This window comes from Xenopus tropicalis, chromosome 5, assembly GCF_000004195.4.
Source record: "Xenopus tropicalis strain Nigerian chromosome 5, UCB_Xtro_10.0, whole genome shotgun sequence".
Lineage (NCBI taxonomy): Eukaryota > Metazoa > Chordata > Amphibia > Anura > Pipidae > Xenopus > Xenopus tropicalis.
Window position 1 is genome coordinate 69,955,700 of NC_030681.2, and position 144,179 is coordinate 70,099,878.

The 144,179-nt window shown below is 38.5% G+C and overlaps 2 protein-coding genes across 2 annotated transcripts; one reads left to right on the forward strand and one right to left on the reverse strand.

The window, feature by feature from the left end:
- The first annotated feature begins 10,694 nt into the window (after window positions 1-10,694).
- Window positions 10,695-80,428, forward strand: enpp1 (ectonucleotide pyrophosphatase/phosphodiesterase 1). Its single transcript, XM_031902489.1, has 25 exons — window positions 10,695-11,009; window positions 26,498-26,570; window positions 26,877-26,993; window positions 29,558-29,683; window positions 31,028-31,088; window positions 40,193-40,290; window positions 41,213-41,292; window positions 42,221-42,340; window positions 42,869-42,978; window positions 46,936-47,001; window positions 48,351-48,423; window positions 49,612-49,720; window positions 52,927-53,058; window positions 53,766-53,797; window positions 58,669-58,796; window positions 61,577-61,646; window positions 62,094-62,181; window positions 62,268-62,440; window positions 63,218-63,269; window positions 63,922-64,085; window positions 65,178-65,304; window positions 67,096-67,173; window positions 78,385-78,517; window positions 78,715-78,871; window positions 79,848-80,428. The coding sequence occupies exons 1-25, from the start codon at window positions 10,863-10,865 to the stop codon at window positions 80,007-80,009; spliced, it is 2,676 nt and encodes an 891-aa protein (XP_031758349.1). The 5' UTR covers window positions 10,695-10,862; the 3' UTR covers window positions 80,010-80,428.
- A 36,652-nt stretch (window positions 80,429-117,080) lies between these two features.
- Window positions 117,081-121,043, reverse strand: ccn2 (cellular communication network factor 2). The gene is given in 5 exon segments (NM_001015042.1): window positions 117,081-118,545; window positions 118,942-119,153; window positions 119,546-119,797; window positions 120,091-120,310; window positions 120,844-121,043. Coding segments are annotated over 5 exon segments (1,032 nt in total). The 5' UTR covers window positions 120,895-121,043; the 3' UTR covers window positions 117,081-118,248.
- Between the last annotated feature and the right edge of the window lie 23,136 nt (window positions 121,044-144,179).

Genomic DNA, 144,179 nt, shown 5'->3' on the forward strand with positions numbered 1-144,179 from the left:
GGTAGGGAAAGATAAATTTATCCATATCAATATGCGTATGTATATACTTAATCCCTTGCCACACATAAAACATGCAGACTGCACACATAGTGAAGAAGGAAAAGTGAGTAAAGGTTTAAAGGTACAGTCATCTGATCTGGTCATATAAAAAATGATACTGTGCACAGTTTATGTAACCTTTACCCTTGTGGTTTTCACAGCCAGGCACAGAGTAGGCCAAAGTTATTTCACAATTCAGCATATGTATTTTTTCTGTGCACATCAAGATTAGAGTTTATGTCACTAGCAGAAAGACTGGTTGGTCCCAAACCTCAGGCCTCTTGCACAATCACAAGACATTATTTTAAAGTCCCAAATTTTAAAAAATAAAAACGTTAATATTTGAGTGTAATTTAGATTATGAAGTATGTATTCCATTAAATGAAGCTCACTAATAGTTACAAAAATGATTTTCGCATGCATTGGGGGTCAACTAAAGGCCCCTGTATAGAGGAAGCAGACCCTGGGACCCCCTGCAGCCATTGAGTCTGCTTCTTCTATAGATATGCCACGGACACAGAGAGTTTACATGCAAAAAAGCTGCACTCGCTTATTAGAGAGAGTGCCTGGGTGTACACCACAAAAGTGTCAAGGAAGGTCTTAAGGAAGACCGAAATGTTGGAATAACAAGTAAACTTTATTTCACCATATTTTAAGTCCTGTGAGTGCCCTGCTTTATGTGTCTATGTGTGTGTAAATCCAAACAATTACATTAATGTCATATGAATAGTAGTCATATATTTCATTATATTAAACATGTGATTCAGCAAGAACTACCAGTTTATCTAGGTCAGCTCAAAATTTGTTAATCATTTTTAACTTCAGCCCTTACTGCCTTTCAAATTCCTCTAGAGCAGGTTGCCTTATTCCCGTGCAGTGTAGTAAAACATATGCTTAGGGTGTGCCTCTCTAATGCAATATGCATGTATATTAAGGGTCTTGTGCTCTAGAGCTGGCACTAAGCATGCACTTTCCTCTTAAGCAAAGTGAAGGAGGATAGCTTCTCATGAGAAAGTATGTACAGTATTGGTCCTGTAATCCAGAATGAATAAGGGATATTTCCATAATTTTGATCTCCATACCTTAAGTCTACTAATAAATAATTTAAACATTTATTAAACCCAATAGGATTGCTTGGTTCCGGTAAAGGATTAAGTATATCTTAGTTAGGATCAAATACAAGGTACTGTCTTATTATTAAAGAAAAAAATAAATTGTATATTGAAATAAATTAGAATTATTTACTTATAATGGAGTTAATGGGAAATGGCCATCCCGTAATTTGGAACTTTCTTGATAAGGAGATAAATGGATAAGGAGATAATGGATCCCATACCTGTAGCTTCAAGAAAAAAGCTAAAACTTAAAGTGGACCTGTCACCCAGACATAAAAAGCTATATAATAAAAGTCCTTTTTAAATTAAACATGAAACCCAAATTCATTTTTGTATTAACACATCCAAACCCATTATAAACGCATTTAAAAATCCCAGCTGTCAATCATATATTGCTTGCCCCGCCTCTATGCCTTAGGCATAGAGGCGGGGCAGACAATAACTTTAGCTCTCTGTTCAGCACTACCTAGATGTCACTGCACATCTCACTTTTCTCCTCCCTCCTTCTCATCTAATTGTGTAGCCAGTGCATGGGCCTGGGCATCTGGTCCCCCATTCTGGCATATAAACAAGATTTTGGCATGATACAAAGCTTGTCTTCATAACAGTGTCCACAAAATGGCGCCTGCCTGCTTGCTATCATTGAGTAATTCCATGACTGAAAGAAACAAGATTTATATTATTTATATAGCGTAAGTAAAGTTTATTTTGCACAACTAACAATATAGAAAATAATTTGAAGTTATTCTTAGGGTGACAGGTCCCCTTTAAAGGAGAATGAAAGTAAAAAAAAAAACTAGGGGTAGCCCCAGTTACTTTAATCTTTACCTGCTACCCCAGGCCAGCGCTATTGGTCTTCAAATAATTACCAACTGGGTTACTTTAGTGCATAGCCACCATATTCTAGCCTGCGTCCAGGCATCCCCTACTATGAAACTAGGGACACACAAAGTATAATAATTGTCAATGAAGTTCTGTACTGTGCAGGCATCCACACAAGGAATACATGGGAAATGCAAGACATTGATCTACTTTATTCATCTAAAGGTGGTAAACAATTTACAATTTGTGGCCATCATTAAATTGATTTCCCGGTAGATCTCTCAGAACTGTGATGAAACGTAACATTTAGAAGCATGGCTGGAAATGTTGTGGCACAAGGAAGTAAAATATACCAGGCCTTAGTGCTGCTTTTAATTCATCAGTGCTATTTAAACATTCAGTTACATTCCCATTAATGGGATTAAAATTGTTGTTACTAAACATTTATACTTCCATTTCTATGTACTAGTAAACTCCTATTTGAATTATGCTGTTTGATAATCTTTCTGCCTAAATCAGGTAATAGAAGAAGCAAAGAGGGGGTCAGATGTGCACCAAAGAAAAGTAAATGTTAATATATTTGCTGTACCTTTGTTCCTGGAATGCTCATTTGAAAATTATTTGTAACTTGCATTTGGATAGGATTAATGAGCTGTTACAAGGTTTCTATTTCAAATTACAGCTTTAAGATCAATGGCACACATAGTACAGGTATCGGACCCCTTATCCGGAAACCCATTATCCAGAAAGCTCCGAATTACGGAAAGCCCGTCTCCCATAGACTCCATTATAAGCAAATAATTCAGAATTTTAAAACTGGTTTCCTTTTTTTATGTAGAAATAAAACAGAACCTTGTAATTGATCCCAACTAAGATATAAATAATCCTTATTGGATGCAAAACAATCCTATTGGGTTAAATTAATGTTTTATTAATTTTTTAGTAGACTTAAGGTATGGAGATCCAAATTATGGAAAGACCCCTTATCCAGAATACCCTTGGTCCCGAGCATTCTGGATAATGGGTCCCATACCTGTAATTGCTAGTATTTTGTTACATGGATAGCACCCAGGGCTGGTTACAAAACACTTACAATAGCTTTTCATTGCTTTAAATGGCAATCATTTCAAATCACAGCAACACCCTATGTCATGTTTTGACCGTGACAAGGAACTGTATGCACCAATCAGACCAGGGAAACATGACAGACAACTTCAGGGATCAGCAATGCTGCCCATGTATATATGTGTGTATGTATATCTAACTTTATACATAACACAACACTGTGCAACCTTACAATGTTGAAAAGTAAAAAAAACATGCATGGATAGGCATTATTATAAATGTAAGCAGCATTTCTACTTAGGGCTGGCATTAGAAACTTTGGGGCCCCATAAAATCATTTCTCTGGGCCCCTCATGAACCCAAGCACATAGCACCAACATTTTTGGCCACACCCCTTGTGTGCACTACAGAATCAATCAAGTAGCAGGTAAGTCTTGCTTGAAAAAAGCATGTTTTTTTACGATGATATAAATATACCAATTATTTTACTAAAGAACAGGGGTATAAATATAGAGGAAACAGATCCTCCAACTGCTGGGGGCGGCACGTACTGTAGGGGGGCCAGTGGAACTGTGACTGATAATCAGTTACAATATATGTTTGTGTAAACTGCCTAAAGTTTAGGGGCCCAAATGATCTTGTTGTGGGGCCCTATAATAATAATGCTGTTATGTGATAGCTCAATTCAGTTATTAGATGCCAATAAAATCAGCTGTAACGTTATAAAATTTGTTCATATAAATAGTTCCATTAATTTGCTGATGTAATAAGTTGGTCAATTCATTGGGGGTCAGTGGAGTTTGTTCTAAGTCTAACCCTACGCACCTGCCTTCCCCATCACACTGCTCTACATTGTTGTTGCTTGATATGTTGGTTACTTCAGTTTTTGCATAAGTTACATAAATTGTGGAAGCTTATGGGCCCAATGATCTTGTGGTGCCCATTAATTAGTCAGTAGTAGTTAATATAAATAGTACAAATTAATAATGTTATAGTAAGTCAGTCAGTACAATGGTGGTCAGTGCAGGTTACCCTAACTTTAAACCCACATACCCACTGCAGCAGGATCTTGACAAAATGGAAATCTAGGTGGCTAAGTGGGAGATGAGATTCAGTGTCAATAAATGTAAAGTCATTGTATCTGAGATGTAAAAATATGCAAGTCACCTATACCCTGAAAAAGGTTTACTCAAAGTTAATGTGAAAAAGGCACCAGGGTGAGATGAATTACACCCTCCGATACTGAGAGAGCTTAATTCTGTTTTAGCCAGGCCTCTGTTTCTGATATTCTCAGACTCACTTTTATCTTGTATGGTACCTATGGATTGGAGGAAATCTGATGTCATTCCAGTTAAAAAGGGATTACGATCTCAACCTGGCAATTATAGGCCTGTAAGTTTGACATGTGGGGCAATTTATTTGAAGGCTTGTTAAGGAATCACATACAAAATCATGTTCTGGAGAATGGCATTATGAGCAGTAATCAGCATGGCTTTATGAAGGACAGGTCATGTCAGACAAATGTTAGTAAGAAGCTGGACAGTGGGGATGCAGTTGATGTGATCTATTTGGATTTTGCCAAAGCATTTGGTACAGTGCCCTACAAACAACTGCTTTCTAAACTAAGGCACAATTTTTTGTATATAATTGTATATTTCTGTAAATCCTTAAGGGCAATGGCACACAGTAAGATTTGTCATCCCCGGTCAAATCTGGGCTGCCGGCAACAAATCTTAATTGTAGAAAAACAAATCTTAATTGTAGGAAACTGCCTTCCGTTGCAATTTCCTGCAATTAAGCCAGATTGCCACAAGTAACAGATTGCCACAAGTAATACCCAGGCCTCATGCAATAACATCTTTATTTATAGTGGATAATGTTCCCCCTACTGTAGGTCACATAACTTTTATACAGGCCACAACTTTTTTCATAATAGAGAACAGTAATGGGTAAATCTGTCCTGTTTTGCTAAAAAAAAATCACAAAACGTTGAGAATTAGCAAAACACATTGAAGACAAAGGGTGTTTTTTTACTATGCCGCTTTCCAATTCATGGTATGTTTTGTTTTTTTTGGGGGGGGGCAACTTTTTCAGCTTAAAATACAGTGGAGTCTATGATTTTTTGCAGCAAAACCTAGCAAAATCATAAATAAAGACAACTTACAGAAGTGATTTGGTTCTGCTACCTAACCATTGCATCTGATTGATTGGCTTCTGGTGCAAGAATATTCGCCGCAATAACCTGCTGAAACTCATAGACAATTTTAATGCACTTTAGTAAACGGACCCCTTAACCCACTAATACAGTATGTGTGTGCCCAAGTATATTTATGACTTTTCCACTTTACCCATTCCTTACTTAGTCTTATTCTTCCACTGCTAGTCATGGCCTAGAAAATGGTATTTACAGGCTATCGTAAAAATTAAAGGGGAAGTACACCTCTTGTTTAACATGAGTTTTTTTTTTAATTGGGCTTGTGCTGAAGATTCTCTCTGCCTTTTTTAATCATGAAAATGCTATACTTTTTGTTGTTTCCTGAGCTAGAAAGGGTAAACAGACATTAATGATCCTCCATGTTTATTTTGTACAATGTACATAGTTAGGGCTGTGACACATGGGGAGAATCTGCCTTGACGCGGGTGACTAATCTCCCCGAAATGCCATCCCACCGGCTAGAATGTAAATCAGCGGTGGGATGGCATATGCGGCAGCGTGATTTGCTGAAGTCGCAAAGTTTCCCTTTCAAGGCAACATTGGCGACTTTGGCAAATCGTGCCGCTGAGTATGCCATCCCACCGGGATGCCAGTGGAATGGCATTTTGGGGAGATTAGTCCCCCGCGACAAGAAAGATTTGTTGTGCGGCGACTAATCTCCCATGTGTCACAGCCCTTAGGTTACCATTGCACAATCCCCTCCCCCCACCCACTGTTTTGTCTTACAGATAAGCAGAGTTCATTATTTAGGAGGTTTATTTGTGCACTGTCAATCTAAGTATCTAATCTAATGTTCCATGTGCAATTTATTAAATTAATAATAAATAATAATAATAATAATAATAATAATAATAATAATGATATTATTATTATTATTATTATTATTATTATTATTATTATTATTATTATTATTATTATTATAGAAATAATATTATTATCTATGTAAATACAGCCATAAGCACTCACAGAAAAGCTGCACTAGGCCCTCTATCAAAAGAAACACAGGATTTCTTGTCTCCTTTTTTGTAAACATGTTCTTAGGGTATCTGACTTTCTCTCTCAGCAACAGGAAGCTGAGAGAGAAAGCTAAAATGGCAGCTGCAATCTTAAACAAACAGAGGTAGATTATAGGGCTGTTTACTCAGGCATGGGAAAGCTTTCTGCAGAATAAATATATTGTTCTAGGTGGCACTAATGTGGCAATCTATTGGCAGTAAAATACCAAAATGACTGAATGAATTCACTGAAGGTACTCGCATATAATAATGATTAATAAAGCATAAAGCTTCATCTTTATTTAGGTGTTCTACAAGCAGCTATGGTCACACATAATTCCCTTCATAATATGCATCAAATTACAAGCACAAAGTGTATGATTTTCTATTTCTCCAGTCTCCTGCAGAATTGTTTCTACATTCTTTTTTTACTGCCAGCCTGCAAAATTTCTCAGATGCCAGAAGTCAAAGTGAATCATAAGGAGGAAGGCTGTCAATGTGATCTAAATCACATACATTCAACTAAAAACTGTTTACACAGACTTCCTCAAGGGCAAATTAGACCTGCCAACCCATTATACTTTTAACCCCTATTGCTTTTTCTTATTTATTTATTACATTGGCCCCTTCTCTCTAATGTTGGATTTTTGTTCCCATGAACTGAACAAACAATATTGCAATTGTGTTTAGTTTTAAGATTATTGGATATTCTGGGTACAATTTACATTTTCTTAATGCGTTACATATTTTTCCTTGTTTAACAGACATTTTACATCATATTGAATTGTTTGTATTCATTGGTTAATGGCAGATGACACTTGTATGTTACACAGTTTTTGCTTACCTAGAAACAAGCCCTGTACAAGCTGACAGCTGTCTGTCTAGATTATGATAAAAGATTGAGGGTTTTCAGCCACAATTGCACATAAAATTCTAATGTACACAAAAAGTTTCACATGATTTGCCTGTTTTCTCTATACCTAGCCTGATGCCACACAGTATGTGGAAAATGCTTGCTGAGAGTTTGCTGATACACTTAAAAAAATCTAATTTTGTCTGCAATTTTGTCTGCAACCAGAAGCATTGAATCCACCTAGTTTCACGCAGCTGATATCTGCCAACAAATGAAAAGTCTTGTGTTTGTTGGTGGATATCGACTGCGTGTGGCTACACCAAGGCAGATTCAATGCTTACAGGTTCAGGCACAAGATTTTTTAAGCATAGTGGCGGATTCTTGGTAAGCATTTTTCCGCTACGTATGTCATCAGCCTAAGTGGATTTGCCCCTGATATTTCCACTCTTAAGGTCCCCATACACCTTCAGGTCCGCTCGCTTGGCGATGTCACCAAGTGAGCGGATCTTCTCCCGATATCCCCCACCTACGGGTGGCCTATATCAGGAGAATCCAGGCCAAACGATCGAATTATAACGACGGGTATAGGCAAAGTCGGTTTGCGGACCGCATCGACAAGCCAAAGCGGTCCCCGATCTGACTAGATTTTTTAACCTGCCCGATCGATAGCTGGCCGATTTCAGGGCAGGCCCGTCGTTAGTGCCCATACACGGCCCGATTAGCTGCCGAATCGGTCTAAGGGACCAATATCGGCAGCTAGATTTGGCCCGTGTATGGGGACCTTTAGTAGATTACACAATCATCAGCAGCTGTATTTCCTCTGTCTCATTCATGTTATTATATTCTGAAAATTAGAAAAGAACTGACTACAAGCATAGTTTAATATTCCTCTGCTTTCTATCATTATTTTAACTCTGATGTTAATGAAACCAGATATATTTTGACATTTACCTGCTGGCTTCCAGGAAAGCTGATTTTCTGATGCTGGGACAGCAAGGGAATCAAAATTCCCGCAGGACATTTAGACTAGACAGATCCCACTCAGCAATGGAATTTTTTGCAAAAGGAAATGAGTTCTAACCACTGTATAAACCACTAAATAAACTTTATATAGCTCGTCGGAAGACGTAGTACTGGTGCCACCTTCTTTAATGCCCTTGTTATAAAGTCAGTTAGCTCAAACTGCTCTCCAGCTTAACACGATTAACCAAAACCTCTTTTTAATTTTCTTACTGCAAAGAGCTGCTCAACCACTTATGCCACAGTTCAATGCATTCTTCCTTGTTTTTCCTATTAAGGCTGAAAAACTCAGTCTGTGGCTCTCAGAAATGAAGGGTTTTCTAAAAAAGATTTATTCGGTTTGGTTGCCTGTATAGATGTAACTTGACATAGTCAGGGTGGATCATGCACATGGCCTTATCCATCCAGATTCTTTATGAAATGTTGGATGGTATGGTGATGTGCAGGTTGGTAATTCCACTCACTGTATAAACAGGAAATAATTTCTCATTACAAGGCACCTAATCAGTCTCGGACTGGGCCCTAGTGGCAAGCCGAAAAACATTTGCCAAGAATATACTCCATAGGTTCATAAATGCCCCTACCTTTACCTGCACCTCAATGAATGGGATACACTTGTGTGCAGGCACATGTAGTCAATATCCACCAAAAATATGAAGTCTCACGTTTTTTGTCGGATATCGGCTACATGTGCCTGCACCCGAGGGTATTCCATTCATTACGGTGCAGGCACAAGGTAGGCTGAATTTACAGTAGCTGGGCGTATTCTCTGCAAGTGTTTTTCGGCTTGCCGAGAATACGCCCGTGTGGCATTAGTCTAAGTTTACATGACCCTCTTTTGCACTGGATTATAGTGATACTCCCTCAGCTAAATCTGCACACCCGTTAAAGCCAGTTTTAATAAGACGGCATGATATGTTAGGTTTTTAATAGGTCTTTTATGTACAGATAGAAATAAAAAAAAATGTTTACTTACTCAAAACAGAAAAAAGCTACACTGCTATGGCATCTGAAAGCTGACCAAATGTGCAGATATTTTCCTAACATCAGTGTCCAACATATTACATATTATTTCTTATATAGCATGTTTGAAGGCCAGATTAAATGGTAATGTCATACAGTGAAGTCTGTGATACCTTGAAGCAGAACGAGGACCATTAATATACTCTGGAGGATCACATCTGGCCTATGGGCCTTAAGTTGGACAGCCCTGCCTTACAGTGCCAGACTTTTAGTTGTTACATTTACAATGTTTGTTGTGTGATCAGCTTTGTAACTTACAAGACCAAATAATGAATAAGTCATGAGGGTAAGTTTAAAGCATTACTGCTATACATATCTTGATGCTACAGCAGACACCCCTAAACCCATTTTATTTAAGATTATTTTAAAATCCTTGTAGGGCAGACGTGTGTCAGAGGATTATTGGGGGTTATAGAAAGAGAATGTACAGAAGCTCAGAAACTCAGTATTTTTAAAGGAGAAGGAAAGGGTTAAAAGTGCGACCCATAACTAGAAAGGCCTCATGTCCCTGTAGCTGATCTCTACCTTTTTTTTACCTTCTTAGCCTGTATATTGCTTGCACTCTCCCACTTTAGTAAACGCTATATCTCGCCTATTGCGGCCACCATGTTGGATATTTAAATTAGTCCAACATGTCGCCACGTAAGTAAACGCACATGCGTGAATCTTCTCCCTCCCCCTAGATGCGAGAGCGACCTACTCTACCCTACTCAAACTGTGCACTGCGCAAACACAGGCACGAGCTTGGTGGTAAGACGCGCTTTAGTTTCCTGTCCCTGCGCATGCACTTACTGAGTAGCTGGTCTTGGTCTCCGGGCCTTTCTTTTAGCAGGTCTGCCAGTAATTAAAGAATAAAACAGCTTGTCGACAGCTTTGTCACTTTGTTTAATGTTGGTAAATACAGTAATTTCTTTAACACTGGATATAAAACAAAAAATAATTTATTTAATTATATTAAATAATGAGCATAAGTTGCGGCACTTGCTCTTTATGCACATGCCTGTGCCCCAACATGGCTGCCCACACTTAGGGGCTTCCTCCCGGTGCGGGCAGGGGCAGTTTTTTTTTTAAAAAAAACTATTGTTTCCCCTATCTTGAGTTCAGGCTCTATTAAACTCTGGTGGGGGAAACAATATAGGGGTGAAAGGTGCCCTTTAATTTTTCCTGATTTTTTGTAGTTCTATCACAGGTGTCTTGATGGTTGGGTCTCACCAATGAGATCAATACCCTGAGCAGGTATAGACTGAGATTCAGAATAGGCCTGGTATTTCAAGCTCACAGAGCCCCCAAGAGGCCCAGTTAATGGCATATGGCATTTTACTGCCATTTTACTACCTTGGCCCACTGGTACCTTATAATGGCTCTGATGTTGATGAATTTATATTAATCATGTGTACTATTATAGGTAATTAAACCAATTTCACCAACTACTTTCAGACCACCTGCAAAACTAAAATGTAAGCGAAAAAATCAGATGGGATGCAGTGCACCCTTTTTCTATTTACACCAAGCAGTAAGTGAAGAGCAGAACAGAGCTGAGAGGGTTAAGCGGGTGGAGACAGGAGTGATCAGGCAGCAGTAAGTAAATGTGATATTAGAGCTGCTGCCCAGGAACCAGGCGGGACAGCTGTTAATGGGAGCAAAGCGTGTGGGGCTGACACTGAGAAGCAGCAGAAGCAGTTAACGCTTAGCTGGGGACACTGGGCAGCACAGATATGGAGACCGGGGGAAGAAACGGCAGCACTGGCGGGGAAATGCTCGAACACTCAATGCTGAACCCTATGGCCTTGACTGAGGAGCCGGGGAGAGGATCCCACAGCGCTAAGAAAAAGAAATCAAATAAGTGGAAGGTGCTGTCCCTGGTAAGATGTGACTGCTGCCGCTTTCTACAATAAGAGGGAAGACGGGCAGAGCTTGTTTATTTAAACTACTGAACAACTAAGAAACCAGTCTTGGGTTGTGGGCAGAGAGTTATAGTTTATTAATCTCCCTGACGTTTGTTCTCATTGATGCCATACAGCTGCGGTTTTATCTAAATAGCGAGCAACTCCTTCACTCCCATAACTGTGTGTTTATTAATGTGAGCATGCGTGTGTTTATTGGAAGGCATGGGTAGATTAATTCTGTCAGTTGTTCTGCTGTATTAAGAGTTATTCTTGGCAGCCAGTTTGTATTTGTAGAGTGCTTGAGTGCTGTTAGAAATTTCAGGCTAGTTTTACCTTTTGAGTATGATGACAAGCGGTGGCCAAAAGGCTAATTTTGATTTACCTTTACCAGCAGATCTTAGGATGGTGGCAGACAGGGTGATTTGAGTGTTTTGTTGCCTATATTTCCCCATCCCCATCCAGAATGCTTGGGACCTGGGGTTTTCCAGATAAGGGGTCTTTCCGCAATTTGGATCTCCTACCCAAAGTTTGCTAAAAACATTATTTAAACAGTAATTAAACCCAGTGGATTGTTTGCCTCCAATAATAATTATTTATATCTTAGTTAGGATCAAGTACAAGGTAATGTTTTATTAGTACAGGGAAAAAGGAAATCACTTTTAAAAACGTGACTTTAAAATGGAGTCTATGGGAGATGTCCTTTCCGTAATTCGGAACTTTCTAGATAATGGGTCTGATACCTGTACAACATATGTCACTTGACAGAACCAGGTGCTCTCAGGCAATTTCTATTCAGTTTGAATGAAAGTGATTTCAGGCATCAAAATGACTATATCTGCTTGTTACACTAAAGAACATATTTGCATCTCAGATCAATCTCCTGTGTGCATGTTTTGAGTGTAAATGTAATAAAATCCTGGCAGTGCTGCTGAAATTGAAGGTTTGAATGAAACTTTTGCTAAAAACTAAACCTCTAACCTAGTATGGGCGCTAATGTAGCTAAAAGCATTTCAAGACATTCTGCATTTGCAAAATTTGTTTTTTTTTTGTTCTACGCCTTTCCAATTTAAATTGATATCCAGTTGCTAGGGTCCCAGGGTACTGTAGCAACCAGAAAATTATTTTAATGACGGGCTAGAAGGTAAATAGTAGAGGCTTTGAATAGAAGGGTAATTGATTAAAAAAAACCTAGCCTCAAAATTCAATACTGATGTCTCATAATTAAATTTAACTTTAAAGTTGTTCTTTTTGTTACATTAGACCAGTGGCTCGTGAGCAACATGTCTCTCACCAACCCCTTGGATGTTGCTCTCGGTGCCCCCAAAGCAGGTAGTTATTTTTGAATTCCTTAGCGGCAAGTTTTGGTTGAATAAAAACAAGATTTACTACCAAATAAAGCCCCCTGTAAGCTGATAGTGTGCATAGAGGCTGCCTAATAGCCAATCTTAGCCCTTATTTAGCTTCTTCATGTATGATGCTTGTGTTGGTCTCCAAGTCTTTTTACGTTTGACTGTGGCTCATGAGTAAGAAAGGTTCGAGACCCCTGCATTAGAGATTCATATTACAGGTAGATCTCAGCACCATTATAATTTTAACTCCCCTTTAAACAGCCTTTAGGCTAGGAGGTTTTAGCTAGTTAAGTTGGCAAGTGTTGTAACTACCATACACCAGACTCTGCAAGCACAGGGGGTTTATGGGGGAGAGGGGGGGGGGTCAAGGGTTGTGACGCGTGGATCCACCTTACTTGAGTGCAATATTGTACAGGCACATGTGGTGTAAGGCTGAGGGTGTAGGTAATAGGTTGGGCCTGGCTTGAGTCATGTTATGCCACTCTGTAAAGGCTTACGGTTCGCCTAACTTCTGTTGCACTAGCATTAATTATCATTTTTTTTACTCTTATCTGTGCATACTATAGGTTGATTACAGCCTCATATTTATACTGCATTTATACCTTGCTGTGAGCATTTCAGATTTAAATTTTGTTCACCAATTTATTAAAAGTCAACCCCAATTTCTGCATTAGCAATGGGGTGGGACTATATTGGGCTTTTATTTTGTATTTGGCATGTCCTGTGAAAGTCTCCACCAGAGGTCATTTTTCTGTAGTGTTTAGCAGAAGAAATACATAAAGGGAAAGGGAGTGCACTGCCCAATAAAGCAAGACACTAAGCAAAATGTATTATTTATTATCATATATATTCTGCAGTGTTTTATGGTGGCCATACACCTTACATTTACAATCCTTTAGCAGAAAAAATCGTTTGTTCCCCCCACTGACGTTCAGAGATGAATAGTCAGTTATGGAGGTAGAAACAATAGGGATTCAGCCCTAAAAGCAATATCATTCGTCCAGCCCGATCAACAAGATGACCAATATCTGGTGCTCCTGCGATATTGCCTTTCTTGTCGATCCGCCTTTGTGGCCAACTTTACAAGGGTTATTCCTTATTTACATAATTTCCTGCCCCAGTAGCATTTACAGTCTTTTGCTCCTATTAAATACACATATATCCAGGATCCTCCTGCTCTCACCTAAGAGGGAACTTAAGCTCTCTAGTATGGCTGCCTATTAAGCAAAGGATTGCATGCAAATTCCTTCTGCTAACATTCAAAGCCCTTCACACCTCTGCTCCCCACTACATTTCTTCACTGGTCTCCCTGCATGTTCATGGTTGTCTCCTCTGCTCCTCTCAGAGCCAACATCTTTTTACACCATCAACACCCACTGGGCACTCTCAGCTTAAACATTTCTATCTTGCTGCTCCTCACCTCTGGAACTCCATCCCTGAATCCCTCCGTAGGGAACACTCACTACCTCTCTTAGCTCAGCTGTTACCTTCTGGAGCACTTTCTGTGCTTAAGAACAAATGCCCATACCTAATGCACACTTACCTTCCAATTTGTGCCTGTATGTTACCCAACCACTTAGACTGTAAGCTCTACGGGACAGGGACCTCGTTCCTACTGTGTCTCAGACCACATGGCACTTATTCCCTGTGCTTTATAAATAAAGTTATACATACATATACAGTTTTTTTAATGTCAGGTGAGTTAATTTCTAGATTTCTGTAATGTTCAAAGCTCAGTGGGCTGCACTTTTGCCTTGCAGTTCTGGGGTTTTGAGTTCAATCCCAACAAGGGGTAAGAGTTTATATGTTCTTCCCCTGTCTGTGTGGGTTTCCTCCAGGTACTCTTGTTTCATCTGTTTCAGCTCCAAAAACCTACAGGCAGGTGAATTGGCTTCTGACTAAATCTGAAGTGCATGTGATAGGGACCTTAGATTGTAAGCTTCTCTGGGGCAGGGACTGATGTGAATGCTGTATAATTTTAGTGATGAGTGCAATTTTTCGCCAGGCATGGATTGGCGGCGAATTACCATATTTCGCCATTGGCGGATTTTTTCAAAAAACAGGCTCAAAAATTTGCAGCGCAAAAAAAAACGATGCACCAAAAAATGGTCATGCGCATCAAAAAAAATTAAGCTTTTCACAAATTTTGTGCAGTTTCACAGATATTTTTCACTGTTTCACAACTTTTTTCTGTGGAGCAAAACGGGACAGATTCGCTCATCACTATATATCTCTTTAAAGCACAGTGGAAATATGTCAGCCCTATATATATATAACCATAAATAAAATTAAATAAATCATTAAGTGGAGTATAATAGAAATACCTGTATCTCACACAGACATAGTCAATGCATAGTCATTTTGTGTCTGGCACAGGTGTATCACTGGTTCTAAGTCCAAAAATTCTACAGTCACCATTTGGCCCTGCCGTGAACACCAGCACGTAGTACCAACATTTTTGGCCACATCCCATGTGTGTGCTACACAAATGATAAACTAGCATTGAGGTAAGTTTTGCTGATAAGGTTGAATGTGATGGCTGTGTTTTTTTGTTGCTTTTTTTTTCTTTTTACACCACAGCTAGTTACTGGAAAGCAAGGGTGTAACTACACCCTGTTCCAAATTATTATGCAAATGATATTTTTCTCATTCACCAAAATAATTGATGTAAATAACAGCATAATTCTCATGTTATCAACTATTAAGAGTACAATCCAAATTTTATTGAACAAATCTCCTAATGATATTATTATATTTACTAAAATCAAAAGCTATTTCAATCAAACTTTTAACAACATTTTAACTTTTTAAACATTTTAACAGGTCACATTACATTTTAACATAGGACCCGTTATTTGATAGCAGCTTTCCAAGTCTTGCATCCATTGAACTTGTGAGTTTTTGGCCAGTTTCTGCTTGAATTTGTTTGCAAGATGTCAGAATAGCCTCCCAGAGCTGCTGTTTGGATGTAAACTGCCTCCCACCCTCATAGATCTTTTGCTTGAGGATGCTCCAAAGGTTCTCAATAGGACTGAGGTCAGGGGAGGATGGAGGCCACACCATGACTTTCTCTCCTTTTATCCCCATAGCAGCCATTGATGCAGAGGTATTCTTTGCAGCATGAGATGGTGCATTGTCATGCATGAAGATGATTTTATTACGGAAAGCATAGTTCTTCCTTCAGTACCAGGGAAGAAAGTGGTCAGTCAGAAACTCCACATACTTTGCAGAGGTTATCTTGACACCTGCGGGGACCCTAAAGGGGCCGACCAGCTCTCTTCCCATGATTACGGCCCAAAACATGACTCCACCACATCCTTGCTGACGCCACAGCCTTGTTGGAAGACGGTGGCCTTCCACCAACCATTCACTACTCCATCCATCTGGACCATCCAGGGTTGCACGGCACTCAGCAGTTAACAGGAGTGTTTGAAAATTTCTCTGCCCAGTGCAGCCATTTCTGCTTGTGAGCATTGGTTAGTGGTGGCCGAATAGAAGGTTTATGCACAGTTGCAGACTCTGGAGGACTTTACACCTTGATGTCCGTGGTTCTCCAGAGGCACCAGCAGCTTTAAATATCTGTTTGCTGCTATGTAATGGCATTTTAGCAGCTGCTCTCTTGATCCGATGCATGGATCTGGCAAAATTCTTCCTCAATGGGCCTTTATCTGCACGAACACGTCTGTGCTCTGAATCAGCCACAAATCTCTTAATAGTGCGATGATCATGCTTAAGTTTCCGTGAAATATCTGTTTTCATACCTCGTCCAAGGCATTCAGACACAATGCTATCAAATGATTTTAATTGAAAACCAAAAAATCTAATCTTTTTGACGCTTAAATAGAATTTGCATAATCATTTGGAACAGTGCATTGTAAGTTTTTTATTCTTAAAAAAAAAAAAATACTGTTATCATTAGGAGGTTTGTTTAATAAAATTTGAATTGTATTAATAGTTGATAACATGAGAGTTATGCTGACTGTTATTTACATCAATTATTTTGGTAAATGAGAAAAATATCATTTGCACAATAATTTGGAACAGGGTATATAGAGGAAACAGACCCTGCAACTGCTAAGGGGCCCAGGAACTAGAGGTCCTGTGGGACTGTAAGTGATTAGCAGATGCAATATATGTTTATGGAAAATGCCTTGTTCCCAAAGTTTAGGGGCCCAATAATCTTGCTTTTGGGACCAATAACTAGTCATTCCACTGCTGAAAAGTACATGTAGTTGATTGCTCATATAATTCAGTAAATTATATATAAACAGTTGATGTTACTTTATAATTAACAGTTCTAATAAATAGTTCTATTAATTAATGTGCTTATAAGTCTTTGGGGGTTGGTGGAATTTATCTTTATTATTTTTTTAATTTATTGAAGGTCAGAGGAGTTTGCCCTAGGTTTAAACCATACACATCCTCCTGCCCCACCACACTGCTCTGCCTTGACATATGGGGGCACATTTACTTCAATGCGTTCTTTTTCTGACCTCAAAATGCGATACGGTATACTTTGAAGTTACCACAATCATTTCTGAAGTTCTGAAATGGCTTGACAATGCTGTTATCGTCCATATGAAAATATCGCAATTGTGTTCCGAAAGTCACAAAATTTTTGTGCCGAAAAGTTTGGGAATGCCACAAAAACCTTTCTGCTTTGATGCCTTCCATGTCTGGCTTTGGAAGCCTTCCATAAGACTCAATGGCACTTGACAGATCCAACCTGCCGAAAAGATAGTCCAGATGAAAGTGTAACCAAAGCGTTAAAGAATTCCGAAATGTTCGTATTCTTTGAGCAGATTATGACTTTTTCATGGAAATTTACCAAAAAACCAGTGGAATTTTAACAAAATTTTTGTATACACTATGAAATGTTCTAGAATTTAAAAAAAAATATGATTTTTTTCTCAATTTTTAGTAAATGGGTCCCTAATTGTTAAATAACATATGTAAACTTCTAGGCAAGTCACAGAATTTTTTCAGAAAGTTACATAAATTGTGAAATTTCTATTGTTTGTACATAAGTTGTACAATTTACATAACTTTTTGCTACATGGCCAGGCCCCATTTGAATGACCTAGAGCAGTGCTGTCCAACTGGCGGCCCGTGGGCCGCATGCGGCTCTCGACCCCCCTCTGTGTGGCCCCCCCCCACCTGTCTGGCTGCTTTGATGGCTTACTCTTGTGTAAGCTTTAAATGGTATCAGTACTGTGATTAACTGGCCCCCTGCATGGTTCTCACCTCAGATTCAGGCTGTAAACCCTCTGTATTGTTTAAAAATGTAATCCCCTGTGTTGTTCACACCTTTTAATCTCTGCATTGTTCACCCCCTGCAGTGTTCACACCTCAGGCTCAGGCTGTAATCACCCATATTGTTCCCCTGTTCACACCTCAGACAGACTGTAGGAGCAGTAGAAACTCTGCACAATCCCTGCACACTACAAAAAGAACATATACTGGGGTGGTACTGCAATTAAAAAGTTTTTTTAATATATAGTTATTGTGCAGACTGTAGGAGCAGTGCCAGCATTGTGTCACTGTATGCTGCCTGTGTGTGCAGGCAGAGTATGGCACACACAGGCAGGGTATGGCACACACAGGCAGGGTATGGCACACACAGGCAGGGTATGGCACACACAGACAGGGTAGAGAAGACCGAGTATGGCACACACAGGCAGGGTAGGGAAGACCGAGTATGGCACACACAGGCAGGGTAGGGAAGACCGAGTATGGCACACACAGGCAGGGTAGGGAAGACCGAGTATGGCACACACAGGCAGGGTAGGGAAGACCGAGTATGGCACACACAGGCAGGGTAGGGAAGACCGGGTATGGCAGGTTTTTGCTGTACTATAACTATTAATATGGGTATGGTCATGTGATAACACGGGTGTGGTTTCAAGTGGGTGTGGTTTCAAAAAGGGGAGTGGTCACAACTGGCTTCCATTATCCGCCCTCCACCACGTAGGTCGGAAAAATTCCGGCCCTTGGTACCACAGAAGTTGGACAGCACTGACCTAGAGCAACATTTCCCCCTCTCCTTTCCACAAGGCAGGGGAAAATAAAACTTCTGTCACATGCATCCTCTTAGGTCACTCTTTGCACTACATGATACATTTTAATCCGTTCTTGTGCCATTCTAGTTTAAACACCGATCCAATCCATGCACCAGATTTAGTTATTAGTCAGTCTGGCTTAATCATTTCAGTTGGAAAGAGTTTACATATGATCAGTGTGATCCAAGCGTGAGTTGATCATGACTGATAGCTTTAACATCATGTTTTTTTACATAGAGTTCTAAACTATTATAAACAAGTACAAAGACAATGAGGCTTTGCTAGTTTTGTCATTTGAGGGGGTTAACTCAAAAAATAAAGTTTCCCTTGATGTTCTTTTGCCAGGACTTAACCAGAGTAAAATGGAAGGCTTTGTGTGCCAGGAAAGTAAACCATCCCTCTAAAGCTACAGTAGAAAAGGTCACCAAATATTTTTCTTCTCCTCCCTTTCCTTTGCTTCACTCTTAAATTATGTACATCATTTTCTTGGTTCTGTCCAGACAAACAAGATTCTTAAACAAGATTCTTTAACAAGAAAACCTCTGCTCACAATTTCCTCAAGGTTATTGTGTAAATCAGGTGCTTTGGGGGCAAAATGTGACCCTCTGCTCTTCTCTTATATTCAGTCAAATTAAGTTCCAGCCTTTCAAATGATTCAATGTTGTCTGCTTGAAAAGGATTGTGTATTTATTTTAACAGGGATTTCTAGTTCTAAACCTAAATGAAAGATGATAAATTGCAAAGATGACTGTAATTTACAATAAAAGCAATTATTATTAGAAAGTGTACTTTTATAAAATACACGTTTAGGACCTGTTATACAGAATGGTTGGGACCTGAGGGTTTCCAGAAGGGAAAAAATCAGTAATCGTCCGAATCCTTTACAAAGGATTCTGTGCATCCCTAGTTTCCAGATATAGATCTTTCTGTAATTTGGACCACCATATCTTAAGTCTACAAGAAAAATCATTTAAAAATTAATTAACCCCAATAGGATTGTTTTGCCTCCAGTAAGGATTAATATAACATAGTTTTCATCAAGTGCAAGGTACTGCTTTATTATTACAGAGAACAAGGAAATCATTTTGAAAAATCAGAATTATTTGCTTATAATGGAGTCTATGGGGCAGATTTACTAATCCACGAATCCTGAATGGGGAAAAAACGGATCGGAAATGAACATTTCGCGACTTTTTCGTATTTTTTGCGATTTTTCGCGGATTGTCGCAACTTTTTCGTCGCTGTTATGACTTTTTCGTATTGAGCGCTCGTAAACGGCGGGAAAACCTTTCCGACTTTGCATGATTTTGGAAGCCTCCCATAGGACTCAATGGCACTCTGCAGCTCCAACCTGGCCCAAGGAAAGTCTCCCATAGGGCTCAATGGCACTCTGCAGCTCCAACCTGGCCCAAGGAAAGTCTCCCATAGGGCTCAATGGCACTCTGCAGCTCCAACCTGGCCCAAGGAAAGTCTCCCATAGGGCTCAATGGCACTCTGCAGCTCCAACCTGGCCCAAGGAAAGTCTCCCATAGGGCTCAATGGCACTCTGCAGCTCCAACCTGGCCCAAGGAAAGTCTCCCATAGGACTCAATGGCACTCTGCAGCTCCAACCTGGCCCAAGGAAAGTCACAATACTGAAGCTTGAATGAATCTGAAACTTTCGTACTCGGTGCGACAGTACGATTATTTCGCGACGGTGACAAAAAAGTCGCGACAATTTGTGAAAAAGTCATGACAGCGTAGAAAAAGTCGCGATGGTGAAGAAAAAAATGCAAAAATACCGATCATAACGAAAAAACACATCGGATGCTTTTCGGTGGTTCGTGGATTAGTAAATGTCCCCCTATGAAAGGTGGCCTTCCCGTAATTTGGAACTTTCTGGATAATGGATCCCTTACATATAGTACCTAATAGTGGGCAATTGGGGGTAGTGTAGTGATCTGTGGTTTTGAGAAACACAGGGACTGGTTTCGTACTTGGGAGTGAATGTGGGGGAGGTTTTGGGAAAATCATTGGGAGTAACGTGAAGTGAATAATATATCTCTAGTGATACTTGGTTTAGAACTCCTCTGGTAAGCCCACATGCGCAAAGTTAAGCTAGAACCCACAAAAATTATTTAGTCATATTCTGTAGGCCAGATGCCCCTGAGAGGCATAGAGACCATTTTGCATCATATGAATTTTATTTTAATCATGAATTTATGATTCATGAATAAGTTGTGTTTTAATGTGACGCTTTGCTGTGCGAAACACAAATGTAATTTATGTACTAGAGTACTAAAATAATAATTGAATTACCCTTCAGTTACCAGTATTCATTAAATGTTCCACAAATTGTTACATGATTTATAATGATAAACGGATACATTTTGCACTTATGATACCATTGGTACTACAAATAATTGAGAGATGGGTTTCTAAAATTCACATTCAAATAATTTACTGTTTATCGCAATTAAGCTTTTTTTGAAGCTTGTCTCCACTATTTTTTATTTTAGCCAATAACCACAGCAGTTAGTAGCTGAGTGCCTTACTGGTAAACTTCATAGAGAGCATTTCTCCAATGATAGGTCCTTAGCGCCAAGAAACACTGAGCCCCCCCTATCTATTACGCCAGATAAGGCTAGTAATGCATAAAGGGTCAGATGAATGATAGGCAGCTCTGCAATGCTTTGTAGTGTTGGCTACTTCTTTGTAATGTCACAGAATGTCAGCAGTCACATTACGGGGTCTCTAGACCAGCAGTGCCTGTCCCTAAACATGGATGTCTCTCTGCAACTGTAGTTGTCTATGTGAACCAGGCCTTGAGCTGAAATTACTGGATTAAATTATGATATTGACTTTAGCTGAGATGACATGGGCTGCCTTTCAAATGCATATTGAAATAGTCCCTTTTAGCAAAACTTCTACTGGCTAAAACATCTTACGATCTACACATGATATTGTGATTTGGTTTCATTAATGATTGCTTTTTGGCACTGGTTTAAAACACTAAACAAACTGCAGGATCTAAGATATTGTACATATTGAAACATCACAGAACACATATCTCTACTGCACAGATGTGATGCAGGTTGTAATCTACAACACACACATACATGGCCTTATCAGAGGCAGTACTCATAAAATAGCCAAATGGACTTCTAGTCTGCTAGTAATGGCAAAAGCAGAAGGCAACGACAAAATAGATATTAGATACAAATACGAAAGCTACAAAGAGAAGTGCAGAATATTAAATACAGGTATAGGACCTGTTATGTCTTTCCGTAATTTGGATCTTCATACCTTAAGTCTACTAAGAAATCAATAATACATTAATTAAACCCAGTAGGATTATTTTACATCCAGTAAGGATTAATTATATCTTAGTTGGGATCAAATACAAAGCACTGTTTTATTTTTAAAGAGAAAAAGGAAATCAATTTTAAAAATCTGAATTATTTGATTAAAATTGGGTCTATGGGAGACATGCTTTCAGTAATTCCGAGCTTTCTGGATATCGGGTTTCCGGATAAGGGATCCTGTACTTGTATATTTTGTGAAAAAACCTCAACTCCACTCATCTTATATTCTCAAAGAGGTTGATGCTTTTTGGTATTATACTGAGCAAGTTAACTACTATAAGGACTCCATCAGACTGTTTCTTTGTGGTGGTGCACCACCACCTGCCATGCTACTTCAGAACTTTTTTTTGTTGTTGTTTTAACAATCTTAAAACATAGCTTGATGTGATACAGGCTAATGTATTAGTACATTTGTGGAGATAATTCTAAACCTGGGTCATTTTACCTGGTTATAAAATACTCCTGAATGTGACACTAGCTACACATCCACATCCACCTGATTTAAATTGGCAGGTGGAGAGAAGCGTTGACTACACTGTACAGGGGTATATTTATCATGCTGTGTTGCCCAGGGCAACCAATCAGCAATTAGATTTCAACAGTTAGAAAATGAAAGCAAAGCATCTGATTGGCTGCTATGAGCAACATTGCATTTACTCCACTTTTTACACAGCATGATAAATAAACTCCTTTGTGTGCCCTTGCCCTTAGTAATATTTATTAGCGCATTGTTGTCAACATAGATGTAGAAGTTTTCAAGGGTGCTGAGTTTGGTCGTGCTTTCCATTTCACTACAAACCTGCCATTTCCTTTAAAATGGTTTCCCAGGCAGTGCCCTGTACAGGCTGCCTACCTATCTGGCCAAGGTAAATTTAGCTTACCTGCTGTATCTACTAAGGTAACTGATAAAAATAAGAGAAAAGCCAGCTACATCCTTCAAAATAAGTTCTCTGGAAGTTTTATTTAAGAGTGTAATATCTATTCAGAGTATCCTTTTGGGTGTAGAATTGCCACCTTGTTTGTTCATTAGTAAATCACTGTGTAGCCATGTTTTTTGTACTCCAGATGTTTACAAGGCTGTTTTAAAGTACCAGCAGACACGGGGTAAAGATTTAATTGGTGGGCCCCAACTGTCCCATCCCAGTCAGTTTGCCAGGCTCATTACCCAGAGTTTTTATCTGATGCTTGACCCCATCTGGCCCCACCTTGTGCACTGCAGTAGAATTTTTCTGGCAGAATTTGCTTGCAGAAGAGTCCCATCATATTGTGTAAAAAACTATTCTTTTAGGGAAGCAGATATTTATTAGTTCCAATCTGGCAAAAAATAATTCTTGGGGAAAACACTAACCACTCCAAGAAATTTTTAATTAAAACCCTCTAGCATGTGAACTTCAATATACTGTAATAATGCAGCCAGGCAGGCAAAAAGCAAAGAAATGGACTGTGCTTACTCAGTAGACACATTTGATGACAAATTTGGAACACCACAAGAAAAAAGCAAAAAAAAAAAAACATGCTGTCGAGCTCTTTGCATTGCTTATATTGACAGGCTGCCAACTTTGGGGGATGGTTCTTTAAAAAGTTATATCAGATTAAATGTTTGTTGGTGGCCCTGGGCACATGCCCCTTTTGCCCATATATATTAAAATGGATGTTTAGATGTATGGAACTGTACAGTTATAACTTACTGCCTTATTCGAAGTGCTGTGTATAGCATACATGCTCTACAAAGTAATGGAATTATAATAAGCTATGAAGTCTTTAAAAAACACTGATCTCCCCTGGGTACTGCAGGAAATCGTAGTACCATTTAGTAGGAAATAACATATTGTTCTTCATCTGCAGAAGCTACATCATGCCTCATTAAGTTTTGGTACATATCTTTTTACAAACAAGCTGGCAGGACTCCACATAATCATAACTGTTGTTATCACTATTTTGTCAGCTATTCTTTCAGCATGGAAATTTGTCATTACACATATTCACTTTAGCTTTTTTCTCAAAGAGGTAGGTCAAAATTGAATGCACAATATGGCCTCAAGACTGTTAAACGTTTGGTTTATGACGCCCTTCATTGTTCATTTATATTTTTCAATAAGAGACTGCACAAAATTACATTTTTATAAACCACATTTACCTTTGCAAAGCCCCTGACACACAGCCAACAGGCAAGCTCCTACCAACCACATGACACTGAGGTAACCCTCTGATTTTTGCTCCATTGAAGTTCTCCACAAAATTCTGGGTGCAAATGCACAGTCAGAATTCAGGGACGCCATCCATGCGCGAGCAGCAATTTTTTGGCTTCAAGGGGTCAATTGTGCATGTGTGTGACATCAATTCCGGAAGCAAGAGCTTGCAAACGTACTTGTTGACCACATCAGTGTACCTTATCTAGAAACTGTCAGGTTTCAGTTGTATCTCAAACTGCAAATAAAGTCAGGGAGTTCTTTCCAGACTGAAGTCTAAAAAATGAAGGAAAACAGGAAATTAAACTGTCAGAAAAAAATTAGTTTGATTTTGTCTTGAAATGCTGAAGCAATTATTTATTAAAAAGCAGTGCTTTCCAGAGGCCAAATAAGCATGCAAATGGAATTGATTCAGTCAGTCAGAGCCATATCATATGGTTGCAAATCTTTTCAGTGCTTATTTATCTCTGTGATTGTGGCAGTAATACAGGTAACATACAAACCTTTTGCTTTAATAAATAAAATTAACCCTTTTTATACACTTCATTTAAAAAAAAACAAAATACTGTATTATCTCAAGACATAAATGTGTTATTTTCTGCTTCAGTTAAAGTAATATGATGTATTTAGTAAAAATTCAGGTTACAGACTCTCATTACTACCATGCCAAAGGTGTCTCAGCTGTTGCATTAAAAAGTTTATTCATTTTTTATAACTGTGCCCTCTTCAAAATAACTACCTATATATTGGAGCACAAAGCAAAATGTTAATATAGCATTACTAGGATACACAGAATACACAGATACATCTTAGAATGTAAATACACACAGAGAAGGTAAATCTCCTGCAAATTTTTAGTGCTTTCGAAGAAAATTAGATGTGGTTCGGTGCTATGTTGCCCCTGAAATCCTTCTGCCCTAAGCCTTTGCCTTTGTGACCTTCCCATAAATCCAGTCCTAAGTGCAAGTGGTAAGAGACACAGTAGGAAGGAGGGTGCTGTCCCATAGAGCATACAATCTAAGTGGGTGGACAGCATTTAGGCACAAACGGGAGGGCAAAAGGTTTGGGCATTGGCCCTCTAATGCCTAGACTGGACCAGATAATGTATAGTGTTTCAACAGCTATAATCGGAGTTTCTTTTTGTAGAGGGGGAGGGACTCAGGGATAGTCAGGGATAGAATTCCAGAGTTAGGGAGCAGCAAGATAAAATAGTTTCAGAAGTCCAATAACATTGGGTATGAAATGATAATGGCTCTGAGAGGGGTGGAGGGGATTGCCAGGAATGTTCATGTGGCTTGTCTGCATATTTATACATGCATAATGTCTGCTCTGCCTGTAGCCTATCCCTCCTTTATACATTTTACATATTTATGCATAAACGAACACGTTGAGTGACCATGAAGCTTTTCATTGACGGTATGCTTCACTAAATGGGATGTAACACACAGTTAAGGTGCGGTAGCTCCACTGTGTCGTGTTCCTCTGTTACAGGGAACACAATGCCCACTGGGAACCCAGCCTAACTCTCACTGATAACTAATTAAGTAAAAAAAAATTGCAGGACTAGAAATACTTGTATACGTGAAGGGAATGGGTAGTCAATAGTTTAAAGGAACAGTAACTCCAAAAAATGAAAGTGTATAAAAGTAACTAAAATTTAATGTGCTGCTGCCCTGCACTGTGTGTTTACTTCAGAAAATCTACTATAATTTATATAAATAAGCTGCTATGTAGTATGGGGGCAGCCATTCCTGCACTGGTACAGCTGGGGTGTTTGCTACAGAAACCCTACTATAGTTTATATACAGTAAGTAAGCTGCTGTGTAGCCTCGGGGTAGCCATTCAAAGGAGAAAAGGCACAGGCACATAGCAGATAACAGATAAAACACTATTGAATTCTACAGAACTTGTCTGTTATCTGCTATGTAACCTGTGCCTTTTCTCCTTTTTTCCAGCTTGAATGGCTGCCCCCGTGGCTACACAGCAGTTTATTATATAAATTATAGTTTTTTTACTGTAGCAAACACCAGTTTTACCAGTGCAGGGCAACAGTGCATTATATTTTTATTACTTTAAAGCTCTTTTATTTTTTGGTTCCTTTAAGACTGAAGCTTTAAAAATTTGAAAAACTGCTGTAATTCAGCTGTAATGTTAGCTTAAACTTTAAAGATGACTATGGGATTCTAGGGAAATCATTAGGAGTAGGAGTATAGATACAATTGTCTATCAGTTTATTAACAGTTCAGTTGTGTTTTAAGTGCCCCTTCCACTTCCTGGATGTATAAAATACATTAGCATATTAAAAACAGAGGAGTCGGAGTCGTGGAGTCGGAAGTATCAGAAACTGAGGAGTTGGAGTCGGAGAATTTATCTACCGACTCCACAGCCCTGGTTACCTATAGCTTAATTCCGTTTGATAAGATTATTAGTAAAGCTTGTTTGTGTGTTACAGCTGACTGCTTTTTTTTTTTTTTTTTTAAATAAAAATAGAACTCAAGATCTTTTACTTTTTTTTTGTTACAGGTTATCTGTGTATGTTTGCTAACAGCTATTCTGGGATGCATATTTGGACTCAAACCAAGCTGTACAAGGGAAGGTAATTAAAGGAGACCTATCCTATCAAAATTATGAATGTATCAGTGAATTATACTCCTAGATATAGAAATTAATTTAGCTTACAGCTACTTGTATGTGGCTACCCTATCCCATCTGTTCATTAGGTACAACTATTGAATGGCCACATCTGGGTCTGAGCTGTTTTTTTTTGGCCAGAATATCCTTGATTGTCCTATTTGGCCACCTACTGATATTCTTGTGGGTGCAAGGCCTTTCCATCAGTTTTAATAATTCTTGCTAGAGCTGGCATTAGCTAAAACATTTTACATGTATTTTTTACTCCTAGTAACCAGTTGCAAAGGGCGATGTTTTGAAAGAAAGTTTGGAAGCTGTCGCTGTGATAGTGCCTGCGTGGAGCTTGGAAACTGCTGTTTAGATTACCAGGATGTTTGCATACAGCCAGGTATTTAACCTGCACAGAATGCAGCTGCTTTTAATCATCATTTAATACTGTGTGGAAATGTGCCCTGCTAGTGTTTTGTATTTACCAACATTCCCAATAAGAAACTTAGCATCATCCTGCCCTTCAGTCCTATAAAAGAAATGGTTAGCAGTTATGACTATTTTCCGAGTAAAATTATGATTGTCTATATTGTCTAGCACAAATTTTTCATATCCACCTGTAGTTATGTTTAATGTAATAAGGAGCATGTTAAAGGACATAAATCTCTATAGTTTGTGCATTTAAAACATAACGTGCTGTCCAATGAAAACAAAAAAGCATTTCACATTTTGTATAGTTCTACTAATGGCATAAAAGTAGCCCTATACATTTATATGGTTATAGAACATCATAACACATAAATGTCATTTGTCTTCAACGTCTGTTAAGCAGCTGTCCGCTGCCGTTTCAGGAGCCAGGGCTGTAGAACACCATTGTAACGAGCATTTTTAATGATCATATTGAATTTTATTTTATTGTGCAAAAAACAGTAAGTGAAGGACTCCTTTAATTTTTTTTTATTGCTTTCAATATTTGAGAAATCAAGACCTTTTTAGTTTTATGTAAAAGCACAATGTTTCTGAACTGATTATTCAAAAATAACATATTTGCAATGTTTTTTTCCACCTGCATTAACTAAGAATGATTTTTGGATTTGACACTTGTACTAGTGATTCTAAGTCATGTACAGTTTAGGGTTTGTTAACACTAATATGAAATTTTGACTTATGGAAGAAAATCCAATGTATAGTTATTTAAAGTTGTATACTGAAATGTAATGGCAATTTATCAGTTACTTTCTGCCCTTCTGGCTTGACTCCGCTGTCTTACAGTCAATACTTATTAGTAGTAGTGTAATTAGACATTTTTTTGTTAACTGGCACATTACAGTTATCTTACAGCAAAATAAGCAGTGCATTACATTTATTTGCAGTGTGTACCAGAATGATATAGCTGTTCCTATTTTCTTTATTCAGAACCAGCAGTGCCGGATTTGTGTTCCGTGCGCCCCTAGGCCACCCCCCCCCTACTTCCCTGAGTGCGCAAATGCGTGAAAACCCCGCCCCCCCGCGCGGCAGCGAGTGCGCATGCGCAAACAGTTCAACTCCCATATGGAGCAGTGGGGAAAGATCCCCGTTGCTATGTATGGGGGCAAAATTTAAAAATTTTGTTGCGGCATGCCGCCTCTAAACTTCTGCCGCCCTAGGCCTGGGCCTTTGTGGCCTCTCCACAAATCCGGGCCTGAGAACCAGCAGCTACATTTTTTATTTAGAACCAGCAGTGCAGAGTAGAAGAATAAATAAGCCAGTGCTTTTAGTAGCAATTACATTTACAAACTGACCATTTGTAAAGAATATGTATTAGAAAGAGAAAATTATTTTAGGGACTAATTTGGTGGTATATGACTGTACACTATGGGGGGCATTTACTAACCCATGACTTTTTCGGGTCAGGGTTTTTGACACTGAAAAAGTTGCAATTCCCAAAAAATCACAGGAGGAAAATTTCCTTCTTTTGAGATTTATAATGCATTTTTTTCCACAACAATTCCATATCCAAAAACTCACCTAAAACCTGTTGAGGTCATGTAGAAGTCAGTGGAAGATGTCTCTTTCCTTTCCTGGAAAATTTTTCTGTGTCTTTGAAAAAGCAGTTTTTCACAACTTTTTCTTGCACATTAATTTTCACTTCGTATTTTTTGATAAATGTCTGACATTCATGGAAACTATGTTTGGACTATATTTGTGGTTTAAAAACAAATATTTTGAATTAGTTATTGCTGATATTTGGTTTCAAAGTTCCTCTTCCATTGGACATACAATATTTTTTTAGAAAAATTCCACAACTGAGGGGCGAGCTGAGGTATATATGTTTAGGTGTACCTGTCTTTCCTAGCTATTTGTTTCTCTTTAATAAAAAAAAAAAATGACTTTCCAGGTATCCTTCTTTTATCCAGCAGCAGCACAATCAGGGGAGATTATATATTGTTATGACTTACTGCCTAGTAGATTTCGTAATTCGCGTAAATAGATCAAAGGGCAAATTACCAAGATGGCCCCCTGCTGGATGAAAGAAACCTGTTCAGCTAGGTTAAAAGAGTATTCGTGTATAATATCATGAATAAAAAGCTATAATTTTTATTGCTTGAGGGGGTGCCCTTTTTTCTTCTATAGACTCCTTCAGGCCATGCAACAAGAATCAAATTGCTTATCTAATGAATTCTCAACCCCTATAGATCAATGACCTCTGTAAATTCTCCATACCATTCCCCCTGGTGCACCTATGGCATTATAATAATAGGAGATGTATAGGAAAATGGGCAAGTACTGCTATTTTCTTATCCTCAATTCAAAATCTTTCTCACAATAACTTATACCACTCAAATCACATTGGTGCCTTCTCTAAAAAGTCCCTGGGCCCCCATTTAAATCAAAGAAAAAGTCATAGTTTCCTTATACATTATATAAGCAAGTTTAAATGAAAGCATGAATGTTGTTTTGTTGCTCACCTTTTTCTGTCTGCAGCATATACCTGGACATGTGAAAAGTTAAGATGTGGGGAGAAAAGGCTTGCGGGGAGTCTTTGCTCATGTTCTGATGACTGCACAGAGATTCAAGACTGCTGTGTAAATTACAATTCTGTTTGCAGAGGTAGGTTCTCCTGTAGGCCTCTAGATGCCATTTTCATTGCCATTTACTACTGTCATACTACATTAAAACTCAGTTTACCTTCTTAGATCCATAGTTTTCAGGTGAATTACAATTTACTTATTGTGGACTTGCTATTTAATAAGTTAGCTGCTAGTGGTAGAAGTTGATTTATCTGTTGAAATATGGGTGCACATATCTGGCAGATGGGTCTAATGGTAGAATGGCAGAAGCTTCTAGTCCAAGTTTGAAGTCAGAGAAAAAGGATGGAATGAATATTTTATAACTTGCTGTTTATGTTAAATTTATTTCTAATATAGAATACAGAATTTGTTAAAAGTTAGGGTAAATTTTTAACATATCTAAAGATTCATACGACACACATTTCAACTGTCCCGATTTTCATGGAACAGTACCTATTTTAAGAGCTTAGCTCACAGTCCGGATTCTTACTGAAAAGTCCCTTTCCCATTTTGTTCATTTTGATCTCCTGCACTGAATGCTAAAAAAGATACAATGTTTCTCAATCTTCATTAAAAAGCAGCTGTTGGCAGAGAGCCCAGAAATCTTAAAATGTTTTACCTGCACTTAGATACAATTGTAACTAATAAGCTAAACAGGTCTGTTGGAGGAACTGAGACTTGCAGCTTAAAGAGCAATTTCACCAAAACTATAATCACACATAAAACAACCTCAAAGAAATGTGTTTAAACTTTACATAACCTGCCAAATTTAGTAAAATGGGAGTGATATTAAGGGGATCACAAAAATGGGTGTGATCAAAAAATATTGGCTGCGCTGCATTTCTTTTTATCCCTCTTTACATTTTTCAGATGTTGGGAGGTATGATATCATTATTTCCAAAATCAATTTGTCAGAAAGATTAGCAAACCAAATGGAAAATCACTAGACAACGCAGTTTCACAGACAGTATTTAATATAGTTTTAATAAGTAGAGCCAATTTAGCTGGAGTTTTTTCTTACAAGTTTCCAAATTTTCACATTATGTTGTTTGCTTACCATAAATACTGGAAATACATGGAAAAAAGTGATTTCTAGTGCTCTAGACCCCTGATGGTGGCCCTGTTGCTATGTGTGTGTGTGTATGCACAGGAGCAAAGTAGATTTCAGATATATATGTGTATAGCATAAATCACTATGCTAGGTTTATGCCAGGTTTACTGGGGCAGTGCAGAGCTTACTTTGTGGAAAAGGAATGTTTTGTGAGCACAACAAGCTATTCTGTTGAACATTTCTTCACTGTTTTTGTAATAGAACAAAGGTAAATTTGAATCCTATAGGCCCTGGTTACCTAGAGCTACAGTTTATTTCTGCTTATTCTTCCAGGGAACAAAAGTTGGGTGGAAGAAACCTGCGAAGAAATTCAAACACCACAATGTCCACCAGGGTCAGTGTCGTCTTCTTCTTGTGCCCTTTAATACATGGAATCATAAGGGCTCTGGCACACCGGGAGATTAGTCGCCCACGACAAATCTCCTTGTTCCCGGTGGGATGGCATACGCGGCGGCGTGATTTCAGTGAAATCGCTGAAGTTGCCTTGAGAGGAAACTTCCGTGATTTCCCTGAAATCGCGCCGCCGCGTATGCCAGCCCACCGGCGATCTACATTTTCGCCGGTGGGATGGCATTTTGGGGAGATTATTCGCCCGCGAACAGGGAGATTTGGCACGGGCTACTAATCTCCCTGTGTGCCAGAGCCCTAACTGTTTGATTAATAGAGGTTTGTTTACTAAAGTTCCTAAAAATTATCTATAAACTATCGCTTATTATCAATGAGAATATATTATCGGACCAGTCCCTGGATCAACTTGTACTAAGAGCTATCTTCCTGTATTCCCTCACTTGCTAAGAACCCACCCAGCCCCTTTCTAAAACTATGTAATGTATCAGACAGCATGACTCGGTGAGGGAATTCCACAACTTCACAGCTCTCACAGTAAAAAATCCTTTACGAATATTTAAACTGAACCTCCCTTCTTCTAAATGGAGTGGGTGCCTTTGTGTCCGTAGGAAGGACCTACTGGTAAATAAAGCATTAGAGAGGTTATTATATGATCCCTTTATATATTTATACATAGTTATCATGTCACCTCTTAAGTGCCTCTTCTCCAGTGTAAACAGACCCAACTTGGCCAGTATTTCTTCATAAATGAGACTTTCCATACCCTTTACCAGCTTAGTTGCCCTTCTCTGGACCCTCTCTAATTCAATAATGTACCGTTTGAGCACTGGAGACCAAAACTGAACAGCATATGCTTGATGGAGTCTTACCAGTGCTCATTAAAGGGGAATAATAACACCCTCCTCCCGTGAATCTATACCCCTTTTACTACAGAAAACCTTGTTTGCCCTTGCAGCTGCTGCCTGGCATTGCTTGCTACAGCCAAGTTTATTATCTACATGGACTCCAAGCTCCATTATGGATTTGCATATTTTTACATCCCAGGTGCAGGACCTTACATTTATCCACATTAAATCTCATCTGCCACTTAGCTGCCCAGATTGCCGGTTGGTCAAGATCCTGCTGCAAGGATGCCACATCCTGGATAGAATTGACTGGTCTGCAGAGTTTTGTGTCATCTGCAAACACTGATACATTGCTTATAATACCCTCCGCTAAGTCATTTATGAACACGTTAAACAAAAGTGGACCCAGTACAGAACCCTGAGGGACCCCACTGAGAACCTTACTCCAAGTAGAGAATGTACCATTAACAACCACCCTCTGTACCCGATCCTGTAGCCAGTTTTCTATCCATGTGCAAACGACTTCACTAAGACCAATAGACCTTAGCTTTAGAAAGCAGTCGTTTGTGGGGAACGGTATTGTATCAAATGCTTTGGCAAAATCCAAATAGTTCACATCTACTGCATCCCCACTGTCCAGCTTCTTACTTACCTCATCATAAAAAGCAATTAAATTGGTCTGACATGACCTGTCCTTCATAAAGCCATGCTGATTACTGCTCATAATGCCATTCTCCACTACATAATTTTGTATGTGATCCCTTAACAAGCCTTCAAATAACTTGCCCACCACGGATGTCAAACTTACAGGCCTATAATTGCCAGGCTGAGATCTTACTCCCTTTTTAAGTATAGGAATGACATTAGCCTTCTTCCAATCCATAGGTACCATACCTGATAGAAGCGAGTCTGAGAATATCAGAAACAAAGGCCACTGTAATTCTGCCCCTAGCTCTCTCAGTACCCGAGGGTGTATTCCATCTGGCCCAGGTGCCTTATTCACATTTATCTTGTGTAACCCTTTAAGCACCATATCCTGTCCCAACCACTGCATAGTTGGAGCTGAGGCAACAGTGAAGCTATTGGGTGGGACTTGGCACTCTGGCTCCTCTACTGTATACACAGAAGAAAAGAACTGGTTTAGCACATCTGCCTTTTCTGTATCCGCTGTAACCATATTGTTATTATAACTCAATGGGGCCACACCCTCAACCTGCATCTTTCTACTATTAATATACTTAAAAAACATTTTGGGGTTGGTTTTGGCAATGCACACCTCATTTTCTATCTAGCCTTCCAGATTGCTGTTTTACAACACTTGTTATAGTGTTTATTTTCATTAAACGCAGCTACTGTCCCCTCTGACAGTTTCTTAAAGGACATGTAAACCCCACACACACAAATTTAATCAATGAACAGTCTCTTTGAAATCTTTTAATACCTGCCACTCTGGCTGTCCAGAGGTTAATAGTAAGGCTGAAGCATTCCCTTAATCACTTGGATTTCCTTCTCCTCCTGTAGCCCACTCAGCCCCCTCCCTCAGGAACTTGCTTTGACTTCTGGCTTGTGGGCATGCTCAGTTTTTATCAGCTCAGATTACTAAACACACCTAGTCTAGCAGCCAATGAAGACATGGCATTGCTGGTTCCCATAGAAACTCAGTTCCTAACCTACTCTCCTGAGCTTAGTTTAACCATTACAGTGCTCAAACAAAGTAGAAACAGTTCTGCCTGTGCGAGCCTTAACCCTTTATGAAATTTATGCTGAATAAGGGTCTTTGTGTGTATGCTGTTTGCAGATTTAAATGTAACTGATTATGTGTCATGGTAAAATGGCTGCTGGGTGAAAGCTGCTATTTGTTTTATGAAAATGTGGTGGTGCTGGCAAACGAAGGGGAGATATGCAGTACAAATTATGCCATTTGGGTGGGGGAGACTTGCCCAACTGATATAAATTGAAGGAAAATATAGGCTTTAAAGGAAAAATAAAGTCAAAGTCACTTGGGGGTGCCAAAATGTTAGGCACCCCCAAGTGACTTTGACCGCCTACCTTTTACCCCGGGCTGGTGCCCCTGTGAGGAAGGAACAGCACCAGCCCGGGGTAGCTGCCGGCGCTTCCTTTTCCTGATTCGCTGCGCGCGCATGCGCAGTAGAGTGAAAAGCCGAACTTTAAATGTTAAAGTCGGCTTTTCACTCTACTGCGCATGCGCCCACCGCTGGCACTCAGGAAAAGGAAGCGAGGAAGACGGAAGCGCTGCGCTCCAGGTGCCCCGGGCTGGTGCTGTTTTCTCCTAACAGGGGCACCAGCCCGGGGTACGAGGTAAGCGGTTAAAGTCACTTGGGGGTGCCTAACATTTTGGCACCCCCAAGTGACTTTGACTTTCGTTTCCCTTTAAAAGAATTCCTTTTTTCCCCATTAACTTCTTTACCTCAGAGTTAAGCCACATAGGGTGATTCTTAACACTTTTTCTTATTAATGGAATAAGTTGAGAACAGTATTGATTTTAAATTTCTGCTCTGTGTTTTTATCAGAAAACATAATGCCCCAATCTATGCCCTGAAGCACTGCCCTTAAAGGGGATATATACCATAAATTTTTACAATGCACTAAACCATGTCAAATAACGTAAAATAGAAGGAAGTGCTTTTATTTTAATACCTTTGGGTTCAAATATGTCCATAACTGCTTTAAAACTGTGCTCTACCCAGACCTTATGCCAGCTTCCGGTTTAGACTCTTCAGTATATCGCTCAGAGCCGCCGGCCCTCATAGACTTCTATGACACCCTCACCTTAAAGTGAAGTGAATATTCATAGAGTGGGTGGGGCTTAGCGATGTCACAGGCAGTCCGTTCCTGCTCTACTCACTCCTCTCCCCCCCGCAACATCACAAGCAGAGAGAAACAGAAGGAGGGTGGGGTTTTCCCTGCTGCTGCTGAGTAAAGCCTGTCAGTCAGTGCTGTGACCACTTCCTGTGGGAGACTGAAGGACACTCCCATGTCTCATTTGGCTCTGACTTCTGATCAGTGAGGTTGTGTATGCAGCTCTCATATAATGGCTTTTAGGAGGTAAAATGCTTTCAAAACATCTTTCTTTCTGCGTCATTTAACATTTTGAAGGAGGATGAATATTATAACTGAATATGAACTTTATATAAAATGTCTCCTTTAAGGATCTAAAATTTGCTTTTCTAAAATTCAGTGTCTTTGTTGTCCCAGTGTAAATTTGTTTCCTGCACCAAACATCAAATGAAATAACATTATGGTCACTATTACCCCGGGGTTCAACCACTTGCACATTTGCTATACCTTCTGGGTCATTAGAGATCACTAGATCCAGTATAGCATGGTTCCTGGTTGGCTCCTCAACAACCTGTGACATAAAGTTGTCATGCAGCAAGTTTATAAACTTGTTCCCATTTACTGTCCTGGCAGTACTATTGTTCCAGTCAATTTCAGGATAATTAAAATCCCCCATTATTAGAATGTAAATCGGTGGTGGGATGGCATAAGTGGCGTGGCGACTTGCCAAAGTCGCGGAAGTTTCCTTTCAAGGCAACTTCCACGACTTTGGCAAATCGCCGTACCTCGTATGCCACCCCACCGGTGATTTACATCCTCGCTGGTGGGATGACATTTTGGGGAGACTTGTTGTGCGACGACTAATCTCCCCGTCTGTCACAGCCCTAAGGATTCAGCTTCCTCTGTTACTTCCATCATTTCCTCCTTAAACAATGTGTAACCCCCAATATTAACTGCCCAGTCATGTGACTCATTCAACCAAGTTTCACATCATATTTCCGCTCTGATGCCAGTGCCTCCAGCTCTCCCATTTTACCAGTCAGACTCCTTGCATTGGTAAACATACATCTAATATTATATCATTTCAAAAATCGATTAATTTTACATTATTCTTAATTTTATAATAATACATAAGTATCATTTATTTCCCGTTGCAGTCACTAATTTTTGCTGCTCATGTTTAAAAACGGACTTTATATCGCTCCCGCTATACAGTTTCTGGTTTTGTTTCACATAATGCCACTCTCCAGGTGGCGATAAAAATTGGCATCAATTTTGTCTATATTTGGTGACAATTCTCGCAATCTTTAGTTGCCAGATAACTTACATAGCATAAATACGATAATAGGCGATAATATATACAGGTATGTGCACCAGAAAATTCACAGTGACAAATTTATTAAACCTGCTCTTGCATATTTTCTGGTGGTTTTTTTTGGCGCAAATCATTAACGCTGTCTATTGCACCTTAGTAAACAGATGCCTTAATATTTTGTATTTGTTATGCTTTTGTATACAGTGTATGGAATGGATATAGTATTTACATAACGTGCAGTAACTGAGAAAGTTAACAATTCATCTTGAAAGCAGTGTAGTTAATTATATGCCAGAGGCCTTCTGTGTTTTGTACTTATTTTAATTAAATGCTTCATATAAAAAGAAAAAAAAGAAAGATACCTATTGCAGATATTTGGCTTGTTTTATAGGCTGGCACTTTTTTTTATTATTTTTACTATTTTTTTTTTTTAGTTCTAATTAGTGTTAGTGTTTTAGTACAATGTAAAACACTGGAACTCTGTTAGATACAAAAGGAACCAAAGTAAAAAAACACACACACCCTGTTCATATTAGCTAGGTTCTTGGTATAAACATAAAAATTAAATAAATAATTCACTTATTAAACAAGGCTATTGCCTAATGTATTTAGTGCACTTGGTGCTCGCAAGGGGGCTTTTCATAAAGATACTATTGTTTGTTCCAACCAGAGTATAGTAGGTGCCATTCAATGAACACACCATTGTACAGGTATAGGACCTTTATGTGGAAAACTCTGGATTACAAGAGTTTTTGCAGAGTTATGATAGTTATATGTAAATTGCTTTTTCTACTGAATGTATAATCAAAAATAAGACTCCAAAGGTTTAGGGTAATAAGTCACTAAGTTTGCATCAGGTCTAGTAACCAACCATGCTTGCTTTAAAGAAAATGCCCTTTGAATGCTGCTTGCTGATTGCTATGGGTAACTACACAGGGTGTAAAGTTAACAACCTTTTTTTTTTTTTTAAACTACCCTATTAAGGAAGCTTCTGTTTTAGATCAACAACCACTTAAGGCTTCAGAACTATGCAGTGTTTACATACATAGGGGGAATTGTAATAAAAGTTGTAAATGGGAAAAAAAATGTGCACAAATAAGAATTAAAATAATTTCCCAATGTAATATTCCTATTTAGACTGTTATTACATTGCAGATTTTAATTGCACAGGAGTAGTCTTTTGGAGCAAACAATTTTTTCAGTAAAAGGGTTTTTTTTTTTTTACATACAGGTATGGGACCTATTATCCAGAATGCTCGGGACCTGGGGCTTTCTGGATAAGGGATCTTTCTGTAATTTGGAATCCTGTGGCCTAAAGGTGGCCATACACAAGCAGATCCGCTCGCTTGGCATCTTCCCCCGATATCCCCACCTACGGGTGGGCGATATCGGGGACCATTTAGGTAAAAAAAATAATAATCCGATCGTTTGGCCCTGGGGCCAAACGATCGGATTATGTGGGCGGCAATGGGGCAGTCGGATCGGGGACCGCATCAACGAGCCGATGCGGTCCCCGATCCGACCAAATTTTCTAACCTGGCCGATCGAGATCTGGCCAATTTCAGGCCAGATATCGGTCGGCAAGGCCGCTCTGCTTTCCCCATACACGGGCCGATTAGCTGCCGAATCGGCAGCTATAGTCGGCCCGTGTATGGCCACCTTAAGTCTACTAAAAAATCATTTTAACATTAATTAAATCCAATAGGATTGTTTTACCTTTAATAAGGATTAATTATATCTTAATTTGGATCAAGTACAAGTTAATGTTTTATTAGAGAGAAAAAGGAAAGCATTTTAAAAATGAGAATTATTTGTTTATAATGGAGTCTATAGGAGATGGCCTTTCTGTAATTTGGAGCTTTCTGGATAACAGGCTTCCTGATAACGGATCCTATACCTGTACTATACATAATGCCCATCCTACAGCTTTCCAGCAGATTAACAGATTGCTGCCCCTGTCAGTTCCTTGCAGTTTTTAATGAAGAATTCTGAAAGTTGTAGTTCAGTAATTTGTGGGCATGCATTGTCTCAGAAGTATAGAGCGAACAGTGCTTTATCTCTGGCTAATGCATGCAAAATTGGCTAATTTTTTAGTAACCCCTAGCAACGAATAAGTAGGTAGTATGTACTTATCTGCAATCTGAAAACAAATATCTGAATGGCCGCAATGGGTTACTAGACCTGCGCAAACTTTGCATTTAAATTAAAGTAATTTAACGCTTATAAAAGAAATATGCTCAGAAATATTTTACGTATAAATGGGCATATTTCTTCTTTATTAAAAATAAAAAATGAAATATCCCTGAATCCAGAGCTGAACTGGAAATCGGTAACATATTTATAGCATATTCATTTTTGTTCTCAGCACATTTATTTATTTACACACTTGTTAAAATTATATTTATTTTGTGCTCTTGTTAAGATGAGTGAAAGCATAGCTGGTTCTTGGCCAACATAACCATAAAACCACAGTATTTGTATCCTGCAAAATAATTCCAAACACAACTTGCGTTGATGTATTCAGTTTAGACAGGGATTTTGAAACATTGCTGTTTTGGGTGGGTCGAGCTAATCCCTCTGAAAATATTGAAATTTCCACAGTACATGGTGATTAAGGGGGACATGTCCGAAATAATTCTAAAGCCTATTTTACTATAAATAACTATATACACTAAATTACTCAAAAATTATATATATATATAATATATATATATATATATATATATATATATATATATATATATATAAAACAACAAATGAACCTTATTTCTTTTTCACCATCATACTTTCAAGTCCTGTTTTTTGTGACTTTCTATATTTACTCTTTTGTGGTGTGCGCCCAGGCACACTCTCTAAGTGAGCACAGCTATCTTTTGTGTGTATATATGTGTGTGTATATATACATTTTTTTTTTTTTTTCCGTAAAAGTGAACAAAAGCAGCAGACAATGGAGTCTAAATCTTTGAACTCCCTTGAACTTTTGGCATACAAACATATCTCACTATTCTGTAGAACTTACAAACAATTCAAAATAAAATACAGATCAATCAACAACTTCAATCTAAAATCAAGTGATCAGTGATTTTGTGTGATTTGGTTCAGAATAGCGGATCAGTACTCACGCTGGGCACCAACAAGTAATCAACAGCAATAGCAAACTGAAAATGCAATAGGAGCAGTGAAACCTCTAAAACTAATACTGTAAAGTACAACAAATGGATCAGGCAAAGTGATCCTAATACCTGATACTAGTCACACTATGATATGATTATTATAAATGCAAATAATAGCAACACACCTGAATAACCAACTCAAGTGATTTATGGTGTGTGATTCAAGCTCAGAATACCTAAATCACTAGTGAAATAAAACCAATGCAAACAATAAAAAGCAATAAAGAGCAGCACAAAACTGAAAATTCAGTAAATACAACCAAGAACAATGAAGGTTGAAAACAAAGAAGATCAGGAACAATCTGGGACAAGCAAAATAAAAAAAAAAGCCAGTAAATAAACCGCAACAAACAACTAAAAATACAATTAAATCACTGAATATGCGACAAAACAGAAAAAGTGATTATGAAGAATACCACAGCTCTCGACATTTGTATAGGATTTCTAATCTGGCTGCACCTTTTGATAACTATCTTCATAAATATATTCTGTTCGAAGGGGTTAAAATGTATTTTGTATTAATATGTTACTCATATTGAACACAGTAATTCACCAGCAGGTTGTCTCGGTAAACACAAGATATTAGTAGAAAGGAGTTTCTGTCGGACATTTTTTTTTACAGTAAGAGCTACATATTTCAAGAAGGGTCTGGGTGTTTAGCAAGTTAAAAGAAACAGGTAGCTTTTAGCACAAAGTTAATTTATGGACTGGTTCGATTGCCTTTGGGGGTCAGGAAGGCATTCCCCCCCCCCCCCCCCCCCATCTGAGATGCATTTTTTTCTATTTCCTCTGGATCAACTAGCAGTTAGACTGATTGAACTGGGTGGACATTTGTTTTCAAATTTTATATGTATACATATTACTATGTTACAAATTGCCACTTGCTAATATTTAGCACTTGTTTTCCTATTAGACATAATACTTAAATTAGTGTATTTACCTATTGCTGTATTTATAGGTTCTCCAAGCCACCCTTGCTTTTGTTTTCCTTGGACGGCTTCAGATCAGAATACTTGCATACATGGGGCGAACTTCTTCCAGTCATCAGCAAACTGCGTGAGTCCCTACATACAGCTAACCTAATTTATACACCTTTAGCACAGATCAATAAAAACCCAGTGACGATCTAACTTTAAAAACAATGTAGGCTAAACCACACACTGCTCCATGTGTTATTTTAACTGATATTTCAAATGCATGTTACCCTGATGAAGGCCCCTCTTTGAGGTTGAAACGTGTTGTTTTTTTTGTGCTTAAGATGCAATAAAGGTTTTTCTTTTTTATACAATGGTGTGCCCTGTTACTCAATCTGCTTTTTTACTTTAACTTTATGGGAACTTACAGGTAGCCCCCTTACAGTGTGCATACAGCCTTATATATTAGATATGATATTGGTGTGCCGACCTAACCTAGCAAAGGATTTGGTGTTTGTCTAAATCCAAAAATGAATGGATTCTGCACATCTCTAGTACAGGTATGGGACCTGTTATCCAGAATGCTTGGGACCTGGGGTTTTCCAGATAAGGGATCTTTCTGTAATTTGGATCTCCATAACTTAAGTCTGCTAAAAATCATTCCAATATTGAATAAACTCAATAGGCTTAATTATATCTTAGTTGGGATCAAGTCCAAGGTACTGTTTTATTATTACAGAGAAAAAGGGAATCACTTTTTAAAAATTTGAATTATCTACTTATAATGGAGTCTATGGGAGATGGTCTTTCCATAATTCTGAACTTTCTGGTTAACAGGTTTCTGCATAATGGATCCCATACCTGTACAGGGTTTTGGGTTATTACAGAAAAAATGCCAAACCATAAAAAATACTGTTAAATAGGGCACCATGGGAAAAATTACATTACATTGTATTTCAGCATAATGGATGCTATACTTGTACCACTGTGCTATGATGATTTATTGCTTTAAATTTATAGGTCGCAGATATCTTGATTCTTTATTTTTGTTTTTGCTCATACAGGAAAATGTGGGACATATACACCAAACTTAAGGCCTGTGTATCCATCAAAAACCTTTCCTAACCATTACAGCATAGTAACAGTAAGTAATTACTCATGCGAAATATTTAAATTGCTTTGTAATACCTAACAATATTCCTTTATCTTTTTTTTTTTTTAGCGATAGACAGGATTTATAAAGCATTAGAGTTCGAGGTAACTGGTTGGAACCATGCCAATACTTTGCATAATCCATATATTTGTAAATGGGAAATTAGATATGACCTGGTATAAGCACCTACAGTATAACTGTGCAATCCCATTTAACTAATACTTAAGACAATTTGACAGGAATTGTCAGGGAAATCAAATATGGTAAAATATGGTAAATAAAAGTTAAAAAAAAAATTGGTCTCTAACCTATTACTTTGAAAAGTAGATGCCCCACTTAACACAGGCAATGTATGGTAACATAAAAATAACGTTATAAAATTCTTTAGAATAGGTCAATGTAAACTTTAGGACTCAACTGTAGCTATGCCTTGTATCTTTGCTTATTTAATGGCAATTAATTGGGAGAGAGCCCTTACATATGAATTATTATTATATATAGGGCTCATTTTGTAACACAATCAATAAATATGTAAGTATAGAGTCTATGCTCCATATGAAATAAAAGGCACTTAGTTTGCCCAGGAGCAGTAACCCATAAAGCAGCAACTAATAAAGTGTTTGTTTTTAAACAAGTGCCTAGTAAATGCTTCCTGCTGATTAGTTGCTATGGGTTACTGCTCCTAGGCAGGCTTAGTGTATTTAATTTCATAACCCCATATAAGAGAAGATCTGCCAGAATTAAGGCAGGCTGTTTTAAGTCACATGATGAACTATATGTAATATTTTCCCAGCATATAAATTCATATATCCAAATGCAACTAGACAAAAACATTGCTATTTTAAATACAATAGAATTTTTGCTATTTTCAGCATGTATTTAATTATATTGCACACTAAAATCGGTGATCTGATTTCAGGGTCTCTACCCAGAATCACATGGACTGGTTGATAATAAAATGTATGATCCAAAGAGGAATGCCCTCTTCACTCTGAGGAACACGGAAAAGTTTCATCCCTCGTGGTACCAAGGTGAACCTGTAAGTACCCTCCAGGCAGAACTCTTTATCCCGATCTGGTGTTATGTGTGATGCCCTCTTGTCCACACTAAATCTTTCCAATATCCAATACATGTATAAACAATCTGTTGATTGCCCTTATTCTTGTAACAAATGCCAAATATTTAATGCCTAATAATATGCCAATATCTGTAACAGACCAGCTGTGGTTCTTTACTCATTCAGTTATTCTTTACACAGTACTAACATGTTTTCCAACCATAGTATAACTCATTAGTGGAAAAGACAAAACAAAAAATTAGATGCCCTTGCTAATGAAAACTACCAAAATAAAGTATAAGAAGAATGACTGATACTTAGGGACAAATATGTTAAAAATTTATATTGTGTTTTTGCTGCAATTTGAGAACATCCAAGCAAATAAAATGGGCTCTTTAATGCATTTGCATTGTTTTTTTTTATTTGAGATTTAGAATTATTTTATGCAGTATATGCCATTTTGTATTCTACTTATAGGTTTAAATTAGCAGGTAAATATTATATTTACAGGTATGGATAACTGCCATGAACCAAGGTCTAAAAGCTGCAACATTTTTCTGGCCAGGATCAGATGTCCGGATTAAAGGAACCTATCCGAACATTTATAAAATATATAACAGGTAATGATGCTACATTTTGTTATCTCTTTCTTACATTTCTTAACATAACATACAGGATACTGACACTGATTTCCACATGTCATATAAAGATCAGCTGGTACTTTGACAGCCCAGTCTGACCTTGTGTAATTTCATTTGCATTACAGTTTATTCATTTTCATTTATGTTCTGCTTGTCTACAACTTGAAATTTAAATGTGACGTAAAAGCAGGTTGTGAATTTTATTATACAGGAATAGGACCTGTTATCTAGTATGTTTGGGACCTGAGGTTTTCCAAATTAGGGGTCTTTCTGTAATTTGGATCTTTGTACCATAGGTCTACTAAAAAATCATTTAAGCATTAAATCCAGTATTATGGTTTTGCCTCCAATAAGGATTAATTACTGTATATCTTAGTTAGGGTCAAGTACAAGTTACTGTTTTATTATAACAAAGAAAAAGAAAATCCTTTTTAAATACATGAATTATTTGATTAAAGGAGAAGGAAAGGCTAAGTCACTTGGGGGTACCAAAATGTTAGGCACCCCCAAGTGACTTAGATCGCTTACCTTTTACCCCGGGCTGGTGCCCCTGTACGGAGATAACAGCACCAGCCCGGGGGAAGCAGCGAGCGCTTCCTCCTTCCTTTTCGCTTGCGCGCGCATGTGCAGTAGAGTGAAAAGCCGAACTTAAACAAGAAAGTCAGCTTTTCACTCTACTGCGCATGCGCTGGCCCACGGATTTCGCCGGCAGAAGAAAAAGGAAGGAGGAAGCGCTTCCTGCAGGTACCCTGGGCTGGTGCTTTTTTCTCCTAACAGGGGCACCAGCCCGGGGTACAAGGTAAGCGATCTAAGTCACTTGGGGGTGCCTAACATTTTGGCACCCCCAAGTGACTTGGCCTTTCCTTCTCCTTTAAAATGGAGACTATGGGAGATGGTCTTCCAGTAATTGGGATCTTTCTAGATAGTGCACCCTATGCATATAAGAGCTGAAATTCTAATTTAATAAACAGAAATGGAATTTCCGCTCTTTAAATTACCAGGACCATGTTTGCTATCCCTGTTATCCTGCATTTTGCTGCAGCCAATGAATTATCAGTTGCAATGGCTAATTAGAGTTCTGCAAAAAATAATAATAAAAAAAATAAAAAATAACTATTTACAACATAACTATGTTATAAAATGCCCATTCTTAGCAAATTTTAAATTAGTCTTCATAAAATAATGTAAAGCTATAATTTTATTGGTATTCATTTTTATGACTTTTTTTTTTTTTAAGTTTTAACTTTTTTTATTGAGAATAACAAGTTGCATAACATATTTATAATGATAGAAGTTGTGTATAGTTACATCAATAAATTGTAGTGTTGTCAATCATTTATACTTCTTACGAGTCATTCTTTGGGGAAGGGGGCAAAGGGTGGGGGGGGGGGGGTTAAGGGGAGGATGTACAAGGCAGGGTCTTATTTTCTCAGAGTCCTGACTTGCCTGAAAGCTGAAAATAAACATCAAATGTGGATATAGATAAAAGAAAAATTTATGACTTATTTTTATATTTAGGCCCATCTCTATTCCAATTCCTGTCTTTCTTTTAAACCACTGCCTGTTCACTAGGTTAAATTGAAACCTAGCAACATGATAACTGCTGAAATTCCAAACTGGAGGGTTGCTAAACAAAAATTAAAATTTTTTTAAAAAAAGCAAATAATAAAAAAAGACCATTTTCAACTGTTTTAGAATAGCACCCTTTACACCATACTAAACACTGATGTAAACAACCCCTTTAACATATGACAGAAACATTTTAGAGCAGCAACATTTTAACTTCCCTTTCAAACGAGTGCAGCAGAAGAATATGTATGACACCTGTGCGTGTGTGTATGCATAGTGAAAAGTGAGCTGCTTCCTATTACTATACACAGGACTGTACATTTGATATATTATTAAAGGGATTCTAACAGTTAGCATGCCAATTATATCTAACTATGTGCAGGATTTGATTTCTTGGGGGTCATCATGTATTTATATGCACCAGGAAGTTAGAGCTTTATAATACATCATTATCAATGATCCAATTAGGGTAATGTAATAAAGAGTATAAGGTTTGCTGCTTATCTAGTATTTCCTTTTTAATTACCACATTTCTTTTTCTAAACTCCCAGTTTTCAACAATCCATGCACCTCACCTACTGGGCCTGAAGCACTAAGACGATCTGAAAAAGGGTTGTTGCACACATTTTCTTCTATGGAAGTGTACTGCAAGCTAACATCCTTAAATGTATTACTCCAAGGACCTGATATCCTGGGATTTTTAAAATTGGTGCAATATCTCCTAAATAGCGCAGACAGGAGTAATGTGCAAAAAGTTAAAGAAGTAAGGAATGTCCTTGCCCTGTAGAACTAAGCTCTTTCTGTTATAACTGCATGTGGTATAGCGCAGTGGTCCCCACTGTGCGAAGGACCGGTGGCAAGCACGAAAATTTTTCCACAGACAGGGGGGTGCGCGCATTCATTCATGCCTTTATAGGTGCGGCGCGTTCATTCACGCCTTTATACATACGGTGCTTTCGTACGAGCCTCTATATGTGTGGTACGTTGATAAGCGCCTCTAAACCCCCATGTCTTTATAGGCGCGTTGCTTTTATAAGCGCATATTCAGCATGGCCAGGAACAGAGGTGGCCCACTAGAAAGCAGCCCGCGGACCAGCGGTTGAGGACCCCTGGTATAGCTCATTTGTTCATAATGTAATGTAAAGTAATGGCTCACAATACTGTTTTTTCTGGTGGGGAAACAACGAGCCACTACCAGTCTCTGTGTGCAGTACCCAACATTAATGGCATCAGCTGGTCACTGTGCACACTGTGCATTTTATCCTCAATGCATTCAAGCGTGTCTTTTCTGTCCAAAATTAGTGTGAATACTAACAGCTGTGATACAGTATCCTGTATCCTGGGTATAGCTGCCAAATGCTTTTTTTCTGTTGCAAGTTTGCAACTTTCTTCTTATAAGTGCCTGGCATTGATATACTTAAAGGAGAAGGAAAGGCATTTTGGCATTTAATGCCAATAGATTAGAAACATCAGTGTCACCTAGAATGCTATATTTATCTTGCAGAATATGCTTTACCAAACCTAATGCTTTTTGCAGAATGCTTTACCATCCTTGAGTAAAGAGCCCTAGAAGCGTTCTCTGCTTAAGATTGCAGCTGCCGTTTTAGCTTGGTCTTCATAGCTTCCTGCTCTAGCCATTATAGCTCAGATCACACATTTCTAAGGGAGGGGGGGGGAGTTCTTAGCATTCTTGAGGGAGGGGAGAGAAGAGAAAGCTGCAGAGTGAAGGATTTTTCTGAGAGGAAGTCTTTTACTTGAAGAACATGTTTATACAAAGGAAGACAAGAAATCCTGTGTTTCTTTTGATACATGACACAGTGCAGCTTTTCTGTCAGTGCTTTTGCCTGTATTTACATAGACCTTTCTGATAAAGCTTACTTAGTTTTTACCTTTCCTTCTCCTTTAATTGGGTGGGTCAAGTTCAATTTAACTTATACTATGTTATAGAATGACCAATTCTAAGCAACTTTTTAAATGGTCTTCATTATTTATATCTTATAGTTTTTGAATTATATGCCTTTTTCTTCAAAGTCTTTGTAACTTTCAAATGGGGGTCGCTGACCCCAACAGCCAAAAACGTATGCTTTGTGACCCCAGCAACCAGATAGCTGTTATAACTCCAAACTGTAAATCTGCTGAACAGTTATTGAAATAATTAAAAATAAAAGATGAAGATTAGTTGCAAATTGTCTCAAAATATTCTACATAATACTAAAAGTTAACTCAAAGGTGAACAGTCCCTTTAACTTTGTGCCAATACTAATAAACCAGAATTGGTTTACTGGTGTGGGCACATCTTTTTGTTTGCAGATTGTTACCGACTTTATGGAATACCTGCTTGTAACACTGTCACGTTTATTTTTCTAGCACAGTCCCATTTGAAGAAAGAGTTATGTCCATCCTTCGTTGGTTGCGCTTGCCAGAACAAGAAAGGTACAAAATAGTATATGTCTATAGTATAATGTACTGTTTAACAATATTGTAAAAGTCACAACACTTTTATGCAAAACATTACATTTAATAATGGCAGTTTCCTGATACTGTGTTGTGTATTTAATATAGTATTACTTTGTACCATCAGTCTTTGTGTTAATGCCACATGATAATTAATCTGTTGCTGCTTTTGTCACTGTCCACTTAAAAAGAATCCTGTAGGGGCAGGGTCAGTGAGGCAGTGAGTTAAACAGCCAATTAGGGGAACTCATTAGTTAAATAACTTAAACAGCCAATAATGGCAGCTTGGCTTAATTTATTTATATAATTTTCCTGTTAGAGACAAGAGGGCTTATGTATGTCTACAAGTGCAGTTGTGGTTCCCACAATTTCCCCGCAGTCAGGTGCATATAAAGCCACTTTCATTAAAGGTACTTGTATCAAATTGTGTTTCTTGCACATATGTATAGTTGCACTTGGCTCCACTCAGACATTCCCGCCTTCCGTTCCAAACTGAGCACTGCTGCACCAGCAGACTACAAAAATATTCTGCACAGATGCGCCTAATTTGTGACAAAGTGCACATGTAGTTTGCATTCATTTTGTCAAATTGGATGCAGTTGCAGTAGGTGCAGTGCAGTTGCAAGAGCATATCACCCCTTTGTGACTACAATGGCACTGGAATTTTGGGAAAAACACTACATTGTGGGGGGTACGCGGACGTACATGTGCCCTTAGGTCTAAATTCATTGTAGTTGGTAGTTTTTGCTACAATAATCATTTTTTAGAAAATTAAAAATATTGTTCCAGCTTCCTAAATATACAGTAACTACACACAAAAGCAGCTAGGGTGGTGGGCCATTTCCATGTCTCATTGCATTATTTTCATGGGTAAACGGCAAACTTGCTTTTTGTATCATTTGTAATTGCATTATTCTACACAATAAAGATAACATTTAAGCTATAACTGTGGTACTTTCACCAAAGAGCTTACATGAATTTTAAGATATGAATGTGTTTAACATACATGCAGGCGTGTCTGTTGTATATTGCAGTTTTTTTAAGTTTTAGGTCTCCTGACCTACTGATCTAATTGAATTATGTGCGAAAAAGAGAGACTGTTAAATCAAGTATTGGGCAATAAACTTTTGTAGATCAGGACTTGTGGGTTAGCACAGATGAGTAGAAACAAAAATTAGCATCCTCCTGAACTGCATGTGAGCTGCATTAGGAATCCGATTTCAAATTGCATAACTGTCAATATACTGTCCCATTAGCATAGATCTATGCATTGTTCTCATGCAAAATAATTGACAAATGTGTGTCATTCTTGGTACTGTTTGATTTAGACCACACTTTTACACTCTGTATTTAGAAGAACCTGATCATTCAGGACATGGCCATGGTCCAGTCAGCAGCGCGGTAAGTAATTTTCTTTTAAACCTTCTAAGTCAGTTATATAGTATCTTATCTGTACAGGCTATGAACAAATATTTATTTTTGTAGCCAGGGCAGAGCTAGGCATTGTAGCTGATAGGCTATTGGCCATCTGAAGGTGGCCCAGAAGAAGATACGCAAGACCACCAAGGAGAGCAAAAGCAGAAGTCAGTGTGCAAAGTGCAAACAAAGGGTACACTGCACCAGTTGTTTGTACTTTGCACACTGCATTCAGAATAGTAAATGACTAATATATAAATATGATCTTGGAAAAATGTATTAAGAGGAGTCTAAAATGTCAGCCTGTTATTTTAAATATGAAGTTAATAAAAGTCAAAGTTGCATTTACTGAAAAAAGGTTCCCGGTGTTCAGCTATGTACCCTAAACACTGTTTGAATGCTTCTGGTTAGCACCCAAGCATTTCTAACATCTTTTAGAATACCTAGCAGGGTTATGCAATAAAAAGAGCAAAGGTTTGACCTGGTCTAGTTATCTATGGCAACCAATTAGCTTTTGTTTCCAAACAACTGACCAGTAAATGCCGCCTGCTTATTGAATGCTGTGGATTACTAAACTAGTAGCAAATATTGTACCTTTTATTACATTACCCCATAAACCTTTACTTGGATTTACTGGTTTTACTACCCTTTTAGGGCTCTGGCACACGGGGAGATTAGTCGCCCGCAACAAATCTCCCTGTTCGCGGGCGACTAATCTCCCTGGATTGCCATCCCACAGGCAAAAATGTAAATCGCTGGTGGGATGGCATACGCGGCGGCGCGATTTCACTGAAATCATGGAAGTTGCCTTGAGAGGAAAATTCCGCAATTTCACTGAAATCGCTCCGCCGCGTATGGCGATTTACATTTTCGCCGGTGGGATGGCACTTTGGGGAGATTAGTCGCCCGCGAACAGGAAGAATTGTTGCGGGCGACTAATCTCCCCGTGTGCCAGAGCCCTTAGGCTATTTGTCTCCCATTACAGTCTTGTACAACCACTTCTACAAAAATTCCATGGACCACAGTCATGATATATTAAAAAATGTTTTCCTTTACATTTCAAGGCATGATGCCCTAGAATTTGATTTATGGAATGTTTAAATAATATAGCTCCACGTTTCACCTTGATCACTTTGTGGTCCAATATTAATAAATGTGCCTCCTCCTTTACAGGTCATTAAAGCATTAATGGGTGTAGACAGAATTGTGGGAATGTTAATGGATGGTTTGAAGCAGATGCAACTAGATAAATGCATAAACCTTATCCTCGCATCAGATCATGGTACGTATACTTAGACTAGTGTCTGTCTCTGGATTAAAGTGCATTTATCTACATAGGGTGTACATATATTACAGTATCTGTTTTTATATAGCGCCTACACATTTCTGCAGTGCTTTACAGAGATTGCTCATCATTCACAACAGTCCCTGCCCCAGTGTAGCTTACCATCTAAGGTACCTATCACATTTACAAACACTAGGGCCATTTTTATCAGGAGACAATTAACTTGCCTTTTTGTTTATGAAGTGTGGAAGAAGACTGGAGTACTGGAGCAGATTTTAGCTGCTGATACGATCTGCCCATGTAGGGTGCTCTGACAGGCCTACTCATCTGATATCTGGCCGAAAATCGACCAGATTTCAATTGGACAGGTTTAAAAATCTCTGAGTGATGACCGCATCGACTCATTGATGCTGTTTTCTCCCTGATGGCCTGTATTCTCAATTGTTGTGACACGATCATTTGGCCCTAGAGCCAAACGATCAGATCATTCTGATATTGCCCACCTCACTATGCCATAGTGGAGAAAGATCTGTTCGTTTGGCAAACTCACCACACAAGTAGATCTTTTAGTGTATGGCCAGCTTAAGGAATGTAAAATATTATGTTTTAATCCTAACTCCAATCTATTAAAAGCACATTTTAAAGTAACATATATTGCTTTAATTTGTTAACCCCCGTATGTAAAAAAGGCAGTAAGTATGCCCCAGTGCAGTAACCCTGTAGCATCCAATGTAATGTTTGATTTTGAACAGGTGACCAGTAAATGCTACCTGATGATTGGTTGCTAAAGGTTAAGCCAAATAATTTACTTATAATATTCACTTAAATATCTGTTTAGAATGTTCCCTAAAGGTATAGTGCTATCAAAATTTGATATGGTGTACCTTAATTATCAGGTTACTTTAGACCTTATTTTGTATGTACATGAGGGGATGAATTCAGTTTATTCAAGCAATTGAATTCAGCTGAATCCTGCTAAAAAGGCTTTGATTCAGTGAATCACAAATTTTGTAATTGGTGCATCCCTAATAAATGGCAAAATTATTTGAATGACTTATTTATTGCACTGTGTAAGTATGCTATGTTTTTAAGAAAGCTGGATTTATTGTCTGATGGTCATAGTCATGGCTATGGTGTGATGACCGTGACCTTTCAGCAAGCCATGCACAGCCACTGCCTGAAACTGTTGTGCTCCCTAAGTAGGAATTTACTGCCATCTGTACTACAGTACATATGAATTCTTATGCAGCATAGGGTAGTAAGACACATTTTAGATTTAATAAAAGGTACTAAGTTAGCTGAGAGAGAAAGTGTTGTCAGTCCATCTCAGAGAGTTTGTGTTATGTAGACCTAGGAATCTAATGCTCTTGAACTGCTCAATTCTGACATCTTTGATGTCATATTGACAGTCATTTTCTAAAAATCTATGTTCATCTCTTTTGTTTTGCTGTGTTAAGAACCAGGTCATGCTTCCTGCTGTAGTTAATAATGTCATACTTGTACTTGTAATGTCATGTGTTTAGTAAAACTGGAGATAAACATCACTGGAGATGTTGCCCATAGCAACCAATCAGATTTTTGCTTTTGTTTTCTAACTTGTAGGTGAGCGTTCAAATCTAATTGTGGATTGGTTGCTATGGGCAACATCACCGGTGAAATTTGTCTCCATTGTTATTAAATACACCCCTGTCTGTCTGAATCCTGTTTCGTCGTCATTCTAAATGAGCCCACCCACTGTCATGCCATCTGCAAACGTAAAAACGTTGCCGTTATCTACAGGAGATGAATGGTCAGAAGTGTAAAGGAAAAAAGCTTGGTACTAAGATAGCATCGTTCTGGTGTGCCTGTGCTAGTAAAGATTGTAAAGGACAAGCGGTTCCACACTAAACTGTAGTGTGTTAGTAAGGAAATCTAAAATCCAGTTACAGAGGTGCTGCGACAGAAAAAGATTTGCAAGTTTGTTGATGAGTTTTGAACAGCATGTGTGTTGGGTTTCTCAAGGTGTAGTAATGCAGAGTGCAGTGCTAGGGCAATTGTGTCTTCTATAGATCTGGACGATATGCAAATTGGAGCTGGTCCAGAGAGTTGGGATTAATGGTTAATACCCTAGAGAACATGTTTATCAAGACACTTCTTAGTAACTGGTGTTAAGGCATTGGGTCTGTAGTTACTGAGGCACTCAATTTTAGGCTTCTTTGGGAAAGGTATAGTCACAGAGGTATTAAAACAATGGGGTACTTATACTTTCGGTTTCAGCTAAATGATCTGCACAGATTTGAAGAATTATTGGAGGGTCCGTCTGGACCTTAAGCTTTGCAAGGTTTGACGGTTTTAAAAGTTTTAAGAACGTCCATCTGAAGAACATACATCTTGCATTGTTGGCATACACTGACATATACGCATGTGACAAAGTTGTCTGGAATTTTCCAGCACCTTGGTAAGATTAATATTATGTATTGTGCTACTTTTTTCACAGAACCCATGGAATGCATTCTCAGACTGTGTTTTCATAGCATTTAGTTTCTTAACTGATAATTCTGCCAACAACTTAAACCATTTAGTTAATGCATTTTTGCAGCTGCTAATCCAGCTGTGGATCCAGAAGCATCCCTTGGTAGAGTATTGTAGGTTTTCTTTCCCTTACTAACACATTTCCTCTATTCCGAAAGGATGCATTTGTCTTGTGTATATTTAAGAGCTTTCTAGTGTTATCTCCATTGTTTTTTTTGTTATTATTATTATTATTATTATTATTTTATTAATCCTGTCTTTAAAAACATTTTCTACTTTACTATATCACCCCACCCCACAGTCATTTGAATAACCATTTGGATGCTGGCCATCTGCCTGTTGTCTTTTATCCATGCAGATCTTGGTTCTAGGCCACAATAGAATGAAGTAACAGGTGGTAAAATTGGCACCAGTCTGTCAGCCCACAGAGTAGCAGGAATACAGTGAGGGAAAACAGACGCAGGTGGGTGCCCAGTACCATAGAGTTGATCATGGGCACTGTTGGTGTAGAAGAAGTCTTTATAGAAAAAGAGAATAGAAGTGCCCAAGTTGTTAATTAGGTAGTTGCTATATTTCAGCATCACATTAACTTTATTTTGCTGTTGATGATGTATTGCAAGTGGAAAACTGTCTGCAATAATCAGCAAATCACTTATTTACCATCCTGCTAATTTAATTCACTACTTTTTTAGGCATGGAAGAAGCTCGCTGTGAAAATGTAGCCTTTTTATCATCATATTTGGAACCTTCTGATAGCTACCTAGTGATACCTGGTCCAGCTGCACGCCTTAGGCCTACTAAACTGCCAGATGAGTATTTCTCTTGTATGTACTACACATAAATAATTACTGCGGTTAAGTTTAAGCACAGTACATTTTTAAGCACAAAACAGTGTTCTTAGCTAGGGCAACCAGTAGTTTTATTTTAACAACCTTTAATTTGAAGTGATTAGTATTTTTTGAATTCCCTTTCTGCCCTTCTCATTGCCTTCTATTGTACATTTTCAGGAACTGCCTCTTCTTACAGCATTTCAGCAGATAACATTAGAAGTTCTGTGAGAAGGGGCAGCTGATAAAAAGCGACAGGGTAAGAAGGCAAAAAAAAGGACAGTGCAGCAATAACTTGGAAGGTTTTTTCTATTAGCAGGCTATGAGTAACAGTCTTATGTAACACTGTACTGTGCGTTTATCACCTCCTTAAATTTAAGGCCCCTAACTCCTTCTGTTCTACCCCATTGATATGTTCCTTCTGCCCATGTGATTATGTTTTTCTGCATTTAAACTTCTTTATTCTTCTTTACTTTGACTGGAGGAGATCTCTAATCAATATTTATGTGCATGCTTATATTTAAAGCTGCTTACTGGTTTTTACCAAAGAACCACTATGTACTATTATAATTTTTATACAACTTGGAATTGCTGTATTTTATTTTGCATATTTAATATTGTGCTTACATGTTACATTTTGAATAGTTTGAATTAGTCATAATTCTCTTACTATAGGTGTCTGATATCAACTGTGGCTTTTTCAGTTGACTATACAGGTATTGCCAAGAAGCTAACCGTAAGTAATTTATACAATTTTTCCCCTTTTGACATAATGTATGGATTTTTTGCATCAAGTTATTTATTCATCACAAGATTGGTCAAACTATGGCTCCTTGATACTTTCACAACATTCTAAATTAGCCAGACCTTGAGGAGAGTGACAACTGGTCCATTATTTTATTATTTGATGTAAATTACAGTTTCCAAAAACTGCAGACATTTCTGTCACACAAAATAAAAAACTTTTGTAAGATTCAGACAGCATTTTTTTTTTGTTTTTTTAATGTATTAAAATTTGTTCTCAAGCTCTGTTTTGCATTAAAATAAAAATAACAAACCCTATAAATGAATATGGCTAAAAATGCATATTTTATATACTGAACTTACTGCACTAGCCTAAAGGTTCAGCATCTTCATAAAAGTAACAATCCAGGCCTTCAAAATTGTCACAAGCTCTCTATCTTGGATTTTTTAAGGAGTGTCACTGACGCTGAACATAATGAGTGTGCTCTGGGCACCTGTTCAGAAGCTAAGATTAGGGGTAGTTGCAAATCATCAAGCAGAAAATGAGGTTTGTGTGTCATAGAAGCTGATGCTACAGGGCTGATTATTAAATACTAACTGCACTGGTTTCTATGCTGCCATTTAATGGGAATCTGAATAATTAGTAATCAGCCTTGTATTGTGTCATTTATATTCTATATAAAGTCAGTCACTAAGCTTAGGTAACTAATAGCAACACAGAGTATGTACTGTGAATCAGGAGAAAAGAAGATGGAGAGCGATTATGTGTGCTAATGTCTCAGCACTTTACCTGAGAGTGGCTGTACAGAAGGACAAAACTAAAAAAAAAAATATATATTAAACTAAATCCAGAACGGCTAATAAAATTTATATAGCAGTGGTTACTATACTGTGGGGATGTCCCACCTAGATACTCCTGAAAGGCCAGCTTGAAAGTTAATTAAGGTAAGATTTGGGGTGAACCCTAATTTACTGTTTTAGATCTGAACCCAATACATCTGAAAACCATTAGTCTAGAGCAGGGGTCTCCAACCTTTCTTACTCGTGAGCCACAGTCAAATTTAAAAGGACTTGGGGAGCAACACAAGCACCATAAAAGTTCATGGAGGTGCCAAATAAGGGCTAAGATTGGCTATTAGGCAGCCTCTATGCACACTATCAGCTTACAGGAGATCTTGTTTGGTAGTACCTCTTGTTTCCATGCAACTAAAACTTGCCCCCAGTCAGGAATTACAAAATATGCACCTGCTTTGGGGGCACTGGGAGCAACATCCAAGGGGTTAGTGAGCAACATGGTGCCCCCGAGCCACTGGTTGGGGATCACTGGTCTAGAGGGTAGGAAAACTTAAAGGAACAGTTACACCAAACATTTAAAGTAATTAAAATGTAGTGTACTGTTACCCTGCTCTGGTAAAAGTTGTGTGTTTGTTGCAGAAAGACTACTATAGTTTAATATAAATAAGCTGCTGTGTAGCCAAGGGGGCAGCCATTTAGGGCTCTGGCACACGAGGGAGATTAGTCGTCCACGAGAAATCTCCCTTGTTGCGGGCGACTAATCTTCCCAATATGACATCCCACTGGCGAAAATGTAAATCAACGGTGGGATGGCATACGCGGCAACGCGATTTGCAGAAATCACCGAAGTTGCCTTGAGAGGCAACTTCGATGATCGCGCTGCCGCGTATGCCATCCCACAAACTATTTACATTTTCGCCAGTGGGATGTCATATCGGGGAGATTAGTCACCCGCAACAAGGGAGATTTGTTGCGGGCGACTAATCTCCCTCGTGTGCCAGAGCCCTAAAGGTCCCCATACTTCATAAGATCCGCTTGTTTGGCGATGTCGCCAAGCGAGCAGATCTTCTCCCGATATCCTCCACCTACGAGTGGGCGATATCAGGAGAATACAGGGTAATTAGATTGTTTGGCCGTGGGGCCAAACAATCGAATTATAACGGCGGGTATAGGAAAAGTCGGTCCGGGGACGGCATCAACAAGCCGGTGCGGTCCCCGATCTGACTAGATTTTCTAACTTGCCCGATCGAGATCTGGCCGATTTCAGGCCAGATATCGGTCGGGAGTGCCCATACATGGGCACGTGTATGGGGACCTTTAAGGTGTAAAAAGGAAAAAGCGACAGGGTACATAATAGATAAGATAAAACACCATTGTATTCTACAGAAGTTATCTCTTATCTGCTAAGTATCTGTGTCTTTTCTCCTTTAGCTAACTGCCCCCATGGCTACAAAGCTGTTTCTGTTGCCCTGCACTGGTAAAAATTGTGTGCTTCAGAAACACCGCTGTAGTTAACATAAACATGAAGCTGTGTAGCCATGGGGGCAACTATTCAAGCTGACAGAGGAGAAAAGGCACTTTTTTACATAGAAGATAACAGACTATATATATCAATGCTGTACAACTGGAGCTTGGATATTTATGGCCCTTGGTCTGCTCATAGGTTTCATACACTTTAATGAAGGATGTCATAATTTTTATTTAATGCAGCCCTCGAATTTGCTATATATGAAATAATTGAGCCACTACATGTAATAAGCTGGGCAGCACTGATCTATAGAATGAAATATATAGAATAGAATAGGTTTTTAGACAGAAAAATAAACAAGGGTCAAATGCCAATCATGGCTCTCTAAAGGACTACAAACTGAAAATGTTTCTCATATAAAATAGGACATTTGATGCCCTTGCGGGCTGCAAGGGACAAACAGATAAGGTACAGGATAATGTGGATCATAGTGACTTGATATAAATAAGTTACTGAAGTGTGAACTAATTGGAATTCCATGTGATTAACGGGCCCAGTGTCTCTACAGATGTTGGTATTTCTGGCTGGGTGCAGGCAGTTCTTAATCTATATAATTTGCCATAAATCCAAGGCCCAGGTTCAGTCCCTTCTCCAGAGAGTTGAGTTTTCATTAATTTGTACTCCCATACCTTCCTTTCATTCTCTGTTTTAAAGTTTCCCTTAAAGGACCAAGATTCTTAAATTGTTTATGGAGTGGTGAGGGCTGTTAAAATGGTTCCCTACTGGTGTCCAGTTTTTTATTTGTTATAGTAAAGTGGTGGTGTGTATTTATCTTTCTCAGGCTTTGACCAGTCTCTCCTATATACAGTCCTCCTGTTAGGCATCTAGTGCACTGTATTAAGTACACCACGTTGGAAGAACAGTTGTACTGGCCATGGATGCTGTATTCCTCTGTGTCTGGAATCTGTATTTTGTCTGAATTACAGACGTGTGGGCAGGTTTTGCATTGTTTTTTCCCACAGGGACAGGTTCCATTTTTGTTGGGTTGTGTTAAGGCACTTCTTGTTATTAGTCTTTTTAGGCTTGGGGGCTGCCTGAATGCTAGAAGTGGTGGGTCTGGGAATATGTTTTGGAGCCTCTCATCCTTATGGAGTGTGCACTGTAGATCCCTAGCTATTTTTCTGAGGGTCTTTAGTTGGGGATTGTATGTGACCACTAGAGGAACTCGATTTGTTTCTGTTTTTTGTTTATATTGCAGAAGTTGGCTTCTGGGAATCCTGGTGGCTGTATAGATGTTTTGATTCACAATCCTTGGGTTGTAGCCCCTGTTAATGAAGTCTGCTTTGCGTGTTTTTAGGTGGTGGTCCCTTTCAGTAGAGTTAGAACATATCCGGTTATGTCGTAGAGCCTGGCTGTAGATGGAGTGTTTGGTGTGGTCAGGGTGAAAGCTATCATACATTAGATAAGATGGTTTATCCGTTGGCTTTCGATTTATGGTGGTTTGTAAACTATTCTCTCTGATATGAATGGTTGTATCTAAAAAGTGAATGTGAGTAGGGAGTACTTCAGTTTTAAATTGATAGTTATGTGAAAGTCATTAAATTGTTTGTGAAATTGGATGAGTTCTTGTTCAGTACCAGTCCAGATTTTAAATATGTCATCTGTGTAGCGCAGGTACGTCAGAGGCTTGGTGTTACAGGTGGAGAGAAAGTCCTCTTCTAGTTTTACCATGAAAAGATTGGCATATTGGGCTGGAAAGCATGTACCCATACTGGTTCCCATCTTCTGTAGATATATTTCCTGCTCGAATAGGAAGTTATTGTCAAGGTAAACTCAATCAGTTGTGTAACTGCATGAGATGGTAGGCCCTCCTTTTCCAGAAGTTCTTTGCAGGCGGCTATACCATCTGTATGTGGAATGTTTGCCAACAAGGTGCCCTTGGGAGTGGCCCTATACCTGCAAGTTTGTTAAGCAGATAAGTTGTGTCTTGTAATAGCTTGTTGTACCCCTTACAACAGGTTTCAAGATCTGCTCGACCCAGCCTGATATGCCCTCTGTCAGAGTGCCAATCCCAGATACTACAGGCCGTCCAGGGTTACCTTCTTTGTGTATTTTAGGAAGCATATAGAAAGTTCCCATTTTGGGAGTCTCTGGTATTAAATCAAACAGATCTGATTGTGTGCCTGGGAGCGTCTTGATTAAGTTTCTGAGTTCTTTCTTATAGGCCACTGTGGGGTCAGTATCTAGTTTAGTATAGTAGTATCTAGTTTAGTAAATGACTTTGTTAACACCTTCCACACAGATATTCCTTTTTTCCGGTTATTTGATCTATGAGCTGAATGTTGTAAATATATCAGAGAGCACCACAGCTTCATTGTAATCAGCTTGAAAAAGGAACTTTTGTTATTTTTTATTTCAAAAGGGTTACTCTGTGACATTTTTCTGTAGCAGTTAACTGAAGTTTCAGTCCTAGATGGTTGTACTTGTCCTTTGTCAAAGAAATACTTTTTGTGCAGTAAAATCCATATTAAATATGATCAACTTGGATATATTTGCTTTATGTTTACAATTCATTTTCCTAATATTTTTTGTCCCTTCAGTGCCGAGAGCCTAATCAGCATTTCAAAGCATATTTCAAACAGAATTTGCCAAAACGCTTTCACTTTGCCAAGAATGACAGAATTGAACTTCTCAATTTTTACACTGACCCCAAATGGCAAGTTGCCAAGTAAGTAATTTAGAGAATATTTCTTGCTACTTTCTTTGCTGCCTAAATATTTAAATTCCTCAGCTTCTCATTAGATGTAGTTTGCAACTCCCTTGCATCAGTGGTGGCACAATAACTTCCAATTCCCAGGGCAGGAGATAGAGAAGACCTCCAGCTGTTAATTAAGGGCTTCTGAATACCATGCAGGCTGCATGCCCCTTGAAAGTACTTTTGCAAGCCTTAGCACTTCTGCATTGCACCCCCTTGGAGTGTAAATTACCCCTTAGGTGGTTAATTTAAAAAATCACTTTTGCAAAACAATACCACTTTTGCAAAACAATACCTTTAACACTACATTTCATATGCATTAAATTCTTATTCCAATATAAATTTCAAGTTCTTTGCTTAGGTTTACATTGAGTAATATTTATATTTAAGCCAACAAGTAAAATACCTGTACAGTGCTTATTAAGTTTTTCCATGGCCCAGTGCAGTTTTCTATGAACAGTAGCACCAGTCCAGGAAAAATTATTTATTTTACGGTCTTTAAATATCATTTTAATGTTTGGTATAGTGGCTTTTATAGTTAAAAAAATGTACCCCGAACAATGTAGGTCTCTATAAAATATATTGCTTGAACCCGTTCATATGTAAAACCATGTTTCATCTAAATAAACCATTTTTATATAAATATACTTTTTTTAGTAGTATGGGCCATTGGTTAAACCTAAATAGAAAATTGCCATTTTAAGAATGAAGGGCCGCCCCCTGGGATCATAGGATTCACGGTGCACACAAACAAACCAGGGCACACATGCATCAACCAAATAATGGACAGATCTTTGTCTTTTGCTTCCACACTTGTTACAGTAAAGCTGGCCATACACGCACCGATAATATTGTACGAAACCTCGTTTCGTACGATATTCGGTGCGTGTATGGCATGTCGGCGAGTCGACCGGACCGGTTAAAAAAGTTTTGATTGGGCGCCATAGAAGGCGCCTGACCAAAATGTGCCGTCAGGGCTGAATCGGCAGAAGGAGGTAGAAATCCCATTGTTTCTACCTCCTTATCTGCCTGTTTCAGCCCTGAATGGTGTGTGGCGGATCTGACAATGTTTAGTGCGACCGATGGTCGCACGAAAGATCGTCAGATCGCCACGTGTGTGGCCACCTTTAGAGCTGCATTTTTTATGGTCCGGTGATCTGTTGGGGAGCACACAGACCATCACAATATGGTGGCTCAAGAGAAAAGATGTAAAAGGGCAATATTTACTGATATATATATTTCCGTTTGGCGAAATTCTTTAATAGGTCACTTAACATAATATAAACTAAACTATCTGTTGTTAAGTATTCATTTTGGGGGTATAGTTTTCCTTTAAGTATTGTATTCCTAACTGTAGGTTTAGTATATGTACTAGGGGTTTTTGTTGATCTAATTCCAGGCAGTGTCATTCTGTGGCTACTAAAGCAAATAAAGTGCTGTCTTGTATAAAAAAGGGCATTGACTCAAGGGATGAGAACATAATTTTGCCCCTTTATAGGTCCCTGGTAAGGCCTCACCTTGAGTATGCAGTGCAGTTTTGGGCTCCAGTCCTTAAGAAGGATATTAATGAGCTGGAGAGAGTGCAGAGACGTGCAACTAAACTGGTTAAGGGGATGGAAGATTTAAACTATGAGGTTAGACTGTCGAGGTTGGGGTTGTCTTCTCTGGAAAAGAGGCGCTTGCGAGGGGACATGATTACTCTGTACAAGTACATTAGAGGGGATTATAGGCAGTTGGGGGATGTTCTTTTTTCCCATAAAAACAATCAACGCACCAGAGGTCACCCCTTTAGATTAGAGGAACGGAGCTTCCATTTGAAGCAGCGTAGGTGGTTTTTCACGGTGAGGGCAGTGAGGTTATGGAATGCCCTTCCTAGTGATGTGGTAATGGCAGATTCTGTTAATGCCTTTAAGAGGGGCCTGGATGAGTTCTTGATCAATCAGAATATCCAAGGCTATTGTGATACTAATATCTACAGTTAGTACTAGTGGTTGTATTTATAGTTTATGTATGTGAGTGTATAGATTGGTAGGTGTGGGTTAGGTGTGCTGGGTTTACTTGGATGGGTTGAACTTGATGGACACAGGTCTTTTTTCAACCCTATGTAACTATGTAACTATGTCTTTTGCTTACCACCCTTTTTAATATGTCAGGACATCCTGACAAGTAATTCAATGCATGTTATAGTTCAGCAACAACTTAACAAGGCTTTTAAAGGAGAAGGAAAGGCTAATAAAGAGTTAATCTCAAGCTGCAGACATACCTTCAGTTCTCTCAATAGTGCCCTTAAGTCTCCCCATACTTCTCCTGTTCAGATGATCAGAAGCCTCATAGGAAAAAAAAGCTGAGCTCTGTAAAGAAAGTTCCCAAAATGCCAAGACCAGTGTACATGCTCAGTTTGTAAGACTATGAGGAAGCTTCTTGCTGATTGGCTCAGATCCACATTCCTAAGGGGGGGGGGTGAGTTCTTAGCATTCTTGAGGAAGGGGGGAGCAGGAGAGGGGAGAGAGCTGCATGTCTCTGGCACAGGGAAATAGAGACAACAAATCTTTGGACAGAGAAGTCAGTGCAGCGTTTCTGTGAGTGCTTATGGATGTATTTACATAGACCTTTCTGATAAAGCGTACTTAGTCTTTACCTATTACAGGTGTCACCAGAAGTTTTATGATAAACTTTGTTTTTAGTTATCAGTTACTGCTTTTGCACAAAGGCCTTCTTATTTCATTTAATAAGCTTTCAACTGAAATTTGCAGGACAAGAAGTGATGCCAAAACTTGTGTTGGTGGATTCCATGGGTCTGATAACAGATTTGAAAGTATGCAGGTAAGCTTTAAATGGTAAATGTGTTTAATTTGCTGGTATGTATAATGTTCCTTAAGGGGGTGCGAAATTTCTATTTACAGTAAAAACATAGTCATTGAAATAAAGAAAAAATGTTTAAATTGCTCAGTGAATTTCTGTCTTAATTTGAGTGTTTGAGGCCCCTGTTTTTACCAGGAATCATGCTGTTTTATAACATTCACATTCTGTAGCAGAGTACTTGTCTGTCTATTTTGTATGTGCAAATTTTTTATTTTTCTTATATGCAGAAAATGTATTTTTGGTGAATCTCAGCTTTGAGTTAACCAAGAGATCAAATTAGTTTATAGACCTAAAACCGAGTGGAAAGAACACTATTGCTGTATAAAGGTAGCATTATTATTGATACAATAATCACTTGACGACTTAAGTCTTGATGTCCTTATTTGTAATTGTTCTGTTTATTTCCAGGCACTTTTTATTGGTTTCGGGCCAGGATTCAAGTTTAAGACAGAAGTTGAACTATTTGAAAACATAGAAATCTATAATTTAATGTGTGGTAAGATTTCACTCTTATACAATTTGCCAGATGCTTTATTATCACAGGCATTCTCAAGTAGAAATCTTTTCTTGTTCTTATTACAGACTTGTTAGAAATTGTGCCTGCAAACAATAATGGAACCCATGGCAGTCTAAATCATTTACTAAGAGAACCTTTTTATGTGCCATCCTTGCCTCAGGAAATAAGTGATCCATTTCAGTGCTCCGTAATCCAGGGGGCGAAGACTAACAGCCTAGGCTGCTCTTGTGATTTAGCAGTAAGTAAGATAAAGTTTGTTGGGTAGGGAATGCCTATTAAAAATGGTGTTTACAGGATGTGGCCAACTTTTTCTTTGTAATAATGGCTCAAGTTTTTACTCCCTCTTATGACTATTGCTTTATTTGATATAGCAGAGACTAACAAAGCAGCCCTTTGGATAAAAAGGCCATAAAGCTTTATCCGATATAGCAGAGACTAACAAAGCAGCCCTTTGGATAAAAAGGCCATAAAGCTTTATCCATAAAGGATGGCAACCCTATGTGCAAATTTATTGGAAATATTTAATTAGCTTATGATATTAATTTTAAATATACAAATATGGGATGTATTATCTGGAATGCTCTGGACCTTCGGTTTACCAGCTAAGTGGGCTTTCCATAATTTAGAGCACCATTTTAAAGCTTAGTTGCCATCCAATACAAGGTACTGTGCTACTGTTACAGAGAAAAAGGAAATCATTAAAGACGATGTTCACCTTCCGACAAGTCTGAAAATGAACTGTTAGCCTTAAAAACGTGGGATGCGGGAATTCATGGGGAACCACAACAAATTAAATGTAGCAGTAAACCTTTTATGCTGTCTGTAGCAAGCAATGAAAAGTGGAAGTACACAATTTGTTTGGAACTGCACATAGGCTGAATTTGGAAGAAAACCACAGCTTACTTGCTTTACTTACTGTACTTTTAATATATGCTGAAGTTTTCAATTATTGTATACTGAAAAACGACATACTGTATATTGCATTCTCATATGTATCCTTTTTATTTCTATTCAGAACTTGACTGCTTTTGGATCAGAACACCAGATGACCCTTACTCCTCAGCAAGGTAAATCTTATTATAATGTCATTGGTAAATATACACCATTATTGGGATATCTATCCAGATACAAATTAATTTGCATACTGTTATATACAAACCCCCATATGTTATAAAACGCACAAAGTTAGCCCAGGAGCACCTTTGTTTCTCATATTTTATAAATCCCATACTATTATAACTGTTAAAGGACATGTAAGCCCTACATTTTTTTAGCATGTATATAAACTTGGCACATCATCCCCACCCACACCGAATCATTTGTCCTGCATACAGTATATCCCCTCTGTTTGCCAGAACCATCACATTTTCCTAAAACACTATTCACCTGACGGGAATTTTCATATCTTCAGTGACATTTACATCTGCAAACAGTTTTTGTGCGCTGTAAAGTTCATGCAATGAAGAAAAGAGAGAAACCGCTTTTTAGTTGCAATTATTTTGCAGAAATACTTTTTTTTCTATTATTTGGGGGACATCTATTTTTAATACATTCATCCCCTAATATAAACAGAATTCTTCTTTCATCAGTACCCATGTCAGGCACCAATATCAAGTTAAGGTTTGCTTTGGTTAATAGAGAGTAATTATAAGCAATATTATTGTTTTCAGGGGTAGGTAAGACTTTCCTATTCTAATTATTGTGACATCTTCTTTCTAGAATCTGACACAAAGAAACAGAACTTGCCCTTTGGAAGGCCTGTAGTTGTACAGAACAGCAGTTACTGCATATTATACCATGAGCAATATGTCAGTGGTTACAGTTATCATACCAGCATGCCTTTGTGGACATCCTACACAGTTAGAAAAAATGCAAGTATTCAGGTATTTTCTTCAGTTTATTTAAAACATATTCTGGGCATTTTTCATTACAAATAAAAGTACTCTTATTGCCATCACATTTTAAAGGCATTTACTGTATTAAGCATGACAATATTCCTGAATTATGTGTCCAGTCATTAGTCGCTAATATTAAAAATATATCATGGACTTAAAATTTTTAGGATTCAGATTTATTGTTGGGGGGAAGAAATTTTACTTGCTGTTTAGCAATGATCTAGTTTACTTGGCAGTAAGAAGTTTTCCTGGTAAGTTTAGACAAAGGGTTGACATGTAGTAGTATTATATGAAGTAACTGTGTCTTCAAGTTCAAATCGTTCTTTACCTTCCATATATAACTATGGGGTGATGTAATTAAAGACACAAAGTTTGCCCTGGTGCAGTAAACCATAGCAACAGCAGGTAACATTTTACTGGGCACCTATTTAAAAGCAAGCATCTAATTATTTGCTATGAGTTTAACCTATTTATTCAGCCACAGAAAGTATTACTGAATTAATGGGTGTGTTAATGTCAAACAAGGCATGTTGGGAGTTTACATATCACGTTAAAACATTTTTGGGAAAATATGACCTGTGCAAGTTATTTTTTTTTTTTTACATATGCCTCTTCTGCTTTCTTTGTGGGTAGTATGTAAGCAAAACATTGAAATTTGGCAGAAGAGAGTATGAACTTTCATCTGGGATCAATACATTCACATTTTTTTGAGATCATTTAAGAATGAAGGTTGTCTAGCCACCTGATGTTATCAATTCATTTACAAGCTATAAAGTTTTGGCATGAAATGAGGAATCTGAAGACCTCCCGAAAGGTTATTAATAAGGTCCCAGAAGACTAATGCTGAATGGCTGCTTGCTAATGTTTATTAAATGTGAAGATTCTGTTTTAGAGTTTTGTAGCAGCAGAAAAAAAAATCAGTTGGAATTCTCTCCACTTTTCCCCAGTGGACAAATATCACTATAGGAAAATAATATTTTTCATTAAAGGTTATGGCAGCTCCATATAATCTTGCATTTCAGGGTAAGAGAACTTTGGTAATTTACCTATAAATATATTATATTGATTCTCTTTTGAAAGGCACTTTCTGTGGACAGTGGCTCGTCCTGTATTTTTGCGGATGTCCGAATTCCATCGGATTACAGTCAGAGCTGTCACCATTACCAGAAACATTATTTCCTTAAGTATGGATTTCTGTATCCTCCAGGTAACCAGTTACACCATAATTGTACCATAATATTAATCTAAATGTTTACTTAAAGTGGACCTGTCACCCAGACATAAAAAGCTGTATAATAAAACCCAAAGTCATTTTTTAATTAACACATCTATACCCATTATATAGGCGTTTAAAGGTCCCAGCTGTCAATCATATATTGCCTGGCCCACCTCTATGCCTTAGGCATAGGGGTGGGGCAGACAGTTACTTTCACTTTCAATTCAGAACTCCTTAGATGTCGCTGCTCTCCTCACTTTCCCCCTCCTTCCTCACCATCTAACTGTGTAACCAGTGCATGGACATGGGTTTCAGGTCCCCCCATACTGGCACAGAAACAAGATTTTAGCAGGATGCACAGCTTGCCTTAATAATAGTGTCCACAAAATGGAGCCTGCCTGTTTTCTGCAATTGTTAATTCCAGTGCTGAAGGAATAAAGTTTAAAATAACTTATATAGTGCAACTGAAGTTTATTTTGCTTGACAAGCACAATAGAAAACAATTTGTAATTATTTCTTAGGGTGACAGGTCTGCTTTAAATGAAAGGCTAAGGTACCTTACTTAACGTAGGTGTATGTATGCATGCACTGGATTTTAGAAATGTTTAGTTTTTTAAAACATAAGGAAAATGCAATTCAGGCAGCTTAGTTGGTATCAAGTTAATGTTTTATTAATACAAAGAAAAAGGAAATTGTTTGTAAAAATTTGAATTATTTGTTTAAAATGGAGTGTATAAGAGATGTCCTCCCTGTAATTTGAGCTGTCTGGATAACTGGTTTCCGTTTAGTGGGGAATACGCTACCTACGCTACGTGTGGCTTTAACCTAATATATGGGAACTCACTCAATTATCAGCTTTCATTAAGAAAAGATAAACAGTAATTTGACTGGGGCATGCTTTTTAAACTTTCCTTGCATAGCAATTTTAAGTTATATCCCATGTACAGATGAAAAGGAGCATGAGAGTTGCAGATATAACATTAATGAACCAGAGAATTTTGTCTGATATTATTTGGTGATCTTGCTATGTTCATTTTATGCAGAATGTTTCATTTGCTTGTGTTGTGTTTTTGTGTTTCAATGATAACAATACAATACAGATGCCACAGATCAATATACAGTATTTGTATCACACTATGGGAAAGGTTCAAAGCATGCAGGTGTCTTGTCCTTTGGTATAAAGGTAGTCATTTTATTAATGCAAATAAGAATTTATTGTTTCAGCTGCCTGCATATTAGTATTGTAAGGCATGGGATACAAATCAGCAAATAAGTCACAGCTGCAAGTCAGATGTATATCTTTAGGCAGCTGTCAAAGCTTTACAGCTCAGTTTGCCCAACCATAAACATGCAGAAAGTGCATAATATAAATAAATTAAGAAGTACAGGTTCTCCATTTCGACAGTTACGCCCAGTTAAAAAGGCAACATTGCCTCTTTTATTTCTTTATGTATCATTTTTTAACTACAGTTTTGGTCAAAAATGTTTTTAAAAAGATTTATGTACCAAATATTGAAAGCAAATCAAAAAGCTCAGCTGTTCCTCCTAACCCAAGTGCACATGCCCATGACACTTCTGCAAATTGTGGAGTGTACAGATAATTTTTAGTACTTGCATAGACCCACATGACACTGGGACTTTCTAAAAGCATGCAGTCTGAAGCAGAAGGATATAATTGCTACATGCATTAGCATTATTTATACTTTACAACCTAGGAAAAATAAGACACAGATCAATAAGTCAAAGATAATGTTTTACTGGTTTCAACTTTGCCTTTTCCAGGCCTAAATGAGTCTTCTGGAGACAGCTATGCAGGACTTCTGACTAGCAATATTGTTCCAATGTACCCTGCATTTCAAGGTTAGTATTTCAAATAAGAAATAAGTCTGGAATATATATATTGCATTCTTCATCTTAAAACTAAATTCTCCAGAGTATAAACGTACACGGTTACATTGCCTGTGAATTCTCTCATTTAGTGGACTTTCAAATAAATAGAATAAACCTAACTGCAATATAATATTTCATATGTAATATGGACACAATCCCTCATACTCATGAGCATTCCTTTTTGCATTCTCTGCAGTGTGTTCCACCGCAGGGGAGCACAGGAAGGAATGCAGTCCATTCTTCGGTATGTGCCTGTACTGACTCAGACGCATGTAAACGCCGAATGCAGGCGGAAAGCAACATCCTTCCTGTGCTCCCCTGTGATGGAACACAAAGGAATGGCCCACAGGAAAATGCAGAAAGGAATGCTTGTATGTACAAACCCTTAACCCTTTCACTGCCAGCCGTTTTGGAACTTCTACTGCCAAACAGTTTTTGAACATTTTGCACTGTTTCACTTTAGGGGCCTTTCCTCTGGGGGACTTTTAGTTTACCCAGGAAAACAATATATCGTTTTTTTAAAGGACAAACTAAGCTTTCAACATTTGGTAGAATTTTGGTGTAATTCCAAAAAATTTACACATTTCTGGAAAGAACAGATTCTGAGTAATCCAGAATAGGCACAACTGTCTGTCTACTCCAAACTACCAAGTTGCAATGCTTTCCTAAAGTTATTGGTTTTTATCAAAATTTTGGAATTTTTTAAAAAAAAATCACTTCAAAGCTTCCAGTCTATAGTATCTTCTCTCCTATAGGTCATAAATTAACCAAATAAAACACCCTAAATATGAACGCCAGGGGTCCACTGAACAGTTTGATGCCCAATATGTATAGGTTTACCTAAGTATGTGGCATGTAGGGGCCCCAATGTGAACATACCCCCATATGATCTGTCATTTCTGTCATTTCAGCTCCTGCAAAATCAACACATTTACATCATTATATGTGGAATAAAGCTAGTAAAAAGTACGCTCACCCCAGAAAGTCATATATTTTTAGAAAGTATACATTCTCCCGAATCTAAAATGGGTACCCGTGTCTTTCTACTCCAAAGTACCAAGCCGCAAAGCTTTTCTAAATTTGGCAATTTTGATGACATCTCCAAAAATCCCCTCAAAGCTTCCCTGTAGCATCTTATCTCTCAGATAGCATTAGGTACCAAGATAAAACACCCTAAAACTGAACAATTTGATACCAAATATGTATAGGTTTACCCAAATATTTGGCATGTAGGGGCCCCAATGGGAACATACCCCCCCCATTTCAGCTCCTGCAAAATCAACACATTTACATTCTTTGAGTACTAAGCCGCAAAGCTTTCCTATTTGACGATTTTTATGACATTTCAGAAAATTGCCTAAAAATGTTGCAATTTGCTGCATTTATGTTACACAATTTCTTGCATACAGAGGAAAATCACCCCAAATAGAAACACTTAAGGTCTACTGAACAGTTTGATGCCCAATATGCATAAATATACCAAAGTCTGTGGTATGTACTGACCCCAAAATGAAAATAGCGCATAAGGATTTCTCGCCTGCCAACTCAGCTTTTGCATACAGAGCCCCCTGAGTATTATGTGCCGTAACACCCCCTTACTATACAGAGACCCCCAGAAAACCATATATTTTTACACATGGCAAAGCTATGCTTAAAAACAGATCTGGAACACTAATACAGGGATAAAAATGCAATAAAACCACAAATTGTGCAAATTAGTGGAACGACAAAATAAGTCACACGACTAAAAGTGTAATTAGTGGTCAGAATATCTAAGCCAAGTCACGCTGTCAAAATAAACAGTTTTTAGGGAAAAGAAACTAAAAAAAAAAGTGTTTGTGTATACATGTGTGTACATGTGTAAAAGTTGTGTGACAGTGTGTAAGTGTGTATGAGTGTATATAGGTGCAGATAAATGTGCAAAATGAAAAACAAAAAAAAAACTGCAAAATTGTGTGCTGTAAGTGTGTGTAAGTATGTATAAATGCAAAAAAATTAGCCTTACCTGTGCTGAAGCTTGCCTCGTCCTCGGTGCTGCAGTCCTGAAGCAGGAAGTTCCTTAGGCAGTGGGCTGGAGCTGGGGGGGAAGCAGGAAGCGGGACCAAGCAGCAGGGTCGACCCTGTGGCGATCGTGTTGCAGGGCCGACATGACATGGCTTGTTGCCCAGGGGGCTGTCATCGCTAAAAACTCTCTGCAGAAGCAGCACATGCCGCTTCTGCAGAGAGTAACCTTATCTGCCAAACAACGTACGGCATGCGTTGTTGGCAGATAAAGCCTTTTACTGCAAAGATGTATGCCGTACGTCTTTGGAAGGTAAAGGGTTAATATAACTGAGAGCAGAACAAAGTGGCTGGGCGCTGGTGTTTTACAGACTGAGGATGGAACAATTTCACTCTTATAATATGTGAAGCAGTCATGGTGTATACAGTATTCTACTCATATGACCTTATGTGATGCATACTTAACCCTTTTACTGCCAGCCATTTTGGTCAAAGCGGAACTTGTATTGCCAGACAGTTTTTGAACATTTTGCACTGTTTCACTTTAGGAGCCTTTCCTCGGGGGGACTTTTAGTTTACCAAGGAAAACAATATATCGTTTTTTTCAGAACAACCTAAGCTTTCAAAATATGGTAGAATTTTTGTGTAATTCCAATTCTGTAACAAGATATAGGCTTCTAAATGTCTAAAAATGCAAAAAAAATCAAATTTTCCATAATATAATCACACATACTAGAAACAAAAATTATTTTATGCACGAATATACAACTGATTTGGAAAGTCCCATGTCTCCTGAACGTGCCAATACCAAATATATATAGTTTTATGGAGATTTCTCACTTGTATAGGTCAAAAACTCCCAGCAGTACACTACCAAATTCCCAAAGCACTGCTCCAAAAAAACTGCATACTTTGGATTTCAAGGCCAAAATTCCACTAACAGAAGGTTTATCCCAGAAAATTGTACATTTTTGGAAAGAACAGATTCTGGGGAATACAGAATAGGCACAACTGTCTGTCTACTCCAAACTATCAAGTCGCAATGCTTTCCTAAAGTTATTGGTTTTTATCAAAATTTGTGATTTTTTTTAAAAATCGCTTCAAAGCTTCTAGTCTATAGTATCTTATCTCCTACAGGTCATAAAGTAACCAAATAAAACACCCTAAATATGAATGCCTGGGGTCCACTGAACAGTTTGATGCCCAATATGTATAGGTTTACCTAAGTATGTGGCATGTAGGGGCCCCAATGTGAACATACCCCATATGAACTGTCATTTCTGTCATTTCAGCTTCTGCAAAATCAACACATTTACATCATTATATGTGGGATGAAGCTAGTAAAAAGTACGCTCACCCCAGAAAGTCATATATTTTTGGAAAGTACACATTCCCCCGAATCTAAAATGGGTACCCATGTCTTTCTACTCCAAAGTACCAAGCCGCACAGCTTTTCTAAAGTTAGCAATTTTGATGACATTTCCAAAAATCCCCTCAAAGCTTCCACTTTGAAGCATCTTATCTCCCACATAGCATTAGGTACCAAGATAAAACACCCTGAATTTGAACGCCAGGGGTCCACTGAACAGTTTGATGCCCAATATGTATAGGTTTACCCAAGTATGTGGCATGTAGGGGCCCGAATGTGAACATACCCCCATATATACTGTCATTTCAGCTTCTGCAAAATCAACACATTTACATCATTATATGTGGGATAAAGCTAGTAAAAAGTATGCTCACCCCAGAAAGTCATATATTTTTGGAAAGTACACATTCCCCCGAATCTAAAATGGGTACCTATGTCTTTCTACTCCAAAGTACCAAGCCGCACAGCTTTTCTAAAGTTAGCAATTTTGATGACATTTCCAAAAATCCCCTCAAAGCTTCCACTTTGAAGCATCTTATCTCCCACATAGCATTAGGTACCAAGATAAAACACCCTGAATTTGAACGCCAGGGGTCCACTAAACAGTTTGATGCCCAATATGTATAGGTTTACCTAAGTATGTGGCATGTAGGGGCCCCAATGTGAACATACCCCCATATGAACTGTCATTTCTGTCATTTCAGCTCCTGCAAAATCAACACATTTACATTATTATATGTGGGATAAAGCTACAAAAAAGTACGCTCACCCCAGAAAGTCATATATTTTTGGAAAGTACACATTCCCCCGAATCTAAAATGGGTACCCATGTCTTTCTACTCCAAAGTACCAAGCCGCACAGCTTTTCTAAAGTTAGCAATTTTGATGACATTTCCAAAAATCCCCTCAAAGCTTCCACTTTGCAGCATCTTATCTCCCACATAGTGTTAGGTACCAAGATAAAACACCCTAAATTTGAACGCCAGGGGTCCACTGAACAGTTTGATGCCCAATATGTATAGGTTTACCTAAGTATGTGGCATGTAGGGGCCCCAATGGGAACATACCCCCATATGATCTATCATTTCAGCTCCTGCAAAATCAACACATTTACATCCTTTATGTGGGATAATGCTACAAAAAAAGTACATTCACCCCAGAAAGCCATATATTTTTGGAAAATACACATCCCCCCGAATCTATAATGGGTAAATATTTCTTATTGCTACAAAGTACCAAGCTGTAAAGCTTTCCTAAGTTTGCAGATTTATATGACATTTTCGAAAATCGCATAAAAATGTTGCAATTTGCCGCATTTATCTCTCACAATTTCTTGATAAAGATCAGATAAAGACAAATCACCCCAAAAAGGAACACCGGAGGTCTACTGAACAGTTTGATGCCCAATATGCATAGATATACCAAAGTCTGCGGTATGTACTGAACCCAAAATGAAAATAGCGCATAAGGATTTCTCGCCTGCCAGCTCAGCTTTTGCACACAGAGCCCCCTGTCAGTGTATTATGTGCCAAAACTTCCCCTAACCATACAGTGACCCCCACAAAACCATATATTTTTGGAAAGTACACATTCTGACAAATCCAACAAGGGTAAAGAGTCCTTTCTACACCAAAGTACCAATCTGCAGAGCTTTCCTAAAGTTATTGGTTTTTATGACATTTCAGAAAATCGCCTAAAAATGTTGCAATTTGTCGCATTTATCTCACACAATTTCTTGCGTACAAAGGCAAGTCACCCCAAATAGGAACACCAGAGGCCTACTGAACAGTTTGATGCCCAATATGCATAGATATACCAAAGTCTGCGGTATGTACTGAACCCTAAATGAAAATAGCGCATAAGGATTTCTCGCCTGCCAGCTCAGCTTTTGCACACAGAGCCCCCTGTCAGTGTATTATGTGCCAAAACTTCCCCTAACTATACAGAGACCCCCACAAAACCATATATTTTTGGAAAGTACACATTCTGACAAATCCAACAAGGGTAAAGAGTCCTTTCTACACCAAAGTACCAAGCCGCAAAGCTTTCCTAAAGTTATCGGTTTTTATGAGATTTCAGAAAATCGCCTAAAAATGTTGCAATTTGCCGCATTTATCTCACACAATTTCTTGCGTACAAAGGCAAGTCACCCCAAATAGGAACACCAGAGGCCTACTGAACAGTTTGATGCCCAATATGCATAGATATACCAAAGTCTGCGGTATGTACTGAACCCTAAATGAAAATAGCGCATAAGGATTTCTCGCCTGCCAGCTCAGCTTTTGCACACAGAGCCCCGTCAGTGTATTATGTGCAGTAACCCCCCCCTAACTATACAGTGACCCCCAGAAAACCATATATTTTTGGAAAGTACACATTCTGATGAATTCAAAATAGGTAAAGTTATTTTTGTACACCAAAGTTACACCTGGCAAAGCTACGCTAAAAACAGATCAGGAACACTTATATAGGGATAAAATGTGATAAAACCACAAAAATTGTGCAAATCAGTGAAACAACAAAATAAGTTACATGACAGTGTAATTAGTGGCCAGAATATCTGATCCAATAGTTACGCTGTCAAAATAAACAGTTTTTAGGTAAAAGAAAATAAAAACAAAGTGGTAATATGAAAAAAAAAAAAAAAAAAAAAGCAAAACAAAAAAAAACCAAAGTGTTTGTGTATACATGTGTGTACATGTGTAAAAGTTGTGTGATAGTGTGTAAGTGTGTATATGAGTGTAAATAAGTGTATAAAAGTGTGAAAAATGAAAAAAAAAAATAAAATAAAAAAATGCTAAAATGTGTGCTGTAAGTGTGTGTAAATGTATGTAAGTGTGTATAAATGTATGTAAATGTGTGTATAAGTGTGTAAAAGTGTGTAAATGCAATAAAAAAAAAAAGTCCTTACCTGTTCCTGAAGACCGATCGCCTCCTTCGTCATTTGGGCCGGCGCTGGGGGAGAGGGAGGAAGCAGGAAGCAGCAGATGCGATGCGATCGCATCTGCTGCTTCCTGGAGGGTCCTGCGAGCGATCGGTTCGCAGGACCCTGATGACAGCCCCCCTGGCACATTGCCCAGGGGGGCTGTCATTGTTAGAAGCCCTCTGCAGCGGCGGCACATGCCGCCGCTGCAGAGGGCAGCGCTTAAACGCCAACGACGTATGAGACACGTCGTTGGCGTTTAAGCCCTTTTACTGCCAGCACGTATGCCATACGTGCTTGGCAGTAAAAGAGTTAAAGGGATACTGTAATGGGAAAACATGTTTTTTTAAAAACACATCAGTTATTAGAGCTTCTCCAGCAGAATCCTGCATTGAAATCTGTTTTTCAAAAACACAGATTTTTTTTATATTTAATTTTAAAATTTCACATGGGGCTAGCCATGTTCTTCATTTCACACATGATGTGCTCTGCTATACTGCTGAGCTGCAAGTTGGTGTGATATCACCCCAGGCCCTTCAGCAGCCTGTCAGCAGAACAATGGGAAGGGAGCAAGATAGCAGCTCCCAGTAGATAAGAAAATAGCACTCAGTAGTAAGAAATCCAAGCCCAGCTTGGGACTCCTCCAGTTACATGGGAGCAGGAGAAACAATAGGTTACCTGAAAGCAGTTCTAACGTGTAGCAATAGCTCTTTCTGAAAGCTCAGAATCGGACACAATGCACTGAGATGGCTGCCTTACATACCGATATTACAACTAAAAAAATACATTTGTTGGTTCAAGAATAACATTTTAAATGGTAGAGTGAATTATTTGCTTTATAAAAAGTGCAATTTAGAAATAAAAAGTACACCATAAAAATCACAACAGTATCCCTTTTAAATAACGGTCCACTTGCACAAGGTGTGTTTTGTAGCAGTTGACTCTTTATATTACAGCTTGCAGGAAAAATTATTTTAGCCTTGCATTTGCTTTCAGAAAGCCCCATAAAATTCTGAAAATGCCCCCGAAGAAAAACATTATGTGAGAGCTTGTTAAAAACTGGCAGGGAAAGTATTGTCTATTTAATAAAATTCAGGATATCATTCTTTCTAGATGTGCCAGTTATAAAAAAAAAACATTTTCCTTTACAACAAGCATCTAGCAGCCAACAGTTTTTGGAGACCAATGTACCAAAAGGAAAATAGTCGGCACTCGCCAAACTTAACAAGTTCAAATAAAGAGGTGCATGTCCACTGCAGCCAGCTCTGTATATCACAATGCAAGGTACAGCACCATCCTGTGACTTAGATCTGCAGCAATACAACTTTTCAAGAAGGAATTTTTTCCCCTTTGCAGCAAATTAGAGAGGCTTCAGATGGGGTTTTTTGCCTTCCTCTGGGTCAACTAGCAGTTAGGCAGGTTATATATAGGCATTATGGTTGAACTTGATGGACATATGTCTTTTTTCAACCCAACTTACTATGTTACTATGATTATGCTTGGCCTTTTGTCAAGCGTAATTATAGGCAGAACATAGGCCTGAAACATTGCAGTGTTGCAGATTTAGGCCATGCGATACTAATACAGGCTTTCTAAGGGGCATATTTTTTAGTGTGTAAGCCAACATCCCCAGTGATGTTGCCCATAGCAAACAATGAGTAATTACAATTAGACAGTCACCTACATGTTAAAAAACAAAGCCAAAGATCTGATTGGTTGCTGTGGGCAACATGACAGGTGATATTGCATGACTTGCATGCTATAATAAATATGCCTCTAAATATATTTCTTTGGTGGTGCTGTACCTTGCTTTGTGATAAATGGAGACCAATGTACACCAGAACTGTTTGAGCATAGTTTGACGAGTGAAAATTCTTTCAAGAGTGGATAAGCATGACTATTTGAAATAAATGCAGATAAATACACAACGCCACTAAAAGCCAAGCATTGTTCTTTGTTACAAATATATACTGATCCCAGCTTTGTCAGTTAATTCTTTGCCAATGGGCATCACACACTGGAAATGGCAAAGGAAAAGATATTACTCCCTAAATCAAATTGCAACCCAGTGATATGCCAAAATAAATACCAATATTGCTTCTTTAAAGAGAACTAAACCTGGGTAGAAAAGCCCCACTCAACTGCCCTCCATTGGCCCCCTCACCTCTTCCACCACGCAGTCTATTTCATAGAAAAGTGGCCGTATTTGAACAAATGAAATAAAATTGCAGTGCAGTTTGGAGGATCGTCAGTGAGTGAAGATGGCACCTGCAATGTTCACTGTGCTGCACAGCGAGTTGTTTAAATAGAGGCACTTTTATTTTTCATGTGGATCCCCTACTTACCATATATCACGTGTACTATAAAAATCATCATGGTTGGTTTTAGGATAGGCTATGGAAAGCATTAGCATTGGCTCCCAGCATCTCAGGGGCCCCACTTGGGAATGCAGCTGACAGTACATGAAGATTTAGCTTAAAGGAGAAGGAAAGGCTACCAAAAGAGTTAATGTAAAGCTGCAGGGTTACCTTCAGTTGTCTCACTAGTGCCCTGAAGTCTCCCCAAATTGCAATCGTTCAGATGATCAGAAGCCAAACAGGAAAAAAAAAACGCTGAGCTGGGTAAAGAGAATTCCCATAATGCATTGCTCCTGCAACGACTCTACGACCAGGACTGTAGGCAGTGCATGCGCAAACGACCCTATGCAGCACAAGCAGGCACCCCCCTTCAGCCCCCGCTCCTGCACAGATACCAACCGGCACAGTCACACCAACCCCCATCCCCCACCGCTCCCCTCCCCTTCCGTCCCCGCACCTGCTTGCTGCATCCCCGCTACTGCACAGACTGAAGAAACTCTATCTCCCCGCACACGCTCCCCTTCAGCACAAGCAGACAGCGCGTCGCCATGGCAACCGGAGCGCGCCTGCTTGTGCTGAAGGGGAGCACTCGCGGGGAGACAGAGTGTCTTCAGGGGGGTTGGTGTGACTGTGCCGGTTGGTATCTGTGCAGGAGAGGGGAGTGGGGACCGGGGGGGGGGGGGCGGCAGCCCTTTGAAGTAGGCAGGCAATGGAAAGATCAAGCCTGCCTGCTATCTATTTCACGCCATGCGATGCTATGTGAGGGAGGGAGGGGGAACTCTTTGAAGCAGACGGCAAGCTGAATCCTCCCAGTTTATGACGTAGTCCTTTTGACAGATTGAGAAGCTACAGTCGGGTTCAGGATCTTCAGTAGGATTTATGTAGAGAAGCAGGACTTTTAAGAAAAAACAGTCAACATGACCTATAGGTACTGTAGGTTTGGAAGTAGGGTCATATCTTTATTCAACAATATTAACTTCAAACATGCCAGTATGACTACATTAAATTGATAAAGGGCATATTAACCCCAGACATGCCAGTAAAATTACCAATCAACTTCAGACATGCCAAAATTTCTGTGCATTTTCCAAAGTTATAAATAGGGCCAATTCCGGTTGTACATAAATCTATGTTGTTTCCTTCCACTCTTAATCAGTTGAAAGCAAAACAATATTAATGTACCACTAGAATTTCTAGCCATATTAACAATGCCAGCCTAAGGTTCCCAAACTTATAAGGGCCCCTTTTAAATGTCTGCTATATTTTAGGAATGGATCAGTGATACCTCTGTTTTCTATTGTGCATGCTGTGCTCTGCCAGAGATTTCCAGGAGTGAGAGATATATGTTAGGGGTGGAAAGGTGAAACTGTCCAGCACACAAATAAAGACAGCAGCCTCTTCTGCCTGATAAAAGACAGAGCCCCCCCCCCTGAGCCCTTGACCCACTGAGCATGAGCAGGGAGAGGGATGCCGCCAATGCCGATAGTTGATCCTTGCCTGTCACAAATGCTCCTCCCAGGACAATTAAACATCAAGGTAAACCTGTGAGTTTGAGGTAGCAGGGGAGATTCAAGAGTTCAGGGGGCGGGCTTTTTTTTCCCAGAGCAGAACAGGCACAGCAATCAATTAAATGGCAATGCTGAGAAGCGGGACATCTAGCAATGAATCCGGGACAGCGGGCAGTGCCATAAATATCGGGATTGTCCCGCTGAAAGCAGGGCGGTTGGGAGGTATGCTGTCAGTGCAGATGAGAGCAGAAAGGCTGCTTTCTGCCTGCAGAGAAAACACAGATTGAGAACAGCAGAGACACCACCCTGTGTGCCCTTAGCCTTAGAGTCAACTGGTGCAGTGCTGGAGGGGCTTGGACTTATACTCATACTGCTATCTCAGGCCAATGCCTGACTGTGCTAAACTATATACATTCAGGACTGTGCAGGAATTTGTAATATTGAAAGTAGATCATGGGGGAAAGCCCTTGATGGAATTTTATTTTATAGGTTTTTTTTTTTGGGCACTGACATTTAAATAATGTTAATTCCTGAAATGAATCTGTACTAATAAAAATATTGTCACTTATCCTAGTTGAATTGATGAGTACAGGTTTGTCCACTTAATGCCCTTTGTTTTCTTCTATTTAAAATCACAAAATCGGAATGCAAACCTACTTCCAAATAGGGGTGTTGCAGGGGGCATGGGGGTCCTAGGGGAGGCAGCCAGAATTATGGGATTAGGATGGATAGAAGTGTTATCTTGAAACAAATTGACATAGTAAGAGGAAGTAATATCCTTTCGGCAAAAGGTTATAATAGTTTTTACCACCTCAGAACTAGTAAACATTTTTTAGATTCAAAAGCCTGGTGAAAAAAATGAATTTCAAAAATGTTTTGTTGGGTGGCTGCGCTTAAATATGAACATATCAAACTCATGTTACCACGAGGGCCTTTCCATTTCTAACTAAGCTTGAACCGAAAAAAAACCAGTTATTCATTAGCCATTAACATTTTGCCAAATCTGTCTTTAACCCTTTGCAGTAATTTGGAATTATTTCCATAACGTGCTTTTGATGAAGTATGCTGATAAGAAGAATGGTGTCCATGTCATAAGTGGTCCTATATTTGACTCTGATTTTGATGGACAATTTGACACGCTGGAGCAAATCAAGAAGTAAGTTTGTCCTTATTGTAGTTGAATTAAAAAATATTATAAATTCCTTGTGTAAATTAACTTAATTTTCCTGCAAAGAGATTTGCTGCTGCGGCAGTCTATAAACAGTTTTAGAAAGCCATTTATGTAGTTTTTTAATTACACACTTAACTTTGTGTCCTGTTTGCAAGTTTTATGAACTGTATTTTATTCTTTAGAATAACAGAAGGTGCCACAGTATATATCCCAACTCACTACTATATTGTGCTGACAAGCTGCAAGAATGTGTCCCAGACTCTACAGCAATGTACGGGTGCCCTTGATGTTTTGTCCTTCATAGTGCCACACAGGATTGACAACAGTGAAAGCTGTGCTGTAAGTAATGCATCTGGCTTTATTTTTGTACATTGTGTTACATCGTTGACCTGGCAAAAAAGGACAGATGATGACATTATGACATTATGTTTTGGTGTTCTGTACCAGCCCAAGGCATTCACAGCCCTTTAACTGTGCCCCTGAAGATGCCCCCAGTAGCTCCCCATCTTCTTTTCTACTGATTCACTGCACATGCTCTGTGCTGCTGTCGGTTACTGAGCTTAGGGACCAACTCACAATATACTGTATATATAGAATCTAAATGTAACAGTAAAAGGCTGATCAGTAATTCATTCAGGTTCACATTACATGACAGATCTAAAACCAGGGCAATTGCATCAGAATTGAATAATTAGCCCTGTAGCATCAGCTTATATGACAGACAACCCTCATTTTCTGCTTGATAATTTGCAGCAACCCCTTAACTGAGCATGTGCACTGCACTGTCATGGACAGAATCCAAGATGGAAAGCTACTGTGGCAACTGTAAAGACATTTTTTATTACTACTATAGAGATGCTGAAACTTTAAACCAGTGCAGTCAGTTTATGATATAAAATATGGCATTTCTAGCCATATTTATTTTTATGGTTTAGTTCTGCCTTAAAAGAACAGTTTAGAATAAACACACTAAGTTCTAGACTGGGCATTTGTTTTGGCTGTGGGTTATATGAGAGACTGAAAATTGAATAAGAGGGATGTGAATAGTACATTAAATTAATAATATAACAATAAAATGCAATGAATAGGACTTGTGCAGAACATACATTCTGACTATTGCTTTATTGAATATATATGTATGGGTTTTGTTATTTCTTGCATTAGGTACTTTCCCTTAACTATTATTTTGAATCTTTAGTTTATGTAAGCTTATATGCTGATTATAAAAACTTATTTACTCCCTTTCTGATGTTTGTAGAATGGCTTTGTCTTCCTATTAAAAATAACTAATAATCTCCGTTTTATTGATTTACAGCATGGCAAGAATGAATCGTTATGGGTTGAGAAACTTCTTCAATTTCATGCTGCACGGGTGAAAGATATTGAGCTTTTAACTGGACTTAGTTTTTTTCATAACACAAAATATTCAATTAATGAAATTCTAAAGCTGAAAACTTTTTTGCCTTCCAGTATGTGAGGAATAATTATTTGAACTTGTAAAAGCTCGAGCAACGTAGGGTGGGTTAGCTGAGACCAATAATTTTGGACCAGTTATTTTTCTTCCTAGATAAATACAACATGTTAATTCCAAATGTCATATCGGGTTATTGCAAGATGATAGGGCACGCCTTTCTTAAACCGTTTGTAACAGGATAAAAGAAGAAAGGTGACTTGGGTTCTCTGGTAACCCCCTGCTTTCCCCCAGAACCAGCAAGACAATAATAATTTGTTAAATAATTCATCTACATGAACGGCATATTTACAAACACTGAGCAGATTTGCAACTGTAGTTTCTCATAGCAACCAATCAGAAATGTGTTTTTGTTATTACTGCATTAGACTGATAAATGCTAAGTGCTCACTGGTTGCTGTGTCTTTCTGCACTTGTGCAAATTAGCGCAGCAGCAGTTAATCCCAATATCCTTCTTAATATTCAAGCAAAAATGTAAAAAGCAGCATTTGTGGGATTTTTTTTTTGAAGGCACCAAAGGTTACCAAAGCATTGCAGCTTCAAAAGAGTTATATATAACAGCTGCTGCAGCAGTCCTCAGGAGGTATATAAGAAAATGATATTTAGAAGTATGGCCACCCCACAACATGTCCTAACACTTTAGTCGCCCCCCACTTGACAGTTACTTTTTTAATACTCCTATGAGAAAGCTATACTGTGCTAGGACATGAAGAGAGCTAATTGGTTGCTATGGGCAACATCAGTGGTGATGTTGGCTTACACACTCATAAATATGCCCCTCAATGTAGTCTTTCTCTTTAAAAAAAAAAAAAAAAAAAAAAAAATAGGACCATATCAACTGTGTTCATAAAATGCAGAGTAAGATAGGGGTTATTTAATAAAAAGGCACTAAGTTTGCCCAGGAGCAGTAACCTATGGCAACCAATCGACAGGTAGCATTTACTGGTCATCTGGTTTAAAACAAACATCTTATTGGTTACTGCTACTAGACAGTTGTAACCTATATGTATACCGTATATACTCGAGTATAAGCCGATCCGAGTATAAGCCGAGGTACCTCATTTTACCTAAGAAAACTGGAAAAACTTATTGACTCGAGTATAAGCCTAGGGTGGTTTTTTTTAACTGTCAGGCAAGTTTGGGAAGGCTAAGGAAGCTGCCATACTAAGGGGCTGATTTACTAACCCACGAATCCGACCCGAATTGGAAAAGTTCCGACTTGAAAACGAACATTTTGCGATTTTTTCGTATGTTTTGCGATTTTTTCGGATTCTGTACGAATTTTTCGTTACCAATACGATTTTTGCGTAAAAACGCGAGTTTTTCGTATCCATTACGAAAGTTGCGTAAAAAGTTGCGCATTTTTCGTAGCGTTAAAACTTACGCGAAAAATGCGCAACTTTTCGCGTAAGTTTTAACGCTACGAAAAATGCGCAACTTTTTACGCAACTTTCGTAATGGATAGGAAAACTCGCGTTTTTACGCAAAAATCGTATTGGTAACGAAAAATTCGTAAAGAATCCGAAAAAATCGCAAAACATACGAAAAAATCGCAAAATACCGATCATTACGAAAAAAACGCAATCGGACTCCATTCGACCCGTTCGTGGGTAAGTAAATCAGCCCCTAAGTATCAAGTACTTGCCATCCTGCTGTGTGCGCTCCCATCGCAATGCAGCATGTCTCCCAGCACAACTGACAGCAAAGCTTCTACTTGTGATAGTGCATCAGGGTTTGCATATTCTAAATTTTCAAAGTCTGTGTTTATGTGAAAAAAAAGTCACATGATTTTAAGGCCAGAGGTGTGGATTTGGATGAATCCTGGATTCTGTGCATCCTTAATTTTAATTACTTTCATACATAAGAGCAAATTCATTTTGCTCAGTGCTCAAAGCAGAAATCTTTACTGAGTTGCTAAACCTCAGCTTCCATAATGCTTTTACTTTTGATAATATGCTGGAGAATTAAATCCAGCGATATTTGGTACTGCAACACTTATGGAAAGTATAGGTCCCCTTTAAATACGTTTTACAGCTCAAAGTGGCTTACAGTAAGATCTTCAGCTTTTCTACATTACAAGTTAGAAAACAAAGGCAAAGATTTCATTAACTGCTATGGGCAACATCACTAGTGAAATTTATGTTAGTAAACCTCGGGAAAATGTACTTAATGTTGATAAGCACAATAGAGGTTTCTTGACTTACAAAATGCAAGGTGAAGGCTGCAATCAGCCATTTTTTTGCACTTTGCACACTGCATTTTACTCTTGCATTGCCATGGGTCTCAGCACTCTATTTAATATGAATACAGTACTGACTGCATTACTCAGAGCTGAATCAGTGAGGGACACTTCCCCCACCCTCCCCCAAATTGTGCATCACCCAGATGTGGAAATTAAGGGTTTGAAGAGGGTTCAGGCTGCATGGCTTATGGCAGGCATTAAGGGCAAAGCTGGCCTGCCCCCCTGATGCTGCTCTTTTAATTTTTTGGCTCTTGGTGAAAAGTTCAGCATTCTCTGAGACCAAGTGCTTGCTAAATGAATACCAAGAGAAGCACTTTGATTTAGCAAATGACCCCTAATATCTCCAAATTACATTTCAATATAATTTCCATTTTCCTTTTTGGTTGCCCCTTGTGTTTAATTGATCAAAAACTGTTTCTATGGAAACACTCCTTTTACCAGAAAATATGCCTTCTGTGTGGAATTTATTTTTCACAAAAAAACTAATTTCTTTCATCTTGTACCAAAATCAGTTCAGAAGACAGATTCAGAGCAAAAGCTTTAACAAACAAACAATCTAGTGAAGGTTACATGAATAGCGCTACCGGACCGCCGGCCCGCCAGTCCAGTGAAGGTTACATGAATAGCGCTGCCGGCCCGCCAGTCCAGTGAAGGTTACTTGATTAGCGCTATCGGCCTGCCCGCCGGCCCTTACAATAATCAAATAATTACTCACCTCACAGAAGCGCTTCCCCAGCAACGCGCAGGCACGCAGACGGGACCCGCCGGCCCGCTGCCCGTCCGGGGGGGGGGGGGAAGTGCTTACGTAAATACCATAATTAAGTAATCACCCACCTCATAATCAAGTAAGCACCCACTTCACATAAGCGCTTCCCCAGCACGGTGCACGCACGCTGGCGGGGCCGGCCGGCCCCTTCCGTCCAGGGTGCTACCGTATATACCCGAGTATAAGCCGAGGGTCACTTTTCCAGCACATTTTTGGTGCTGAAAAACTCGGCTTATACTCGAGTATATACGGTAATCAGTCTTAGGGGTATACTTATCATGCTGTGTAAAAAGTGGAGTAAAGCATTACTGGTGATGTTACCCAGAGTAACCAATCAGCAATTAGATTTCAACAGTTAGAAAATCAAATCAAAGCATCTGATTGGCTGCTATTTACAACATCACTGGTGATGTTTTACTCCACTTTTTACACAGCATGATAAATATACCCCTTAATGTAGTTGTTCTCCATGAAGGATGGGGCCCAATCAACTGTGTTCAGAAAATGCAGAGTAAGACAGGTTTTATGTAATGGAAAGGCACTTAGTTTGCCCTTTGGCAGTAACCTATAGCAAACTATAGTTACCTGTTTAAAAGCAAATATATTATTGGTTGTTATCAGTTACTGTTACTGGGCAAACTAAGTGCCAATTACATATGGGGTTAGTCTCTACTGCCCGGCTGTTCCCCCTTCCCTCTTGCTTCCCAGATGTACATTGCAGCTGTCCCTATCATCTGGCAGAAGGTATTGCTTGGGTGGAAGTGTGAAAACTACAGGACTGAGGTTTTAGTATTTTCACCATAAACAAAAACAAAAAAAATACCCTCCTTTTATTGAAATCAGTTCAGTGGTGCTTTGAAGGCATGCCTTTAATCTACCTCTTCAAATGCCAGCTTCCTGGAGAAGTGTTTGGAAGTACACTACACCTTGCTTTGCTAGGCATGCAGTATTCTGAGTGTCTTCACATATAAAGAGGTTTGGCACATATAGAGCCATTTTTATAAAGCTTTGTAAAAGCTTACAAAACTTTTACACAGTGTTACAGACACCATGATCAATCATGTAAAATCATGTTGTGTAAAATTTTGATGTAAAAAGAGCTTTTAAAAAAGCAACGTATACAGCAGTTACAGCATACTCCACTTTTTACTCCAAACATATTTTGCCACCTGAATTTTTCTTATTGACTTCAATAAGTTCATTTAGGTTAGAGGAGGTGTAAAATAAGTGATTTTTCATGTTTATACATATGCCTGTTTGGTTTTTATAATACATTACTTTTCTTTAAATGAATGTAATGCATTAGGATCATAGAAAATCATTTTATAAATATTCTGTTTCTTTTACACCAAGCTTTACAGTTTTTGTGGCTCAAGATATTTTACACAGCTTTATAAAAATGGCCCATAATGTTACATGTCAAATGATGCAATGCTGTCATTTATTACCTTGTAAAAAGTTTGTAAAATGTCCGTATAAATTCAATATAAAGTGTATCTAGAATTACTACATGGTAATTTAAACATTGACTGCTTGGAGTCCTTGAGCTTGGCAACATCTGTGAATGCAGTTCTTGCAATAAGGCATTAAATAATATATTTGTCTAAATCATCAGTCATATGGTTTCAGTCTGGTGGGGGAGTCCCAAATTAGACAATATGTAGTTTCTGCAAAAACTGCTTAGAAAACTACGTAACTTGCCTAAAAACTTAAGTAACTTGTGTACCAAACAAAAGACAATGCAGAGAAGATTTGCAGGGAAAAACTCCACTGACCACCAATAAATTAAAAAACTGAAGGTAAATTCCACTGCCCCCAATGAACTGACTGACGTTAATTATTCATTTTAACTATTTATATGAACTGCTTATTATAGAGTAACATCAGCTGTTTATATTGAGATCTGTTTACTATTCTACATGAACTTTGTAACAGGGGAATGAATGGTTATTGGGACCCACAGCAACATCATTGGGCCCCTATGCAATTTCTGTAACTTAAGCAAAAACTTGCTTTTTTTTTTTTTTTAAAGAAAGAACTCCACTGACCCACCCCCTCCATTAAAATACTGACTTATTAGCACATAAATTATTTTTTTCTATTTTTATGAACTACTGCGGACTAGTTAATGGGCCCCACAGCAATATCATTGGGCCCCTAAACTTACACAGTTATGCAAAAACTTCCATATCAATCAATGACCGCACAGAGCAGGGGCAGGTAGGTGGGAAGGGGTTAAACTTGGAACTTTTTACTCTTTAACAAGGAGTTTATATAACATCAGCTGTTTATATTGTACACACAAGAGGCATGGACAACATTTTGCTACTGCCTGCTTGTGTTCACGGGGGCCCCATAAAAATAACTTGTGTGGGACCCCAAAGTTTCTGATGGCTGCCCTGGGTGGGATATATGATGTATATGTGTGTGTGTGTGTAAAAAAAAAAAAAAAGTGAATATTATGCCCCCAGTTGTAAAATATAAGGATATTATATATTGCCAAGTGCATTTATGTTGGTTAAGCAATTCTGAGGTGACTTCTAATATCCTCATATGCTACAGCAGGGGGTATTTTAATTATTATAATACAAAAGTTTTAGTGAGTAATATGACAGAAATTATATCACTAAGCACCAATTATAAAGTTATAATTTACAGGATACTGATGCTGAAACTGATACTGAAACTTTGTGCCCCCATATGTACTGTACATAGCTTGTGTGTGTGTATATATAATATATAATATATATATATATATATATATATATATATATATATATATATATATATAATATGAGATCCTCTGCACTCGCCCATTATCAATATATATAGGACATTAAGACATTCTGTGCATTAAGCTACCAAGATATATATATATATATTATATTTCAGTCTCTGCAGTGTCTGCACTCCCATGCCAAAAACTTTTTGCGGGGTGCACAGCCAAATTTAATTATTTAGCAAAAAAGGTTTCACGACCAGCACACCCCTTTAAAATTATCGCAAGTTTATTGCGAACATAAAAATCCGGAGTTTCAGTTCTCAACAGGAACCTTCTCAAGGATCCTTGATTTTTTTTAAAAGGGTGTGCCGGTCGTGAAACCTTTTTTATATCATATATAAACTTTGAAAGACCACGCGCTCACCCAAAAAAAGGCCAAAGTGCTGTCACAAAAAATATCAGCATGTAGAACACAGAGCACTCATGGGACTTAAATTAGGTGCAAAAATTTAATTGTGTGAGTTGATGTTTTGTTCTACACAGAAGACCTTGATAATGATTTTTAGCAGATTTAAGGTATCCAGATCCAAATTATGGAAAGACCTCCTATATGGAAAACCCCAGGTCCTGTGCATTCTGGATAACAGGTCTCATACCTCTATATAGAAATTGTCAGCTGGGAAGAGGCTAACAATTTTGCTGTATTATGTTTTGTTTAAGAATCATTACAATAAATGCTGCTTAATAAACATAATTTATTTTATTGTCACTTTCTATATAAAAGATACTCCACAATAAAATAATGTATATTCATTTAATGAACAAACCACGTGTAGTGTCAAAATAAGGTTTTTTGCTCACTTTTAACACAGGGTGAATATGAAATGCATGTAATAAAATCAACTAGTAATCTCTAAAGGGCCCATTTATTAAGAAAAAAAAACAAAGACAAAAGTACACCATCTAAAACCTGTCAATATCAGTAGAAGACAATAGCAGCTGTCCTAGGTAAACTGTAACAATCATTTCATTTGTGGCTTTCAAGGTTTTCTGGGGGTTTTTCATTTGTAAAAGCACAATAATTCTGCTAAAAAATAAGGTGTTCTGTATTTGATTCCATTAGTGCTTTTTAATATTTGGATCTTTTAAAAAAATTGACTAGAGATTTGTGGTTTTAGTGGAAATGATTTTTATTTTTTGTGGTTTAAACAAAAAACAAAAAAAACCTCTAAAAGCACAAAAATGAGAATGGTGATAAGTAGGACTCCCTGTGATATATTGCTATATGCTATACATACATTTATATTTCTAGTGGTATTTTATTAAAGTCATATATTTATCATAAAAAGGGTGTTGATAGCTGATTTTATTGTCTACTAGTTGATTTTATTGCATATTCACACAGATAGATATAGATTGTAGTAAGTTTTATGATCATTTTATGTTTCATTTTATTAGCAGTACTGTCAAGAATTGGTCACAAGAATAGGTGTCCTATGGTTTATTATTACTATTACCAATTATTTATAAAGTGTCACATATTCTGCATTGCTGTACCATAGAAGGATCTATACATTAAACAAATGGCATACAAAAATTGATTGATACAAGAGGTAAGAGAGGGTCTTGCTCAATAAAGCTTTAAGTTGATTACATTGACTCCTCCCATCACTAGACACAATGGTGGAGCTCTGCAATCTGTTGGTGAGAGCTCTGCAATCTGTTGTTTTTATTTGTCATATGTTCAGAACCTCTTAATAATGATTATTTACATTATAATAAGATTAATTATGTTGTATAGCTTATTTGTCTTTGGTACTTTATGGGGGCTATAGGCAGCATCCTAACCAGTCACCAGCTCAGCATATCACTTGGCTTCAAGGAGAGTTAGCACTGGCAGAAATTAAATATTTAAATACATGGAATAAGTGCTTTACATTTGCAGCCCCTAATCTACAAAAAGAAAAACCCCAGCCTCCTCATGCAACAAACATTATAAAGTGTCAGCAGCAGTTACCGTATATACTTGAGTATAAGCCGAGTTTTTCAGCCCCAAAAAAGGGCTGAAAAATTAAAACTCGGCTTATACTCGAGCCAAAGTAGAGATCTTACCGCCTCCCCTGCCAGTGCCAGAGCCGCCGCCAGGCTTCCTAATACTGCGCTCTTCTGGGCGGATGTGACGTCACGCGCCCCCCTTCCTGCACGCTTCTGCCCTGCCAGTGCTTCCCGTTCCCACAGATATCAGCAGCCTTTACCACCTGGATGCACCTAACTTATTGCATACCAATGTCTGCACTAATGGAGACCATCACTTCTGGATATTCTCGTGGCCAATGGGAGTGTGGCAGGTTGAGAGGGATGGAGCATTTGTACGGTAATTAAAATTTGAGATTCTCAGATTATCTGGTGGCTATAGTTGTCCCTTTTTTAATGCTGATTAAAAACAGACATTTTCAACAAATTGTTATTGAATAGAGGAAGGGGCCCCTTTACCTCCAGACATGTTTTTATGGGTTGTGTCTATTTTAGGTATGCCTCAATAAATGTAGGTTTTTAATATATTTCAATACTGTTAATCATAGTGGCTTGTTAAACAGGGTTGTTATTATATTTTTAATTTACCAGTCCACAGATACCGGTAATCCTCTAGCATAATGGAATTCTGCTTATCTGTGCACTAGAAATCCATTATTTACCTCGCAAGGACCAAACACTCGGCTTATACTCGAGTCAATAAGTTTTTCCCGTTTTCTTAGGTAAAATTAGGTACCTCGGCTTATACTCGGGTCGGCTTATACTCGAGTATATACGGTAGCTAATTTACTACCAGCCTGTTGCACTGGAAGGTTTTAGTTCTCCTGATATTAATTATGTAAACTGTACTGAAATTCAAAGTGCAGGGTATAAAATATGACTCAATACAGTAAATGTACAAAATTATATGACAATCTTTGCTAAAATTGCAAGTCTTCAGTTGGAACTGCCGAGTTCCAAATTGCCTTTAAAGCACAAGCACAAGATTAATTTATCACAAACATGGCTCTTCTATGGTTATGCAGCCCCACACAATCTAATATTAAAGTGTTCAATGCCAAGTATCCGCTTAAATGGTGTAGTTGTTGCTGAGTCTGGAATGATTGTGCACATCTGGCAGTCTGATGAATGAAGTTGGCTGATGCCAGGGAAACACTACCTGTCAGAATGCATAATGCTGACTGTACAGTTTGGTGCAGAAGACGTCTGGAACTTTTTTCTAATGATTGGGCTAGGGTCCCCGTTTCTACTATTGGAAAACCTACATTTTACATTACACAATTAGGTACTTGGAAATTCTGCACTTTCTTAAATGCAGTGAGACTCTGGGAAAGGTTTCTTTCCTGTTTTAGCACAATAAAGCCCCTATGTACAAATCATGGTCCATACAGAATTTGTGTGCTAAGATGGGAGTGAAAGAACTTTGATTCACTTCTCCCATCACTAGACACAGTGGTGGGAAATGAGAGCACTGCAATCTGTTGGTTGCTTGCAGTTTTTTGTCACATGTTCAGGACCTCTTCATAATGATCATTTACATTAAATCTGTTTATAAATAAGGTTTTTTTGCTCATTTTTAACACAGGGTGAATATGAAATGCATGTAATAAAATCAACTAGTAATCTCTAAAGGGCCCATTTATTAAGAAAAAAAAAACAAAGACAAAAGTACACCATCTAAAACCTGTCAATATCAGTAGAAGACAATAGCAGCTGTCCTAGGTAAACTGTAACAATCATTTCATTTGTGGCTTTCGAGGTTTTCTGGGGTTTTTCATTTGTAAAAGCACAAGAATTCTGCTAAAAAATGTAAGGTGTTCTGTATTTGAATTCATTAGTGCTTTTTAATACTTGGATCTTTTAAAAAAAATTGACTAGAGATTTGTGGCCCAAATGCTTAACACTTGATTAAAAAGCAGTATTTGTGGGGTAAAGCCCTCACTCACAACTCTGCTATGCCCCCCTTCCCAGACCTGCAGCCAAACTGCAATGGGTTAACTTACCTTCCAACTCTGTGACCTGCACACTTTCCAGTTTGAAACTTTCCAGTGATGTCAATCCAGAGGCAGAGGTAAGAGTAAAAAAAAAAAAATAACATTGCTGGAAGGGCAGAAACTTGAGCTGGTTCCCAAGCAGGGTCACATGGTCAGGGAATTTGCACCTGCAACCCAACCGCTTTGCAGGTGTTCTGACCCAATGCAGGACATGGGGCTCATTAAGCAACACTGGACCAATTTGCACTTGGGCGGTAGCATGCAGCAATCAGTCTAATATTTGCTTTATAATTGTATTATATGCGGATGGCTAAACAGATGCTACTCACTGATTGGTTGGCATGTACAAATTTTCCCATTGTCAATAAATGAGCACACTATGTAATAACAATCTCATTGTCTACTGATTACAAAGATCTGGCAGTGATCAGCATTCAAACATCATGCACCTTCAGAGGCCCCAACAGATTTCACAATTGCTTCCTCAGGAGAGTAAAAGGAGGCAACTCTTTCTAAGTCTATAAATAGTTTATTTCAGATGTAATCTTTGTCCATTCTAAATAACATTTTTTTTTCACAAGCTATTTCTACTACTGCCCTCTAATCCTGCATGATGAACAGTCCACAAGCTGCAGGCAAAACATAAGTTATCCACATCCAGGATATAGCAACTGCACAGCACACTGCAAAGAAGGGTGGGTGCTTGCCATGCAGATGCAGTAGCGCCCTGCAGTCTGGGTGGTATGTGTGGGACAGCAGGATGAACCGGTCCTTCTTTTGTGGCTCTAAAGTAGTACAGTACTCTGTGCTATAGAAATGTCTTACCTTTGAATAAATTCACCCTTTTAAATGAGTTCACTCAAATGCTTGACACTTGCTTTGATTAAAAAGCAGTATTTGTTTTGCTTAAAAGTTAGACGTGGGGTAGGGACCTGCATGGGTCCAGGCATGCCCGACTTGACTGGAGGACAGAACAGGGGGAGAAGCCGGACAGACTGGAGCAGAGTGCAGGCCCTCACCCACAACTTTCTGTAATAGTGTAAGTATAAAATTATGCTTTTACACCCTATTGCAGAAATGGAATATGAGTAACCTTTATCCTGATTTAGCCAACACCCTAAAAGAGAATTTAAATGGTGGTAAGTGAATATTTTATCCACAATTGTAGAAAAACACTGCCATCTAGTGGGTATATATATTATAACATGCAAAATGATAAAAATGGTTTGAAAATACTGAAGAAAAGCTTCCGCAGGCTTCATAAATCAGTGTCTCTATTGAAAGACAGATTGTGCCATGGATTGGGTTTAGTGACACATATTACGGTCAAGAAGGAAGATATATTTACTTATATAAAAATATGCTATGTTTGCATGAAAGCTACCAAGGATAAATGTATGCTAACAAGTATTCCTTCACTCACACACAGCAATTTAATAGTGGGAAAGGATTTAATGATCCAAAATGATTATGGCTGCAGGTTACAAAGAGCACCATTTACAACAACAGAAAAAGGGTTATGTGGCACTGTGTTAATCTTAAGGCTTTAGAGAACCCACAGACGCACCCATTCTCACCATATGCTCCAGAGCCCAATACTGAGTGGGATCAACACCTACCTGGAATATGCAGCACACCTGTTTCAGGGACACACACCAAAATATTATGTGCAGCCTTTTTGACACAGTAAACACAGGGGATTTTTTATAAAATAAAGTCTTAATGGTTTATATGGTGATATTACACTTGGAACAGTGTTTTAAAAAGCGAAATCTATCCTCAAAATTCTTTAAAGAACTAGGATTTATAAAACAAAATGCAAGAAAATGTGTTTTAGCGTTATACACTCCATGGGCCCTGGAAAGTGAACCTAAAGTGTTTAATGTCAGGGACATAAGTTTCGGAAGGTCCTTGTAGTAGATGGAGCAAGGAATGTTACTAACAGGAAAGCAAAAGCTAAGTAGCAATTTTAGCATCTAGGGACAGCTTTCCTCCCCTGTTGCTTGAGTCTGCAGCTGGGAGTTATCAGGTGTTTGGGTTAGGATATCTTCTCACAGTTTTGGCTATAGTTGGATTGCCTAAAGGGACAGCCAGGGTTGAGACTGAAGTGAAGCCATAGGTCAATCAGGGTTGCCACTTGCCTGGTATTACACTGGCCTAGCTAGTAAAATAACAGCCAAGTAATGTATTTGCCGGTAAATCTTTAACCACTAGTCCTTCCACCCCGGCCCATCTCCAATACACCCCAATCCCCACTCCCCCTCACTTCCTAGTCACCAAATCTTCGCCACCCTCACCCATATATTTCACAGGCCTATCCCCTTTATATCATGACTTTGCCCTCTTTTGGCCCCATACTTATGTCATTGGTATGGGCCTGGACAAAAGGTGACAACCCTAAGGTCAAGTGCATGAAAGAGATAAGCCTGTGTTGAGAAGGTTAAGTGGCTGAGGTTTAATCTCAGGCTTGGGAAAAGTAGTTCCAGATATGTTAAGCTATATTCTTTTGTTAGGCTTTGCTGGGGTTTGATCCCAGGACCTCCTGGTTGTTGGCTGGGTTCTCTATCTTTTGAGGAGAGCAGGTGACTAGAGTTATTTAAAGGACAATGAAAGGTTAATATAAATTAAAAGTAAGTCTAAAGGCATTCTTTTTAAGTACTTACTGCATATCTAAATTCCCAGATCCCTGCTTGCTTCTCTGAGATATGGTGCTGGCAGCCTACAGCAGTGTGAAGACTACAGTGACATCACTGAAATCCCTCTTCCCTTCCTGTAGGCTGTAGGGAATGAAACACATGTGCAGTATGAATCAAGGAGGGAAAGGAAGGGAGAATACCTTTTTAGAGATGGCTGCCTGTTCTAGAAAATGTGAAGTAAGTGTGACTGAGTAAATATTTGATTAGGTGAGCCATAAGTGTGGCGCTTTTACTAAACAATAGGAGGACTATTGGGCAGTATGCTTTTTAAATTTTGACTTGCATTCTCCTTTAAGCCCAGCCCTCCTCATACACCTTGCCTGAACATTGGTCTAACATGAGCACTGTGGCTTGCCCCTAGTTCGTGCTCCCTGTTTTGGATCCTTTGTCTTGCTCTTTGTTCCTTTGTTCCTTGCTCCAGCCCATTTGTCCTGTCCTGTCAAGTCTTCGCCCTCTCCGTCCTGTCAAGTCTTCGCCCACGATCCGTCCTGTCCTGTCAAGTCTTCGCCTTCTCCGTCCTGTCAAGTCTTTGCCCACGATCCGTCCTGTCCTGTCAAGTCTTCGCCCTCTCCGTCCTGTCAAGTCGTCCTTGCTCTATCCTGTCCTATAACAGCCCCTACCTCAAGGACTCATCTCCCTTCCCATCTCCCTCTCAGAACCCTTATTCCCTCGTAACACCTTTTTATGCAAGACAGCAAATTTTTTGCTGTAGTAGCCATGGAATGACACTGCCTGGAATTAGACAACCTGTTATCTATGAAAATCCCCAGATCCTTCTTAATTAAGGATCCCCCCAACACACTACTATTTAATGTATAACTTCCACTTATCAACATTGAACTGCATTTTCCAGTTTGCTGCCCAGTTTTCCACTTTTGTTAAACCTCTGAAAAATGGCCGCATCTTGCATGAAACATATAGTTTTACACACTTTAGTACAGGTATGGGACCCGTTACCCAGAATGCTCTGGACCTGGGGTTTCCCGAATAACGGGTCTTTCCATAATTTGGGTCTTCATACCTTAAGTCTACAAATAAATCATTTAAACATAAATAAAACCCAATAGGCTTGTTTTCCCTCCAATAAGGATTAATTATCTCTTAGTTGGGATCAAATACAAAGCCCTGTTTTAATATTACAGTGAAAAAGGAAATCATTTTAAAAAATTAGAATTATTTATTTATAATGGAGTCTATGGGATATGGACTTCCCATAATTCAGAGCTTTCTGGAGGGTTTCCAGATAATAGTTACATAGGGTTGAAAAAAGAGTCCATTAAGTTCAATCCTTCCAAGTAAACCCAGCACACACAAACCTATACTTACCAATCTATACACTCACATACATAAACTATATATACAACCACTAATGCAAAATTATGTTTTCACCCCATGAGTCAATGCCCTTTTATACAAGACAGCACTTTATTTGCTTTAGTAGCCACAGAATGACACTGCCTGGAATTAGACAATTTGTTATCAACAAAAACCCCTAAATCCTTCTCCATTAAGGAAACCCCCAACAAACAAAAAGTTTGCGTTTATATTATTTCTACCAAAGTGCATAACTTTGCACTTATCAACATTGAACCTCATTTTCCAGTTTGCTGCCCAGTTTTCCAATTTTGTCAAATCGCTCTGCAAAGCGGCAGCATCCTGCATGGAACTTATAGTTTTGCACAATTTAGTGTCATCAGCAAAAATAGATATAGTACTGTCTATGCCCACCTCCAGGTCATTAATAAACAAGTTAAAAAGTAAAGGACCAAGGACTGACCCCTGCGGTACTCCACTAACCACACTGGTCTAATTAGAAAATGTTCCATTTACCACCACTCTTTGTAATCTATCCTTCAGCCAGTTCTCTATCCAATTACAAATATTATGTTCTAGGCCAATATTCCTCAATTTGACCATTAACCTTCTGTGAGGTAATGTATCAAATGCTTTAGCAAAGTCCAAGTAGATGACATCAACTGCCATTCAAGTGTCAAGGTTCCTGCTCACCTCCTCATAAAAGGCGACTAAATTAGTCTGGCAAGATCTGTTATGCATAAAACCATGCTGGTACAAACTTATAATATTGTGAACTGCAATGTATTCAAGTACCCTATCCCCTATTACCCCTTCCAAAAGCTTTGCCACTACTGAAGTTCAGACTAACAGGCCTATAGTTTTCAGGCTGAGAGCGGGATCCCTTTTTAAATAACGGCACAATATTAGCAATCTGCCAGTCTCTCGGCACCATGCCAGACTTCAACAAATCCTGAAAATTTATGTGAAGAGGTTTGGCAATCACAGCGCTCAGCTCATTTAATACCCTGGAATGAATCCCATCCAGTCCTGGACCTTTGTTTACCTTTACATGTTCAATTCAAATCCCTTTTGAATTTCCTCCCAAGTGACCCATGCGTGAGTAGCTAAATTACTAGCACTGGGTATATTAAAAGGGAAGCCTTCATTAGCTGGCTCCTCAGATGTATAGACAGATGAAAAATAAGAGTTCAAAATTTCTACTTTTTCCCCGTTCTCATCAACCAACTTACCCCCCCGTGATAATAAGGTTCCCACCCCTTCTTGCTTCATTTTTTTACTATTCACATAATTAAAAAATAATTTTGGATTCTTTTTACTCCTAGCTGCAATATCCCTTTCCATCTCTATTTTAGCTTGCCTGATAGCTTTTTTGCATGCTTTATTTGCTTCCTTGTACCTGATGAAAGTTTCTGCTGTCCCAGCTAACTTGAATGCTTTAAAAGCACGTTTTTTCTTACCAACCTCGACACTAACACTTTTATTCAGCCACAAAGGTTTTGCTTTGCGATGCCTCTCCTTGCTTACAAGGGGAATATACTGTTGTGTATACCTGCAAAGCAATGTTTTAAAGATGTTCCATTTTCCTTCTGTGTCTAACCCTATGAAAAGCCTTTCCCAGTTGACACATTGCAGAGATGCCCTTATACTGGCAAAGTCTGCACGTCTAAAATCAAGCGTTTTAGTTAATCCCTTATAGAGCTGTCTCTGCAGCATTCTCTCAAAGGAGACCATGTTGTGATCACTGTTCCCCAAATGCTCACCCACACAAATGTTAGAGATAAGTTCAGTGTTATTAGATATTACCAGGTCCAAAATAGAGTCATTCCTAGTTGGTTCTTGAACCGCCTGAAATAAAAAGTTGTCATTTAGCATATTTACAAACCTACTAGCTTTTTTAGACGTAGCCAATGGATCCCACACCTGTATTATCAGCAAAAGCAGAAACAATACAGGTATGGGAGACATTGTCCAGAAACCCATTATACAGAAAGCTCTGAATTACTAGAGAAGTAAAAGAGAAGTGAAGTTCATCTCCCATAGACTCCATTTTACACAAATAATTTACATTTTTAAAAATGTTTTCCTTTTTCTTTGTATTAATAAAACAGTCCCTTGTACTTGATCCCAACTAATTAATTAATCATTAATAAACAAATGGAAAAGCAAAGGGCCAAGAACAGATCCATGCGGTACTTGGCTAAGAACACTGATCCAATAAGAAATGTTCCCAATTACCACTGCTCTTTGTAATCTATCCTTCAACCAGTTTTCTACAAATAGTATGATCCAGAACAACATTTCTTAATATTATGAAAATGCCGTAACATAACAGTAAAGGCAATTAACTTAGTCTGACAAGATCTGTTACGCATAAATCATGCTGGCACATACACATAGTATTGTTATTCAACTATCTTATCCCTTACTTCCCTTTACTATTTACACATTTCAAAAATAATTTTGGATTAAATTTAACCCCTTGTTGCAATACCATTTTCCATCTCTATTTTAGCTTTGTGCATGTTTTATTGGTGTCCTTGTACCTTTCAAAAGGTTCTGCTGACCCAGCTAACTTGAATTCATTATAAGCACATGGGAGTAGTAGGCATGTATAGAGTACCAGATTTATACATTTACTTACTTGTCTACCCTATCACCAAATAATTACTGAAGAATAAATTAATCATACACAATAACCGAAGCCAGACTATGGAAATGAGTGGAGAAAGGCCGCAGCTGTTTATTTATTCATAAATCAAAGTTTCAATAACCAAAATCAGATATCAACATATCGTATGTAAGTTATATTTTATAATATAATAAAACCTTCTTAGCCAGGCACTGTACATTCAATGCCCGCCATGCTGAAAAGTTCTGCCATGACCACAGCCAGAACTAACATTTACCTACTGCCAACCGAGAAGAATACACAGCTGCGGCATAATATATATATATATATTTTTTTTAATGTACTACGAAAAAAGGGGATGTGTAGGATGGGGATTTCCACACCCGGTGCTGACCAGACTGCGCAGCTAGCCTGGGTAAGTGCCTTAAATAACCTTGTGTCTGCTGACTGTCAGGTGGGCTGTGTGGACCAATCAAGTGGGAGCCCAATGTTCCCTATAACTTCACTAATACTGTCCACACAGCCGACCAGACTCCAAACTCAGGACACAAGCTTCATGTCACACTCCCATGCCCAGCCATAGGGGGTTAAACCCCCAGCTGGGCCATTTTTTTACTTACCAACCTCAACACTAACACTTCTATTGAACCTTAAAGATTTTGCATTGCAATGTCTTCAGTTCACAAGGAGAATATAGCACTGCGGACCACATTGTACCCAAGGACAAATTAGCCCAGTGCTATAGGAACCCAGATTCTTCCTTCCTGCCCCAAGACTTTAGCCATGCATTTAGATCCAAAAGCTCCTGCTGTCTTCCTAAAATTGCATGTGGCACAGGCAAAACTTCAGAAAAAGTTTTGAAGAAGACCTTCCCTTAATTTTAGAGCCTAGATCCCTAAACTCACTCTTTGATGTTCTCCACCTACCATTAATTTTGTTGTTACCAAGACAGTTGGGTCATGCCTAGCCCCATCCAATAACTTGTCTACCCAATTAACCACATGCTGAACCCTGGCACCAGGAAGACAGCAAACTGTTGGGTTATAGCAATCCAAATGACGGATTGCCCTGTCCACTTTCCTAATAATTGAATCCCCTATGACACAATCTGTTTAGTCCTAGCACTGCTCGCCTCCCTCAGCTCTGTCTAGAAGTGCCACTCCCATCTTCTTTACACAATCTGGCAAATTTGTTTGGATGAACAAATCATGGAGCAGCCTCCCCTTTTCTTTTCTCCACACTGGAATTTATGTTACCCAGCTGCCTCATCATCCTGCTGCTGTTCTCCTCAATAACTCGCCTACTAACTTCTGTGTTTTCATCTCCACTTACAGAGCACCAACTTAACAAGTGGAAGCAAAATCTTACCTTAAGTGGGTATATTAACCTGACGGCATGCTTAGTAGCAGAAGAATAAGACACCAACAATGCATTTTATTTTTTGTCATTAATCACAATCTTAAAGTGCGTCAGAAGCTCCTGGCAGAGTGCTATGTACTTGCCAAAACTGGAGTTGTTTGTTCTGAGATTTTCTATTTAGGTGACAAAGATTATCCGTGTAGTTAATATAAACTCACAAAGCTCTGCCAAGCTTTGAGTAAACAAATGGGTGTTACCCTCTCACCTCTGGCATTTAATCATTCTTTCCATGTCCATCTTTTAATAGTATCACCGCATGTATTTTGGCTATATCTAGGTAACAATTTGTGCAGTTAGAAACCATCTGCACACATATTCCTGTGGAAAGTTGGTATAATTCTGGAATTGAATTTTGCATTGTTTATATTGTCTCCTGGGTACTTTTCCAGAATGCAAACAGGTGCTTGTTGGAGTTTGTGACAGACATTCAAATAGACACAGAAAGAGGAGCTGTCTTGTTCTCTATGAGCCTGTGTCCTATACTTAAATAGTATGCAAGGTTAAACATTTCACAAAACAAGAGACTGTTATATAAAATCTTTAATTTTAAAATCACATGCTGTACTTTGACTTTTCATGATGAAAGTCATCATTAGAAACCTTTACCATTTAAAGGTTTACTTAAATGCGTAAAGGTTTACTCAAATGCTTACTTATCCATGCCCCAATCCACCCTGGCCATACCCTGTTATATCCAATTATGTCCTTTAGCCAACAAGCCTCATCTACGTATTCCCATCACAAGCCTAACCCTTATGTGATGTGTGAATTAGGCCGTCACATCTATCCAGGCCCTGTTCTACCATGGGGTCCCTTTAGACTTCCAAATGTCCCACCCAAATGGTGGCCCTGCTCTTGTTTTCTATTATATGTCCAGCTCAGGAATGCCCTGGTTTTAGTAAAGTGTGGTCTCCCTTTAATTATCAGTGCTTATCACCTCAAGTGTAACACTACCATGGAAAAATTATTATATGGGGAGTACAGGGTTTGTGACTAAACACAAGTCCAGGGGTTATTTGTGGCCAGGTCCCTACTGTGGATCCTGGCAAATGCCAGAGGGGCTGCTATAAGTTTCCATAAAGGGGGCTGTTTGGGCCTCTGTGTACTTGAAACGGCAGGTTTTTCAATCCCAGCCGGAACCTGCATGTGGACATGTACATTTGAAAATCCCACATTTTTCAGGCTGAAAGTATTGTTAAAACTCGAAAACTTCAAGTTTAAATTGATGTTCGTTTCCATGAATCCTCTTTATTTTTCCCAAACAAGAATTGCTCCAGCAGGTATTTTAGGAGCATTGGCACTCATTCTTGGAAAACAATAATGTGTTCAAGTTTCACTTGAATTTTGAGTAAAAAAAATTATGAATGGGTTAATCTCAATCTTGTAAGGTCGCACCTCTAACACCCCTAACTAAAACGAGAAACATGAACAAGTGCTGCATAGACAGTTTACAGGACTACATATCCCAGCAGGCCTGGCTGGGGCTTTGAATCCACAATGATAAGAAAAGGTGCAAAATGTTGTGGGGACCACCCTCCTGGACTATAAAAAGGGGAGAGAAGTGTATGCCAGGGAGAAACAGCTGATTGCTGCCTGCCTGCTGTACCTGCTGTACCTGCTGTGAGTGGGAGAGCTGCCAGAAGGGAGAGAGACACCTGCAGGGATCCTGACCCAGGAGAAGCCGACCCTGCTCTCCCAGCTTTGGACTAGCACCTGTAAAAGAGCTATCAGTGCTAGCCAGAAAGGGAGCAGGGAAGCTGCCTGCTGTTGGTAGGAAAGTCCCCAGCTCACAGGCTGCGCAGAGGCCCAGGTGATTACAGCTGCTGGAGGACAGAGCTGCCTGCATCCCATCTGAGATCTGCTACTCAAGGTGATACAGTGATCTTGGAGCACAGACTGAGTAACCTGCCAACACCACACACTATTGGGGAACTAAGTACTATTAACCAATAGGAGTTAACCCATCGGTTGCTGAACTATAGTCTCTGCCAAGTGATTTCTCACCTGAAAGGAAAGTGTTTCCTCACTAAGTTTCAGAGTTATACTGCTAACCGGCAAATGAAAGGAACAGCATTGGCCAATAAGTTAAACTCAATAAGGGCCCCAACATGCACAAATCATCTGGGACTGTGACAGGGGAATTAATTTACAGGATTAAGCACATATTACAAGTTTATATTTGCTGCATACTCTATAACAGCAATTTTAAACTTATATTGTGTCATTGTTCTTTGGTATATTGTTATATATATCTTGCTTTAATATTTTCAATTATAGCCAGATCCTTGCTGATTGTTTGTTACACTTAATAAAGAAAAGGGATTTTATTGTTTGCCAATATTGTGGTCAGTCATTGGGGTGTCACTGAGTGTGCTGGAGTTACCCATACATATTAGTCTCACCCAAAGGGTCATTTAGTGGAAACCCAGTGGGTAAGCTTTAGCCTATAGGATAAACCCATGTAAATGGGATTTTTCTAAGAGCCTTAAGGAATTTGTTCCCAGAATCCCTTTTGACTTATTTGCATATGTATGAGGCGGTCTCCTCAACCGTTTTGACTTGCTTGTGGAATTGCTGTATCCCATTTTCAAGTCACTTGAGGATCACAATGTGTGTATTCCTAGATAAATGCAGGTGTGATTACTGTGGATATAGAACTTTTCAATTTTCTGTTTCTTTTTCCCCTTTTTCTCTCATTCTTTCTCAGATTTTTTTCATAACTGTAGGGGATCAGAGAACTTTTTCCCCTGTTTCTGATGTCTGTGACATCATCCAGACCAGTTACAGACTGGAGAGAAATCCGATTGGCTGGGAGCCCAGTGCGCCTCTGAGAAAAGAGGAGGACCCACAAAACTAGGGGGTGGGCCAGCAGAGGTTATAAAGGAGCCCTGCTGCAGAAACCAGCCAAAGCCAGATCCGGAGAGCAGAGAAGAGTAAAGTAGCTGCCTTGTAATCTGTAACCCAGAAAATTTTGTTGTGAGGGGCCCCGTGATTTCTGATGGCGGCCCTGCTGGCCACAGAAACGTAGAATCTACGGCATTGGCATACTATACTTCTTTGTTAGCACCGCAATCTAGAGCACTTAAAGAGTCAAAGCATTTGTAGTTATTTTGGTTTATATATTAAACTTTGTTGACAAAAATTCATACATTAAAATCTCTTTAAAACTTCTAAACCAATGCTTTTTTACCAACAATTTTGTACAGTGTGATGGAGCTAATGTAACATGCCGATGCAAAATAATTTCCATGTTTTGCTACTGCATCACATGCTATTTCCTGGCATGATGCCTTTTTCAAACATGTTAGGCTCAGCAGTAAAGGGTTAAGTTTTCAATTTAGAAAGTCTGGTTGGAATCCACATTTGAGGGAAACCCTTCATAGTAGGGGGTAATTCACAAATACCCCTAAAGACACTGAAGCCATTTGGGGGGCGGGGAACCTGAGGCTATTGGTTTCTTTGATCTCTGATCAAAGAAAGTCAGTTGTGGACCTAGAACAGCAGGGGGGTGCAGCTATGAGAAAATATGGATTATAGAAAGGGATCCATATCTTCTTGGCTTTAGGGTTCACATCCTCATAAATCATATATTGGTTATGAGGAGGCCCCATGCTTCCCAATGATACCAAACAGGGACTTCCTATACCCACCAGGTAGGTAGGAGGTAGGAGGGATAGTTTCTGGGGGACTGGGACATGAGACACCCCTCATGTTTGGTATCATTTTGATCGGGTTAAAACAAACCCCTATTTTCATAATAATATTGGGTACTGGCAAGTACCAATATTATATGACAAGAAACTGGCATGAGAAGTGCAGCTATCTACAGGGGAGGTGTCATGTGACAAGTTCCTGGCCACTCCCTCCTCATGCATATGGTAATGAGGGAGGGGGCCAGCAGGAGGATAAAAAGGGCAGAGACCCAGGTACTAGTTAGCTCATTCTGAGGTCCCAATTTGTTGGGGGATGGGCTCAGGATTTCCAAACTCTTGCCTCAGAGGACACAAAAGATAACTCGTAATGCACTTTTCCCTGCGTTGTATTCCCTTTTATTTTATTTACTGTTTTGTATGTATATGTCTCTTTTTGTAACATCTTTTTTAAAATGCACTGTTTTCTCTTGTAATATTAAATATAAAATTTAATAAGTTCTGTCCTTTGGCTCTATAAAGATCCCCACGTGCCTTGTTTACATGTGAATATATTAACAACTTGGCTGTATGTGTGTTGAGTAGGGGGGCAGATTCTGTGTACAGGCTAATTAACTAGTTGACTGTTAGCAGGAGATTGTGTTATAAATTAACCCTAACTACAAGAAAGCTTGTGTGATATATTTGTGTATTAGGTTTCTATCGCCTGTTTATGATAGATGGTGGCAGTGAATAGTTATTTGGGGCGGTGGTATGTTTGGGGGGTGCTTGATGTTAGTCTAACCTGTGTGAAAGGTGACAGAGTGTAACCCCTTGTTGCCTTGTCCCGGTGTCATACACGTCTGAGAGTGGCATGTTCCTGACATGGGGCATTTATGTTTAGTAAGTGTAGATTAATTAAAGCCAATTGCCTCCCCCAGCCTTCCCCTCATGAATACAGTGCTGTATGTCCTCGACAGGTTCTTGTGCTTCATTCTGGACTCCAAAGACCTGCATCCACAGGCGTTTTAAACAGGGCAGGGGGATAACATGCCAGCTTGTCCCTGTTTTTTACATCATTTTCTGCAAATGTGCTTGCAAAGAATCAAATGCTGGTAAAACACAGGTCAGTGGTTTTTATATACATAATGCATTTCTTTCTGGCACGCTACAGACAAATTAATTCACTAAATATCATTGATATATGCCTGGCAAATGAAAAAAGGGAGAATGCATTTGAAAGAGTGCTGGATTAGATTTACTAATGTTAATTTCCTCTTACCACACCCAGAACATTAGTCTGCTTTCCCGAGTAACCTTTCTTTTACACCCAACTTGGCAATGGCTAAACTCCCACATTCACTGTTGACTCAGTTACACATCTCAGATTACTGCTTGCTTCACTGAAACAGCAAAGTCCACAGTGCTTTATAGATTGAAAAAATTATAAGAGAGATTACAGGTGTCACATTTTAGTTATTTATAAAATAAAAAACTAATAATCAGTGAAAACTGATTATGCATTAATAACAGATTTACTGTAGCCCTCTACTTTAGAACCGCACAGTGCTACCATCATCTAACCTTTTGTTGTACAGTGATACTTGTCTGTCACTACTGCCCAGTAATATACACATGGGGTCGGTATTTTGGGAACTACACATGCATAACAAAGCTAAATAATAATAAATGCAAAATTAATAAAGGCAAAGTAAAAAATTTGCTAAATCTGCAGCATATGCAAAGTTAAGGTGGCTATACATGTTAAGATCTCATTTGGTGAGGTCGCCAAATGAGTGTATCTTCTCCCTATATGCCCACCTTGAGTGGGTGATATCATGCTAATTCGATTGTTGATTGACGACAGACACAGGAGCCATTGGACCAAGCACTGCATCAATGAGCCAATGTGGTCCCCCCAAAATCCCTCCCAATCAAGAGCTGGCCGATTTTCAACCAGATATCTACTGGGGAGGCACTTCAGGGGCCCCACTTGAATTGGCAGCTTGAATTGGCCTGAGTATGGCCATCTTTAGGTCAATGACACACAGGGCTACTTGTCTCTGCTACAAAATAGTCAATACTGATAATTGTCTCTACCTGTGTTTTAGCAGAGACTGAATATTGTATATGGCAGGGTATTTGGTGGCTATTTTCTGGGTTTTGTAGCTGTGACATGTAGCTGGCTACAAGTAGCTCCATGTGGCATAGCCCTTAGGGCCTAATGCAATGAAATTATCAGATTCTGCTCTAGGTTTTAGTATCCATCAGCAGGGAGCATATACTGGACATCTGATGTTGGTTGCTATGAGTTACTACACCTGGCCAATCTGATAAAATCATATTATCCCAGTTTTAAAGGATAATAACCTTCCTCCCCAAACCTGCCCCCCACCCAGTGCTCTGGACCCTTGGCACCAAACACTTTCCAACCACATGAATCATATTAGTCCTCTGTTTTGAGTCACCAGCCTTGGTATTGTGGATAGGCAAGCAGACACATGCACACTGGAAACAGACTTGTGCCTCTTCCCGCTATTCATGCATTAGCTGGGTGTAAAAACACCAAACAATGCAAGACAGTGCATCTTTGCCTTTGGCTGAAAAACACCATTAACTTTTTATGCTTATTGATTACACTGCAAATGCATTGGTAACAACCACATGTGGCTGAAATACACTATGGTTTCAAAATGGCACCAGCAGATTTCTGTGTCATTATGTGGAGCATTATACCATGTCTTTAGTGGTGCCCTGCATCATTACATTAACCCAGTTTTGTAAGCGCAATAACAATTTAACATGGGAAACAAGAAGTTAATTATAATTGCAATGTCGTATGGAAAAATAAAAAAAAAACCTGAATGAAATCAGCTTGAATCTACTCATATTTATGCTTTAGCGTTATTACACGGCCAAGAGATGCCATGTGCAGCATTCGCTTATGGCTGGGAACAGAAGTGATGTGGCTATAGATGGCATCTGACAGCTGTGTTGAATTCTGAGGTGCAATGGGGGAACATGGGGGGTATAGGGCGTTACTTCTGACTAAGATGGAAGAAGGTGAATTCTTTTCTGATCTGCAACAATAAAACAAGCTGTTGTAAATGTTTAAAAAAGCACAGTCAAAAGAAAAAGAACCTACTACAGGCATGGTAACTGTTATTTAGAATGCCCAGGGCCTAGGTTTTTTTCAAATCAAGGGCATTTTGATAATTGTAGTCTTATACTAGTGCTACCAGCAGGGTCAGACTGGGGGGTGCAGGGCCCACCGGGGCTCCCGCCCCAGCCAGCCGTGTCCCCTAACCCCCCCGCAGGGGCCCCCACCCGACGTCCTCCCCGAGCGCGTATAAATTGAATGTGTCAGGGGAGGGAGGAACAGTCAGAAGGGGGAGCACCGGAAAAGGTCGGACTGGGCCGCCGGGGCCCACTGGGATTTTTCCCGCTGTCCTGGCGGCCCAGTCCGACCCTGGCTACCAGTATCTAACCTTTGTTGTATAGTGATTCTTGTCTGTCACTACTGCTCAGTAATATATGCATGAGATTGCGTAAATCTGCATCATATGCAAAGTAAAGGTGACTATACTCATTAAGATCTGTTTTTTTTTTCAAATCAATGGTGTTTTGATATTTTGGTATTACCATACTTTAAGTCTACTGAAAATAATTTAAATATTTAATCAACCGAATAGTATTATTTGCCTTTAGTACATATTAATTACATTTTAGTTGGGATCAAGTACAGGTATAGGACCCATTATCCAGAATGCTCGGGACAAAGGGTATTCCGGATAAGGGGTCTTTCCATAATTTGGATCTCCACACCTTAAGTCTACTAAAAAATTAATAAAACATTAATTAAACCCAATAGGATTGTTTTGCATCCAATAAGGATTATTTTTATCTTAGTTGGGATCAATTACAAGGTTCTGTTTTATTTCTACATAAAAAAAGGAAATCAGTTTTAAAATTCTGAATTATTTGCTTATAATGGAGTCTATGGGAGACGGGCTTTCCGTAATTCGGAGCTTTCTGGATAACGGGTTTCCGGATAAGGGGTCCGATACCTGTACAAGGTTTTGTTTTATTATAACAGAGAAAAGGAAACCATTGTTAAAAATGTAAATTATTTGATTAAAATGGAATCTATGGGAATTAGCCTTTTTGGATGATGGGTTTCCAGATAATGGATCTCATACCTGTACTGAAAAAGGGGGTTTCCAACATATAGCGGGGGCAGTATAATTAAAGTCAATGGGTCTAGTAAACTATAGCCATCAGTCAGCAGCATATACCTGTTAGAAAGCTGTAGATTACCAGACCTTGGGCAAACTTTGTGACTTTCATTACATGACCCAAAGAGAGCCTACTATTTAAACATTCAGGCTGAAGTAGGTACTCATTTTGCTGTCACAGTCTTTTAAAAAACACATTTTCTCTGTGGAACTTTAACCACATCATAAAACATTGCACAAAAATCTCCATAACATTAACCGGAAATGGTTATATTAAAAAAGGGTGGGTACTGCGGGTCTGCATAGAGCATGTTGCCAGCAGTTTCTAGCTGACATTACATTATTTAACCATTATAAAGAAGTGCCTAGTTACTAAGAATGCAGCAGAGCTAGCTATAGTTTATTATTACTGGGAGTGTGTCAGGAAGCCAATATCTTTATTAAATCCCTGCCTTTGTAAGAAAAATAGAACTGCAAATCATTCAGATGGCTGAATCCCTTCCATCTAGATTCAGCTTATTAACAGTGTCTCCTTTTTGATGAAAATTTTCCTTATATCTTTTTATCTTTTGCAAGTTACAGCAAAATCTAAAAATTCCATCTAGGTAATGTCTTCCATGTAATAAAAGAATCAGACACGTCTGGTAGTGACGTGGGATTGAAGGATTTCACACCATGAATAAAGAAGTGAACTAGAGCACAAAATAAGGGCAAGATTTATTAAAATGTGAGCTTAGAGCTTCGTAAATAAAAACTCACCCATGTTCTGTTCATTCCTATGGGATTTTTAGAAATGTATTTGTCAATGGGTGAAAGTTTGATTAATTCGCTTCTAAAAATCCCATAGGAATGAATATAACATGGGTGAGTTTTTACTGTATGTATTGAGCTCTAAACTCAAATTTTGATAAATCTGCTCCGAAGTGTGTATCATTGGAACACAATAAAGGGCCTAATTACAAAGTTTACCCACGTTTTAAAGTGTCCTTTTTCACTCTTTTGAATTTTAAGAACTACAAAATTCAAATATTAGTAAATAGGCCCATACAGAGTTTTTTAATAACAGAACTGTTACTATTTTGCAAGTGCCATATAAGAAATTTAGCCATTTTGGTGTTACAGATAATTAATAATGCCACACTGAAAAACTGTTATTTTCTAAGGGTTTTACAAGACAGTTCTGTCCTTAGTACGTGTTACCCTGAGGCAGTGTGTAGCTCGACATACAACTAAACTCCCTCATCAGTTCACTAAGACAGATTACATGCTTCAGCTTTAATAACAAATGTAAATTGTGAAACTGGGGAATAGAAAAAATTACCATAGATCATGTGTTTTGTGTGGAAAAAGTCGCTGGGAAAAAAAGTCCAGCGGAAGACATTGCCATAAAAAAAACCCCACCCATATACATAAATGCATTTTACAAATTTTCCCAACGTTTAGCAAATTTTCAGGGAAATAAGACAAATTAGCTTATCACAAGACACTGTCTTTTGTCTTTTCACCCAGGCATGGCAGGTTAGAACTTTCTGTAACCCAGCAGAGCAATAAGTTGGTATCTCTTTGCCCCACTGTAGGATTGTTAGAAGAGTTTGATTTCTCAGAAAAATATTAAAGGGGTGGTTCACCTTTAAGTTAACTTTTAGCATGTTACAGAAAGGCCAATTATAAGCAATTTTTCAATTAGTCTTCATTATTTTTTTTTATATTTTTTTTAATTATTTGCCTTTCTTTCTAAATCTTTGACCCCCGCAGCGAAATAACTATTTGTAAAAAATGACAGGTTTAGCATAGATTATATTCCACTTAAACCCACCCATTTGTCAGTCCAGGTATAGGACCCATTATCCGGAAACCCGTTATCCAGAAAGTTCCGAATTATGGAAAGGCCAACTCCCATAGACAACATTTTCATCAAATAATTCACTTTTTTTAAAAGTATTTCCTTTTTCTCTGTAATAATAAAACAGTACCTTGTACTTGATATATTGCAGCCAAAACAATATTATCGGGTTTAATTACTGTTTAAATAATTTTTTTTTAGACTTAATGTATGGAGATCCGAATTACGGAAAGACCCCTTATCCGGAAAACCCCTGGTTCCGACCATTCTGGATAAAAGGCCCCATACCTGTAATAGGTACTGTATAATATTGTTAGGGATTACCTACTATGGACATTGCTGTGTATCATCACAACCTTGCATGTAGAAGGTGTTACTGCACACTAAGGCAGGGGTCTCAAATTCGTGGCCCACGGGCCATTTGCGGCCCTCGGTACAGTATTTTGTGGCCCGCACCAACGCCTTCTCAAAAGCAATGAATGGATCGCGATTTTTATTGCGATTCAAGGGATAATGCAAGGCACGGCGGGCGGGAGCTGCTGATTGCGGAAATGACGTTATGCCATCATAACAGTTATTATGGGAAGACGTTCTGTGTGCACAATTAGCTGCTAAGGAACGTCATTTCCGCAATCAGCAGCTCCCGCCCGCCGTGCCTTGCATTATCCCTTGAAACGCAATAAAAATCGCGATCCATTCATTGCTTTTGAGAAGGCGTTGGTGCGGGCCACAAAATACTGTACCGAGGGCCGCAAATGGCCCGTGGGCCACGAGTTTGAGACCCCTGCCTTAGTGTGCAGTAACACCTTCTACATGCAAGGTTGTGATGATACACAGCAATGTCCATAGTAGGAAATCCCTAACAATATTATACAGTACCTATTACAGGTATGGGGCCTTTTATCCAGAATGGTCGGGACCAGGGGTTTTCCGGATAAGGGGTCTTTCCGTAATTCGGATCTCCATACATTAAGTCTAAAAAAAAATTATTGAAATACATATAAAATCTAAACTCGACATATATGAGAGGTGTGTAAAGTGAAAGTAAGTGAGGAGTGAGAGGTGAAAACCAGTGGTTAGTGAATGTTGGGGGGGTTTAGGTTATAGGCTTGAGTGAAAAGGTGAGTTTTAGGAGACAGTTTAAAGGCTTGGAGAGTCTGGCAGTGCCTAATGGGACCGGGAAGAGCGTTCCAGAGGATGGGTGCAGTGCGTGAGAAGTCCTGGATGCGAGAGTGAGGAGGTGATGAGTGAGGAGGAGAAAAGGAGGTCATGCGTAGAGCGAAGGTTACGTCTGGGGGTGCACTTGGGGGTTCGGGTGGTTAAATAGAGTGGTGCGGCACCAGTGCTTTAAAGGTGAGTACAAGAATCATAAACTGAACCCTGTACGTGACATGTAGCCAGTGCAAACATTGGCAGAGAGGGGCAGCACCTGTGGAGCAGGAGGAGAGGTGTATGAGTCTGGCAGCACTGTTCATGATGGATTGGAGTGGGGTCAGTTTAGACAGGGGAAGCTCACAGAGCAGTGATATGACAAGGGTGTGGATGAGAATTTTGGCAGTCTCATGAGTGAGGAAAGGTCGACTGCGTGCAATGTTTTTGAGGTGGAACCGACAGGATTTAGAGAGTGTTTAAATGTGGGGAGTGAAAGAGAGAGCAGAGTCAAATGTGACTCCTAGACAGCGAACTTGTGGAACTGCGGTTATATTAATATTTTCCACGCAGACAGTGATGTCAGGCAGGGAAACGGAGTTGGAGGGTGGGAAGATGACCAGCTCAGTTTCGTCCAAGTTAATTTTTAGTTGGTGAGAGGACATGAATGCAGAAATTGCAGTTAGACAGTTCAAGACACGAGCTAGGAGCGAGGGCAGGTCTGGGGAAGAGAGGTAAATTTGGGTATGGTCTGCATATAAATGATAGTGAAATCCAAAGGAGCTGATTAGTTGACCCAGACCAGTGGTGTACATTGAAAATAGAAGGGGTCCAAGAACAGAGCCTTGAGGTACCCCAACTGAGAGAGGCTGAGGAGTGGAGGTGGAGGCCGAATGGGAGACACTGAAGGAATGTTTGGAAAAATAGGAGGAGATTGAAGATAGAGCCTTATCTTGAATTCCCAGCGAGGATAGAATAGGGAGCAAGAGAGAATGATCGACAGTGTCAAAAGCTGCAGAAAGGTCAAGCAGGATTAAGAGAGAGTAGTGGCCCTTTGCTTTGGCAGTAAGTAAGTAATTCGCTACTTTATTGAGGGCAGTTTCTGTAGAGTGGTGGGGGCAGAAGCCAGACTGAAATGAGTCAAGTAGGGAGTTAGATGTTAGATAGTGTGAGAGTTTGTTAAGTACATGTTGTTCAAGCAGTTTTGAGGAGAAAGGGAGTAGAGAGATCAGCCAATAGTTAGAGGGGAGTGTAGGATCCAGAGAAGGCTTTTTTTATACTGTATCAGCCTTTCATTCCAACCACACCCTGGTTGCTAAGGTGATTTGGATTAATATGCTCCTATGGCTTTAAACCCTACACTTCCTCATTTCCTTGTTACTAGGTGAGGATTTATGTATCTATTTTGGTTTTTACATATACCATATTATTGGCCCAAGGCTAGACCACATCCTACCACACTTTAATATAGTGTTTGAGAAAGGGTGGTTCTTCCTTCTTGGCCTGCAGTATTTGACCTGTGTGGATGTGCTCCAGGAAGCCTGGGATCCACAAGGCCCTAAGAGAGACCATCACCCTTAGTGAAGTCGAGAAGCAGGGACCCCATGAATGAGGTTAGCTAGAACAGGTTATCTTTTTCATAGCACTTTCTAGGAAATTAAGTCAGTACTCCGACCGGGAGAGTAGAGTTAAAGGAGTAGTGTTCCACAGGCTTAGTGCCAGGAATATCAGGTTAGTCGCTACCCTGCCCACACTTACCTAAAGTGGGATAAACCGATCTTTCTGCTTGCTGTTTGACTGTCTTAACCTTGCCCACACTCTGCTGAGATGGGATGAAAAGGTGGACACTATACTTTTTATGCTTGATCAACTATAACATCATTTGTACTGCTGAGAAATTGCTATACCTCCTAGGAGTGTGGGTTCTGTTAACCCTGCATTTACATCATTTGTCTGGGACAAATAAATAATTTGCTATTTTGTTTGCAAGAGCTTCTGGCATCCATCTATTCCTTTAATTTATATACTTTGTACCTTTACTTGGCAGTGGGAGGTGTAGATATACAACACCCTCCATTAAGTGACTTCCACTTAGCCAAGGCCCATCCTGTGGAAAGAGAATCCAATGTATCCCATACTTTATCACTAGCTGGATTTTGTTTTATTTAGCCAAAAAGGGGGTACACTACCAACCAAATAATTGCTATAAACAAGCTTGAGAGCTTCTGGACAAAAACTGAAATAATTAAAAAACTACAAGTAATACAAAATGAAGCCCAGCTGCAAATTATCTCAGAAAATTACTCTTACTTACATCATACTAAAAGTTAACTCAAAGGTGAAAAACCCCTTTAACTGAATATTTGCTGGAACACCACAATAACTTCTCAGATGTTACTTTAAGATGGTACAAGATACAACCACTCATCCCACCCTCCAGCAAGTGGGGTCCAGCACCTCATGCTCCAATCCTTAGTCTAGGAAACACCTGACAACCCTGCCAGGGCATGCCTTAAAGAAGAAGGAAAGGCTAATAAAGAGTTAATCTCAAGCTGCAGCCATACCTTCTCTCAATAGTGCCCTTAAGTTTCCCCATATTTCTCCCGGTCAGATGATCAGAAGCCTCATAGGGAAAAAAACGCTAAGAAAGAAGGAAAGGTAAAAACTATGGGAACCATAATGCCTCGTTCCTGCACCGAGACCAAGACTGGTGTACATGCTCATGTTAGTAAGACTATGAGGAAGTTTCCTGCTGATTGGCTCAGATCCACATTCCTAAGGGGGGGAGGGAGTTCTTAGCATTTTTAAGGGGGGGGGGGCAGGAGAGAGGGGAGAGCTGTGTGTCTCTGGCACAGGAAAACAAAGAGACAACAAATCCTGTTTCTTTTGACAGAGAACTCAGTGCAGTGTTTCTGTGAGTGCTTATGGCTGTATTTACATCTTTCTGATAAAGCTTGCTTAGTTTTTACCTTTCCTTCTCCTTTAACTTGGAAAAGGAAATCCTTACCCCTTAGGATTATGCCACACAGGCATATTCTCGGCAAGCCGAAAAATGCTTACTGAGAATACGCCCCGCTACTGTCAATTTGGCCTACCTTGTGCCTGCACCTGAATGAATGGAATACGCTCGGGTGCAGGCACATGTTGCTGATATCCGCCAAAAATATGAAATCTCACATTTTTTTGTGAATATCGGCTACATGTGCCTGCATCTGAGTATATTCCATTCATTTGGGTGCAGGCACAGGTAGGAGCGTATGGCGCATATTTTCAGAAAATATATGCCATACAAATGGTGTGGCATTAGCCTTAACTGTGAACAGAGACAGCGTAATGCCAAGATTAAAGGAGACATATTGGATAAATGGGAAAAACCCTAATTTTGTAGGCAATTATGAATAATATCCGGTGCTGGTTTCCCTTTGGGCTAAACATTAACCCTATCTGGAACAATGGCCCCTTTATTGGAGCTCCCTAAAGATCCTCTCACTTCTCCGTTCAGTATGAAATGAAGAGTGGGCGTGTCCTAACGGTCCCTGCCAGAAGCACAGTAGGAAGGGGAGAGCCAATCACAGCTCTGCACTCCCACAAGCAAAGACAGGCTTCAGTTCCCTATCAGGTCGGCCTAGCTGCTGATTGGTTCCTATCCTACAGTGCAGTGTATGGAGGGCCGCCGGCTCCCCAGCTCATCCAGAGAATTCAGCCAGCAGGAAGTGGAACAGATGGGAGGGGCTAGTGGGGTTTTTGTGGAATTTCTCAATAAATCAGTCAGAAACACAACTTTTTAAGCACAATCCTTCTATATCTAGAGGAGTATAATTCCCTGGTACATTCTTAATTTTTATAGGATATGTCTCCTTTAAGACCTTAAGGAGATCTGCTAAATAACGTAGGACAAAACGATTACCCTCCTACTGACATTTGTGTATTTGTTCTCAGTTCTTTTACCCTAGTAAAAATCTAATGGATATTTGAGTGAGGTTCATTTCTGAAAAGCTGTTTGCTTTCTTAATTGAGTTTCAGAAGCAAGCAAGAAAAATGTTGTGCCTATGGTTTATATATGGCTTAGATTTAACCTGTGGGGCTACTTCACCTATAGACTGCAATGTGCGCTGATAGAGTTAGCTAGCAGTGACCCCCAACACCTGGTGTGTATTTCACTTATCCACCACTAGAGTGTACTATAGCATTAGTAATTGATACATAACCAAACGCAAGGTTCTTGAATGTTTGCAGTAACCAGCCACAGAGGCTTTGAAGCCCGAAGGCTTATTTGTTCTTGATAAATGGCTTATAAGAGGTCTGTTTGTGGTCTTCCTGTTTGGGGGGAAACTGCCCATGCAGTGGAGGCTGATCGCACTGTGTTTCTGAAGTGGTCAGATCAAATGGCTGGTATGTTTCTTATAGTACTTTCCATGGCTGAAGATTTTTGCCCACCCCTCAATAGCTTCTCCTTTCCTTTATACAAAATGGATTCCCATATAAGCCAGCCCACATGCATTACTCGGTCCAAAAGACTCACATTTCCAAGAAGAATGTAGGGCCCCTGGATGTATAGCTGTTTGTAGCTCAATCTGTTTGTATGTTTGATTATAATATGTATTTTATAATAGTTATTTTAGTACAATTCGCCATAGGGACCTTGTGACAGCGAGTTTTATCATAAACCCCTGATCTACCATGTGTCTCTGTCAGACTATGGTGTCTGTGGTACTATAACTGGTACTATAACTGCAAGCCCCTTAGTCCAACTGCACAGTTATAGTATTTTGGGGTAAATGTGACTGTAAGTGTACTCTGTTAGTCAAGGCCTGATCACATTTGACACTGCCATGGCTTGTGTTGTTATTATTCCTTATTTCCTTTTTCTTCCTTTATGAGTCTTTCAAGTTCTTCTGCTGCTATGGAAATTTAAATATGAGGGGGGAATACACATTTCTTTAAAACAGCCCACCAGTGAAATATAGTAATCAGTATTATGTTCCATAATACTGTTCCATATATCAGCAACTTTTACCCACGTACCCTGCTTACCCCAATTCGCCAATATTGTATGCTGTATAGAATTAGTTACCATTTTAGTATTCTAAAACTTTATTGGCTTAAATAGTTACAAGCTGAGAAAACATGGAATACTTTCTCCATAGAATACACACTTATGGCTAATACTTGCTGCTTTCTCCTCCCCTCCTTTTTTTAACTTCCACCAATAACTTCCTAGAATGATTTAATGTAAGTAACTACAATACCTGTTTTTCTCTTCTTCTATTTAGAAAAATAAAAAACATAGACATCCATAGAATTGCTCATCTTTAAAGGCATTTTTAGGTATTTATTTTCTGCTGTATTTCAGCTTAGGGTTATGTCCTGGAACAGTCCTTCCCTGTATGTATATAAATATATACAGTATGCTCATACGGACAATTATTGTTATTATTAGAGTTATGTCAACTGTATGGCGATAACACACAGCTGCATCCTTCAGAGCATGAGTGTGCGCCTGACGTCCATTCCTAATATAGAAACATTGAATGTAACAGCTGATAAGCACTGCATTAGTTTCCCTGTCTGTTTCCATTCCAGTTGCTCCACCATAAAATAATGCTATAGCATTTATAGGAGGCTGTATGGTAACTGCAACCCAAGGTGATTCAGCGGGGAACCTTCAGTTAATTAAGAATTAAACAACCTATTCCCATGATTAGAGGTACTGCATAACAACTGAGGGCAGGCCCAATAGACCAATGTTCTAGCTTTATTGCTTGTAAGAGAGGTGATTTTGGCACATGTGGCAGGAGGCACAGCTATGATGACATCAACATATAGAAAAGAATTTGTTAGGGGCACTATAGACAATAGAGCATAATCCTTAACCCTGATGCATGTACATTTAAAGACATGAATTTCCTAACACATAGAGCTTGATTTGCAAAACATTGAAGAGTTTCTATATGTAAGTGTTATAAGGTTGTTTGGTTGTTTGATATTAATAAATACAATGTACTATATAAACAGATCATTTAAAAACTGTCACAGCATTAGGAATACTAGCAGGAAGAAGATGGTTTCTTTGCACACATTTTATGGAAGCTCAGTTATGCAAATAACATGAAAACGATTTTAAATCATTTTTTAGCCCCATGGCTAAAAACAGATAAAACAGTTTGGTAGCTGTTAGATACTGATTCTTGAAAAACAGGGCCTACAGTTAGCCTGTATAATTTAGCAAATAATTCTGGTGTAAATCCCCAATTGTTTGCTGAGCTTGATACACAAACCTGTACATGACATGGCATTAAGGGCACTGTTTACAGCATCCTGTAACTACTGTGTGCTCTTTGGCAAAAAAAAGATAATCAGCTCCTCTTACTGTGGGCATCATAGATCTAGCTTTAAACCTTAGGAATAAAATAAAGGTAAACACAAGTATAAGGTAATATACTCAGCATGCATGCGTTTTGGTGGGTGCTTCATGTGAGTGCTTACATACATAAGTTTCCACTACTAATTAGTGTCTGTGAAAGACCAAAACACTTCAGCCTCATAAATTCCATCCCCATAGGTGTAACTGTAAGCTTGTATCCCTACCCCATGCCATATATGCCCCTTATTTTAGAATTCAATAAATAGTGACCATTCACTCTGTGTTGTCGAGAAACAGGTACATTTTGCAATGTATAAAACACTTCTTTATGTGTGTTTGATCTGCTCCCAAATCCATTTAGTGCTTTCACTCACTTGTTGGCTGCTCCAGAACAAATACTGCCGGGTTTACTACATGTATATGCATGCATATACTGACCAATGTGTAGGCAACTGACTTTTCATACAATCCTAGCATTGATCTGGTATGTAAATCATCCTAGAAATATGAATATGTTCTCACCAACAATGGATCTATAACAAGAAGTGCTTGAGGCCAGGATGGAGGCTAGGGTTGCCACACGACCAGTATTTGACTGGCCCAGCCAGTAATTTTCCAGCTGGCCTTGGCCAGAATTACAAATTTACCAGCAGTGTAATTGCCCTCTCCACTGCTGGATTCCCCCTTATAAGGACAGTCCCACCTATGCCTGTCCATTTGCCCGCCCCTGTGTGACATCACCTCCTACGCCCTCATCTGAAGGCCGGCATTACATCACAAAAAAAGGTGGCAAGCCTAATGGAGGTAGATGGGATTTTCCTATTAAATTAACATTAAAGAAGTGTTCTTAAGTTTCAAATGCTTGTCTAAATAAAAAGTCGCAAAACTTATCAAATTGTTGTACAGGGTGTTTTGAGGGCCACCATCAAAATGCCTCATGTTTCCACAGTGCCTTCCATTGGCTAACTGGGGATTTCACTGAGAAAAAAAAAACCCTAAACATTTAATTAGAAATAAGCATTGGCATAATTTGCATTTACTTTCAGCACCCCCCCCCCCCCCTCCACACCCCTATCCTCAAATGTTGGGTAAATTTGATTCTTTTGCAAATATACATTGAAACAGCTATTCACTAAGGACACTTAAAAGGCCAGAATCCTGGGCCCACAGCACTTGCTGGATCTGCTCTGCCATTAAACCTCTAAAAATTAGCATTTGGCATAAGAAACAAACCAGATAGGATATTTTCTTTTTATTTCAGTCTTCTGAATTTCTGTGGATTAATTTTCTTTACTGGCAGGCAAAGTAGTGATGTTGTATGAGGTACTTTCTGAATAATTTAAATTGTGTTTATAACCTTGAGTTTTTTTCTGCTGCACTTCTATAATTGTTAGTGATGCAGTGGCCATTTTGAGTAATATTACCAGATGGGAGAAATCTCTTTATTGTGTGGGTTGTTAAGACTAAGAGCAGAGGATTAACAAATAGCAATTGGATCTGCAGCAGGATTACACTACCTGACCCCCAGCTTTAGCTGACATATTGCTGAACTGAAAGGGTGGGAGTTGTCTGTACCTCCCTAAGTTTGCCTTAGGTTGCATTACTTAATTTAACTTGTTAACACAACAAGGCCATATGACAGTTTTTTAATTAATAAACTGCTTGCCTGGAGCTTACAGTACCCAAAAGTTTAGACAATCAACATTTTTTAAAGGACACTGGTTGTTTAAGCTCAGAACCAGTTGAAGCCTATAAGTTGAAATGCAAAGGCAAGCTTTATCTTTTAGTATGCCTTAGAGTTCCACTGTAATATTATGTGTGGATTTGATTTGTGAAATGCCATCAATGTATGTGCATTTAACAGCTGATTACACAAAAGGAAGATAAAGTACAATAATTAGTGGGAGAAGAGAACCTTGACACTAAAATTATAGTTTTGCTGACCTTGCAAAATTAAAACAATCCAGCTAAACCTTTCTATAGACCCTTATTTGAGCTTGTTTGAGAAATAAATGCATAAAAACAAATTACCAACTTGTTTTATATAAAAATAAAGAATTTTTATTTTTCTTCTAGAAAAGTGCAAACATGTACCTTTTGGTCACACTTCTCAACACGTAACAAACTGTTGAAAATAGAACAGTCATGGTCAAAGGAGGAAACAGATGCTCTGGTTCAAAATACATGGATCCGTTTCAGGATATACACTCAGCTGGTTATTTGTTCATTCACCCAATAAGTACCATAGAGGTTGTCCTTGCTTTCTTGTGGAATGCACTGGGTACCTCTCTGGCACCTAAAGGAAGTCAAGTTAATACAATGTTTCCAGTACAATCAACACTGCCGGATGGCTCGTAATAAACAGAACTTTAAGCAGTCACTGGACTGTCCCTCTCTTTAACTGATAACAATTTCTATTTGAGAATCTATTTCGTGCTTTGAATGTTTTCTTTTTCAGATAAGCATGGAAAGTACTTATCGCAAACAAACAAAAATAAAAAAGGTTAACATACACATATTAAAGCATTATAAAAAAAGAACAAAACAAATTTAAGTTAATTTAGATAACTGTACAAAAATATATATACATTATATACAATAATAATAAAAAAACAAGATTACAGCACTTACATTGGTATGCTACAACCTTTCCAGTCTTGTAACAGACATAGTTATAGTTCCTCCCAATATTTGTACTTAGGGGTTTTTAAAACAGCTGTCCCACAAGGACGGCTTTCTTCAGAACAATAAGGTAGTTGGGGTATAAAATTCCAGCGGTCACTGACATAGCGCCAGCTCATCATATACTGTAAATAAAAATGTTAAGAGCTTTTTTTTCCAGTTAAGCTTAACTGGGCTCAATGCAGATTACCAGATATGTTCAACCTGTGGCCAATATCTGCTGCTCTTGTTAAGTGACAGTTTCAGGTCAACAGCAGGTACAGGTCACATGATGAACATCCCTATCTTGTACCGTAATTTTGGGATTACAGTGACAGCACATTACACTTGAGTCAGTGGCTGTGGCTTTTTTTGTGCCAATTTCTTCAAACCAACGACTGGGGTCATTCAACATTTTAAGTCTTCAGAATAAAGACTTATCATTAAACAAACTTAAATATGCTCTTGTGCTATACATTTAGGTTTAGCAATGAGATGCAAAGTTATTTCAAGTGAAAAAGTCTTTGAAATGTGGCTCTCTGGCTCTATGCCATGTCCCCATACATCTTCCGATAGTACATGGCCTCAAAGATGTCATTGTCTCCTGGACAGTTGGAATGGCATGCACATGTCTTGATGAACATCATGTTCTTCTTCATGATCTCACCATCAGGGCACTTGAACTCAACTGGAAGAGTAGCTGTTCTGTGAGGAGTGCAGCAGCGACCATCAGTGCACACGCCGCAGAACTTGGCTCTGTAGGTTTTTACGCTGGTGCAGCCAGAGATTTCAAACTTCACTGGTTTTGAAATTTTTGGTGTACGGATGCACTTTTTACCTTTCTGTAAAGGAAAACAAAAAAAAAAACAGACATATTAGATTGATTTAAGTTCTCAGTTGATCATAAAAGCAACCTATGTTCAGGTCTGATGCATAAAAAACATCTGTTATCATTGAAGCTTTCTTATAAACTAGAAACCAAACATGATAATCTCTGACATTGCTTAACACATTTATGCTCTACTTGCCCTTGCAAGTACCCTTTCTGCTCTTAATCCTGTAGCAGACTGATGATGGGAGTTGAAGTTTAAGAAGAGATGGGAAGTAAACAGTTTGGGGGTGCTTAAGTTAGACCATAACCTCTTTAGGATTTCAAGTCCCTATTTCAAGTCATCATGTTTATCTTTTCTAACTCAGCCCTGCATCTGTAATAAAAGTAAAGGGCCATTGCTATTTACCTTAATGTTCTCCTCTAGGTCGGCTTCACAGGGTCTGACCATGCACAGTCTGCTCTGTTTCTCCAGTCTGCAATGTTCATTGTCATTAGTGACCCTGGTGGAGATTCCCATGCCACAAGTCTTTGAGCAAGCGCTCCATTCAGTAGTCTGTACTAGGCAGTTGGCGCGGATTAGGGATGGGTCAGGACCATAGGTTTCTTCCATTCTGAAAGCTGTAAAAGAAAAAAGCAACAGGTCATTAATAAACCCATTAAAATCTCATCTCTTATACTTCCTAACAGAGCCCTTCTTTAACATTACTTAGGTTTAGTTAGAAACATGCAATATAACAAAAACTGTTAACTAACTACATTTAATAATGGATAAGTAAATGCTACATACTGCTTGGTTGCTATGGGTTGCTAACAAACTTTGAATTTTATATTGTCTTACCCCCTAAATACTTATATTTGCCAATGATTATATTAAAGCATGCAGCAGAGCAAGCCTAGCTGTTGTTCTTAACCCATTAAAGGTAACTTTAATGGGTTATAAACTCAGTTATCTTACTAGCCTGGGTTTAAGCAGACTTAAGCAGATTTTAACTTTAGAAATGTTTACTTACCAGGCAAAGCAGGTCCGACTAAGGTTCTCTCTTGAGGCTGATCGCAGACCCATTCTTCACAGCACTTGCCAGGCAGTTTCACTCTTCGTGGGAAGGGGCACTCGGGGCTGGGCAGTCGGATGTCCATGCTGCAAAGTGGGACACAGCCCACACCTCCATCGATACAAGTACATTGGTACTTGCAGCTGCTCTGAAAAGACTCCCCACTTCTGTACACAGTCCCTCCAAACACACAGGGGGCACCTTCCCTGGCTGCAAACAAACAAGCAAACATGTCATTGGAATCTGTGAGTATAGTCAATAGCATGAAGGCTAACGGCTGCTGTACATTTGGTAACATGACACTAACATAACTGAAAGTAAGACAATAGTTCCTAGCTACAGACTTTGATCAAGCAAATCGTTGATTTTAGGTAACTAGTACATATTCAATGTTTTTTTTTTTGCTTGTAAAATTACATTCTGCTTTATTACATTAAAAGATGAATTATGTTACTGCTAGGGCTACAGTTCTATTAAGTGATTGAGCCTGGAATGAAACTCACCAGTGCAAACTCCAATTTTCCTGTTCACTCTGGATCCAAAGTCACAGAAGAGCCCTTTGTGTGGGTCGCACACATCTCTTTCGGTGCACAGCTCCCCCAGCTGCTTGGCACACACCTTGCAGCAGCCACAGCCATCCTGCACCAGGCTGACTCCAGGATCACACACAGGCACTTTATGTGGGCACTGGCATTCCCCATTACACTCCTGGGCATCAGATACCTACAGAGCAACAAATAAAGGACAGTTAGAGAGGGGAATATGGAGCATTGCAACATGGTGCATTGATATACAGTAAACTTAAAAATCAGAAAAATATGAGGAAAAACTCAAAAATCAGAAAAATAATTTTAGCTGTAGTAGCTTTCATATCATAAGCAGTGGAACGCTTACCTATTAATCCCTTTGTTAAGGCTGATTCCCCCCTTCAGTTAAGAGTAAACTACATATTCATAGCAGCTAGTAGTATTGGATGGTAAAAATGTTTTGACTGAAAGTTCAGCCACAGCATAAATATGCTTTAAAATGGTATTAGGCTATTGCTGATCTACAGCTCTCAGCTTCCCTGGAGAATACAGGGATTTACAGTACAACTGTTAAAAAAGGGAAACTGAATTGCAAGAATCTTCCAACCTACAGTTCTTCATCTATAACAGAACTACATCTCCCAGAATTCTCCATCAGCTGTGAATTTGTGTAGTTAAGCAATACTAGCAGGATAACAGTAGCCATGAGGCTAAGAAAGCTTGACTTACCCAGCAGAAGAGAGCGAAGAGGAGCACAGCTGTCACTTTTCCTGCAGACATTGTACAGCAGCAGATCAGTTTTCTTCTACTCCAAAGAAAAGTCGTTCTCTCAAGTCTTGATCTCAAAGTGATCTCGTTGGCGATAGTGTAGTTCCCTTAGTTTCTTTTCTCTCAAGCCTCTTTCCTTTTCCCTCGTTTGCTGTATTTGGTTCCTTGTCTTGGGAATTGGAAGAGTTGTTGTGTGAGGAATGAGCTGAGGGCTGCCCCTTTTATACTCTTCTGGCTACAGAGTCTCGCCAATGAGCTGAATGGAGTCGCACACAAGCACAGACATTCCTGACATTCCTCCCCACCTTCCTGCCCCATCAGCTCACACCGGATTGATCCTGACCCCTTGACACGCCGCATTCCTTCTGTCTGAAAAAAACCCTGGCACACTCCGCTGCACAAAAAAGGCGCTGTATCCCCACCATCAAATAGGATTTTCTCCTTGGCTTTTATATCATTTTCACCCTGTGTTCTATCATTTTATATGAAAAGGTGGCTTCAGACATGTTTTCCTATGGCTAACCTCTGGCCACGACTGTGTTCCCAGAAACACTTTCATGTTACAAGTTTCAGGTTAGCACCCCTACATACAGTTACTGATCTAAAAGAGACATTTTTGCGTGTAATTCATAAGCGGATTGTAAAAGGGGAAGTGAAAACCCTCAGGAAAATAATTGGAAGTGAGGAATGTAATCCCTCTGCCGCCAGTCAACAACCACTTTGCTGCACATTTGGTACAAACAGCTCTGTAAAGTCTTTAGGGCACGTTTGTGTTTTGGTTGCACTTGATTGTAAGTTGCAAGTATCCTCTGTTTGAATATTGTCATTACTGTGGGATTATCTGCCCCTCTGTAACAGTCAGTGTAATATATTTGCAAAACTCAATCTTCTTTGAAAAAAAAGTGCCTAGTATTCCAAACTAAATACAGACTTTCATGGACCCAGACTTGACTGGACCCCTTACAGCTATAACCCATACTCGCCATTCCTCAGTTACTGCACTGTTTGCAGAATGAATTGAGTGAAAAGAATAACATTTTAGGATATTTTTTCATCTCATGCACCACACACATAAGAGAACTGCCACATTCACACTCTTTGATTGTTTGTTTTATTTACTAACATAGATGCTACACTGTTCCAGTACTGTAACCTTTAGAAATGTCTAACCATCAGCAGGTAGAATTTACTGGTCACCAGTTTGAAAGCAAAAATCTAATTGGTTGCTATAATTTACTACAAGGCCATTCATTTAATTACATTTTTATAAAATGCTACTAATTTATTCAATCATTTTTTGGACAAGCCCCTGACTCTCACAGTGTAAGACAATTAAGGCTAATAATATGAGTTGCTCATGGCTACACAGATTTAAGTTTCTATGAGAGAGGTGTGTTATCATCCCTTTTCCCTATATATTGTTTCATGGGCACTTTAGAGAACCAAGTATATAATCCAGACAGAGGCAACCTTTGCAATGCCACATCTTGCAAAGCTATAGCTCCAAGCAATTAAGTTGATTAACTGTAGTTTTGTAACATCTGGAAGTTTCCTTTTCCTGACTACATTTGTATATATCAGGTATGGGCAACCCGCATTATACAGACTTTGACTGCTGTGGAGGAAGTAGGAGTTGTAGTTCTACAACAAATGAGGATCTGGTATAAATTATCTCTTCAGCTGCAATCAACAGGTATTACACCATATATTACAGAAATAAATTATCATAATATGATGTGGGGTGGGTTTAAGTTCGAATTCCTATCAATTCTTGTAGCGCTGATTGGTTTGAGTAAGTTGTAATATTTGCTTTCTTTTCTAGTGTTTGGTATGCCAGAGGTTTTCCCCGCCTTATTACTCTGCAACCTCAAGTGCTCAAGAGGTTAAGAATGTCAGTTTCTCATGCTTAACTAAAAATAATGTGTGTGTTAATACAACACTAATGGGTGTTAAGAGGAGGACAGAGAGTAGCATGTAATATCTGTTAATAGGTATGATGTCATGCACAAAACAGAGTCACTAAGGTCAGCTAGGGCTGTCCCTATCATAGATGCAGGTCACTGACTGAGAGATGATCCCCTCAGTACATCAGATACAGTTAAGGACCATTCCACCCCATTTTCTCATTGTATAAATTTCTGGCTATGGTTTTCCTTAAAAAGCACTAATGTATTCTATAACATTAGGTTTAATGCAGGAAGTAATTTTTTAACAACTTTCAGCAGCCAATAGTGAACAAAATAAAGAGATAAAATGCATAAAATTGCAGACTGATGCATAAGAATTTTATCACCATACTAAAAGCCATTGGGCAGTGACAACGTGCATTTTGATCCCTATCTTCAATAGGGACAATCAATAAGCTTCTTCCATGGGCTTCATTTTTTATTATTTCTTTTAGAAAAGTGCTTGTCCATAAAAAGATAAAAAGTTATTTTTATTTCTACAGAAGGAAGCTCAGAATTTTATTTTTTTAAAAGAGATTTTGGTGTTTTACAGACACATACAATAGTTAACGTGCACTAATCCTGACTTTCATGCAGGTGTTTATATAACAAATTCCTTCAGCTGCACATATTTTTCTGGTAAAATGAGGAATTTAGTTCACTTGGCAGCACATTTATATTTACACAGCTATATACAGTACGTTTACATCTGCTTCAATTGCAGCAGTCAGTTTAGTCGAGTCTTGTAAAATGTACAGGTGTAGATCTTCTGCATTCTTTCCTTTCCCTCTTTTTTCCCTGCTTTTTCCAAGTCATTTGATCAGGTATCAGACAAACTGTACCTTAAAAACTGGAGCGACTACAGGAAAGAGACTAGACTTGAAGTGTTTGTGTACTTAAAGATGGAATCTTGCACATTTTCAACTTTCAGTCACAGATATTTTCTTATTAGAGCAACTGGAGGTCCGTGCCAGCCCTCAAAACGGAAATCAAAATCTCCCAGAGAAACATACCCAAGGAATGTATAACTGTAGCCAAAAGCTGTACGCAATGCACAGACAGAGGAAGTCTGGCCCTATATGGAGATCTGCACACTGTGCTATTTATCTCCTGTCATAGCCCAAACACTTGCTGAAGTAGACACTATTTCTAGCTCTCTGAATGGTTTCACAAATGTCTACAAAGATAATGCATGTACACTACTTCCTGTTAATAATACAACTGTCCCATAGCTGGCTGTCTTTTTGTGTTTTAGAAAGAAATGCTACTGTTCATACACAATGTTCTAAAAGAAAAAAATGAGCCTGTTCTTGCATAGATGTTTATAGCTAAAACTGTTTCCGCAACTCTCAAATCACTAGATGCAAGTTCATTTATGTTGTATTTTATTATGCAAAGAAAACGGGAAGCTGGGGGAGTGGAAGTAAATACCATACTCCAATATTCCATATTGTACCCAGGCAGACGCAATGGCTTTGGGTGCAGGCACAGGGAAAGGCTAGTAGCAGCATAGGGGCTGATTCTTGGTCTGTTTATTTGCAGGCCGAAAATCAGGCCGATGTGGGGGGGTCCTGTAACTTTCAGTTTGAAATAGTGTAGCATAAAATGATAATGGGTTAATTTGTGCCATAATATAACTGATGGCTCATCTGTTACTGAGATCTATAGACTATTCTTAGGAGACAAATGTAGGCTGGTTTGACATTGGTGACAATCCTTCTTTGGTCTAGGATCTCATCAAAAGGAGAAGGAAGGAAGAGGATTGCTCACTTGCATTAAGCCCTGGCTGGTCACAGCTTTCTCCTAACAGGAGCACTTACAGTGGTTTCAGGTAAGCGATTACTATCACTGGAGGGTGCCCAAGAGTGATTTAGCCTTTCCTTGTCCTTTAAATTTACAAATATGAGCCTGTATTTACAATTGGTAAACTGTTAATCAACAGCCTAAATGATTCCTGCAGGTCTCCTCCTGTATCAGTCATGTACAGATCAAAGCACTCTAGTTGTAATCCAACTTCAAATTTCAACATTACCTATCAAAAATCTTAACTGTCACTTTGGCTGTCAGAGGATGTCATAATATAACTTCTATTAATCTCTATGTAAAGTGCAGTAACAAATAATAACCATAATATCACATATTTGTTTTTTTAAAAGAGACCAGTAAATGAAAACTGCTAATTGGTTATTATAGGCGATTAGACTTTGGACCTTTTATCATATAACCCCTATGTGTCGAAAACTTCTAGAGACACGGAGGTAGTAGCTACTGTCATGAACCCCTGTTTCTCTGGTAACAGTATACTCCTGTGCAGCATAATAATAGTAGATTAAGGTATTGATATAATAGCTATTAAAAGATATTGCCAGTAAGAAATACTGGCAGCCGTGACTGTATTATGGAGTCTAGTAGACAGTCCCTGACTCACTAAAACTCATAAGCCACAGAGGCCTATTTGGTTTCACGAGGAGCAATCCAAAACCAATTTCATTCGACCGTTGGAATGTTTGCTCATGGACTATTTACTAGAAGCGGGTTTGGTTTTTTTTTTATTTCACCCATAAAATGTTTTTTCCTTCTATATTCATAAAAAAACAACTTATCCTGGATTCTGTTGGTGTACTTTAGCACATTTTGTTGTCAGATGTTTACTTGCTCACAGTACGATTTTTTATGTGTCTGGATTGTGTGTGTGGCCTGTTTGTTTTTCGCTCTATATACATACAACAACTTCTGTTTTCAGGATACTCTGGAAGCTTCTTTTAGCCTGTGAGAACAGACTTATAAAACATAAAACCAGTGGAAACAATATCAATATTAACTCCCAGAGATGCTATTTATGGTAACTGCAATATACGTAGCTTGAGGAAAGAATATAAATCCATTTGCTTTGTGAGTCAAGATGGTACACAAACACTCACTATTTAATGGAAATTAACTCTAATCAGTTATTTATCCAGCTTTTGTGCTTCCCAGACAGCTACACCCAATGATTTAATTGCCGTCATGACTGAATGGGCTCATGGAATGGGGTATGTGGTTTATACAAATATGACGCGGCACCTAGTGACGCAAATGGGAGAACATGTTTCATAATGCCAGGCTTTGGGTATCCTGGGATTGAACTTTCTATTTATCAACAGCTGTCTGTGAAAAGTAACAACTTTCAAATCGGCCATAAGAGTGTATTATTTTTACTGCTGGTTGAGAAATATTCAAGCTGTTTCTGACAGGAAGACGAGAAAAAGAAAGTGCAAAAACATACTCCTTTCTGTGAGCATTATTACAAACATGGGGATTCCCTCCTGTCCTGCCATATTCTGGATTTTTATGATAACACAAACCCAGTAGACTGTCTCACTTATAATAGTAATTTTAATAAAGGGAAAAATGCCTCATTTATAAGTAGTGGTGTCTGTCTTAATTTCCTTGAAATACACAGTACAATGTAAAGGCATAGTTAATGTGTGCACAGAATATTTTTTGAATATCTACATATATTTAAATATACACATACAAATAACTGGCATAAACAATGGAACACTACTTTAATGTTGAGATTATCTGACTGTCGATTTGTGCAGGACATCTGCAATATCTCATGACCCGTCTTAGCTAATAGTTGCATATTCTTGGTGGAACTATTCTCCATATAGATCTATGAAATAGCACACAATATTTATGACACTGGGTATGCTGTTATAGCAATGTCTGTGGTGTATGCCCTTTACCAGGTACGGTATAGCTCTGCCCCATTTAGTAGAAATCAACTCTAATTACTTATTTACCTAACAGCTGAACCCAGTGATTTAATTGCAGTCATGACTGAATGGGCTTATGGAATGCAGTGTGTACTTAATACAAATATGACGTGGCACCTGGTGACACCTATCAGGCAGTGAAATGGCATCTTTGTACAGGACATCTTCAGTATCTTGAAGTCTATCTCAATCAGCAGGAGTTGCATTTTTCATGTTGTTGGAGACCTTCTCTATATAGCACATAGTATTTATGATCATTAGGGATATTGTTCTTGTGATGTTTATGGTAAATGCCATTGACTGGATAAGGAATATCTCTCATTTACTGTACGTATCTGTAAAAATTTACAGGGCGTGAATGCTCTATACACACATTAAGTTACACAGCCCTAATACTTTATATATTTAAAGGAAACTATTTGAAAAACATATTTACTACTACTTATCATGCTACTTTCCCCTATTAAAGGTGGCAGTCAACAACTGGAATGCAAATATTTATCTCTGCTTAGAAGGATTGTGATATTTGTGTGATAAGTTCATACATTTGTTAAACTAGATAATTATATAAGCAAATATGGAAAGAGATGCAGAGCCCTCTAACTGATTTGTTAATCCACTGTGCACATGAATTGTAAAAACAAAGAATTTAAGTATTCTGTTGGGTGCCTAGAAGTGCCACGAGGGGGAGTAAGAGCATGGAATGGACTAGCACAGAAGTAATGAAAGCCAAATTGTTACAAATCTAGTAAACAAGTTTGTGTTGGAACAGATAAAATAGTTTTCCCTGCCTTTTAAATATTTCTTCTCTAATATTTATAGAACAATTGTACACATTACACGTTACAGTCATACATGGGTATTACAATTAGGATACAGTACAGTTTTGAAGCTGGATGTAAAACTAAGCATTGGATATTTATAAATATGAATTCCTAAAATTCAGTTATATTCAGTACCTCTGGCCGAAAAGGTTTAAATGGATATAGATTTGCAAACGTTTAGGTTTAGAAGTCTTCCTGATGGACTCATTTATGAACAGAAAAGGGAAAGGTTCAGGCATGCATTAGACTGCACAAAATACACCCCATTAGAGTTACAAAGCCCCAAATGTTAAACATACAATAATAGGAAATGAAAAAGATTTCAAAGAAAAACGTATTTCCTAATCGTTTGTATGTATAACTTTATTTATAAAGCACCACAAGGGCACGCAGCATTGTACTATCTTACATTATACAAAATTACACACAGGGAGGACAGGTGTTATAAAAAATACAATAAATAAGTATAAATACACAAGGAGTGCCATGTGGTATGAGACACAGTAGGAAGGAGGTCTGTGCCCCGTAGAGCTTACAATCTAAGTGGTTTATTAACATACAGGCACAAACTGGAAGGTATGAGTGCACTAGGTATAGGCATTTGCCCTTAAGCGCAGGACTAGGCAAAATAATGTTTTAGTGCTCCAGAAGGTAGCATCTGAGTTCCTATTTCAATTTCAAATTTCCCATAGACTTCTATTAATAACATGAAAAAAGACACATGTCCATCAACTTCACCCTTTTATGTCTAAATGAAATGCTAGGAAGGCAAAAAAAAAACCCCACCTGAAAACACTCCAATTTGCCTCAGAGAGGGAAAAATTCCTTCCTGGCTCCTAGATGGCAACTGGATAAGCCATTATTTTCAGTAAACCTCTATTTTCTCACTTGGTAAAACACCAACCAGTCCCTTCTTGAAGCTGTCTAACATACCTGCCAGTACAACTGATTCAGGAAAAGAATTACACAACTTATCAGGGCCATTCCTGTGGCTGCTTCTGGCCCCCCTAAGCACTCTGCACTTACCTCTTTGCTGTTGGAGTGGGTCAAGAGGGGGCTGAAGTGCTAGTGCAGAGATCGATATTATGCTGTATGAATAAATTGCATACACATTTTTTTTTGTCACTTTCTAGGACTTTGTGTCCTAACTAAATGAATCAATACAATATAAATACAACATATATTTGTATTAGCAGTCTTGAAAAGTTGGTTTAATTTTGTGTTACTATCTCCTAAGGTGTCTGCATATCTACAGATTATGAAGCATTCAACATGCAAATCCAAGTGGCTTTAATCAAATAGCTTCTGTAACGTTTCTCAATTAGTGTTTTACGCAGGTTTTGCTTGAAAAACAGCCATGGTCTCCAATGTATTGTGTGTTGAAAAAGTTGCCACAAAAAAATCACCATGGATTGGAAAAAGACACAGCAGAAAACGCCTATTGTCTTTAACGTGTTTTGAGAATTTTCAGTGTTCTGTAAATTTTTCGGTAAAGCAAAATGGGACACATTCACCCATTACTATTCTCTATTATGCGGGCATCTTCAGGAATGAAGCAATATTTTTCCGTGTTTGCCATGAGTTGAAATTTTCACTCTGTGCTTTGTGCAGTTTGTCAAGGCTTTCTCCTTTGCCAGTGATTCCTGTAATTCCACCATATCCTGTTAAGTTTCTCTAAAGCAAGGTTTTCTGATCTTGGTGCAGGTGTCTTATCATCTTTTCACTAGTTGTCAAAGCACCAGCTTTTGTAATAAGAGCAAGCATTTTTCCCAACATTAGCAAAAGTGCTATAAACATACAAAATAAGACCTTGCATGTTGGGCTTCTATAAAAATTGAAATTTCTGAAAGCCTGAGAACCGGAATCAGAAGGATGAGGTTGAACTTGATGGTCTTTTTTCAACTCTATGTAACTATGTAACTACTTACACTTTCATCATTTTGAGCCAATGTAGCCATCTTTACCTACTTTGTAAGCCAGCCAGTGCTGTAAAGGGGCAGTTGAATGCAGAATGAAGCTATGGAAAAAACAGATGAAAGAGGGTCAGAAGGTGGGGTGCGAGGAATAAACATATAAAGTAAGAGATAGGGGTTGAAACAAACTGTGGGTGTGTGTAAGTGAGAAGTAAATAAGGGGACATAGTGAGGACTAAAGCTGGGGGGGATGAAATGGGGGGAGTACCGTAATCACTGAGTGATGAAGTAAATGTACTGTACAGATGCACAGTACTTGGTATTATACAGATGTATTATACTAAGGGGTATATTTATCATGCTGTGTAAAAAGTGGAGTGAAGCATTACTGGTGATATTGCCCGGGGCAACCAATCAGCAATTAGATTTTAACAGTTAGAAAACCAAAGCAAAGCATCTTATTGGCTACTATGAACAATATCAGTAATAATGTTTCACTCCACTTTTTACATAGCATGATAAATATACCCCTAAGTATCTCTCTCTCTGAAACACACACATATGTACACATGCATAATATGAGTTTGAAGGGTTCTCTAACACACACAGACACGACACACACAGACACAACTCACTTGCATTTACAAAAACACACACTTAAGTAATACTCACATTCATGCATAGACTCAAAAACTAGCATTCTAATGATCTGTGGGCCAGCCTGAAACCTGGGGGATATTCGCACATCAGAAGTGGGTCACAGGTGGGTTTGGGACAAGCTGTTTTGTTACCCTCCCCGATTGCAACCTGAGCCCTGTTTACAGCTCTGGCAGTGTCTAGTGTCTGTTTATAGGTGTGCGCCTGCCCCACCCGATCTGTGACATTAATGATGGGATGGGCACCGGTCTATAAATAGACATGGCGCTGTGGGTTGGGAGGGTGCAGGTCGACTTTTTGTCAGATTGGAAATTAATTGTATAAACGGTGCTCTCTCTAGTAGACTTTTGAAATTTTTGCAGATATATTTGACTGAAAATAACTAAAATAACTGATGGTGGCAAAGTAAATACAATAAAAGCAGAATAAAATCTTTGCAAACATGATGCCATTGCATCATAGGTTTTGAGATCATAATCAGATCCAAAATACACACGTACTGTACTTGTGAAAACTTTAGTTGACAAACAGAGAAGATTTTACAGAAATTATCCATGTGATTTACATTTTATTTAGTTATCCTTCAAAACAAATGAAGCACGTATTTTCCCATAAATCAAACATATCAAACATATTAACACAAGAAAATTTTCTCTTTGGGAAAGTTATTTTTTAAATAGCATATTTCCACATACTTAAAAGGCTTTAGGGATGTACCACAAGGATGACCAAAGTAGCACTATGTTATTGTGATTTTACATTATGTACAGTGTAGTTTTCTCAAGTACATTGCCAGCTAGACAAGAGTTTGGGTCACTGGGAATGTGCAGGGCAGCGAGCAAGTAAGTTCAAGAGATAAGATTAAGGTCACTGAAGAAATTCAGACTTTACAAACTACACTGATGGCCATAATTTCAAAATTGTATACTGTATCTAACATAGGCAGAGCAATCATAAGGAGGTTACAGAGCTGTCCATCAAAGAACATGTCAACCCCAAAAATATTTTTTTGCCTAATAAAAGAAAACATAATTCTAAGCAACTTTCCAATGTGAATTTGCTAAAAATGTTTAGTGCTTTAAAAGTTATTTGTAAATGTAATTGCTTTTAAATTCAGCATTTGAACTTCTGGTTGTTACTTTTTAGATAATAGTGCAACGTTCAATCTCCTCCAGCAAGTCAGGTCTGTCAATCTGCTGGCTTGTGTTACATTGTATTAAATGCCAGAGCCCCCAGGGCAGAGAATAGAAAAGGATAGACAAACACTGCTTCTAATAGCAATTATACCTGTATATACAAATAAGTCAAAAAAACCAAAGCAAATTTGTAATGAATGCACTGTAATGCCCTAAGATGTGTGCAATAAAGGCATTTTAAGTAAGAATACAAATGGTGCTGTTCCAGACTGTTCTTGCAGAAATGTAATGTCTATTGCAAAGTTGCTTAGAACTATGTTTTTTTTTATCAGGCAAAAAAACACATTTTGGTTTGACTTGTTCTTTAAATTATAGGGAGGGGGGAGCAGGAGAGAGACACACAAATCTTTTGAGCGTTTCTGTGCTTATGGCTGTATTTACATAGACCTTTCTGATAAAGCTTTCTTAGTTTTTACCTTTCTTTCTCATTTAAGCTGTCCTTTTTTAATTAAAATGGTGATTACATTTTTATGCAAGTTAAAATTGATACAACAGGGGTATTTCTAAGGTGTAAAGGAATAAAAATATCTATAATTTAGTGACAGTTCAACCAAGTGATCCATCAATTTAGACAATAGTCTATAGGGTTGCAGGGCTGTGTGCAAGTGGAATTTCGAGCACAAATTGCCATGTTTCCCACAATTCAACCTTTTCCCAGGAATTTATTTAAGTTGCTGTTGCAATGGGCATTGTATCTGATGCAGTTGCGGCTGATGCTTCAAAACTAACACAATTGCACTCTCACTTTGAAAACAGACACAATTCAGTTTGCTTTCACCACACACTGTAAAATGGAGTATGCTCCCAACTATTTATTCACGAGTGTGCTGTGCCAATCGACACAGGGTCCTTTGGGTACCCTGGAACTGTTACCTGGTTTAGAAGTGCTAGTAACTACATGGGTTCCCCAAGTCAACAGATGCAGCAGTGCTCTATTCAAAACAGGAGGCAGGGGAATGCGTGAGTTAAGCTCAACTATTCTGATCTTGATGAATGGGATTTTTTGCACAGATGACTTCAGGGAAATTTGCTTGACTGCAACTGTGAAGCAGTAATAAAAATGACCCCACATATCAATTGTAGATAGTGGATCTAAAGAATCACAGTGCATTTCAATACATTGCTTGTTTCAGTATGTAAACCTGTATATTCAGTGTATACAACCATTTATTGTACAATGCTGTGGAATATGTTGGCACTTTTTAAATGCCTATTGATAATAATAATAAAATAACTCTGGGAAACAATTTACTTTTTAGATTGTAAGCTCTTTTGGCCAGAGCCCTCTTTACCTTTTTACTGGTTTTTGGTTGTTCTTCTCTTGCATGTGGTCTATATGTTTAGTTTATACACATATGTATTATACATCACTGCAGAATATGGTGGTGCTTTATAAATATGTGTTCATAAATATTAAACCTGAGGTAAATATTTGTACCAGGTTTGATTATTCAGTGGTAACTTTCTTCTTGGGGGGGAATAACATCTAAGACAAGTCTTGGTTTCTAGTCTAATTACTGGGGTGCTGACCACACTAAAACTTTTTGGTACTTGTTAAAGCAATGTACTGCTCCCTTACTAGGCCTCTATACACCTCCTTTTGGTAATCTAGACCTCTGGGTAATTCCTGTATCTACTCTGAAAGATAAAGAATTCCAGACTCTGAATTATCTTCTTCACTCCTCACTTAGTGGCATTAAGTCTTTTATTCACTGATGATTTCTTCATATACTTCTGTACTTCAGCTAAGGATAATGGAAAAAGCACCACATCATTTGTCACAACATAACATCTTTTGGGATTAATTGATTTTAACACTAGAAAAACTGTCAGATTCATCTGAAATATGTAATTTATGAAGTTGAAGGAATAATATTCTTTGGGGCCTTTGATCACAAACAGCCAAGACCCTTAAAACATCTCCAAAGCAAATTTTGTTGAGCAATAGTCTGTCATTTTTCTAAAAACTTTTATTAGGCATTGGGAACCCCAAAAATAAGCATTGTGAAGAAGCATAATATTGGCAAAAGGGGAGCAACATTGTCATTTTCTATCATTTCAGTTTTTGGTGATATCCAACTAGCCAATCACTGGCTATTTTCTTGTGCTGAAAGATATAACAGAGCTTAGTTACATTTTTGTGTATACATCTATTTATAGCTTCTTCTATACAAAATGCACTTAAAAGAAAACTATACCCCCTGAATGAATACTTAACCAACAGATAGTTTATATTATGTTAAGTGACCTATGAACTGGAATACAAATATCAGTAAATATTGCCCTTTTACATCCTTTCCCTTGAAATAATGCTGCTCTAACTGTAAGAGGAAGTAGTGTGGGAGCAAAAGGCAGAACTCTGTCCATTTATTGGCTGATGTGGCCTAGCATGTATGTGTGCCTTGGCTTGTTTGTGTGCACTGTGAATCCTATGATCCCAGGGGGCGGCCCTTAATTCTGAAAATGGCAATTTTCTATTTAGGATTACCCAATGGCACATACAACTAAAAAAGTATATTTTTATAAAAATGGTTTATTAAAATGAAGCAGGGTTTTACATATGAGCTTGTTTATGCAATAAATATTTATAGAGACCTACATTGTTTGGGGGTATAGTTTTCCTTTAATTTATCATAGCAGGCTGAACTACGCATTGGCATCTAGCACAAGGTTAGGACACTTACCTATCATTTAAGTACTCAAGATTTTGTAAGTACACTCTCTACTTTAATAGGCCCTTATGAAAGCTTCCAAGATTTAAAAGTATTAAAAATAACCTCTTTATATCGTATACAATAGGGCATTATAATGACTGGCAAACAACTGGCAAACTCTAAGGAGGATGATCAGTACTCTACCATCTGTTCATACTTCTGGTGGGTTCTTCCTGATAACATTAAACAAACATATATATATGGGAATGGAGTAATCTTTTCCTAAGCTGCCATTCCAGAGAAAGTGTCTGAACATGTGTGAAACTTATGTGTTGTTGAACAGTCCTTTCAGGGTCAAATAATATATTCAACTAAAAAAAATCCTTTAGATACAAAATAGGTTCTACACAAACAAGGAGCTATGAATAGATGTATACACAGTTATGGGTAATGATCTCATGGAATGCATGCCAAATATATCTCAAAGTGTAGAAAGGAGAAAAGTTTAAAAATATATATATATATGTCTGCACTTTTGTTGAAAAGCTATGTATTCAGAAAATGCCCTATTAATACATTATTGATGTTTATATTCTTAACAGAAAAATAGTAGGGAACCTTTAAAAGTTTGTTTTAAGAAATAAATAACTAAACACGCCTTGGTGATGGATGATGATATTTCTAGTGTTTAGTTTTCCTATAGAGGCAACAGGTAGCAACAAAATAGAGATTTTGATGTAATATGTTTGGCTAGGATGACTCAATTTAAGGGAAAATAAAGTGCTTTTTGCATCAGTCTGTTTTGTAAAATGTCAAACATCTAAATTAAAATGTCACTATATCATTACATCAATGTTTGATTTTACCTAGGCTACAAATTAACAGAGGACCAAGTGGTGTAAATAAATGAAATCAATTTATTGGGTGAGAAATTCTGACTTTATGGCACAAAAATCATTTATTGTGTTGCATTTTATTACTCTTATTAACCCCCTACATTTGAAATCAACATATGATAGAGCTGAAAGCCCTCCCACCCCCTAAAAAAGTATCTCTTTTCTTTTTTTTCAGCCTTTACACATCTGTTGAACATTTACTCTGTGGAATATTATAAGCAATTAAAAAAATAAAAAACTTATTATGGTTGTGACAAGTGTTCCTATACAAAAGCTTTGAGATTTCATTGTAGTATAATAGCTACAATATTGTTTTGATCAAGAAATGTTACAAAAAAATCACTTATATATAAATATGAATTGGCACCATTCAAGTCAAAGTAAAGTATGGTGTTATATTTACCCATTGGGCAATGAGATGGTAGGCTGCAGGCTTTTGCCCTCCCTTATTGTAGCATTTTTGTTGATGCCAAAATAACCCTTTACTGCTGTTATATTCCTGCATGCAAGTTTTTGAAGTAATTAATTCTAGCATATTAGGTAACTATCGAATGACATAATAGTTCCTCTGAGAGTTCTGTTCTCCTTTAAGGTTCACTCGCCTTTCCTTGAACAAGGTATTATTTGTGGGTTCTGCTTTTTTGACTTGGTACATTTTTATGGTAATAATTGTGTGTCTGTGCAGGATTTTTCATGTTTACATATTATAGATACATCTTTTTTACAGTAAATATTAGCATTCTTCACACTGTCATACAATGCAAAGCAGATTATATTGAATTGAATATCTGTGTAACAACATTTTTCAATACTAAGGTTTACTCAGCTTTACTCCTTGATAACATCTTGTATAAGTACTAAAATAACTGAAAAGTAGAGTTTTCAAATCTGTATCTTAACAAATATTTTCTGAGCTATCAGTCTGCTCAGTTTTGTTTGGAAAACTATACCCCCAGAATAATTACATACCAACAGATAGTTTATATTATGTGAAGGGACCTATTAAAAAATCTCCACAAACTGGAATATATATATATCAGTAAATATTGGCCTTTTACATTCTCTCCCTTGATCCACCATTTAGTGATGGGCTGTGTGCTCCCTCAGAGATCACATGACCAGAAATAATGCAATTCTAACTGTAACAGGAAGAAGTGTGGAAGAAAAAGACAGAATCTGTTCATTAATTGGCTGATGTGGCCCTGCATGTATGTGTGTCTTGGTTTGTTTGTGTGCACTGTGAATCCTATGATCCCAGGAGGCGGCCCTTAATTCTTAAAATGGCAATTTTCTACTAAGGAGTAGAAATAAATAGCACATACTACTAACAAAGTATATTTTTATGAAAATGGTTTATTCAGATGAAGTAGGGTTTTACATATGAGCTTCTTTATGCAATATATTTGTATAGAGACCTACATTGTTTGGGGGTATAGTTTTCCTTTAATATGTAGACTTTGTTTTGCAGAAAATGATAATTATAACCAATCCTATTGACACAATGTTACATTTTTACACTTCTACAGGAGGCTAGTCAAATTAAAGAAGAATACAATGACATTTTCTGAAAAATCAATCAATCTGTGTTCTACACTTTGGGGAATACAAAAATGTAGGGCATTTTCCTTTAGATAGTGAGCAGCCATATAGATTACAACCAAAAATTGCATACTGATATAAATTACTGAAAGTGGCAACAATTTTTTAGCAGCTCTAGGCTCTCATGGTGGGGTAGATGTTTGGCTGGTCTGGGAAGTTGGCTATTCAAAAAATTTTCATCAGTGGAAGGAGTGGTGTGAAGTTATTGGCTAATGCATTACTTAGCAATGTATTTTTTTGCAGATAAAGCACATAGCATATATACTGTCTGGTGACCAAAGCAGTGTTTTCTCCCACATTTTCTTGGCAATGTTGACGTTTATTTTGGTCCCCCTTATTTAAAATGGAATTATGAGCTTTTGCTATAGCACCATACTTTTAAAATCTCTAAGGATTAAGTGGATTGTAAATACAGTCTCTTTTAATAATTTATTTTACTAGGGCTGTGGTTCTATACCTAAGGAAACCAAGTCCTGGATAATCAAAAAAGTGGTCTACATTTTTCTGAATTAAGCAATCTAAGTTGCTTTGAGTTTAAGCCATCTGAGCCAGGCTTTGTATTTATCTAAACTTTATCCAATTGTTTTTGGACTTTTTCCTGACTTAACCAAAGACTGTATTTATTGGAGTGAAAAGAAGAAGCTAAATGTAGGTCTCCTCAAATGAAAGCAGACTTACTGTATTTCTGTAACATTATCTATAAGAATTCAATTTCAGGCTACAAAGGGGTTAATGAATTTTACACTTTCAGTAACTTTACTTTATAATTTATGGTTACAGATTAGGTCACATGCCCTTCTTTGGCAAAGGGTCCATGAGAACATTGCAGTTTAGGATTTGCTTAAATAACACCTCTGTGTTTCTGTAATTAATGATTTAAATCATTTTCAAAAAGACACATCCATCAACCTGTTCCACCTTATTTAAATTGTAATTAAACCCAGTAGGGCTGTTTTGGCTACAATAAAAATCAATTATATCTTGGGATCAAGTGCTGGATTTCAAATTCAGGTGCCCCGAGGCCACACCCATTCTGCTCCTGCCCCTAAGTTTGGGCCACTCTAGGCCCGGGCCTTTGTGGCACCGCCACAAATCCGGGCCTGCAAGTACGAGGTACAGGTATAGGACCTGTTATCCAGAATGCTCGGGACCAAGGGTATTCCGGATAAGGGTCCGTAATTTGGATCTTCATACCTTAACTACTAAGAAATTAATAAAACATTAATTAAACCCAGTAGGATTATTTTACATCCAGTAAGGATGAATTATATCTTAGTTGGGATCAAATACAAAGCACTGTTTTATTTTTACAGAGAAAAAGGAAATCCATTTTAAAAATCTGAATTATTTGATTAAAATGGGGTCTATGGGAGACAGGCTTTCTGTAATTCGGAGCTTTCTGGATATCAGGTTTCCGGATAAGGGATCCCATACCTGTACTATTGCATTATTACAGAGAAAAAGATAATAATTTTTAAGAATTGGAATTATTTGCTTATAATGGAGTCTATGGGAGATGGCCTTTCTGTAATTTGGAACTTTCTGGATAACGGGTTTCCAGATAAGGGGTCTGATACCTGTACTAAAGAGTTAATTTTAGCAATCTTGTATTTTATAAAAATACATCCAGGAAGTATAAATTTAGGTCATTTACAGTGTATTCCTTGGAGGTGGTAGTCAGGGTTTTAAATTATTTGGATAATACACATCAAATCCTATTATTCAACTTCTGACTTTTGCCCTCAATTCTCTCCATTGTCCTATGTACCCTAAGTGGCTTCACATGAGGCTAGAAAGGTATTTCATATGAAATTAGATTTCTTCAGCAAGTTGATTGATGAAAGCAAGACTGAGGTATAATGTGTCAGATCTCTATCATAATCTATTATACTGGGTAACTTTAATGTTTACTATCATTGCTCTACATCAGTGCTGTCCAACTGGCGGCCCGCGACCCCACTCTGTGTGGCCCCCCACCTGTCTGGCTGCTTTGATGGCTTACCTTTGTGAAAGCTTTAAATGGTATCATAATTGAGCTTAATTGACCCCCTGCATGGCTCACACCTCAGATTCAGGCTGTAAACCCCCTGTATTGTTTAAAAATGGAATCCCCTGTGTTGTTCACACCTTTTAATCCCTGCATTGTTCACCCACTGTATTGTTGACAACTCAGGCTCAGACTGTAATCACCCACATTGTTCCCCTGTTCTCACCTCAGAGCAGTAGAAACCCACAAATAAACCCTACACACTATAAAAAGAACATATACTGTGGTGGTACAGGTATCGGACCCCTTATCCGGAAACCCTTTATCCAGAAAGCTCCGAATTACGGAATGCCCGTCTCCCATAGACTCCATTTTAATCAAATAATTCAGAATTCTAAAACTGATTTCCTTTTTCTATGTAGAAATAAAACAGAACCTTGTATTTGATCCCAACTAAGATATAATTAATCCTTATTCGATGCAAAACAATCCTATTGGGTTTAATTAATGTTTTATTGATTTTTTAGTAGACTTAAGTTATTGAGATCCAAATTACGGAAAGACCCCTTATCCGGAATACCCTTGGTCCCGAGCATTCTGGATAATGGGTCCTATACCTGTACTGCAATTAAAAAGTTTTTTAATATAGAGTTATTGTGCAGACTGTAGGAGCAGTGCCAGAATTGTGTCACTGTAGGCTGCCTGTGTGTGCCATACTCTGCCTGCCGTATGCTGCCTGTGTGTGCCATACACACAGGCAGCATAGGACAGGCAGAGTATGGCACACGCAGGCAGGGTAGGGAAGGCAGAGTATGGCACACGCAGGCAGGGTAGGACAGGCAGAGTATTGCACACACTGGCAGGGTAGGGAAGGCAGAGTATGGCACACACAGGCAGCATAGGGTAAGCAGAGTATGGCACACACAGGCAGGGTAGGGAAGGCAGGGTATGACAGGTTTTTGCTGTACTACCACCATTAATATGGCTATGGTCATGTGATAACATGGGTGTGCTTTCAAGTGGGTGTGGTTTTAAATAGGGGAGTGGCCAAAACTAGCTTCCATTATCGGCCCTCCACCACGGAGGGAGGAAAAATTCGGGCCCTCGGTACCACAGAAGTTGGACAGCACTGCTCTACATGATTGACTTTATTATGTATTTGAACGGCTATTTGATGTACCTTTAGGTACTTTGTATTCACTAAATTAGTTTCTTTTTATTAACCTATGAAAGTTAAAACTTTCTGCACATAATTTAAAAAACAAAATAGTCCAATCACTTAATGCTACAAAGGTTAATTATAGCCAGCATCTATTATTTTATGAAATAACCATAACTAGAATAACATGCCTTTTCAATGTTTTGTTTGGTCTGAACATGGTGTTCTTTCAGAGAAGATACATAAACCAGATGGCTTCTTGTATAAGAAGAAACAATACTATAGGATAATGCATTGTCATTGCTATTTGAATTGCCGACATATAATTCTATAGGGATGCTTAGCCATATTTTGATTTTTTCAATTTAGCCTAAAACTGCAGCACTGCGGAACAACAGACAATAAAATATGAGCTTCATTTGCTAGCAAAAGCTTATGAGAGGTGTTTCTTTTTAATTTCTTATATAATAAGTCAGCGCTGTGAAAATTAAGCCCATGGATTGAACTCTTTCTGAGTCAACAAATGATAAATATGAAAAAGTACAGCAAGTACTAGGCAGGCATCTATATGCAGAACTTAGAGACGCTCAACAGAGCCTTCTTTGTAATGGCTGCATAACAGCTCTCCCCATTGAGGTTTTGTGTTACCATGATTAACCAATCATGCACTGGGAAATTCCTTTCAGTTTGAAGTAAGCAGCAGAGGTATGGGATGCAGTCCCGTGAACCTGATTTCATTTCACTGTGGCAATGACAAGGAATTTTCTATCAATTTTTATTTGTTGAATTAATCAGGAAAGTAACTAACAAGGGGTGCAAGATTTTATGGAACAACATACATACATTTTCAGGAATAAGTAAAGAATGTCAGTTGTGAAAAAAGCACAGATTCATAAGATTGTCCATGAGATAAGGAAAAATACTATATTTATGAGGTAATGTGTCTTGTTAGAGCACCTAGTTATTTGTGGTTCTGGTAATACTGTCACCCGGCTCTAGAAGCTGTTTGCAAACAGTTACCAGTAGCCTACAATTTCATTCTGGCGCCAGAGACAGACAACATTCAGCTTCCATTTTCTGTTTTTCTTGCGTTTTATACCTTATGAAGAATGAGAACAGACGTGAAGCGGACTCTATTTTTAGATTTGGCCCATGGAAGTAACTTGTACTTTCCTTATGAAATGACAGCACTGGAAAACACTCCATGTAGTGCCTGACATTAATAAAAGTGTATTTTTACCACTGATTTTTTTTCAATAGAACCCTTTTTCCTCTGATTATAAATAGAAAGTTATCTTTCTGTCAAATGAAATGATTCCTGTGTACAGCATTTACTGCCTGTGTATTTACCGTACCTTGCACTGTTGGGTAATAAAAGTTTATGTTCTGGGTGTATTAATACAGTATAAATACACATTCTGCATTACAATACACCATATAGCTAAAATTCTTTAATGAAACAATGTCTTGTTTATGTTTTGCTTTGGCTTCTGGAATTTTGTGAAAACTGAGAGTCCATAGGTAGAAGAGTTTTTTCATTATCTATTTATATGTGTTAAGTTTATGGTGTCTTGCAAAACGCTTGAGACTGGATTAAATCATTCACCATATGTTTCATTGATATGTTAACAAGTAATTACCATTGTTGTGCTTCACACGTCTGCACTTTAGCTTTAATAACTTCATAGTTAGTGAGGGAGAGAATATATTGCAGTTACCAGTGTGCATTTTTATTCACAGCAACACTTAAATCAAGGAATGGGATATGTTTTGAGATGTTTAAGATGTTATACTATACCTAAAAATGAATACTTGGAGACAAATGCTGTGACTTTGTTCAGATGTTTAGTGAAGTTGATTGCTGGAGATAATCAAATGTACATTTTGGTGGTCTGATTGTTTGCTGCATGCCTTGAATCCAAGCCTGTTTATTGACTCTGTTTTTGTGTGACTCTAACTTTAGGTTGTTTTTTGTTATGCATGCTAATAACTGTCTGATAATTGAGTTATTTAAATAAATTATATATCTTTGGCATTTAGAGAGAAAATTAAAATTTTGGGCAAACAGAATACCCTTCTGCCCCAGCAATGGAAAGCATAGTGCATAAAATTCAAAATAAAATGCTCCATGGCCTCCTTAATATGTCTTTTTAATGGATCTTTATTCCTCTAGAGAGAAACAGCAAATATCTGTATGATTTCAGCTTACTACCAAAAATCTATTTCCATTCATGTCTGCCAGAATGACATCAGTCCCACCTGAGAGCAATGAGTGCACCTTTCACAAACTAGGGGGAAAAATTAACATTTTCCTTCACAAATAAATAAACTTCAAAAAATGTTTAAGCTGTTGCCAATATAGCCACCAAAAGCAAAGCGACTCATATGGGTGGTTTCTGGATTTGCTTTTATTTGTTTCCCTGTTTCCTTTTGGGTAAAAGATGCTAAACAGTGAACTTTGGTCTTGGAAGCAGAAACACTAAAGGGTTTGAAACTTGTTGATGAACTCAATGTGAGAGAAAATTTCCAGTGACGGAGCATTATCCCTTCTTGTACCAGATATAGGCTTTTCCATTTATTTGCTTATTTATGTTTTCTAGACCTTCAACACCCAGCTCTTCAAACATTCCTGCATTGGGGTGTAATGCAGGTGTGTAGCTTTTGGCTAACCAAACAATCCATTGCTTACATGGTATTCAGCAGAGCCCTCTAATTAATTAATGCTTACTTCCTAGGCTTGGTAACTCTCATTGATACCTACACTAAATGACGCACTGACTAATGGAACAGATATGACAGTAGTCTGGATATTATGAGTAAGGGCTACTAAATTAGAAAATGTGTTATGGGGGTCTAAAAAGTCTTCCAGTATCTGAACATTCCACAGTATATGTTTAGAGAAAACTTCTCTATGGCTACTAACCCAGGGTTCCCCAACCTTTCTCACTCGTGAGCCACAGTCAAATGTAAAAAGACTTGGAGAGCAACACAGGCATCATAAAAGTTCATGGAGGTGCCAAATAAGGGCTAAGATTGGCTATTAGGCAGCCTCTATGCACACTATCAGCTAACAGGAGGCTCTATTTGGTAGTAAATCTTGTTTTTATATAACCTAAACTTGCCACCAAGTCAAGAATTAAAAAAAAAACAAAAAAAAAGACTACCTGGTTTGGGGGCACTGAGAGCAACATCCAAGGGGTTGGTGAACATGTGATCAGAGTTAGATCAGCAGTGTAGAAGAAGTAGAGAGAAAAATGTGAAAATTGATAGGAAAGGGGGATAGGTTTAAGAGATAAAAAGCAGTAGTAAATAACAATGAAAGGAGAAAAGGAAAAGGTATAGAGAATGAAAGAAGGATGGAGGATTTAAGGCCAGTCTAAAGGCCCCCATACACAGGCCGATAGAAGCTGCCGATATCGGTCCCTTGGACCGATTTGGCAGCTAATCAGCCCATGTATGGGCAGAAATGAGCGGCCTGGCCAACCGATATCTGGCCTGAAATTGGCCAGATATCGATCGGCCTGGTTAGAAAATCCAATCGGATCGGGGACCGCATCGGCTCGTTGATGTGGTCTCCGAACCGACTGCCCATGGCCGCAAATGCCCCTGGGGCCAAACGATCGGATTATTTTTTTTTAAAGCAGCTTGCTACCCGATATCGCCCACCCGTAGGTGGGGATATCGGGTAAAGACCTGCTCGCTTGGCGACATCGCCAAGCGAGCGGATCTTATAGTGTATGGGGACCTTTAGTAAGTACCTGTTTTCCCTCAAGACAGTGCTGCAAGCAGTGCTGTCCAACTCCTGTGGCACTGAGGGCCGGAATTTTTCGGCCTACATTGTGGAGGGCCTATAGTGTTTACATAAGCTTTTAAAACCATGCCCACCTTAATGGTGGTAGCACAGCAAAAACCCAAATGGTTAGTGTAGGGATATGGATTTAAGGGTGTGTCTTAATATGATATAATATAATTCTTTCACATATGAATGAAGATTCATACATGAAATAATTATATTATGTCATTTTAAGACACACCCTTATATCCATATGCCTCCTCCTCCCCTATGGATAGCACAGCAACCCCCAGCATATAATTACACACCTTAGGGACCATATAATGATTTCCAAATGCTAACAAACTTCCAGAACAAACCCCTGCCAGGTTCACCTCCCATTTTAGAAATACATAACTATCCATTGACAGCTACAACTAGGAAGGACAGCATATTTTTTAGCATTTAATGGTCACACAAGTCCAACACATTTAAATACTGCTGCTATACCACTGAATTCTGCAAATAAGTGTGTTCTGTTATTAATGTCCACTAAAAGCATTTATGGCATCAGTCTATGATAATAAAAAGAGTAACTGCAGTGCATTCTTACATAGCAGTCCTTTGTGGGTTAAAGGGTTAAAGTAATTACTTAAACTAATCCAGTCATATAAATCTGCATACTCAACCATCTGTTGGCGACATGGTTGCACATTTAAAAACAAAAAACAATAATTTTAAGAAAAGTACCAATTTGCAACCACTCTTTAGGGGATCCATTGAAATGTTTAATAATAAGCACCAAAGTGGACAAAGTATGTTCTGAATCCTACTTTAGATGGTACACAGTTGCAAAGCTATGGTGCAGCATTATACACTCTATGTACTCAATAGATAAGGAAGGAGTAAGGCAATCATATGCTTTTTTAAAAA

What these genes read in the sequence shown, in the direction of transcription:
- enpp1 (XM_031902489.1), top strand. Translation starts at nt 10,863, where the DNA reads ATGGAGACCGGGGGAAGAAACGGCAGCACTGGCGGGGAAATGCTCGAA. An exon ending in CCCAAATGGCAAGTTGCCAA is followed by an intron (nt 58,797 to 61,576) that starts GTAAGTAATTTA and finishes TGAAATTTGCAG; the next exon opens with GACAAGAAGTGATGCCAAAA. An exon ending in TGGATTTCTGTATCCTCCAG is followed by an intron (nt 65,305 to 67,095) that starts GTAACCAGTTAC and finishes TGCCTTTTCCAG; the next exon opens with GCCTAAATGAGTCTTCTGGA.